Genomic DNA, 144,179 nt, shown 5'->3' with positions numbered 1-144,179 from the left:
AGTTCTCAAGTACAGAGTGCCATCAGTTAAACATCACTTGTTTCTTCTAGTGTTTTCAATTTCTTCAGTTACCAAGTATGGAGTACTATCGATTACAGTGAGTTATTCTTCCAGTTCCTTCTGTGTCTGCAGTATCTTCGATCTCCAGTCAGTTGTTGGAGTACTTCTATTACATCTACCTTCAAGATCTTCTCAGCGGTTACTCTTAGAGTTTAGCTTCATCAAGGACTCTCTCATTATCAGTCTGCCACTACTTACTGTATTACTTTGTAGGATTCCTCAGCTATTTCTGGGTACCTGTCCAGGGGGCCGCAACCTGCCTATCGGAAGCAGCGAAACTCAAATCCCCATAGGAGGGGGTCACTGGTGAAAACCTTCCAATGGGTTAGACTCTGCACCTCTGTGCAGTCTCGCCAACACTTGATTCTAGCTGTATATGAGGAAGTCCTATATGCATCCTCCTCGTTTATTGTGGCATTCTGATCCAATAACCTCATCTCAGAAATCACCAGATGAGTACACAGGGAGCCAGGACGTGAAAGGTTGTACAGGCTAAATGGATACGCAGGATTCTCATGGTGCAGGGGCTATTCAGAATCTAGCCTCCCGTGTTGACAAACAAGAAACCACTCAGCAACAGGTGGTTCAATACCTGCAAGACTTTTCGGCCCAGATGTCAACTATTCAGAACACCTTAACTTCCGTGTCTCCTGTTCTGCCAGCTCCAGTGCCAAATCCAGTGAATCAATCTAGTGCACATTCATCTTCCAAGTCTTGCTTCCAGTTGCCGACCCCAAGGCATTTTGACTGTAGCCCCAAACTCTGCTGGGATTTTATTAATCAGTGTGAGATTCACTTTGAACTTCTCTCTCAGAATTTCCCTATGCGAAGGGCTAAAGTTGCAAACATTATTCCTTTGCTCTCAGGTTCTGCCCTGGAATGGGCTTCTCCTTTATGGGAACGATCAGATGGATTAGGGGGACATTTACTAAGCACTGATAAGAGCGGAGAAATGAGCCAGTGGAGAAGTTGCCCCATCAACCAATCAGCAGCTCTGTATAATTTTATAGTATGCAAATGATAGATGTTACTTCAGTGCTGATTGGTTGCCATGGCTTCTCCACTGGCTCACTTCTCTGCTCTTATCACTGCTTATTAAATGTCCCCCTTAGTCTCTAATTATACAGACTTTATTTAAATCCTTCAAGAAAGTTTTTGATGAGCCTGGTAGGCTTGCGTCTGCCTCTTCTGAGATTCTATGTGTACGCCAGGGGTCACGAGACTAAAGCTGGCCACATACGCAGGGCCAGCGACAGGGGGGTCAAAGAAAACACCTGTACCATGCCCCAAGGATCAGAGGGGCTCCAAGTATATGCTGCTTAGTGCCCAGCAGGGATGTAAACCGTCTTTTCCAAATAGGACAGCGAGCTGTAGGCGGTGTGGGCATAAAATCAGAGTGACAGGAGCCTATCACACACAGGGACTGTGCGGCATGAGTATCCAGGTCCTGTTCTGTTGCAGGCTGTTACGGGACATGGCAGCAGGATTCCTGTGCCCTGCGCCGGCCTCTTTTGGTAGGGTATGAGGGCCGCATGGTTCCTGCTGTGCAGTGTTCGGGTCTGGATGCTGGGAAGTCTCTCCCCGGGGTAAGAGTGGCTTGGTGAGGGGATACAAGGCATTGGCATGGGATGGGGGAGCTGGGAATGCAGCATGGAGTCATTGGGGAGAGATAGTGGGGTGTGTGGGAGGAAGGAGAGGGAGACACAGGCTGTGGTGTATGTGGGGGAGGAAGGAGATAATATAAATATATATATATAGAGAGAGAGAGAGAGAGAGAGAGAGAGAGATTGAAAATAGAGGAATTGGCGCCCAAGGATTGTATCAACCCCTCATATTAAAGAAACCCCTTATATGGTTTCACAATTAAGTGTCAACAAGCTTTAAAACATAATGATCAACTGTTCCTTCATACAAATTTATTTAAAAAAGTACATTAGCACATTTAATGTCCATAACATTACAACAACAGTAAAAAGTAATTCTCCCACATTGATCGACCTATAGATGGCGATAGGGTGCAGGAAGATCTTTACAATATTCTTCTTCCTTGTTAGAAATTCGGAAGTGATATCAGATACAATAGAATGATAACCTTATAGGGCCCATATCCTGCAGTCTGACTCTGATGATGAAGGGTCAGACATGGAGGAGCAGTAGCGGATCTTGCCACGGGCAAGCAGGACTTTTGCCTGGGGCATTGCCTTCCGGAGGACGCCGGCACCATCTGGAGGGCGCCACACCATGGCAAGATCCGCTACTGCTGTGCTGCCCGCTGTGTCCCCCGCTGGTCCCGCTGGTTCCCCGCTGTGAAGGGAACTAGACGCTACGCGTCTAGTTTCCCTTCATGGAGAGGACCTTTGCTGTGCGGTGTGCGATGACGTCATCACGCACCACACAGCATTGTGGGGCTGACACAGACGCTAGGGGTCATAATTGACCTCTAGTGTCTGTCTATGCCAGATCCGAGTAGAGGAGCGGCGCCGGCAGAGGTCTGCAGCGGTCGGGAGCAGGGATAGTAAGTATTATTATTTTTTTTTTCAGCAGCGCTACTCTACTGTACAGGGGGCGTAACTGACCACGTCCCCTGTATGAAGCCACGCCCCTATTTCCCGCCCGGGGCACCAAAAGGGCAAGAACCGGCCCTGTGGAGGAGGGGGAGGTGGACTTAGAGGTGGGGGAGGCTGCTCTGTCACAGGGAATAGAGGCTCTCATAGAGGATATCAGAGAAGTTCTGCATATTCCTGATAAGGTGACAGAGGAGAGTGAGGATTCTTATTTTAATATAAAAAAAGAAATCCTCAGCCACTTTCACTATGTCAAAGTAACTAAATACCCTGTTTGAAGAACCGTGGGTTAATCCTGGTTGGGAATTTAAAATCCCTAAAAAGGTTGCTATCATCTTTTCCTCCTGAGGATAGGGAAAAATGGGAAAATCCACCGATAGTGCATGCATCAGTATCAAGGCTGTCACAAAAAATTGTATTGCCTGTCCCTGGTGCAGCCTCCCTGAAGGACACGGCTGATCATAGAATTGAGACCACACTCAAATCCTTGTATACAGCTGCTGGGGTGGTCCAGAGATCCACTATAGCATGTGGGTGGATTACTAAGGTCATTGCCAAATGGTCGGGTAACCTAATTGAGGGGTTAGATACCTTGCCTCAAGGGGAGATTATTTTACTCCTGCAACACATACAGGACTCTGTGAACTTTATGGTGGAAGCTTAATGCACGCACCACTGCTATGGCAGACAGGGGCTTATGGCTACGCCAGTGGACTGCTGACGCGGACTCAAGGAAAGGCGTGGAAGGCCTACCGTTCACATTTGGAGACGAACTAGACAAATGGTTCTCCAAAGCTACTGCGGGTAAGTCCACATATCTTCCTTCTGCAGTTCCCCCAGCCAGGAAGGCTTACTAAGGTTCAAATTTACAGTCCTTTCGGACGGCCGAGTTTATGGGCAAAACCAGAGGTTCTTCTACAATCACCAGAGGCACCACGCAAACCAGCAACTGCCGGTTCTCAGGAACAGAGCTCAAGCTTTGCTTCCTCAAAGCCTTCAGCATGACGGTGGACCGCGATGCCTGGAAGACTGGCAGGTGAGAGCCAGGCTAAAATTCTTCAGTCACATCAGGACAAGTTCGTGCCAGGATCCCTGGGTCATAGATCTTATTTCCCAGGGATACAGACTGGAGTTCCAGGAGCTCCCACCTCACAGATTCTTCAAATCAGGCTTACCAGTTTCGCTAGAGGCAAGTATAACTTTACAGGACGCCATTCAAAAACTGGTACAGACTCAGGTCATTGTTCCGGTTTCACGTCATCTGCAAAACAAGGAGTATTACTCCAACTTGTTTGTAGTACCCAAACCGGACGGTTCGGTAAGACCAATTTTGAACCTCAAGTCGTTAAACCCGTACTTACGAGTGTTCAGATTCAAGATGGAGTCTCTGAGAGCGGTGATCTGAGGTCTGGAGCAGGGAGAATTCCTAGTGTCTCTGGATATCAAGGATGTGTACCTTCACATTCCTAACTGGCCGCCTCATCAGGCATATCTATGGTTTGCATTGCAAGACTGTCACTACCAGTTCCAGGCCCTGCAATTTGGTATCTCCACGGCACCGAGAGTGTTCACCAAAGTGATGGCAGAGACGATGTTTATACTCCGCAAACAGGGAGTGAACATAATTCCGTACCTGGACGATCTACTGATAAAGGCACCGTCCAGTGAGCAGTTTTTGGACTGCATTGGTCTCTCAATCAGACTACTTATGGATCACGGGTGGATTCTGAACTTACCAAAATCTCACCTGGAACCGACGCAGAGGCTTCCTTTCCTGGGAATGATACTGGACACATTGTCTCAGAGAGTGTTCTTTCCCTTGGAGAAGGCTATGGTAATCCAGTCGATGGTTCGGGCTGTACTGAAGCCAACCCGGATCTTGGTGCATCTGTGCATTCGTCTTCTGGGGAAAATGGTGGCCTCTTACGAGGTGCTTCAGTACGGAAGGTTTCATGCGAGGCCCCTCCAGCTGAATCTGTTGGACAAATGGTCCAGATCGCATCTTCACATGCACCAGAGGATCTGTCTGTCGCCAAGAGCCAGGATCTCCCTTCTGTGGTGGCTACAGATTTCTCACCTCGTCGAGGGTCGGAGGATCCGTATTCAGAATTGGATTCTGCTAACAACAGACGCAAGTCTCAGCGGTTGGGGAGCATTCACCCAGGGGGTGCAATTTCAAGGAAGATGGTCAAGTCGGGAAGTCGTCTTTCCAATAAACACCTTGGAACTCAGGGCAATCTACAACTCCCTTCTGCAGGCCTCATCTCTACTTCAGAATCAGGCTATTCAAGTCCAGTTGGACAATGTAATGGCGGTAACATACATAGACCGACAGGGCAGAACAAAAAGCAGAATAAAAAGGGAAAGGTTTAAACAATCCTCATTGCTCCGGACTGGCCTCGAAAGGCTGTTATGATTCCAGCACTCTGGTCAGAGGAGATCTTGTGGCAAGGACCGGAGCACTGGAACGGAATGCTGGGGAAGGGAGCAGGACAGGAAAATAGCCCCTGGCGCCCTAACTCTGTTGTCTCACCCGTGTTGTCAGAAATCCCCTGCGAGACTATGGTTTCTTGAGCCCTTGGCAGCCGCGTTTGAAGGGCGGATTATGTCTGCCCAACTTCGATGCCCCCCGGTCTTAATGAGAGACAAAGGGAAACCTGAGACAGGGTGATAACAAGAGGCCCTCTAACTAAACAACCAGGCCAGGGGCTAAGCAAACTCAAAACTATAATATGTGCGGAGAAACCGCCAAGGAAAAGGACAACCAAAATATCCACTTGTCCAATTCTCCTACCCGGCACCGCCGAGTACCAGAGAGGACTTGTGGAAGCGGAACCCTCCGCAAATGCTCCAAACACAAAATATAAAAGGCAAAGCGGCTGAGCCGCAACACACGGCAGAGCCGCAACTCACGAACACCACTGGATACAAAACGGTGATCAGTCAGGACTCCAGGGACGAGATGGTAACTCCCGAGTACAGGACTTCTGAGGACTGGAATGACCGGATACAGCAGGACTGGAAACAGACTCTCAGCAAACAAAGGCAGCATGCAGGAAGCTATTACCGGCGTCTGTGAGAAGCCCTGGGAGTGTACTTAACAGGGAGTCCTCCAATCAGCTGTTTAGAGGCTGATTGGACTAAATGCCGTGCAGCTGCCTTGCTGCACGGCCAGAGAACAGGTGAACGCATTAAATCCTAAAACCCAGCAACGGGGAACGCGGTCCGCCAGTGGCGTCCCCGTTGCTAGGGTCCGTGCGGCTTCAGCGCGCCCGGCGTCTAGCGTTGCTAGGGAGCCGGCGGCTGTACGTGCACGGCGTCCCTAGTTGCTAGGCGCCGGGTCGCGTGGACAAGCGGACCCCGGCGCCTAACAGTACCCCCCCCTTGAGGAGGGGTCAAGGAACCCCTAAAGCCAGGTTTCCGAGGAAATTCCCGAAAATATGCCCTCTTGAGCCTCGGGGCATGAAGATCCTTATCCAGGACCCAAGACCTTTCCTCCGGACCATAGCCTCTCCAGTGAACCAGAAAATAAAGCCGGCCCCGGGACAGTTTGGAATCGAGAACCTTCTCCACCAAGAACTCCTGTTGTCCCTGTACATCCACCGGAGATCTACCCTGAGAGATCCTCCAAGGAAATCTACTGGAAGAAACGTATTGTTTCAACAGGGAACAATGAAACGTATTTCCAATCCTGAGAGATCTTGGTAAACGTAACTGAAAGGCAACTGGGTTAACTCTTTTAATAAGAAGAAATGGCCCAATAAATTTGGGTCCCAATCTAGCTGAGGATTGTCGAAGCCTGATGTTACGAGTCGACAACCATACCCTATCTCCCACCTTAAAAGTGCAAGGACGTCGGAGCCTGTCAGAAAATTTCTTCTCTCGAAAGGCCGCTTTTCTGAGAGCAAGGTGCACTTTTTTCCAAATGGCTCTGAGATGGGAGGTTAAGGTTAGCGAGGAGACTGAGGAATGATGAAAAAAAGAATTAGCTCTGGGGTGAAAACCAAAAACTGAAAAGAATGGAGACTCTTTAGTGGAGGAATGACAAGAATTATTGTAAGCAAACTCCGCCAACGGAAGAAACTCGGACCAATCATTCTGGAGTTTGGCAGAATACAAGCTCAAATACTGTTTCAATGATTGGTTAACTCGCTCGGTTTGCCCGTTGGATTGTGGGTGGTAACCGGATGTTAACGACAATTTCATCTTTAATGAGGCACAAAAACATTTCCAGAATTGTGCGATGAATTGTGGACCCCGATCAGAAACAATATCAGTAGGCAACACATGAAGTCTGAAAACATGGCGGAGAAACAAAACTGCCAACCCTTGGGCAGAAGGCAATCGGGGGAGAGCAATAAAATGAGCCATCTTGCTAAAACGGTCCACTACCACCCATATGACTCGGAATCCGGCTGAAAGGGGAAGGTCAACCACAAAATCCATGGAAATATGGGACCATGGCCTGAGAGGAACATTTAAGGGCATAAGTTGCCCGATAGGCAAGGAACGGGGAACCTTATGCTGTGCACAAACCTGACATGAATAAACAAACTCCTTAACGTCTTTAGAAAGACCAGGCCACCATACTGAGCGAGAGACTAACTCCAAAGTCTTAGAGATTCCCGGATGCCCGGAAACTTTGTTATCATGGAATTCCGTTAAAACAGTAGCTCTCAAAAACTCAGGGACGTAAAGACGACCAGCAGGAGTATTTCCAGGAGCTTGGTGTTGAAGCTGTTTTAACTGGGTAAATAAATCTTGTGTGAGGCCTGCCCAGATGACCGAAGATGGAAGTATGGGAGTAACAGGACTGTTATTGTGAACCGGAAGAAATCTGCGTGACAGGGCATCAGCCTTAGTATTCTTGGAACCAGGCCTGAAAGTGATTATAAATTTGAAACGAGTAAAAAATAAAGCCCAACGTGCCTGCCGGGCATTAAGCCGTTTAGCCGATTCGATGTATTGCAGGTTTTTATGGTCAGTCAATACTGAAATAGTATGTTTTGCTCCCTCCAGCCAATGCCTCCACTCCTCGAAAGCCCACTTTACCGCCAGTAGCTCCCGATTACCAACGTCATAGTTGGATTCAGCGGAGGAGAATTTCCTGGACATAAAGGCACAAGGATGTAACTCCAGAGACTCCGGATCCTTTTGAGAAAGGATAGCCCCCACTCCAACCTCCGAGGCATCAACCTCCACAACAAAGGGCAATTCCGGATTGGGATGTCTGAGGACTGGAGCCGAGACAAAGGCTTGTTTCAAGGCCCGGAAGGACAACTCAGCTTCACGCGACCAGTTGGTAGGATCCGCTCCTTTCTTTGTCAGAGCTACAATGGGAGCAACCAGGTCAGAAAAAGAATGAATGAACCTCCTATAATAATTCGCAAACCCTAAAAAGCGCTGAATTGCTTTTAAATTGGTGGGTTGCGCCCAACTAAGGATGGCCTGGAGCTTCTTTGGTTCCATGGAAAATCCCCGAGGGGAAATAATGTACCCTAAAAAAGATACTTCCGTGACATGAAACTCACACTTCTCCAGCTTGGCATATAAATGATTCTCACGTAACTTTTGAAGAACCAGACGCACCTGGGTAACATGTTGTTCCATTGATTCAGAATAAATCAGGATGTCGTCTAAGTAAACGACCACGAATTTCCCTAGGAAGTCACGGAGCACATCGTTAATGAGGTCTTGAAAAACTGCTGGAGCATTAGACAAGCCGAACGGCATCACCAGGTACTCGTAGTGACCCGACTGAGTACTGAAGGCCGTTTTCCACTCATCTCCAGATTTAATTCGGATGAGGTTGTACGCTCCTCTAAGGTCAATTTTAGAAAAAATCACAGCAGAACGTAACTGATCAAAGAGTACAGAAATCAACGGCAAAGGATAGGTGTTTTTAACTGAGATCTTATTCAGGGCTCTAAAATCAATGCAAGGTCTAAGCGAGCCATCCTTTTTCTCCACAAAGAAGAAGCCTGCACTTAAAGGAGATTTTGATGGTCTAATAAATCCTTTCTCAAGGCTCTCCTTTACATAATCATTCATAGCCGCAGTTTCTGGCCCGGATAATGCATATAATCTTCCCTTTGGCAATGCGGCACCAGGAATTAACTCAATAGCACAATCATAAGGCCGATGGGGACGCAGAATGTCCGCATTGCCTTTGGAGAAAACATCAGCAAACTCCTGGTATTCCACCGGAACGGGTTCTGGAATGATAGCTGCTACTCTGACTGGAAACGTGATACATTCCTTATCACAAAAAGTACCCCATTGTGAAATCTCCCCCGACCGCCAATCAATGGTGGGATTATGAAAGGCCAGCCAAGGGTGACCCAGAACAACTGGAACTGCTGGGCAATGTGTAAGAAAGAACTCGATTTTCTCGGAATGTAGAGCTCCTACTGTAAGTAGTACAGGGGGTGTACGGAGAGAAATAATCCCATTAGACAGCGGACTCCCATCTAAGCCATGCATGGTGACACACCTACCCAAAGGTAACTGAGGAATGCCTAAGGCCTTAGCCCAAGTTAAATCCATAAAGTTTCTTGCAGCTCCACTGTCAACAAAAGCAGACACCGAAGAACTGAGGCTGCCAAAGGAAACTTTAACTGGGACTAAAAGGGAGTTATTCGAGGAGATAAGCTGCAGACCTAGGTGAACCCCCTCACAATTCACCTGGTCAAAGCGTTTCCCGACTTGTTCGGACAATTACGAGCAAAATGTCCCTTACCCCCACAGTACAGACAAAGACCAGAATTTTGCCTTCTGGCTCTTTCTTCAGGAGACAGCCGGGAGAGACCCATCTGCATGGGCTCCTCTACGTCTTCAGGAATGGAATATACACACGGAGTTGACCTTACAGGTGCTCCTTTTTCAGCCCTCCGCTCTCTGAGACGATGATCAATCTTAATAGAAAGCTCCATGAGTTTATCGAGAGTCTCAGGAGCGGGGTACTGAAGGAGACTGTCTTTTATAGACTCTGATAAGCCAAGGCGAAACTGACTGCGCAGGGCTGGGTCATTCCAGCCACAGTCGTTCGACCAACGGCGAAACTCCGTACAATAAACTTCCGCAGGATTTCTACCCTGTCTGAGAGCGCGCAACTGACTTTCAGCGGACGCCTCTCTATCAGGGTCATCATACAAGAGCCCTAAAGACTCAAAAAAAGCGTCAACTGACAACAATGCCGGATCCTCTGCTCTTAAACCAAATGCCCAGGTCTGAGGATCCCCCTGGAGCAAATAAATAATAATCCCGACCCGCTGAGATTCAGTACCCGAGGAAGTCGGTCTTAAACGAAAATAAAGTTTACAGGATTCTTTAAAATTAAAAAACTCTTTTCTATCACCAGAAAAACGGTCAGGCAAATGCATCTTTGGTTCAGGGACTACCCTTGGGGAAGCTCGCAAAAGATCTTCCTGCGACTTCACCCGAAGAGAAAGATCCTGAACCATCTGAGTAAGTTCTTGAATCTGGCTGACTAAGAGCTGACCAGGATTTGGCCCTAAACCTGTTGGATTCATGAGGCCGATAAACTCTCACAAAACTGAATGAGAAAAAATTAAACCCCGTTTAATTTTAAGTTTTGGTTGGGCCGGTAATAATGTTATGATTCCAGCACTCTGGTCAGAGGAGATCTTGTGGCAAGGACCGGAGCACTGGAACGGAATGCTGGGGAAGGGAGCAGGACAGGAAAATAGCCCCTGGCGCCCTAACTCTGTTGTCTCACCCGTGTTGTCAGAAATCCCCTGCGAGACTATGGTTTATTGAGCCCTTGGCAGCCACGTTTGAAGGGCGGATTATGTCTGCCCAACTTCGATGCCCCCCGGTCTTAATGAGAGACAAAGGGAAACCCGAGACAGGGTGATAACAAGAGGCCCTCTAACTAAACAACCAGGCCAGGGGCTAAGCAAACTCAAAACTATAATATGTGCGGAGAAACCGCCAAGGAAAAGGACAACCAAAATATCCACTTGTCCAATTCTCCTACCCGGCACCGTCGAGTACCAGAGAGGACTTGTGGAAGCGGAACCCTCCGCAAATGCTCCAAACACAAAATATAAAAGGCAAAGCGGCTGAGCCGCAACACACGGCAGAGCCGCAACTCACGAACACCACTGGATACAAAACGGTGATCAGTCAGGACTCCAGGGACGAGATGGTAACTCCCGAGTACAGGACTTCTGAGGACTGGAATGACCGGATACAGCAGGACTGGAAACAGACTCTCAGCAAACAAAGGCAGCATGCAGGAAGCTATTACCGGCGTCTGTGAGAAGCCCTGGGAGTGTACTTAACAGGGAGTCCTCCAATCAGCTGTTTAGAGGCTGATTGGACTAAATGCCGTGCAGCTGCCTTGCTGCACGGCCAGAGAACAGGTGAACGCATTAAATCCTAAAACCCAGCAACGGGGAAGGCGGTCCGCCAGTGGCGTCCCCGTTGCTAGGGTCCGTGCGGCTTCAGCGCGCCCGGCGTCTAGCGTTGCTAGGGAGCCGGCGGCTGTACGTGCACGGCGTCCCTAGTTGCTAGGCGCCGGGTCGCGTGGACAAGCGGACCCCGGCGCCTAACAAAGGCCTGGTACGCGGACCTTCTCGAGATGCTGATCAAAGATCTGTGGCCTCTACCTCTTCTCGAGGATCTTCTGGAGCAGGGCCCATTCATCTATCAAGACTTTCCACGGCTACGTTTAGCGACATGGAAGTTGAACGGCTGATTCTAGCCAGGAGAGGGATTTCTGATAAGGTCATCCTGACTATGATCCAAGCCAGGAAGGGGGTAACATCTAAACATTACCAAGATATATGGAAGAAGTATGTATCTTGGTGTGAGAGCAGACAATATTCTGCGATGGAATTTCATCTGGGACGTCTCCTGCTTTTTTAGCAGTCGGGAGTGGATGTGGGCCTACGTCTAGGCTCCATTAAATTCCAGATTTCGGCCTTGTCTGTTTACTTTTAGAAACAATTGGATATTCTCCCGTTGATCCAGATGTTCTTGAAAGGTGTTCTGCACATCCAGCCTCCCTTTGTTCCTCCCATGGCACCTTGGTATCTCAATTTGGTGCTGCAGTTCCTCCAATTGGACTGGTTTGAACCGTTACAGGAGGTGGACGTAAAGTACCTTACGTGGAAGACTGTCACACTGTTAGCCTTGGCTTCAGCAAGACGTGTGTCGGAGCTAGGGGCGTTGTCTCACAAGAGTCCCTACTTATTTTTCCATGAAGACAGAGCTGAACTCAGAACTTGTCAGCAATTTCTTCCCAAGGTGGTGTCCGCTTTTCACATCAATCAAACTATTGTGGTTCAGGCTGGATGCTGGATCAGGCTCACTATCCAACATGCTTATTCCACGGCAGGATTGCCGGTTCCTAAATCTGTACAGGCCCACTCTACTAGATCGGTGGGTTCTTCTTGGGCGGCTGCCAGGGGTGTCTCGGTGTTACAGCTCTGCCGAGCAGCTAATTGGTCAGGTTCAAACACATTGCAAAGTTTTACAAGTTCGATACTTTGGCCTCTGAGGACCTTCAGTTTGGTCAATCAGTTCTGCAGGAACCTCAGCACTCTCCCACCCGGTTTGGGAGCTTTGGTACTTCCCCATGGTACTAAATGGATTCCCAGTATCCCTAAGGACGTAAGAGAAAATAAGATTTTAATTACAGTAAATCCTTTTCTCGTAGTCTGTAGGGCATACTGGGCGCCCGCCCGGTGTTTCGTTCTTCCTGCACTGTTACTTAGTTAAGTATTCCGGTTGGTTCAGCTGTTGCTGTTCCTGGTTTCAAGTTTGGTTAGCATGGCTTTCCTCTTGTTTTGTGTGTGCTAGTTAGTAATCTCATCACTTTCCTTATCTATCTTCTCTCAAAGTATGTCCGTCTCCTCGGGCACAGTTTCCTAGACTGGGTCTGGTAGGAGGATAAACTAATCAAAGATAAGACAGCGCTGACTGAAATGAATTGTAAAATTAAAATATATTTAATAAATCTTTAAAAAAACATATATCAAAAATTATTAATATCTCACTGCTTTGATACATTCATAGTCACCATGCATGGATTGTGATTTGTAGGTTGCTTATTGGAATGTCCCTGTAGGATCCGCACATTTCAAATGTCCCTTATCCTGGGGTTGTAGCACAGTCCCCTGGCCGAATTTAAGTTGAAGACAACGCTGGAGGATTATCTGTCCCAGTAATATAAGCAGTACAACGGGGAAGTCCTCACCAGTATTGCGTAGCCGTCTTTCGGGTTCGGTCCTTGTTCGTGGATTTAGGGTGTAAATAGCGCTATTTTCCAGTGTCCATAGGGTTCCAAGTGTAGAAAAATATCCAATGCAGGTGATTTAGGCTAACACCTGACGCGTTTCACAGCTCCCTGCTGTTTTATCAAAGGTGACTTGGTGCTCACTGGCAGTGTATTTTATACCTATGTTAATTACTAAAATCATTGCAGCTGGCAAAACAATTCATTTCATTACATAATTAAAAATTGCTAAAAACTTGATGTTATGTGGATAGACTCAAGGCATTCAAATAGATTAGATGTAAATCATAGATTTTATTACTTTATTCAGAAAGGAACTTTGTTTAAAATACTATTTTAAACCGTCCGCTCGTGCTGGAACGCACGCGGACTTCCGGACTTCCGGCTAGTGACGAATGCGGATTTCCGGTTTCCGGCTTTTGACCCGCATTCGTCATCTAAAGGGCGGAACTTTTAGTTATGTATCTCTGGTGGTGACGTGTACCCGTTGTCATAGGGATAGCGTCCTTCTTCCCTCCAATCATGTGGTGGGTACCGGGTCACGTGGTCGTAACTCCGCGAATTTCATCACATGTTATTTTATAACCTATTTTTCTTAAACATACATATACCAACGTGATAAAAGTTTAATCAGTGTGTCATACATCATCTCTTAGGACTTATTAGTGACATAATTTAATTAGTACTTTTAATAAAGTTTGTCACATAATAATCGTTTCTAAGCAGATATAAGTAATTATCATTGGTAAAAATTAAAGTGCAAATGTTTCATATGTGGTAAGAATATCCCAACGGATACTTTTACTAAAAATTATCATTATATATTATATATTACATTGTACCTTCTTTTTCTTGAGCATACCTATTCTCACATGGTCCAAGTTAGTAAATGTATCATGTGTCATCTCTTTGGGACTCTATAGTAACATGATTATAAATATAAATATAAAAGAAATTTGTTACATAAAGTAATCATATCCAGGCACATATAGGAAATTCTCTTCATTATAAACCAAGATACAAGTGTCACATGTAAGGCAAAGATCTGTGGACATATAAATATCTCAACCAGTGCATTCACTAGGAAACTATATATTTATCAATGGGGAATGTTTAAAGACCATCATTTATCAATAAATTTTGTTGTACATAGAATATTTTGATTTTTAGATGGTATTTTCTTTATGTATAATATTTTCTTTATACTTAGAGGAACAAGTGGAGAGGGGGGGGGGGGGGGGGAGGGGAAGGGGAGGGGATGGGGAGGAGGGGGATAGAGGCGGGGGGATTGACACGAATTCGCTGGATTAAGCTAGGTAAGTATCTATCTGTTTAAATCACACAATTAAGTTCTACCGACTCGTTTAAACCTGCCGGGAATATACTATTCATTTTAAGCATCCAGAATACTTCTTGTTTGCATAGGATCTTATATCGATCTCCCCCTCTTATTGTTTTATTGATAAATTCTAAACCTGTCACCTTTAAACATTTCGGGTTTCCTTTGTGGAAATCCACATAGTGTTTTGATACACTATGTGTTAATACTTTTTTTAGAATATTTCTACGATGTTCGAGAAATCTTACTTTTAGAGGGCGTGTAGTTCTGCCAATATATTTTAGATTGCATCCGCAGGTCAACATATATACAACATAAGACGTATTACAATTTATGTATGTTTTTATTTCATATGGTTTTTCGTTTTCATCTATATAAATCATTTTGGTGCGATCATTTATAAAGTTGCAGGTTAGGCATCTATTTCTACCACATTTGAAGAACCCTTTGGTTTTATTTCCTAATTGTGTAAGCCAGTTTGTTTTTTCTGTATCTTTATTAGGATCCCTTCTCTCCATGGGTCTTTTAAGATGACTGGGGGCCAACATATTTTTAAGAGACTTATTTTTTCGGAAAATAAATTTAGGTGCCTTAGGTAAAATATTGGTTAGTATTTTATCTTGTTTGAGGATATTGTAGTTTTTTGATATAATTTCTCTTATTTCTGCGTGACAGTTGTTATAGGTTGAAATAAATGATATTTCTGAGGGTAAAGACTCATCTGTGATATTTCTATTTTTATTCTTGGACTTATCTTTAAGGGGATTCAGTAGTTGCTCTCTTTCAATACTTTTTACTTCATTTAATGCTTTATTTATTATATGACTTGGATATCCTCTATCTGTGAATGAATCCATCATGGTTTTTGCTTGAGAATCAAAAGAGGTCGTAGTCGAGCAGTTTCTTTTGATGCGTAGCAGTTGGCTCTTAGGGATGCCTTTTTTCCATGATAAATGGTGTGCACTGTTAAAATGTAGATAGGCACTTGTGCCTGTCTCTTTTACATAATTACATGTGACTATTTCGTTATTGATCACTTCTAGTGATACATCCAAAAAATTAATGTGAGAGGTGTTAAAGGAGTGAGTAAAAGTGAGGTTATAAAGATTTTTATTGAGATGTGCAACAAATAATTGTGCTGATATATAATCCCCATCCCAAATAATAAACAAATCATCTATATATCGCCCATAGAGGACTAGGTGCGCGTCGAACCCGCCACTCCACACGAGCCGGTCCTCGACCTCGCCCATGTATAGATTGGCGTAGCTCGGCGCGAACCTAGTCCCCATGGCTGTGCCCATCACCTGAAGATAAAAAGTGTCAAGGAATATAAAATAATTGTGTTTTAAAATAAAGGAAATAGAATCCAAAATAAATTGTTTGTGTTTCTCCCTGAGGTCTCCATCTTTTTCCAATCTCCTGGCGATTGTTTGTATGCCAATATCATGCGGGATATTTGAGTATAGACTCTGTACATCTAGCGTTAAAAACGCATAAGAGTCCTTCCCCGTTGTACTGCTTATATTACTGGGACAGATAATCCTCCAGCGTTGTCTTCAACTTAAATTCGGCCAGGGGACTGTGCTACAACCCCAGGATAAGGGACATTTGAAATGTGCGGATCCTACAGGGACATTCCAATAAGCAACCTACAAATCACAATCCATGCATGGTGACTATGAATGTATCAAAGCAGTGAGATATTAATAATTTTTGATATATGTTTTTTTAAAGATTTATTAAATATATTTTAATTTTACAATTCATTTCAGTCAGCGCTGTCTTATCTTTGATTAGTTTATTTTTATTTATGTACTGTTATAGGTGTGACTGTCCTATACAGACAGCTGCTATATACAAATTGGAGCCATAACTTAAAGCGCCCCTTCCAAATTAATTTTTGGTTATTTCAATTCTTTGCTACCACACATAGTCCCTAAGGGGCAGCATGAGTTGTTTCTCCAATTTTCAGGATAGACTCAACAGAAGGCAATCATATCTTTCAAAATGGGATACCCCCCTAGAAGAAAAAAACAGAGAAGGAACACTAGATAATAAACTTAGAAATGATTTTAGGAAACTGGAGGATATGTTAAAGTCTGAGTCCAGACACTGGCTGGACAGTGTCAATTTACAAAAATATCTAGATAAAAAGTTAATACCAAGAGGACTCAGACTTTTCAAACCCTCCATATTCCAAGATGTAACAGAATTTCAAACTAAATGGGAAGGTATACTTGACAAATGTTCATTCTCATTGATGGAACTAGTAATTGAATATAGAAGCTCCAAAGTGAAAAAACTAGAAATTGAAATTGAAGCTCTAAAAATTGAACTAGAGCCATTTTGTCAAGATAGAGAATATAGGGAAAGAGATTCATTTGTGACTGAACAAGTGACAAAATTTGAACAATCATTGATTAGTAATAAATGTAAAAAATTCCAACGAGATCTAGAAGATTATCGATCAAATAATGTCAGGACATATAGATATCAGAAAAACAGAGATAAAAGTCAGAATGGTAAAAGAAATCAAGATACCAAAAACATAGGATTTACTCATTCCAGAGATTTTGGGACAAACAGTCCCAATAACCCTGGAAACAGAGGCAGACAACAGCACCGCCCATATAATAAATATCGGTTTCCCGATAGGGATAGAACAACAGAAAGAGAAAATAAAATAGAAACATCAGAAAATAAAAAAAGATCAACTCCAGAACCAGGAGCAAGGCCAAAATATAGGGATTCTACCTTAACTAACACTAAGGAAGGTTTTTTAGAACAACGAAAACAGGGGACCTGGGACAGGGACAGGGAGTGGCAAAGGGATTCTCAGAAGAGAGGAAGAAACCCAAGCCTAGAGGAAGAAGAGGAGGTAAGAAAGAAACATCTAAGAGATTAAAAGCCCTTAAAAGAAAAAATTTAAGTAAAAATATCTTTAATCTATCGTCTAAAACATTATCAGAAAGTGAGATACAAATATTAATTAAAGGATTAAAATTCTCTCCTACAGCACCTCCAAATATCTTTGATTTACTCGTAGAGCTGAATAGGTTTGTAAGAACTTTGTGCCGTAAAAAATACTTTGCTAAACAAAATCTAAGTAAGAATGAAGAAGAAGCATACCCTATACTATTAGATACGGGGGATACGATAGCTATACAGACACTTATCGAACTCCTAGAGGAGAATCCAATAATACCCTCACCTGAGAAGATCTTTGACATAAATGGAGAACGTAAATTCTTCAAAAATAAATCGGATTTTTATCCGATTAAATCGAAGGGTATCAGCATAGAAAGTTTCTATAAAACCACACTAGACGACTTCAAAAGATTATGTGCAGACAACACTAAAATTACAAAGAAAAAACAAAATATAAATAAATGGGAAAAGAAAGCTTTAAGAAAACTTACCAAGGATAGCTCAATTGTAATCAAGGCCGCGGATAAGGGGGGGGGTCTCATTATACAAGACAGGACAGACTACATAAAAGAAGCAGAGAGACAGTTAGGAGATAAAACTTTCTATTCAGTATTGTCAACTAACCCAACAGAGAAATATTTAATAGAGCTTAAATATCTACTATCGGTTGCAGTTGAGGAACAAGTTATCACAAAAGAAGAATATCAATTTCTTTTCTGCTCTCACCCTATTGTACCCACCTATTATCACCTCCCAAAGATACACAAGTCCCTCACCTCACCTCCTGGTCGTCCTATTATTTCTGGTGTCAGTTCTCTTACGTCTAATTTATCCCATTATGTTGATTCACATTTACAACCACGTGTTTCTACCCTGAGGTCTCATATCAAAGATACCACACATTTTTTAAATATGATAAAAACAATAAGATGGAAGGACTCTTATGCGTTTTTAACGCTAGATGTACAGAGTCTATACTCAAATATCCCGCATGATATTGGCATACAAACAATCGCCAGGAGATTGGAAAAAGATGGAGACCTCAGGGAGAAACACAAACAATTTATTTTGGATTCTATTTCCTTTATTTTAAAACACAATTATTTTATATTCCTTGACACTTTTTATCTTCAGGTGATGGGCACAGCCATGGGGACTAGGTTCGCGCCGAGCTACGCCAATCTATACATGGGCGAGGTCGAGGACCGGCTCGTGTGGAGTGGCGGGTTCGACGCGCACCTAGTCCTCTATGGGCGATATATAAATGATTTGTTTATTATTTGGGATGGGGATTATATATCAGCACAATTATTTGTTGCACATCTCAATAAAAATCTTTATAACCTCACTTTTACTCACTCCTTTAACACCTCTCACATTAATTTTTTGGATGTATCACTAGAAGTGATCAATAACGAAATAGTCACATGTAATTATGTAAAAGAGACAGGCACAAGTGCCTATCTACATTTTAACAGTGCACACCATTTATCATGGAAAAAAGGCATCCCTAAGAGCCAACTGCTACGCATCAAAAGAAACTGCTCGACTACGACCTCTTTTGATTCTCAAGCAAAAACCATGATGGATTCATTCACAGATAGAGGATATCCAAGTCATATAATAAATAAAGCATTAAATGAAGTAAAAAGTATTGAAAGAGAGCAACTACTGAATCCCCTTAAAGATAAGTCCAAGAATAAAAATAGAAATATCACAGATGAGTCTTTACCCTCAGAAATATCATTTATTTCAACCTATAACAACTGTCACGCAGAAATAAGAGAAATTATATCAAAAAACTACAATATCCTCAAACAAGATAAAATACTAACCAATATTTTACCTAAGGCACCTAAATTTATTTTCCGAAAAAATAAGTCTCTTAAAAATATGTTGGCCCCCAGTCATCTTAAAAGACCCATGGAGAGAAGGGATCCTAATAAAGATACAGAAAAAACAAACTGGCTTACACAATTAGGAAATAAAACCAAAGGGTACTTCAAATGTGGTAGAAATAGATGCCTAACCTGCAACTTTATAAATGATCGCACCAAAATGATTTATATAGATGAAAACGAAAAACCATATGAAATAAAAACATACATAAATTGTAATACGTCTTATGTTGTGTATATGTTGACCTGCGGATGCAATCTAAAATATATTGGCAGAACTACACGCCCTCTAAAAGTAAGATTTCTCGAACATCGTAGAAATATTCTAAAAAAAGTATTAACACATAGTGTATCAAAACACTATGTGGATTTCCACAAAGGAAACCCGAAATGTTTAAAGGTGACAGGTTTAGAATTTATCAATAAAACAATAAGAGGGGGAGATCGATATAAGATCCTATGCAAACAAGAAGTATTCTGGATGCTTAAAATGAATAGTATATTCCCGGCAGGTTTAAACGAGTCGGTAGAACTTAATTGTGTGATTTAAACAGATAGATACTTACCTAGCTTAATCCAGCGAATTCGTGTCAACCCCCCCGCCTCTATCCCCCTCCTCCCCATCCCCTCCCCTTCCCCTCCCCCCCCCCCCCCCCCCCTCTCCACTTGTTCTTCTAAGTATAAAGAAAATATTATACATAAAGAAAATACCATCTAAAAATCAAAATATTCTATGTACAACAAAATTTATTGATAAATGATGGTCTTTAAACATTCCCCATTGATAAATATATAGTTTCCTAGTGAATGCACTGGTTGAGATATTTATATGTCCACAGATCTTTGCCTTACATGTGACACTTGTATCTTGGTTTATAATGAAGAGAATTTCCTATATGTGCCTGGATATGATTACTTTATGTAACAAATTTCTTTTATATTTATATTTATAATCATGTTACTATAGAGTCCCAAAGAGATGACACATGATACATTTACTAACTTGGACCATGTGAGAATAGGTATGCTCAAGAAAAAGAAGGTACAATGTAATATATAATATATAATGATAATTTTTTGTAAAAGTATCCGTTGGGATATTCTTACCACATATGAAACATTTGCACTTTAATTTTTACCAATGATAATTACTTATATCTGCTTAGAAACGATTATTATGTGACAAACTTTATTAAAAGTACTAATTAAATTATGTCACTAATAAGTCCTAAGAGATGATGTATGACACACTGATTAAACTTTTATCACGTTGGTATATGTATGTTTAAGAAAAATAGGTTATAAAATAACATGTGATGAAATTCGCGGAGTTACGACCACGTGACCCGGTACCCACCACATGATTGGAGGGAAGAAGGACGCTATCCCTATGACAACGGGTACACGTCACCACCAGAGATACATAACTAAAAGTTCCGCCCTTTAGATGACGAATGCGGGTCAAAAGCCGGAAACCGGAAATCCGCATTCGTCACTAGCCGGAAGTCCGGAAGTCCGCGTGCGTTCCAGCACGAGCGGACGGTTTAAAATAGTATTTTAAACAAAGTTCCTTTCTGAATAAAGTAATAAAATCTATGATTTACATCTAATCTATTTGAATGCCTTGAGTCTATCCACATAACATCAAGTTTTTAGCAATTTTTAATTATGTAATGAAATGAATTGTTTTGCCAGCTGCAATGATTTTAGTAATTAACATAGGTATAAAATACACTGCCAGTGAGCACCAAGTCACCTTTGATAAAACAGCAGGGAGCTGTGAAACGCGTCAGGTGTTAGCCTAAATCACCTGCATTGGATATTTTTCTACACTTGGAACCCTATGGACACTGGAAAATAGCGCTATTTACACCCTAAATCCACGAACAAGGACCGAACCCGAAAGACGGCTACGCAATACTGGTGAGGACTTCCCCGTTGTACTGCTTATATTACTGGGACAGATAATCCTCCAGCGTTGTCTTCAACTTAAATTCGGCCAGGGGACTGTGCTACAACCCCAGGATAAGGGACATTTGAAATGTGCGGATCCTACAGGGACATTCCAATAAGCAACCTACAAATCACAATCCATGCATGGTGACTATGAATGTATCAAAGCAGTGAGATATTAATAATTTTTGATATATGTTTTTTTAAAGATTTATTAAATATATTTTAATTTTACAATTCATTTCAGTCAGCGCTGTCTTATCTTTGATTAGTTTATTTTTATTTATGTACTGTTATAGGTGTGACTGTCCTATACAGACAGCTGCTATATACAAATTGGAGCCATAACTTAAAGCGCCCCTTCCAAATTAATTTTTGGTTATTTCAATTCTTTGCTACCACACATAGTCCCTAAGGGGCAGCATGAGTTGTTTCTCCAATTTTCAGGATAGACTCAACAGAAGGCAATCATATCTTTCAAAATGGGATACCCCCCTAGAAGAAAAAAACAGAGAAGGAACACTAGATAATAAACTTAGAAATGATTTTAGGAAACTGGAGGATATGTTAAAGTCTGAGTCCAGACACTGGCTGGACAGTGTCAATTTACAAAAATATCTAGATAAAAAGTTAATACCAAGAGGACTCAGACTTTTCAAACCCTCCATATTCCAAGATGTAACAGAATTTCAAACTAAATGGGAAGGTATACTTGACAAATGTTCATTCTCATTGATGGAACTAGTAATTGAATATAGAAGCTCCAAAGTGAAAAAACTAGAAATTGAAATTGAAGCTCTAAAAATTGAACTAGAGCCATTTTGTCAAGATAGAGAATATAGGGAAAGAGATTCATTTGTGACTGAACAAGTGACAAAATTTGAACAATCATTGATTAGTAATAAATGTAAAAAATTCCAACGAGATCTAGAAGATTATCGATCAAATAATGTCAGGACATATAGATATCAGAAAAACAGAGATAAAAGTCAGAATGGTAAAAGAAATCAAGATACCAAAAACATAGGATTTACTCATTCCAGAGATTTTGGGACAAACAGTCCCAATAACCCTGGAAACAGAGGCAGACAACAGCACCGCCCATATAATAAATATCGGTTTCCCGATAGGGATAGAACAACAGAAAGAGAAAATAAAATAGAAACATCAGAAAATAAAAAAAGATCAACTCCAGAACCAGGAGCAAGGCCAAAATATAGGGATTCTACCTTAACTAACACTAAGGAAGGTTTTTTAGAACAACGAAAACAGGGGACCTGGGACAGGGACAGGGAGTGGCAAAGGGATTCTCAGAAGAGAGGAAGAAACCCAAGCCTAGAGGAAGAAGAGGAGGTAAGAAAGAAACATCTAAGAGATTAAAAGCCCTTAAAAGAAAAAATTTAAGTAAAAATATCTTTAATCTATCGTCTAAAACATTATCAGAAAGTGAGATACAAATATTAATTAAAGGATTAAAATTCTCTCCTACAGCACCTCCAAATATCTTTGATTTACTCGTAGAGCTGAATAGGTTTGTAAGAACTTTGTGCCGTAAAAAATACTTTGCTAAACAAAATCTAAGTAAGAATGAAGAAGAAGCATACCCTATACTATTAGATACGGGGGATACGATAGCTATACAGACACTTATCGAACTCCTAGAGGAGAATCCAATAATACCCTCACCTGAGAAGATCTTTGACATAAATGGAGAACGTAAATTCTTCAAAAATAAATCGGATTTTTATCCGATTAAATCGAAGGGTATCAGCATAGAAAGTTTCTATAAAACCACACTAGACGACTTCAAAAGATTATGTGCAGACAACACTAAAATTACAAAGAAAAAACAAAATATAAATAAATGGGAAAAGAAAGCTTTAAGAAAACTTACCAAGGATAGCTCAATTGTAATCAAGGCCGCGGATAAGGGGGGGGGTCTCATTATACAAGACAGGACAGACTACATAAAAGAAGCAGAGAGACAGTTAGGAGATAAAACTTTCTATTCAGTATTGTCAACTAACCCAACAGAGAAATATTTAATAGAGCTTAAATATCTACTATCGGTTGCAGTTGAGGAACAAGTTATCACAAAAGAAGAATATCAATTTCTTTTCTGCTCTCACCCTATTGTACCCACCTATTATCACCTCCCAAAGATACACAAGTCCCTCACCTCACCTCCTGGTCGTCCTATTATTTCTGGTGTCAGTTCTCTTACGTCTAATTTATCCCATTATGTTGATTCACATTTACAACCACGTGTTTCTACCCTGAGGTCTCATATCAAAGATACCACACATTTTTTAAATATGATAAAAACAATAAGATGGAAGGACTCTTATGCGTTTTTAACGCTAGATGTACAGAGTCTATACTCAAATATCCCGCATGATATTGGCATACAAACAATCGCCAGGAGATTGGAAAAAGATGGAGACCTCAGGGAGAAACACAAACAATTTATTTTGGATTCTATTTCCTTTATTTTAAAACACAATTATTTTATATTCCTTGACACTTTTTATCTTCAGGTGATGGGCACAGCCATGGGGACTAGGTTCGCGCCGAGCTACGCCAATCTATACATGGGCGAGGTCGAGGACCGGCTCGTGTGGAGTGGCGGGTTCGACGCGCACCTAGTCCTCTATGGGCGATATATAAATGATTTGTTTATTATTTGGGATGGGGATTATATATCAGCACAATTATTTGTTGCACATCTCAATAAAAATCTTTATAACCTCACTTTTACTCACTCCTTTAACACCTCTCACATTAATTTTTTGGATGTATCACTAGAAGTGATCAATAACGAAATAGTCACATGTAATTATGTAAAAGAGACAGGCACAAGTGCCTATCTACATTTTAACAGTGCACACCATTTATCATGGAAAAAAGGCATCCCTAAGAGCCAACTGCTACGCATCAAAAGAAACTGCTCGACTACGACCTCTTTTGATTCTCAAGCAAAAACCATGATGGATTCATTCACAGATAGAGGATATCCAAGTCATATAATAAATAAAGCATTAAATGAAGTAAAAAGTATTGAAAGAGAGCAACTACTGAATCCCCTTAAAGATAAGTCCAAGAATAAAAATAGAAATATCACAGATGAGTCTTTACCCTCAGAAATATCATTTATTTCAACCTATAACAACTGTCACGCAGAAATAAGAGAAATTATATCAAAAAACTACAATATCCTCAAACAAGATAAAATACTAACCAATATTTTACCTAAGGCACCTAAATTTATTTTCCGAAAAAATAAGTCTCTTAAAAATATGTTGGCCCCCAGTCATCTTAAAAGACCCATGGAGAGAAGGGATCCTAATAAAGATACAGAAAAAACAAACTGGCTTACACAATTAGGAAATAAAACCAAAGGGTACTTCAAATGTGGTAGAAATAGATGCCTAACCTGCAACTTTATAAATGATCGCACCAAAATGATTTATATAGATGAAAACGAAAAACCATATGAAATAAAAACATACATAAATTGTAATACGTCTTATGTTGTGTATATGTTGACCTGCGGATGCAATCTAAAATATATTGGCAGAACTACACGCCCTCTAAAAGTAAGATTTCTCGAACATCGTAGAAATATTCTAAAAAAAGTATTAACACATAGTGTATCAAAACACTATGTGGATTTCCACAAAGGAAACCCGAAATGTTTAAAGGTGACAGGTTTAGAATTTATCAATAAAACAATAAGAGGGGGAGATCGATATAAGATCCTATGCAAACAAGAAGTATTCTGGATGCTTAAAATGAATAGTATATTCCCGGCAGGTTTAAACGAGTCGGTAGAACTTAATTGTGTGATTTAAACAGATAGATACTTACCTAGCTTAATCCAGCGAATTCGTGTCAACCCCCCCGCCTCTATCCCCCTCCTCCCCATCCCCTCCCCTTCCCCTCCCCCCCCCCCCCCCCCCTCTCCACTTGTTCTTCTAAGTATAAAGAAAATATTATACATAAAGAAAATACCATCTAAAAATCAAAATATTCTATGTACAACAAAATTTATTGATAAATGATGGTCTTTAAACATTCCCCATTGATAAATATATAGTTTCCTAGTGAATGCACTGGTTGAGATATTTATATGTCCACAGATCTTTGCCTTACATGTGACACTTGTATCTTGGTTTATAATGAAGAGAATTTCCTATATGTGCCTGGATATGATTACTTTATGTAACAAATTTCTTTTATATTTATATTTATAATCATGTTACTATAGAGTCCCAAAGAGATGACACATGATACATTTACTAACTTGGACCATGTGAGAATAGGTATGCTCAAGAAAAAGAAGGTACAATGTAATATATAATATATAATGATAATTTTTTGTAAAAGTATCCGTTGGGATATTCTTACCACATATGAAACATTTGCACTTTAATTTTTACCAATGATAATTACTTATATCTGCTTAGAAACGATTATTATGTGACAAACTTTATTAAAAGTACTAATTAAATTATGTCACTAATAAGTCCTAAGAGATGATGTATGACACACTGATTAAACTTTTATCACGTTGGTATATGTATGTTTAAGAAAAATAGGTTATAAAATAACATGTGATGAAATTCGCGGAGTTACGACCACGTGACCCGGTACCCACCACATGATTGGAGGGAAGAAGGACGCTATCCCTATGACAACGGGTACACGTCACCACCAGAGATACATAACTAAAAGTTCCGCCCTTTAGATGACGAATGCGGGTCAAAAGCCGGAAACCGGAAATCCGCATTCGTCACTAGCCGGAAGTCCGGAAGTCCGCGTGCGTTCCAGCACGAGCGGACGGTTTAAAATAGTATTTTAAACAAAGTTCCTTTCTGAATAAAGTAATAAAATCTATGATTTACATCTAATCTATTTGAATGCCTTGAGTCTATCCACATAACATCAAGTTTTTAGCAATTTTTAATTATGTAATGAAATGAATTGTTTTGCCAGCTGCAATGATTTTAGTAATTAACATAGGTATAAAATACACTGCCAGTGAGCACCAAGTCACCTTTGATAAAACAGCAGGGAGCTGTGAAACGCGTCAGGTGTTAGCCTAAATCACCTGCATTGGATATTTTTCTACACTTGGAACCCTATGGACACTGGAAAATAGCGCTATTTACACCCTAAATCCACGAACAAGGACCGAACCCGAAAGACGGCTACGCAATACTGGTGAGGACTTCCCCGTTGTACTGCTTATATTACTGGGACAGATAATCCTCCAGCGTTGTCTTCAACTTAAATTCGGCCAGGGGACTGTGCTACAACCCCAGGATAAGGGACATTTGAAATGTGCGGATCCTACAGGGACATTCCAATAAGCAACCTACAAATCACAATCCATGCATGGTGACTATGAATGTATCAAAGCAGTGAGATATTAATAATTTTTGATATATGTTTTTTTAAAGATTTATTAAATATATTTTAATTTTACAATTCATTTCAGTCAGCGCTGTCTTATCTTTGATTAGTTTATTTTTATTTATGTACTGTTATAGGTGTGACTGTCCTATACAGACAGCTGCTATATACAAATTGGAGCCATAACTTAAAGCGCCCCTTCCAAATTAATTTTTGGTTATTTCAATTCTTTGCTACCACACATAGTCCCTAAGGGGCAGCATGAGTTGTTTCTCCAATTTTCAGGATAGACTCAACAGAAGGCAATCATATCTTTCAAAATGGGATACCCCCCTAGAAGAAAAAAACAGAGAAGGAACACTAGATAATAAACTTAGAAATGATTTTAGGAAACTGGAGGATATGTTAAAGTCTGAGTCCAGACACTGGCTGGACAGTGTCAATTTACAAAAATATCTAGATAAAAAGTTAATACCAAGAGGACTCAGACTTTTCAAACCCTCCATATTCCAAGATGTAACAGAATTTCAAACTAAATGGGAAGGTATACTTGACAAATGTTCATTCTCATTGATGGAACTAGTAATTGAATATAGAAGCTCCAAAGTGAAAAAACTAGAAATTGAAATTGAAGCTCTAAAAATTGAACTAGAGCCATTTTGTCAAGATAGAGAATATAGGGAAAGAGATTCATTTGTGACTGAACAAGTGACAAAATTTGAACAATCATTGATTAGTAATAAATGTAAAAAATTCCAACGAGATCTAGAAGATTATCGATCAAATAATGTCAGGACATATAGATATCAGAAAAACAGAGATAAAAGTCAGAATGGTAAAAGAAATCAAGATACCAAAAACATAGGATTTACTCATTCCAGAGATTTTGGGACAAACAGTCCCAATAACCCTGGAAACAGAGGCAGACAACAGCACCGCCCATATAATAAATATCGGTTTCCCGATAGGGATAGAACAACAGAAAGAGAAAATAAAATAGAAACATCAGAAAATAAAAAAAGATCAACTCCAGAACCAGGAGCAAGGCCAAAATATAGGGATTCTACCTTAACTAACACTAAGGAAGGTTTTTTAGAACAACGAAAACAGGGGACCTGGGACAGGGACAGGGAGTGGCAAAGGGATTCTCAGAAGAGAGGAAGAAACCCAAGCCTAGAGGAAGAAGAGGAGGTAAGAAAGAAACATCTAAGAGATTAAAAGCCCTTAAAAGAAAAAATTTAAGTAAAAATATCTTTAATCTATCGTCTAAAACATTATCAGAAAGTGAGATACAAATATTAATTAAAGGATTAAAATTCTCTCCTACAGCACCTCCAAATATCTTTGATTTATTCGTAGAGCTGAATAGGTTTGTAAGAACTTTGTGCCGTAAAAAATACTTTGCTAAACAAAATCTAAGTAAGAATGAAGAAGAAGCATACCCTATACTATTAGATACGGGGGATACGATAGCTATACAGACACTTATCGAACTCCTAGAGGAGAATCCAATAATACCCTCACCTGAGAAGATCTTTGACATAAATGGAGAACGTAAATTCTTCAAAAATAAATCGGATTTTTATCCGATTAAATCGAAGGGTATCAGCATAGAAAGTTTCTATAAAACCACACTAGACGACTTCAAAAGATTATGTGCAGACAACACTAAAATTACAAAGAAAAAACAAAATATAAATAAATGGGAAAAGAAAGCTTTAAGAAAACTTACCAAGGATAGCTCAATTGTAATCAAGGCCGCGGATAAGGGGGGGGGTCTCATTATACAAGACAGGACAGACTACATAAAAGAAGCAGAGAGACAGTTAGGAGATAAAACTTTCTATTCAGTATTGTCAACTAACCCAACAGAGAAATATTTAATAGAGCTTAAATATCTACTATCGGTTGCAGTTGAGGAACAAGTTATCACAAAAGAAGAATATCAATTTCTTTTCTGCTCTCACCCTATTGTACCCACCTATTATCACCTCCCAAAGATACACAAGTCCCTCACCTCACCTCCTGGTCGTCCTATTATTTCTGGTGTCAGTTCTCTTACGTCTAATTTATCCCATTATGTTGATTCACATTTACAACCACGTGTTTCTACCCTGAGGTCTCATATCAAAGATACCACACATTTTTTAAATATGATAAAAACAATAAGATGGAAGGACTCTTATGCGTTTTTAACGCTAGATGTACAGAGTCTATACTCAAATATCCCGCATGATATTGGCATACAAACAATCGCCAGGAGATTGGAAAAAGATGGAGACCTCAGGGAGAAACACAAACAATTTATTTTGGATTCTATTTCCTTTATTTTAAAACACAATTATTTTATATTCCTTGACACTTTTTATCTTCAGGTGATGGGCACAGCCATGGGGACTAGGTTCGCGCCGAGCTACGCCAATCTATACATGGGCGAGGTCGAGGACCGGCTCGTGTGGAGTGGCGGGTTCGACGCGCACCTAGTCCTCTATGGGCGATATATAGATGATTTGTTTATTATTTGGGATGGGGATTATATATCAGCACAATTATTTGTTGCACATCTCAATAAAAATCTTTATAACCTCACTTTTACTCACTCCTTTAACACCTCTCACATTAATTTTTTGGATGTATCACTAGAAGTGATCAATAACGAAATAGTCACATGTAATTATGTAAAAGAGACAGGCACAAGTGCCTATCTACATTTTAACAGTGCACACCATTTATCATGGAAAAAAGGCATCCCTAAGAGCCAACTGCTACGCATCAAAAGAAACTGCTCGACTACGACCTCTTTTGATTCTCAAGCAAAAACCATGATGGATTCATTCACAGATAGAGGATATCCAAGTCATATAATAAATAAAGCATTAAATGAAGTAAAAAGTATTGAAAGAGAGCAACTACTGAATCCCCTTAAAGATAAGTCCAAGAATAAAAATAGAAATATCACAGATGAGTCTTTACCCTCAGAAATATCATTTATTTCAACCTATAACAACTGTCACGCAGAAATAAGAGAAATTATATCAAAAAACTACAATATCCTCAAACAAGATAAAATACTAACCAATATTTTACCTAAGGCACCTAAATTTATTTTCCGAAAAAATAAGTCTCTTAAAAATATGTTGGCCCCCAGTCATCTTAAAAGACCCATGGAGAGAAGGGATCCTAATAAAGATACAGAAAAAACAAACTGGCTTACACAATTAGGAAATAAAACCAAAGGGTTCTTCAAATGTGGTAGAAATAGATGCCTAACCTGCAACTTTATAAATGATCGCACCAAAATGATTTATATAGATGAAAACGAAAAACCATATGAAATAAAAACATACATAAATTGTAATACGTCTTATGTTGTATATATGTTGACCTGCGGATGCAATCTAAAATATATTGGCAGAACTACACGCCCTCTAAAAGTAAGATTTCTCGAACATCGTAGAAATATTCTAAAAAAAGTATTAACACATAGTTTATCAAAACACTATGTGGATTTCCACAAAGGAAACCCGAAATGTTTAAAGGTGACAGGTTTAGAATTTATCAATAAAACAATAAGAGGGGGAGATCGATATAAGATCCTATGCAAACAAGAAGTATTCTGGATGCTTAAAATGAATAGTATATTCCCGGCAGGTTTAAACGAGTCGGTAGAACTTAATTGTGTGATTTAAACAGATAGATACTTACCTAGCTTAATCCAGCGAATTCGTGTCAACCCCCCCGCCTCTATCCCCCTCCTCCCCATCCCCTCCCCTTCCCCTCCCCCCCCCCCCCCCCCCTCTCCACTTGTTCTTCTAAGTATAAAGAAAATATTATACATAAAGAAAATACCATCTAAAAATCAAAATATTCTATGTACAACAAAATTTATTGATAAATGATGGTCTTTAAACATTCCCCATTGATAAATATATAGTTTCCTAGTGAATGCACTGGTTGAGATATTTATATGTCCACAGATCTTTGCCTTACATGTGACACTTGTATCTTGGTTTATAATGAAGAGAATTTCCTATATGTGCCTGGATATGATTACTTTATGTAACAAATTTCTTTTATATTTATATTTATAATCATGTTACTATAGAGTCCCAAAGAGATGACACATGATACATTTACTAACTTGGACCATGTGAGAATAGGTATGCTCAAGAAAAAGAAGGTACAATGTAATATATAATATATAATGATAATTTTTAGTAAAAGTATCCGTTGGGATATTCTTACCACATATGAAACATTTGCACTTTAATTTTTACCAATGATAATTACTTATATCTGCTTAGAAACGATTATTATGTGACAAACTTTATTAAAAGTACTAATTAAATTATGTCACTAATAAGTCCTAAGAGATGATGTATGACACACTGATTAAACTTTTATCACGTTGGTATATGTATGTTTAAGAAAAATAGGTTATAAAATAACATGTGATGAAATTCGCGGAGTTACGACCACGTGACCCGGTACCCACCACATGATTGGAGGGAAGAAGGACGCTATCCCTATGACAACGGGTACACGTCACCACCAGAGATACATAACTAAAAGTTCCGCCCTTTAGATGACGAATGCGGGTCAAAAGCCGGAAACCGGAAATCCGCATTCGTCACTAGCCGGAAGTCCGGAAGTCCGCGTGCGTTCCAGCACGAGCGGACGGTTTAAAATAGTATTTTAAACAAAGTTCCTTTCTGAATAAAGTAATAAAATCTATGATTTACATCTAATCTATTTGAATGCCTTGAGTCTATCCACATAACATCAAGTTTTTAGCAATTTTTAATTATGTAATGAAATGAATTGTTTTGCCAGCTGCAATGATTTTAGTAATTAACATAGGTATAAAATACACTGCCAGTGAGCACCAAGTCACCTTTGATAAAACAGCAGGGAGCTGTGAAACGCGTCAGGTGTTAGCCTAAATCACCTGCATTGGATATTTTTCTACACTTGGAACCCTATGGACACTGGAAAATAGCGCTATTTACACCCTAAATCCACGAACAAGGACCGAACCCGAAAGACGGCTACGCAATACTGGTGAGGACTTCCCCGTTGTACTGCTTATATTACTGGGACAGATAATCCTCCAGCGTTGTCTTCAACTTAAATTCGGCCAGGGGACTGTGCTACAACCCCAGGATAAGGGACATTTGAAATGTGCGGATCCTACAGGGACATTCCAATAAGCAACCTACAAATCACAATCCATGCATGGTAACTATGAATGTATCAAAGCAGTGAGATATTAATAATTTTTGATATATGTTTTTTTAAAGATTTATTAAATATATTTTAATTTTACAATTCATTTCAGTCAGCGCTGTCTTATCTTTGATTAGTTTATTTTTATTTATGTACTGTTATAGGTGTGACTGTCCTATACAGACAGCTGCTATATACAAATTGGAGCCATAACTTAAAGCGCCCCTTCCAAATTAATTTTTGGTTATTTCAATTCTTTGTCTGGTAGGAGGAGCATAGAGGGAGGAGCCAGCGCACACTATCAAATTCTTAAAGTGCCCAAGGCTCCTAGTGGACCCGTCTATACCCCATGGTACTAAATGGATTCCCAGTATCCCCTACGGACTACGAGAACAAAATTCAAATTGGTCATAACAGTGGTAATGAATATATCTATTAACTTTAAAAAAATCAGCTATTTTAAGCAATGACTATTGGGTTTTAAGGTCTTCAAGAAAATATAGTGCTATTTTCAGCACTTACTGGGTTACTGAACATGTCCTGGGCCAAAATTTACTGTGCATAAGATACATATTATTTTAAAGTCTCTTTGAGTTCCTTCTTTTCTAAATACAATCTATCTATCATCTATCAGTTTTGCTTATTTTGATAGCTCCTCCCCCAGACCTCGGAATTCCTGAACCTATTTTTCCAGAAAAATAGTACTGGCTGCACTGCAGTAAAAAGAAGGGTATATATGTGCTGGTGCTATTAAATTCGCATTGAACTGAATTGACTCCATAGATTGTTTCTGATCACCATACAATTTCATTACTTCATTAGTATTTAACCCCTACTCATAAAATTGTTAACTACATCATAGTGGTGATGCGGCATTTGGAGGAAATGCACCAGGAAATGCAGGCTCTCTCAAACTATTGTCCCATCTCTAAGCTCCCATGCCCCTCCAAGCTACTTGCCTACACTCGCCTCACACACTTTCTTAACTCACACAGCTTACTGGACCCACTTCAGTCAGGATTTTGTGCCCAACACTCCACAGAGACAGCACTGACTAAGTTAGCGAATGATCTGGTCACTGCTAAATCTAAAGGCCATTACTCACTACTTATTCTCCTTGATCTCTCTGCTGTCTTTGACACTGTTGACTACTCTCTCCTCATACAAACACTACAATCCCTAGGTCTTCAGGACATAGCCCTTGGTTCTCATCCTACTTATCTAATCGCTCCTTCAGTGTTCGTTTCTCTGATTCCACCTCCTTTTGGCTACCTCTCTCAGTTGGAGTACCGCAAGGCTCAGTCTTAGGTCCTCTGCTTTTCTCTATCTATACCACATCTCTTGGCAAACTAATCACCTCTTTCGGATTTCAGTATCATCTGTATGCTAATGATACTCAACTCTACCTATCCTCCCCAGATTTTTCACCATCTGTATTGGGCCATGTCACTGAATGCCTTTCTGCCATTTCATCTTGGATGACATCTCGCCACTTCAAACTTAATATTTCCAAAACAGAATTAATTATATTTCCACCGGCCAATAGTAGTTTCCAACCTGATATCTCTATCACTGTTGATAATTCAGCAATCATCCCTACCTCACAAGCTCGCTGCCTAGGTCTCATTCTTGACTCTGAACTGTCCTTTGTTTCCCACATTCAATCTGTCTCAAAATCATGTTACATACAGCTTAGAAACATATCCAAAATACAACCATATCTTACACAAGACACAGCAAAAACTCTGATCCATGCTCTCATTAACTCTTGCATTAATCATTGTAATACTCTCTTGACTGGTCTTCCCAAACATAGACTCTCACCACTACAATCCATTTTGAATGCAGCTGCGAGGCTAATCGTCCTCGCTAGACGTTCATCATCTGCAGATCCACTCTGTCAGTCCCTCCATTGGTTACCGGTACTCTGCCATATTAAATAATAAGAATTTACTCACCGGTAATTCTATTTCTCGTAGTCCGTAGTGAATGCTGGGAACTCCGTAAGGACCATGGGGAATAGCGGGCCCTGAAGGAGGCTGGGCACTCTAGAAAGATTTATGACTACCTGGTGTGCACTGGCTCCTCCCACTATGACCCTCCTCCAAGCCTCAGTTAGGACACTGTGCCCGGACGAGCTGACATAATAAGGAAGGATTTAGAATCCCGGGTAAGACTCTTACCAGCCACACCAATCACACCGTACAACTCGTGATACTATATCCAGTTTGACAGTATGAAAAACAACTGAGCCTCTCAACAGATGGCTCAACAATAACCCTTTAGTTAACAATAACTATTTACAAGTATTGCAGACAATCCGCACTTGGGATGGGCGCCCAGCATCCACTACGGACTACGAGAAATAGAATTACCGGTGAGTAAATTCTTATTTTCTCTGACGTCCTAGTGGATGCTGGGAACTCCGTAAGGACCATGGGGATTATACCAAAGCTCCCAAACGGGCGGGAGAGTGCGGATGACTCTGTAGCACCGAATGAGAGAACTCCAGGTCCTCCTCAGCCAGGGTATCAAATTTGTAGAATTTTGCAAACGTGTTTGCCCCTGACCAAGTAGCTGCTCGGCAAAGTTATAAAGCCGAGACCCCTCGGGCAGCCGCCCAAGATGAGCCCACCTTCCTTGTGGAATGGGCATTTACAGATTTTGGCTGTGGTATGCCTGCCACAGAATGTGCAAGCTGAATTGTACTACAAATCCAGCGAGCAATAGACTGCTTAGAAGCAGGAGCACCCAGCTTGTTGGGTGCATACAGGATAAACAGCGAGTCAGATTTTCTGACTCCAGCCGTCCTGGAAACATATATTTTCAGGGCCCTGACAACGTCTAGCAACTTGGAGTCCTCCAATTCACTAGTAGCCGCCGGCACCACAATAGGCTGGTTCAGGTGAAACGCTGACACCAACTTAGGGAGAAATTGGGGACGAGTCCTCAACTCTGCCCTATCCATATGGAAAATCAGATAAGGGCTTTTACATGATAAAGCCGCCAATTCTGACACTCGCCTGGCTGAAGCCAAGGCTAATAACATGACCACTTTCCACGTGAGATATTTCAGATCCACGGTTCTTAGTGGCTCAAACCAATGTGATTTTAAGAAATGCAAACATCACGTTGAGATCCCAAGGTGCCACAGGAGGCACAAATGGGGGCTGAATATGCAGCACTCCTTTCACAAATGTCTGAACTTCAGGTACTGAAGCTAGTTCTTTTAGAAAGAAAATCGACAGAGCCGAGATCTGTACTTTAATGGAGCCTAGTTTTAATCCCATATCCACTCCTGCTTGCAGGAAATGCAGAAATCGACCTAGCTGAAATTCCTCTGTTGGGGCCTTACTGGCCTCGCACCATGCAACATATTTCCGCCATATGCGGTGATAATGCGTTGCCGTAACATCTTTCCTGGCCTTAATAAGCGTAGGAATGACTTCTTCCGGAATACCCTTTTCCTTCAGGATCCGGTGTTCAACCGCCATGCCGTCAAACGCAGCCGCGGTAAGTCTTGGAACAGACAGGGCCCCTGCTGTAACAGGTCCTGTCTGAGCGGTAGAGGCCACGGGTCCTCTGAGAGCATCTCTTGAAGTTCCGGGTACCACGCTCGTCTTGGCCAATCCGGAACCACGAGAATTGTGTTTACTCCTCGCTTTCTTATTATTCTCAATACCTTTGGAATGAGAGGCAGAGGAGGGAACACATAAACCGACTGGTACACCCACGGTGTCACTAGAGCGTCCACATGTAGGAGCAGGGATCTTGCTTGACTTAGGGCATTGTAGATGGCCCTTAGTTCCAGAATATTTATGTGAAGGGAAGTCTCCTGACTCGACCCTAGTCCTTGGAAGTTTCTTCCCTGTATGACTGCCCCCCAGCCTCGAAGGCTGGCATCCGTGGTCACCAGGACCCAGTCCTGTATGCCGAACCTGCGGCTAAGAAGCCACCATCTTTCCCAGGACCCGTGTGCAGCAATGCACTGATACCTGTTTTGGTTTCAGGAGGTCTCTGACTAGAGATGACAACTCCCTGGCTTTCTCCTCCGGGAGAAACACTTTCTTCTGGACTGTATCCAGAATCATACCCAGGAACAGTAGCCGTGTCGTCGGAACCAGCTGTGACTTTGGGATATTCAGAATCCAGCCGTGCTGGAGCAGCACCTCCTGAGATAGTGCTACTCCCACCAACAACTGTTCCTTGGACCTCGCTTTTATTAGGAGATCGTCCAAGTACGGGATAATTAAAACTTCCTTTTTTTCGAAGGAGTATCATCATTTCCGCCATAACCTTGGTAAATACCCTCGGTGCCGTGGACAGGCCAAACGGCAGCGTCTGGAATTAGTAATGGCAATCCTGTACCACAAATCTGAGGTACTCCTGGTGAGGATGGTAAATGGGGACATGCAAGTAAGCATCCTTGATGTCCAGGGATACCATGTAATCCCCCTCGTCCAGGCTTGCAATAACCGCCCTGAGCGATTCCATCTTGAACTTGAATTTTTTTATGTACGTGTTCAAGGATTTTAAATTTAAAATGGGTCTCACCGAACCGTCCGGTTTCGGTACCACAAATAGTGTGGAATAATAACCCCGGCCTTGTTGAAGTAGGGGTACCTTGATTATCACCTGCTGGGAATACAGCTTGTGAATTGCCGCTAGCACCGCCTTCCTGTCTGAGGGAGCAATCGGCAAGGCAGATTTTAGGAACCGGTGGGGTGGGGACGCCTCGAATTCCAGTTTGTACCCCTGAGATACTATTTGCAGGATCCAGGGATCCACCTGTGAGCGAGCCCACTGATCGCTGAAATTCTTGAGGCGACCCCCCACCGTACCTGGCTCCGCTTGTGGAGGCCCACAGTCATGCGGCGGACTTGGAAGAAGAAGCGGGGGAGGACTTTTGCTCCTGGGAACCTGCTGTTTGTTGCAGCCTTTTTCCCCTACCTCTGCCTCTGGACAGAAAGGACCCGCCTTTTCCACGCCTGTTTTTCTGGGTCCGAAAGGACTGAACCTGATAAAACGGCGCCTTCTTAGGCTGTGAGGGGACATGGGGTAAAAATGCTGACTTCCCAGACGTTGCTGTGGAAACTAGGTCCGAGAGACCATCCCCAAATAATTCCTCACCCTTATATGGCAACACTTCCATGTGCTTTTTAGAATCTGCATCTCCTGTCCACTGGCGAGTCCATAAGCCTCTCCTAGCAGAAATGGACAATGCACTTACTTTAGATGCCAGTCGGCAGATTTCCCTCTGTGCATCTCTCATATATAAGACTGAGTCTTTTATATGGTCTATGGTTAACAGGATCGTGTCTCTGTCTAATGTGTCAATATTTTCTGACAGTTTATCTAACCACGCAGCGGCAGCACTGCACATCCAAGCTGACGCAATAGCTGGCCTAAGTATAATGCCTGAGTGTGTATATACAGACTTCAGGATCGCCTCCTGCTTTCTATCAGCAGGTTCCTTGAGGGCGGCCGTATCCAGAGACGGTAGTGCCACCTTTTTAGACAAACGTGTGAGCGCTTTATCCACCCTGGGGGGTGTTTCCCAACGTGACCTATCCTCTGGCGGGAAAGGGAACGCCATTAGTACCTTCTTAGGAATTACCAATTTTTTATCAGGGAAAGCCCACGCTTCTTCACACACTTCATTTAATTCATCTGATGGGGGAAAAACTACGGGTAGTTTTTTCTCTCCAAACATAATACCCTTTTTAGTGGTACCTGTAGTTATATCAGAAATGTGTAACACCTCTTTCATTGCCTCAATCATGCAGTGAATGGCCTTAGTGGGCATCAGGTTAGACTCATCGTCGTCGACACTGGTGTCAGTATCAGTGTCGACATCTGGGTCTGCTTGCGGTAGCGGGCGTTTTAGAGCCCCTGACGACCCATGCGACGCCTGGGCAGGCACGAGCTGAGAAGTCGGCTGTCCCACATTTGGCATGTCGTCAATTTTCTTATGTAAGGAGTCTATACGTGCACTCATTACTTTCCATAAGCTCATCCACTCAGGTGTCTGCCCCGCAGGGGGTGACATCCCTTCTAAAGGCATCTGCTCCGCCTCCACATCATTATCCTCATCAAACATGTCGACACAGCCGTACCGACACACCGCACACACACAAGGAATGCTCCGAATGAGGACAGGACCCACAAAAGCCCTTTGGGGGGACAGAGTGAGAGTATGCCAGCACACACCAGAGCGCCATATAATGCAGGGACTAACTGAGTTATGTCCCCTATAGCTGATTTTTCTATATATTTTATACTGCGCCTAAATTTAGTGCCCCCCCTCTCTGTTTTTACCCTGTTCTGTAGTGTAGACTGCAGGGGAGAGCCAGGGAGCTTCCTTCCAGCGGATCTGTGAAGGAGAAATGGCGCCAGTGTGCTGTGAGAGATAGCTCCGCCCCTTTTCCGCGGACTATTCTCCCGCTTTTTTCCATATTCTGGCAGGGGTATTTTCCACATATATAGCCTCTGGGACTATATATTGTGGAATTTTTTGCCAGCCAAGGTGTTATTAATTATTATTGCTTCTCAGGGCGCCCCCCCCCCAGCGCCCTGCACCCTCAGTGACCGGAGTATGAAGTGTGTATGAGGAGCAATGGCGCACAGCTGCAGTGCTGTGCGCTACCTTGGTGAAGACTGATGTCTTCTGCCGCCGTTTGTCACGATCCGGGTATCTGGACGCCATTTCTTACCCATCAGATGCCTCCTAAGGCTGGCTCAGCGCTCCAGGACCGGATCCCATCTGTTATCCTAATGTTCACATTCCTGCATCCTCTCCTGTCTCTCTGAGACGCTGTCACAGTAACGCCTTATTACATCTGGCATGGCGTCTCCCGCGGCCTCCGCCGCCGTCCCTGAGCTTCTGCATGCAGAGTGTCAGAGTGGCGATTACGTCAGCCGCGGCCTCCGCTGTGTCCGCGTGGTTGGATGTGCACTTGTCAGCCTGGCGTCTCCTGTCTCCAGTGGCCGGCGCCGCCATTACTGTTTTCATTACCACATGGATTACAAACCAAACTTCCCTCCAAGTGTCTGCATGGGCGCAGCCATCTTGGATTCTGTCAGCTGATCATTTCCTCCAATCTGTTGTCAGTATTGTTAATCTGCATAATTGCCTAGCCAATCCCTTCCGTGCTGCAGGTATAAATACACTGTGCCTGAGCAAGGAAGGCGTCAGTGCTTTGGTTGTCAAACCTAGTTCCTGTTTGTCTCTCTCCTGTGATTGTCTTCCAGGTTCCAGCTCCCGTCTCAAGACTTCCACCATAGAGACCCGCACCAGCATTCCACCTGCGGTGTAGCCTGACTCTCCAATCCATTGTGGATTCATCTGTTTCCAGCTACAACATTACCTGCTTCCAGCTCAGCTTCCAGCAGTGTACAGCTTCCCTTAAAGGGCCGGTGTCCTTTCTACACTTTACCACTCTCCACCGGTATTATTATTTCTCCGCTCTCAAGTTCCACATTTCAGTTCATATTTCATCGCTCCCAAGTTCATTTATTATTTAACTGGTTCCAGCCAGTATCCACTCCGTGCTAACAACAGTCTGGTTCCAGCCAGTATCCACAGCAGCTGTTTTACCTTCAGCAACCCAGCTTTTCCTGGAACACCAGCTGGCACAATCCTGGGTTATCTCCATTGCTACAGTCGGGCCTGGTAAGGACTTTCCATCTAGAAGATCATAAGAACTATCTCACACTACCAGTGCCCTGTGGCTCCTGCCATCCTGTAGTACCCAGGAACTGTATTTATTATTTGCTGACTTTTACGTTTTCTTTTACTGCTGCTGTGTTGCGGAGTTGTCATAATAAACATCATTGACTTTTATCCAAGTTGTCGTGGTCACGCCTTCGGGCAGTTATTATTCATGTTACTTACTTGTCCAGGGGTCTGATACAACCTCCCAGGTTCCGGTACATCTCAGCCCCTACAACTGAGGCTGCCTCCCGTCAGCTCAGGCCCTCAGTTGTGACAGTAAGCACTGACCTAATGAATCCAGCCGGAGACCAGGATCAAGCGGCCAGGCCGATGCAAGAACTGGCAGCCCGACTAGAACATCAGGAGGCTGCACAGGGCCACATCATCCGCTGTCTCCAGGATCTCTCTACTCGGCTGGATGGGATTCAGACAACTCTCCGTGGATCAGGCGCATCTGGTGCGTCAACCACAGTGACTCCAGCTATAACCCCACCCACCTTACCCATTTCTGCTCCACGTCTTCATCTTCCAACGCCAGCAAAATTTGACGGATCTCCAAGATTCTGCAGGGGATTTCTCAACCAGTGTGAGATTCAGTTTGAGCTACAACCTGGCAATTTTCCCAGTGACCGTACAAAAATTGCCTACATCATCTCTCTTCTCAGTGGCTCCGCCCTTGACTGGGCATCACCGTTATGGGAGAGGTCCGACACCCTGCTATCTTCTTACACTGCATTCGTGTCAACATTCAGGCGCATCTTCGACGAGCCAGGCCGGGTAACCTCAGCTTCATCCGAGATTCTCCGTTTACGCCAGGGGTCACGTACTGTAGGACAATATCTGATACAGTTCCAGATCCTGGCATCTGAACTGGCATGGAACGACGAGGCCCTGTATGCTGCATTCTGGCATGGCTTATCTGAGCTTATTAAAGATGAGTTAGCTACCAGAGACTTACCTTCTAAGTTAGATGAGCTAATCTCACTCTGCACGAAAGTTGATTTACGTTTCAGAGAGAGAGCAACTGAGCGTGGAAGATCATCTGCTCCAAAATCTTCTGCTCCTCCTCCTCGTCAACTGTCACCATCTAAAGATGAGCCCATGCAAATTGGCCGTTCCCGTTTAACGCCTGCTGAGCGCCGAAGACGTCTCTCTGAGTCTCTTTGTCTTTACTGTGCAGCTCCGTCTCACACCATCAATGCCTGTCCCGAACGTCCGGGAAAACTCCAAACCCTAGCTCGCCCAGGAGAGGGCCGGCTAGGAGTAATGATCTCCTCTCCATCTCCTCATGATTGTAATCTCCCAGTCTCGCTTCAAGTTGCTCAACGTTATCGGAACGTCATTGCTCTCCTTGATTCCGGAGCAGCTGGGAACTTTATTACTGAAGCCTATGTTAAACGGTGGTCCCTACCCACCGAGAGACTTCCTTCCTCCTTTTCCTTAACTGCCGTGGATGGCAGTAAAATTTTTGATACTGTTATTGCTCTAAGGACTCTACCAGTTCGTCTGAGAGTGGGAGTTCTTCATTCCGAACTTATTTCACTTTTAGTGATTCCAAGAGCCACACATCCTGTGGTCCTGGGCCTTCCATGGCTCCGTCTTCACAATCCTACAATTGATTGGACGACTACGCAAATCCTGGCATGGGGTTCCTCCTGTGCAGAGACATGTTTGTTTAAAGTATTGCCTGTCTGTTCTTCCTCCCCCAGGTCGTCTGATGTTCCACCTCCTCCATATCAAGATTTCACGGATGTGTTCAGTAAAGCTTCTGCTGATATCCTTCCTCCTCATAGAGAATGGGACTGCCCGATTGATCTCGTTCCAGGGAAGGTTCCACCTCGAGGCCGAACTTATCCGTTGTCTCTGCCTGAGACGCATTCTATGGAGGAATACATTAAAGAGAACCTAGCAAAGGGGTTCATTCGACCTTCTTCTTCCCCAGCCGGCGCAGGCTTCTTTTTTGTAAAAAAGAAAGATGGTGGTCTGCGGCCGTGCATCGACTACAGAGGTTTGAACGACATTACCATTAAGAACCGTTATCCTTTACCCCTGATTACTGAGCTCTTTGACAGAGTTAGCGGAGCTACCATCTTTACAAAGCTGGACTTGCGAGGTGCATACAATCTCATCCGGATCCGTGAGGGTGACGAGTGGAAGACCGCCTTTAACACCCGTGACGGACATTATGAGTACCTCGTCATGCCCTTCGGATTGAGCAATGCTCCAGCTGTCTTCCAGCATTTTGTCAATTAGATTTTCAGAGACATTCTATACCGTCATGTCGTGGTCTATCTAGACGATATCCTCATTTTTGCCAACGATTTAGAGGAACATCGTTTTTGGGTTAAAGAGGTTCTGTCCCGTCTCCGTGTCAATCATCTCTATTGCAAATTAGAAAAATGCGTCTTTGAAGTCAAGTCCATTCCGTTTCTAGGGTACATTGTGTCCGGTTCCGGACTAGAGATGGATCCTGAGAAACTACAAGCAATTCAGAATTGGCCGGTACCCTTAACCCTCAAAGGGGTCCAGAGGTTCTTAGGGTTCGCCAATTATTACCGAAAGTTTATACGAGACTTTTCCACCATTGTGGCGCCTATTACTGCTTTCACCAAGAAGGGTGCTAACCCGTCCAAGTGGTCTGAAGAAGCCATGCAAGCTTTTCATCTTTTAAAACAGAGGTTCATCTCTGCGCCTGTCCTGAAACAGCCTGACATCGACTCTCCTTTCATCCTAGAGGTGGATGCCTCCTCCGTTGGAGTAGGAGCGGTGTTATCTCAGAGGGCTAAAGATGGCCATTTACATCCTTGCAGTTTCTTCTCCCGGAAGTTCTCCCCAGCTGAGCGCAACTATGCCATTGGCGACCAGGAGTTGCTAGCCATCAAGCTCGCTCTAGAAGAGTGGAGGTATCTGTTGGAGGGAGCTTCTCATTTAATCACCATACTTACAGACCACAAGAACCTTTTATACCTGAAGGGCGCACAATGTCTCAACCCTCGTCAGGCCAGATGGGCACTTTTCTTTTCCAGGTTCGACTTTAAACTCCAGTTCTGTCCGGGCTCTCAGAATCGCAAGGCCGATGCCCTTTCCCGCTCATGGGAGCAAGAAAATGAGTCAGAGTCTTCAGACAAGCATCCTATTATAAATCCGTTGGCATTCTCCACGGTAGGGATGGACTCTACGCCCCCATCAGGGAAAAGTTTTGTGAAGCCGATGCTAAGGAAGAAGCTCATGCATTGGGCCCATGCTTCCCGTTTTGCCGGACATACAGGTATCCAAAAAACCCTGGAGTTTATCTCTAGGTCCTATTGGTGGCCAACTCTGAAAAAGGACGTCTTGGAGTTTATTGCATCTTGCCCAAAGTGTGCCCAACATAAAGTATCCCGCCAGTCGCCTGCGGGGCAACTGGTTCCACTATCCGTTCCCCGTCGACCATGGACCCACTTGTCGATGGATTTCATTACAGACTTACCCATGTGCAACAAGTTCAATACCATCTGGGTGGTAGTTGACCGGTTCACCAAGATGGCACACTTCATTCCTCTCACCGGTCTTCCGTCAGCTTCCAAGTTGGCTCAAGTATTCATACAAGAGATCTTCCGACTCCACGGTCTTCCTGAAGAAATTATCTCAGATCGAGGAGTTCAATTCACAGCCAAATTCTGGCGAAGTTTATGTCAAGTCCTCCAAGTCAAGCTAAAGTTTTCCACGGCTTACCATCCTCAGACCAATGGTCAAACCGAGAGGGTGAATCAGGACTTGGAGGCCTTCCTCCGCATCTATGTGTCCTCCTCTCAAGATGACTGGGTTCAATTACTTCCCTGGGCCGAGTTCTGTCATAACAACCAGTATCATTCTTCATCTGCTTCAACACCATTCTTCACTAACTTTGGAGTCCACCCTAAAGTTCCTGAGTTCCAACCGCTTCCAGCAACTTCTGTTCCCGCAGTGGATATCACCTTGCATCAGTTTGCCAATATCTGGAAGAGCGTACGATCAGCTCTGCTCAAGGCATCGTTCAGGTACAAGAAGTTTGCGGATAAGAAGCGTCGAGCAGTTCCTGCTCTCAAGGTGGGTGATCGGGTATGGTTATCCACGAAGAATTTGAGGTTAAGAGTTCCCAGTATGAAGTTTGCACCTCGCTATATCGGTCCTTTCAAGATTGAACAAGTCATCAATCCTGTTGCTTACAGACTCCAGTTGCCTCCCTTCTTAAAAATACCCAGGACATTCCATGTTTCCCTGTTGAAACCGCTGATCTTGAATCGGTTTCATTCCTCACTTCCTCCAACTCCGAAAGTCCAAACTCAACGAGGCGTTGAGTATGAAGTGGCCAAGATCCTGGACTCACGTCACCGTTACGGTCAACTACAATATCTTATTGACTGGAAGGGTTATGGTCCTGAGGAACGTTCATGGACCAATGCTTCTGATGTCCATGCCCCTGCCTTGGTCCGGAGATTCCATTCCAAGTTTCCTCAAAAGCCAAAGAAGTGTCCTGGGGCCACTCCTAAAGGGGGGGGTGCTGTCACGATCCGGGTATCTGGACGCCATTTCTTACCCATCAGATGCCTCCTAAGGCTGGCTCAGCGCTCCAGGACCGGATCCCATCTGTTATCCTAATGTTCACATTCCTGCATCCTCTCCTGTCTCTCTGAGACGCTGTCACAGTAACGCCTTATTACATCTGGCATGGCGTCTCCCGCGGCCTCCGCCGCCGTCCCTGAGCTTCTGCATGCAGAGTGTCAGAGTGGCGATTACGTCAGCCGCGGCCTCCGCTGTGTCCGCGTGGTTGGATGTGCACTTGTCAGCCTGGCGTCTCCTGTCTCCAGTGGCCGGCGCCGCCATTACTGTTTTCATTACCACATGGATTACAAACCAAACTTCCCTCCAAGTGTCTGCATGGGCGCAGCCATCTTGGATTCTGTCAGCTGATCATTTCCTCCAATCTGTTGTCAGTATTGTTAATCTGCATAATTGCCTAGCCAATCCCTTCCGTGCTGCAGGTATAAATACACTGTGCCTGAGCAAGGAAGGCGTCAGTGCTTTGGTTGTCAAACCTAGTTCCTGTTTGTCTCTCTCCTGTGATTGTCTTCCAGGTTCCAGCTCCTGTCTCAAGACTTCCACCATAGAGACCCGCACCAGCATTCCACCTGCGGTGTAGCCTGACTCTCCAATCCATTGTGGATTCATCTGTTTCCAGCTACAACATTACCTGCTTCCAGCTCAGCTTCCAGCAGTGTACAGCTTCCCTTAAAGGGCCGGTGTCCTTTCTACACTTTACCACTCTCCACCGGTATTATTATTTCTCCGCTCTCAAGTTCTACATTTCAGTTCATATTTCATCGCTCCCAAGTTCATTTATTATTTAACTGGTTCCAGCCAGTATCCACTCCGTGCTAACAACAGTCTGGTTCCAGCCAGTATCCACAGCAGCTGTTTTACCTTCAGCAACCCAGCTTTTCCTGGAACACCAGCTGGCACAATCCTGGGTTATCTCCATTGCTACAGTCGGGCCTGGTAAGGACTTTCCATCTAGAAGATCATAAGAACTATCTCACACTACCAGTGCCCTGTGGCTCCTGCCATCCTGTAGTACCCAGGAACTGTATTTATTATTTGCTGACTTTTACGTTTTCTTTTACTGCTGCTGTGTTGCGGAGTTGTCATAATAAACATCATTGACTTTTATCCAAGTTGTCGTGGTCACGCCTTCGGGCAGTTATTATTCATGTTACTTACATGTCCAGGGGTCTGATACAACCTCCCAGGTTCCGGTACATCTCAGCCCCTACAACTGAGGCTGCCTCCCGTCAGCTCAGGCCCTCAGTTGTGACACCGTTTTTCCGGACCTCTTCTTGCTTCTGGCTCTGTAAGGGGGACGGCGGCGCGGCTCCGGGACCGAACACCAAGGACTGGGCCTGCGGTCGATCCCTCTGGAGCTAATGGTGTCCAGTAGCCTAAGAAGCCCAATCCGGCTGCAAGCAGGCGAGTTCGCTTCTTCTCCCCTTAGTCCCTCGCTGCAGTGAGCCTGTTGCCAGCAGGTCTCACTGAAAATAAAAAACCTAAATCTATACTTTCTTTCTAAGGGCTCAGGAGAGCCCCTAGTGTGCATCCAACCTCGGCCGGGCACAAAATCTAACTGAGGCTTGGAGGAGGGTCATAGTGGGAGGAGCCAGTGCACACCAGGTAGTCATAAATCTTTCTAGAGTGCCCAGCCTCCTTCGGAGCCCGCTATTCCCCATGGTCCTTACGGAGTTCCCAGCATCCACTAGGACGTCAGAGAAATAAAATACTTTTACTTATATACAAGGCTATTAACCAAACTGCACCAACATACATCTCTTCACTCATCTCAAGATATGTTCCTAACCGACCTCTTCGCTCTGCACAAGATCTGCGTCTCTCATCCACAGTTCCACACGTATTACTAGTTCCCACTCACAATTACAGGACTTTATCCGGGCTTCACCCACTTTGTGAAATGTCCTCCCACGCACAATATGACTCACCTCTAGTCTCCAAACCTTTAAACGTTCCCTGAAAACTCACCTCTTCAAACAAGCCTATCAAATTCCAGACCTACCTGCATAAACCTTCAATGCTTCCCTATCTAATTACATCCTCTCTGTACAGTACACATAGCCTCAAATATTTTGTCTTTCTTTACTCTCACACCCTCCTGACGCTTTGTCAAAATTGCTGGGTGATCATATCATACAACCCATTAAGTACCTAGCAATCTGATGGACCATTATGCAATAGGTAGCATCTATCCTTGTGTATCAATGCCTATTTCCCTATAGATTGCAAGCTTGCGAGCAGGGCCTTCCTATTTCTATGTCTGTCTTTACTCAGTTTTGTTCTATTACTGGTGTTCTAATTGTAAAGCGCAACGGAATATGCTGAGCTATATAAGGAACTGTTAATAAATAAATGCAGACATGTCATGGCCATTTTTGGGGCCTGTCAATGACGTTGCCTGAGGTTCCTGTGAACATGGCGGCGGTGCCCCTGCGTAGGCAGGGGTCAACCTCTGTTTGAGGTTTTTGCAATGCGATTGCAATTGAACTAAATTAAATAAATTAAATAATAAAATAATAATTAAATAATATTGCCGTCTTCATATAATATAATTGTACCATAATTTGCCCCCTTACTTTAAAATAACATTGCTCCCATACGATAATTATTAATTGATTTTGCCCCCTTAATCAATAATAATTAGTACAGTAAGTGTATTATGCCTACTGTTGTGTTCTGAATGGCCAGATAGCAAAAAAAGAATGTAATTTGAGCAGTCTTGCTTGCCACAGTGCCTCTTTGTTTTTGGCAGTTTGTCAAGCTTAATAGCTTTCACGCTTTAGTGGCAATTCAGTTAAATGTGAACTATCTTGCACATGCTTTAAAAGCAAGTAAAATGCATAAGCAATTCAATTACAAGTCCCAAGAGCAACATCACACTCCAGAAAAGGGCTAAGGACCTTATTCAGTAAGGATTGCTAAAAAGTAGTTGCTTCGATCAAATAGTTACCACCCAGAAATAGAGACGCCCATTGCAGAAATTGTGAATCCATCGCAATATGCAGGCTGATCGCAGAACCATACGCAATTACCAGAACATCGAAGATTTTTCCTATCTACACCAGGCAAGGTCATCCACAATTCTTGCGACACAAGAGGCTGGAAGTGATCATCGCTGACATCAGAGGCCCTCCTTAAAAACATAGGTTAAGAAACTTTTTTTGAAACCGCACAGGATGCTGATTGTACTAAATTGTATTATTACATACCAACATATAGGCTATATCTGAAAAAGTTCCTTAGCACTTAGTTGGCGGTGCTCCCAGACAATTAGTCATCCAAGACTAGTATTTCAAAAGAATTTCTTTACAGAGACGTAAAGAGAAAAAGCGACTATATATGCCTTTTCTGGGGCACACTTGTATACATTAACATTGTAATTAAAAAGTAACTTTTATTCTCTTTCATTAAAAAATTTTAGGCTTACTGCGACTCTAAAGATATAGGCGGTAATTCTGAGTTGATCGCAGCAGCAAGTTTGTTAGCAGTTGGGCAAAACCATGTGCACTGCAAGGGGGCAGATATAATATTTGCAGAGAGAGTTAAATGTGGATGGGTTATTTTGTTTATGTTCAAGGTAAATACTGGCTGCTTTATTTTTACACTGCAATTTAGATTTCAGTTTGAACACGCCCCGCCCAAATCTAACTCTCTCTGCACATGTTATATCTGCCTCCCCTGCAGTGCACATGGTTTTGCCCAACTGCTAACAAGTTTTCTGCTGCGATCAACTCGGAATTAGGCCCATAGTACATATAAATTCATTAAAAAAATATATATAAATGGGATAAAATGATAATATACCGAGAATATTAGACATAAGGTTAACTGGAAATTATTCCCATCAATAAATCTTCAAATAGAGTGTGTTGGGAATTATGGACGCTCTGTCAACCACCTCATGAGAAATTTACCAGAGTATATGGGGAACCTTTGCTCCCATATACTCTGGTTCTTAGTATTCAGTCTCTCACTGTGTGTATTCTCAATGCAAAGTGTATCTACAGAGTTCTACCTGTGCAATCAATTGGACACAACTATTTTATATATAGATGGTGAGATTGTCTATTTTATGAGAAAGGGATATAGTCAAACCTTCTGTTCCCATGTATGGTTATGCGAACCAAAACTATTTTTGTTGCTATGCAGGTTAATTGTCTCTTAGTGCATTTGTCTGTCTATAGTTACACTTTAATAGAGACATATGCCCTCATTCCGAGTTGTTCGCTCGCTAGCTGCTTTTAGCAGCTTTGCACACGCTAAGCCGCCGCCTACTGGGAGTGTATTTTAGCATAGCAGAATTGCGAACGAAAGATTAGCAGAATTGCGAATAGAAATTTCTTAGCAGTTTCTGAGTAGCTCGAGACTTACTCCTCCACTGCGATCTGTTCAGTCAGTTTAGTTCCTGGTTTGACGTCACAAACACACCCAGTGTTCGCCCAGACACTCCCCCGTTTTTCCCAGAAACGCCAGCGTTTTTTCGCACACACCCATGAAACGGCCAGTTTCCGCCCAGAAATACCCACTTCCTGTCAATCACACTACGATCACCAGAACGATGAAATTTCTTCGTTAAGCCGTGAGTAAAATACCAAACTTTTTTGCAAATTTACTTGGCGCAGGCGCACTGCGAACGTTGCGCATGCGCAGTTTGTGACTAATCGCTCCGTTGCGGAAAAAAAAAACGAGCGAACAACTCGGAATGAGGGCAATAAATGAGATCATTTTCTGAGAGAACCAAAATTGACACTATCTTTTTCAGGTGATTAACTCCAAAATCTTAACAACTGCATTTCAGTGCAATTCAGATATGCGATAATCTAGCCTCCTTTTTGTTGAATTTGTCTTTCAAAGGGTTATTTCTGCTGCATATAATGGGGGTGTGGTAGACAGACACCCAGGGGCGTCAGAACGTTTTTTGCTTGTGTGTGTGTGGGGGGGGGGGGGCAAGATAAAATATCTTTTCGGCGCCCCTAGCTTCTGGCCACCATAGATGGGTCGCTTGCACCTGTATGGCACTCTAGATCAGCTGGGAGTGAGTGGCCTCTTATATACATTACACCTGGTAGAGCCCATTACACACATTATGCCAGGTAGAGCCCATTATACACATTATGCCTGGTACAGCCCATTATACACATTATGCCAGGTAGAGCCCATTATACACATTATGCCTGGTACAGCCCATTACACGTGACATATGACGCCTGGTAGAGCCCATTACGCCAGGCAGAACCCATTACGCCTGGTAGAGCCCATTACACATGTTACACATTACGCCTGGTAGAGCACATTACACGTTGCACATTATGCCTGGTAGAGCCCATTACACGTTACACATTACGCCTGGTAGAGCCCATTGCACATGTTACACATTACGCCTGGTAGAGCCCATTGCATGTTACACATTATGCCTGGTAGAGCCCATTATACACATTACACCAGGCACATCCCATTACAAGTTACACATTACGCCAGGTAGACCCCATTATACATATTACGCCAAATATTGCCCATTATACCAGGTAGAGCCACTTGTACACATTAAGCAAGGTAGAGCCTATTATACATATTACACCTGGTAGAGCCCATTACACGTTACACATTATGCCTGGTTACCCATTATACATATTACGCCTTGTAGAGCCCATTACACATTACACCAGATAGAGACCATTATAAACACCTGCTAGATAGAGCGACTCCTCCTCCTCCTCCTTATTGCTCCTCTCGCTACTCCTTCCCCACAGCCAGCAGCTATGTTGCTGCTTACCTCTGCTGTCATGAGCAGCACGTCTCTGCAGAGCGTAGACACTTCAGGAAATGTGGTGGGGTTGGCGGAGCCAGGGTCGGCCCGAGCCTAATTTTTTTGGTAAGCAAAAATATATTTTGGCGCCCCTTAATGGAATATATAGGGGCATGGTTTCATGTGGAAGAGGCATGGCCACAGAAAAGTATCAATTCACATTACCACTCACAGTAACATCCGTTACTCACATTACAGCGCCCAGTAGCATCCGTTACTCACTTTACACCGCACAGTAGCGTCCGTCACATTACACCGCGCAGTAGCATCCGTCACATTACACCGCGCAGTAGCGTCCATCACATTACACCACGCAGTAGCGTCCGTCACATTACAACACGCAGTAGCATCCGTCACATTACACCACACAGTAGCGTCCGTCACATTACACCGCACAGTAGCGTCAGTCACATTACACCGCACAGTAGCGTCCGTCACATTACTCCGCACAGTAGCATCCGTCACATTACACCGCACAGTAGCATCCGTCACATTACACCGCACAGTAGCGTCCGTCACATTACAAAGCACAGTAGCATCCGTCACATTACACCGCACAGTAGCATCCGTCACATTACACCGCACAGTAGCATCCGTCACATTACACCGCACAGTAGCGTCCGTCACATTACACTGCACAGTAGCGTCTGTCAAATTACTCCGCACAGTAGCATCCGTTACATTACACAGCACAGTAGCGTCCATCGCACAGTAGCATCAGTCACATTACACCGCAAAGTAGCATTCGTCACATTACACCGCACAGTAGCGTCCATCACATTACACCACACAGTAGCGTCCGTCACATTACACCACACAGTAGCGTCCGTCACATTACTCCGCACAGTAGCGTCCGTCACATTACTCTGCACAGTAGCGTCCGTTACATTACACAGTAGGGGAGAGAGAAAAAGGGGGTGGGGGAGAGAGAGAGAGAGGAGGGTGAGAGAGTGAAGGGGGGGGGTGAGAGAGAGGGGGTAGAGAGAGAGAGAGGAGGGTGACAGAGTGAAGGGGGGGAGGAGGGGGAGAGAATGAAGGGGGGGGGCAGGCCCGGCGCTACCCGCTCAGCGAAGGGATGCAGTGCAGGGAGGCGCTGGGACGCATAGGCGCCTTCACTGCTCTGCATCCCTTCCCTGCTGCGCCGTCCTGTCCCCCCTGCTGCTGCTGCTGCCACTGCTGTGTCTGTCACTGTATGACAGGCACTGGCAGCGGGCACCTGCAGCATGAAAAGCCTCCTCCCTCCCCTCACCTCATCTCATCTGTGTGAGAGCGCAGAGTACGGGACAGAAGGGGGCGGAGCTACACGTGCCGATAGGGGCGTGGCTAAACGGGTCATAAGGGGGCGGAGCTACACGGACCTGGCTGCTGTACAGAGAGAGACTGGATTAGGTAAGTGTAGGGTGAGAGAGAAGTGTGTGTGTGTGTGTATGGTGGGTGTGTATGTGTGTGTATATATGTGTGAATTGTGTGTGTGTGGTATGTCTGTGCGCGCGCTCTATGGACGCCACTACTGGGGGGGCATTACGTATAAGGACGCTATTACTACAGGGGGGCATTACGTGTAACAACGCTACTACTGGGGGGGCCATTACGTGTAAGGACGCTACTACTACTGGGGCTGGGGGCATTACGTATAAGGACGATACTACTACTGGGGTGCACTATGTATAAGAACGCCACTACTACTGCGAGGGCATTACGTATAAGGACGATACTACTACTTGGGGGCATTATGTATAAGGATGCTACTATTACCGGGAGGGCATTACGTATAACAATGCTACTACTACTGGGGGGAGGGCATTACGTATAAGGATGCTACTACTGTGGGGGGCATTATGTATAAGGATGGTGCTACTACTGGGGGCGCATTACGTATAAGAACACTACTACTACTGGGATGGCATTACGTATAAGGACGCTAATACTACTGGGGGTGCACTACGTATAAGGACGCTAATACTACTGGGGGTGCACTACGTATAAGGACGCTACTACTACTGGGGGGTATTACGTATAAGGACGCATCTACTACTGGGGGTGCACTACGTATAAGGACGCTACTACTACTGTGGGTGCATTATGTATAAGGATGCTACTACTACTGGGGGGGCATTATGTATAAGGACACTACTACTACGGGGGTGCATTATGTATAAGGACACTACTACTACGGGGGTGCATTATGTATAAGGACACTACTACTACGGGGGTGCATTATGTATAAGGACACTACTACTACAGGGGGGCATTATGTATAAGGACACTACTACTACTGGGGTGCATTATGTATAAGGACACTACTACTACGGGGGTGCATTATGTATAAGGACACTACTACTACGGGGGTGCATTATGTATAAGGACACTACTACAGGGGGGCATTATGTATAAGGACACTACTACTACAGGGGGGCATTATGTATAAGGATGCTACTACTACTGGGGGGCATTATGTATAAGGATGCTACTACTACTGGGGTGCATTACATATAAGGACGCTACTACTACGGGTGGGGCATTACGTATAAGGACGCTACTACTACAGGTGGGGCATTACGTATAAGATTAATAAGATTGTGCTACATTGTGGCGTAATTTTAAATGGGGGTACTACTGTGTGGCCATGCCCCTTACTTGTGAGACCACACCCCTTTTCCCGGCGGAACCAAAGGAATATGGGAGGGCGCAAATTTATAGTTTGCAGGGGGGCGCCGAACACCCTAGCACCGGCCCTGGGGGGGGGGGGGGGGGGGGGGGGGGGAGAGAGAGAGAGACCTTCTCTGGCATGGTCCCAGCTCCCTGTCCCTCCTGCAGCTCTTTGCCTTCGTGTCCCACAGCAGGTCATCTCCTTATGTTCCCTTCCCCCAGACCCTCTAACCTGTGTCTAGTCAGTGTGAGCCACGGGAGTGGAGGGCCGGGCAGAGGGGGACCGTCATCATGGAGCTGCTGGGAGCCGCGGCGTGCAGCCAGACAGACAGGCAGGAGAGGAGGGCTAGACGGAGGAGGCTCATCACATCACCGTGGAGCCGCTGGGATCTGGCGGGTCGGCCGCGCGCTGTACAGTGAGTGAAGCTCCACTGACCGGCGCTCTACGCGGCTTGCCGGCGCTGGCCAGAGCAGACGGGGAAGGCAGCTTCAGCGCTGCCTGCTGTATGTAGTAATAGCATCAGTGCCGAATGCACCGCTGCAGTGCTAATACAGCGCAGGCAGCGCTGAAGCTGCGGCACAGGCATGCAGTTGTGGGTCCGGGTGAATGGCGCCTCTCTCATGATTTGGGGGGAGCGAGTTGCCCACCCCATTCCGACGCACCTGCAGACACCCTATATATATTGGTCTCTTGCTAAATATTCTCAGACCTCATTTATCTGATTGCAGTTTAAAAATTTTGGTAGATGCAGGGGTGACATTACTGGCTGAAGGAGTTAACAAAATCTTCTTAATTAATATAGAAAGAGTGCAAAAATCTGTACATTAATACTTTGTTTTCTGGATGTTTTGCTGAGCTTGTTCCTTAAGGGGTATTCATGTCACCCACACATCTGATTGGTGGTGTGTCATTATAATTTTATGTGTTATGAAGAATTTAACAACAAAGGGAGTACATGTAAACTCCTACATTTGTACATTTCTCATGAGGTGGTTGACAGAGCATCCATAATTCCAAACACACTTTATTTGAAGATTTATTGATGGGAATAATTTCCGGTTAACCTTATTTCTAATATTCTCGCTATATTATCATTTTATCCCATTTATATATTTTTTTGAATGAATTTATATGTACTATATCTTTAGAGTCGCAGTAAGCCTAAAAAATTTTAATGAAAGAGAATAAAAGTTAATTTTTAATTACAATGTTAATGTATACAAGTGTGCCCCAGAAAAGGTATATATAGTCGCTTTTTCTCTTTACGTCTCTGTAAAGAAATTCTTTTGAAATGCCCTCCTTAAAAACACCTGGGCACGCCTGCGTTTTTTCAGACACACCCAGAAAACGTCAGGTTTCCGGCCAGAAATGCTGTCAGTCAAATAGCATCTGCATTGCGTACAAGAAAGGGAGACCACTCCTATTTGGCGCTAGTCAGCTTACATCCACATGAGATACTGTGATATAGCCAAAACTTAATTAAAAATAAATATTACCTTGAAAAAGGGACTTTGACGTCCCGAAACGCGTTGGTGTCTGCCTACCAGTGCCCCGGACTGCCAAGGACTGTTTTGGACTCGGTTCATTCCACAGGGAATTCTCGCCTTCCGGAGCCTTATGCAGGGTATCTTTCCTGGGTATACCTTGCATATTACACCTGCGGCTCCGGCCACCATCTTGGTAGGATACCCTATGTTATTCACTCTTGTTCAATTTAAGTGTCATGTTTTAAAAAAGTGTCTGTTTAAATTAAAACTTTAGCTTGTTTTTACTACACCTGACACATGCCTTATTTTTAATTAAGTTTTGGCTATATCACAGTATCTCATGTGGATGTAAGCTGACTAGCGCCAAATAGGAGTGGTCTCCCTTTCTTGTACGCATCTGTTTCTGACTTGGGCCCAACAGGGGAGCCCTGTGACCACCCCCAGGCTAGCTACAGTCTATACTGCCCACTATTCTACCTCAACCCCCCTTTTTTTGAAGCATCTGCATTGCGATCACAATGTGTATGCATTTTCTGTCGCTATTTTCACATACGCAATGCGAATGCTGCAAATGCGCAGTTGTTCGATAATTGACCAGATTGCGATTCACCTAAGGGCCTAATTCAGACCTGATCGCAGCAACAAATTTGTTTTCTAATGGACAAAACCATGTGAACTAGGGGGGGGGGGGGGGGGCAGATATGACATGTGCAGAGAGAGTTAGATTTGGATGGGGTGTTCAAACTGAAATCTAAATTGCAGTGTAACAATACAGCAGAAACAATATAACCCACCTAAATCTAACTCTCTCTACCAATGTTATACCTGCCCCCCCTGCCGTGCACATGGTTTTGCCCATTAGCTAACAAATTTGCTGCTGCGATCACGTCTGATGAATTAGGTCCTAAGCAGGGCTTAAAGTGGTCCTGGTGAGGTGGTGGAACTCATGGAGGAGGACCATGGAGGCACCAGGACCTTAGGAAGGAGTAGGTGGCTGCAGCTCATCAGCAACACTAGTGCCGCCTGTATCATCGATTGACGCAGATGATGGGGTGGGCTTTTCCTGTTGGAATTACTGTGCAGGGCAATGGAGGAGGTGGAACTAGTTCCCCCTACCATTACAGGTGGTGGAACTCAGTTCCACCTCGTTCCTCCCCACTTTAACCACTGGTCCTAAGTACTGTTCATTTTTGCACACACCACCGCCAATTGTCATTTTTACAAAATCACTTTCAAGTAAATTCAACCCCTAGTCTGAAGTATTTCACTCACATTTTAACTAGTTCTTTTACAGTTCAACACATACACACACACACACACACACACACACACACACACACACACACACACACACACACACACACACCATTTTAAGGATAGGCTAGATAAGTCTTCATAAGGTACACTAGAGACACAGTGGGTGTGCTGCAAGGGCATATCTCAAGGAGTGACTGATACTGTATCCAAGTGGCTAAACTTTCTGTTTCTGTTTATGTCAAGAATCTTGGCTGCAAATCAGGAACAACCACAGTGCCAGTTTGCCAGTCAAGAAAATCCAAGTGACTTCAATGGAAATTGCAAGTCTTATTAACATGTATCACTTTGTCTTGTATTACAAAATTCAAGGTTAATAAAACATTGATACACAATCCTTATGCTTATAATTTCAGGTTGGGTCAAAATGTAGACATTCAAAATATATTTGAAGGACATATATCCAGAATATATGCATGCACAACCTGGTATATACATCAGACCAAGTCGGGGTATTCAAAGTTGATTGCTGTTCATTCATGTATGTGTGCTTAACTGTTGTATAAACATATAGACAGATAAATAGATATTATCTATATCTAATTATTTTGATATGTCTTGCATGTCTTCTGCAATATTGTAAGAGACATGAAGGTGCGGTCCTGAGGGTACTCACCTACCTAGCACCTCTCGTCCCTGCCTTAAGTCCATTGCGGCGACTCGGACGGCACTAGAACACGTCTCGGACACGGACTGGAGCCTCCTGTGGCAACCTGGAAAGAATGGAAAACACGCTATGCAGGGGTGACCTCCACTGGGCTCAGTGAATGGTCATCAGACTGGGTTCCCCCATTTTGGTGCAGAGTACCAGGCGCGACCCTGAATGAAAACGGGCAAAGGAGAAATGGAGAAAGGGACAGCAGCATACACACACAGATTACATACAAAACACAATCATGCTCATCGTATGTTACCTCAGTCTCCTGACAGATGACTGGCTCTTCTCTTTCTTCTCTTTCTTCCCCCCTGTAATAGAACACAACAAGGCAGCCCACTGACATGATGCTGCTTATGCGATACAATGGGGAGATACCATGCAGAGGTTACGACATAATGTGGTTATCCCGTTTCGAACCTTATAATACCAACCAGCGCATAATTTCCGACAGACTACCTTTAATTGGGGCCTGACTGTGCACCTTAAACCTAGAGGCCTAGCGCTGACTTACCAGACCTGGGGCATAGCGCCGGCTTACCACACTTGCGGCATATCACCGACTTATCCAACCTGTGGCCTAGCACCGGATCAATAGATACCACGGCCTAGCATCGACTTCCCACACCTGCGGCATATCGCTGACTTCCGGTGCGGTCAATCGCACAATGTAATACAACTGGGCCTTGTGCCCTTACCCAGGCCTGGTGCCCACCTAGTGTGCCAACCTATGGGGCCTAATGCTTGTGTTGCTCCGCCTGGCCTAGTGCCCGCCTAATGCGCAGTTGTATTGGGCCTAATGCCCTCTCATATCCCTCGGGCTTAGTGTCTGTCTAATGCGCAGTTATATTGGGCCTAATGCCCCCTTATGTCCCCCCCCCCCCCCCGGGTCTAGTGCACACTCATTGTGTTTCAGGCCTAGTGCCTCCTATGCCCACGGGCCTAGTGCCTGAACCCTGGTAGTCTAGGGTGGGACTATCTGGACATACCCGTCCTAAGGGCTGTGGCTGGACAAGCCTGGTCCAGCCCGACCCATCATGTGGTCTTTGCAGGAGGCGGGGTGACTCCCACCACCTCCGGGTTTCCTGGAGCCTTCACCTGGGCAGCGGTGGCCAGTGCAAGCTCTTTTCCATCACACACCGCTGTCCCAGGGCTTACAACGTCTTCATCGACGGGCATCAGCTCTTTTTATCTTCACCCGACAGGCGGCGACCGGTATCAGCTCTTTCACAATGGCCGCCGCCGCCCTCTGGGACTTACGGTGGCTTCTATCTTCAGTCTTCAGGAGCTCTTCACTGCTCCTTTCTGCCCAACAAACTGAGCTTCCACACCTGGCGCTGGCTAATATAAGCCAGTGCAAGGGGGCGCCTCCATGACATGCTGAGATGGGATTGGATCGCCACTGCCACTCCTAATTGGCCTACAGCCCGTGAGCCATGATTGGCTCACAGTTGACGCTGGATTAAAAATGCGACTCTGTGATTGACGAGGCTTGAATCATGGCAGATGCAGGTCTGCCACCATTACACACGTGGAGCGGCAGTGGCGGTTCACCGCCACCTCCACTGCCGCTAAATGTGAGACTTTAATGAGACTTTGTTACGCAGACTAGCTGCCTAGTATAGGGCCTTACTCAGGTTTGTTAGCAAACCAAAAAAGTTAACAATTGAGCAAAACCGTGTTGTACTGCAGGTGGTGCAGATGTAACATGTACAGAGAGAGTTAGATTAGTTGATATCAGACACCCTCCCTGAAAACGCTTGATCCAGCCTGCGTTTTTCTGGACACTCCCTGAAAACGGTCAGTTGCCACCCACATACGGCCTCTTCCTGTCAATTTCCTTGCGAACGCGTGTGCGAATGGAGCCTTCGCACAATCCCGTCGCCGACTGGTGATCCCCATTGCAGCCATCTGTCGCGCCTGCGCATTGCAGTGCATAGGCATGCGCAGTTCGGATCTGATTGCTATTGGTGTACGAAAACCCACAGCAGCGATCAGATCTGAATGACCCCCTCAGTCCTGTTTCTCGCAGTTAAGGCACCTCCTAGCCTTCTCAAAGTCCTCACTGCCTCTTGCAGGTTTAGACTCAGCCCCCTGGCATTGTCACACTCAAGGCCCACTGGCCTAGTTTCTCAGCAACATAAGCACAGTTATAGAGATTGGCGGTGTTTTCTGCCTCCTGCAGGTTTAGACACTGTTCCCCTTGTCCCACTGGCTTCCTGGCACACTGGGCTCTTTGACAACTCCACCTGGGCTGCTTACATAGTCAGCAGCCTCACCTGATTGCAGCAGTCTCTCCCAACCATTAGGTTTGGTCACACCTGCCTTTTCTTTCCTGTGTGGATGGATCCCGCCAGCCCCACACAGAGTCCATGGCTCACTACTGTCATCTATGCTCCTATTGTCACAATATTTAAACAGCTTGAAATATCAGCAGGGCTTGGGCCAGATGTTCTAAACCTTGAAAAGTGATAACGTGGAGAATAATAACGTACCAGCCTATCAGCTCCTAGTTGCCATGTTACAGGTTAGGTTTGAAAACTGACAGGAGCTACTTGGTTGGTAGTTAAAATGTCAAAAGTTAAAATGTAGACACATTAAAAATGTCGATCTTTAAAATAAAGACAAATTATAAGGTCGACACAGAATGCTGACAGGTTAAAAATTAATAAATAATTTTTTTTAAGAAACAAAAGCACATTGGCCCCCTCCCCAAAAAAATAATAAATCTCAGCGCTATATTCCATGCTGAATTGTATTTTATTACTGTATATTGTTATGTGCTTATGTTTTGTCCAGTATAAGAAAACTATCTGTATAATTAATTATTTGCATAGTGCTACAATATGGAGAGAGAAAGAAGACTCTTGGGTTGGCGCACTCTTAGCTAGAAATAAGTAAAGAAGATATGTTATAAGATTATAAAACTTAACTTTTAATATTATTGGTTATCACATAGGTTGTATCCCATTAAAGTACCAAAAGAAAAATAGAGTGGAAATGCATTCACACAATCAGTATATATATCGCGCAATGCTGAATAGAATATATAATACTAAAATTGAAATTGAATACATAAAATATTTAATGTATTCTGGTTAATCCATATCCACATAGATTTGGCAGAGAGATGCGTACACTGTCAGTACTACATCTATGAACTGCCCCACCAGTACAAGCTTGCGTGTATGTTGATGAAGATCAAATATTGATCATATTGGTTATATTACTATCTACACCCAGTATTGCGTATGGGAGGGACTAGAACAATGCTGGCATGGTATCTGACTGCCGGAGGATTAAGAAAAAGAATAGATGGTGGTGATCCTGCTGTTAGTGATTGTTCGGAGCTCACAAGCCGTTCTACTGACACTGGGTATTCCCTGAGGGTCCCCACTAAGGTACTGACCTAGCCCACCACCGTTTTGCTTCCAAGATCGGACGAGGTTGGCCATGAGCGGTGGGGTATGGTCGTAGACACGAATGGTGGACTGTTATCTCCGATACACTAATGAGAGTGCACCAGGGAAGAAAGGGGATGGGAACATGGACAGCAGATGAATCTGCTGTCCATGTTAGGCTGGGGTTTAACCAGGATCACAAATGAGAGTCCGGAAAAATAGAGGGAAATGACATAAAATGGCAGTAAGGTCCAAAGAAATAATTAACAATAGTATTGTGTTATACCAATATAGATAGATGTAACAGTATATTGTCGTATTAGGCTGTCAAAGTAGTTTAAACAGTAGATCCTTATTCAGATAGAATAACCATGGTATCGGATAATACGAATAGGTACTAACGCTGGTTTAGGGTATCATAAACATTATGCTGATTCTGGCATAACTTTTCTCTTACGTCCTTGGGGTATAGCCGGTTCCGCAGGAGCCTTCGGCACTTTAAGACTTTTTTACAGTGTGAACTGGCTCCTCCCTCTATGCCCCTCCTCCAGACCTCAATTTAGAAAATGTGCCCAGGAGACTGGATGCACACTAGTGGAGCTCTACAGAGCTTTGCTGGAAAAAGACTTTCTTAGGATTTTTATTTTACAGGGAAGCTGCTCGCAACAGCTTCCCTGCTTTGTGGGACTTAGGGGGGGAAGTAGGAACCAACTTCTCAATTAGTTAATGGTTCTGCTTCCGCTGACAGGACACCATTAGCTCCTGAAGGATACTGAACACAGCCCAAGCCTGGCCAGCGTTTACTTCCACAGCACTGCTGCCACCCTCTAACAGAGCCAGAAGTCAGAAGGCTGGTGAGTATATTACCGGAGTCCTGCAGAGAGGGGATCCTCCGGTCATCGTTGGCGGCATACAGGTACACGCGCAGTGGCGGGAAGCTGCGCGGCATGTCTCTCAGCACAAGGGTGCAGAGCGCGGGGTGGGGGTGGGGGGTGCGCTCTGAGGGCATGTTTTAAAACCTTACTCCCACTGGCAAAAAGGGTACATACATGTACAGCCGCTGATGTGCCATCCCCAGCCAGTATAAATATTACACTGCTGAGGCTGAAGGGCGGGGCTTCTCCTCAGACTTGCCAGAACACTCACTGGGTGCCATTTTCTCCTGCAGAAACTCCAGTGTGAAGCTCCTGAACTCTGTTTCTCCTCATGACAACGCTGACACAAGTACAGGGTGTTATAGACGGGGCAGAGAGTGTTCATTATAATTAGGTCTGTGGGCCTATTATTGGTATATGCGCTGTAAGTGGGTAATATTTCCACAATTCACAATAAGGCGCAGTATGTGGACTGGCAAATCCCTCTGTGTCTCTCTGACAGACTTTAGTGTGGGTCTGTCCCCAATAGCTCCCCTGTGTGATAGGGGTGTGTGTGTGCACAAGTGTGTAACATGTCAGACATTGGGGAGGGTTCTTCCCAGGAAGAACCCATTTTAGATACACCAGGGTAATATGGTGGCCCTTCCCTCTCAGAAGGAGCCGGAGTGGGTGAGAATGTTGCAAAAGAATATGTCAATGCTTGCAAAGAAATTCTCTGAGTCTGAACAACAGACTAAATATTGGAGGCAGTCTGTGGCGGATGCACTGTTTACTGACCCCTCCATATCATCCGCTCGGGTACCTTCCAGTTCCCAGAAAAGGTCTCTGGCCCAGATAATGCAAGGGAACACAGACACAGATTCCGACTCTGATGTCGACACTGTGGATTTGAGAGGGGTAGACCCCAAATTAGCCAAAAGCATACAATGTATGATAGTTGCTATAAAGGAAGTGTTGGAGTTTCCTGAAACAACACTGGTCCCAGAGGAAAGGGATTATTTTAAATTAAATAAAAAGCAGGTTGTGACTTTTCCTCCTTCAAAGGATTTAAATGCGTTCTTTGAAGAATCCTGGGCTAACCCTGAGAAGAAACGTACCCTTCCCAGATGGATACGTGTAGCGTACCCTTTCCCTGAGGAAGACAGGCACAAATGGGAGACAGCCCCAATGATAGACACCTCAGTTTCTCGGCTGTCTAAGAAAATAGTTTTGCCTGCCCCTAGTTCAGCCTCTTTAAAAGATCCAGCTGACCGTAAATTAGAAACAACCCTTAAAATCCATATATACGGCTAACGGAACGGTGCTCAGGCGCACCATTGCTTGTGCGTAGGTAGGTAACGCTGTGGAAAAATGGTCTGACAACTTGTTTGTTAACATAGACACAGTTGACAGGGATGAAATAGTCCTAACTCTCGGCCATATCAAAGATGCTGCAGGTTACTTAGTTGAAGCTATGAAGGATATTGGGTTGCTGAGTTCAAGATCCTCCGCTATGGCGATTTCAGCCCGCAGGGCGCTGTGGATCTGCCAATGGAATGCTGATGCAGCATCAAAAAAGAATATTGAGGCGCTTCCTTACAATGGAGAAGCCCTCTTTGGAGACAAGCTGGATGCCATGATTTCAACAACTACATCAGGCAAGTCAGCATTTCTGCCTTCCGCAGCTGCTCCACCTAGGAAAGGATTTTATTCTCATACGATGCAATCCTTTCGGCCCAACAAGTCCAAAAATGACGCTGGGGCTCCCCTGCGGGAGTACGATTGGGTGGGGGCACATTTACTGTCTTTCAGCCAGGTCTAGGTTCGCTAAGATCTGGATCCTTAGGTATTGCAGATAGTATCCCAAGGGTACAAATTGGAATTTCAGGACCTTGCCCCATGCCGATTTTTCAAATCAGCCTTACCAGCTTCTGTTCAGGATAGAGAAAAAAAGTGCTGAACGCAATACAGAAATTATGTCAAGACAACGTAATTTCCTTACTTCCTGTATCACAACAGGAAGAAGGGTTTTATTCAAGCCTGTTTGTAGTGCCAAAACCGGATGGCTCGGTCAGACCGATTTTAAACCTAAAGACTCTGAACCTTTATTTGAAAAGGTTCAAATTCAAGATGGAATCCCTGAGAGCGGTGATCTCCAGCTTGGAGGAAAAGGAATTTCTGGTATTGATTTACATGTTCCCATCTACCCGCTGCATCAGGCATTCCTGAGGTTTGCAGTGCAGGACTGCCACTATCAGTTCCAAACATTGCCTTTCGGGCTCTCCAAGGCTCCGAGAATATTCACCAAGGTAATGGCGGAGATGATGGTTCTTCTTCGCAAGAAAGGAGTCAAAGTCATCCCATACTTGGACGATCTCCTCATAAAAGCGAGATCCAGGGAGAAACTAGTGCAGAACATTGCACTTTCCCTGACGGTGCTTCAACAGCAAGGTTGGATCATAAACCTTCCAAAATCACAATTGGAACCCACAATGAGGTTATCATTTCTGGGAATGATATTGGACACGGAAGCACAGAAAGTATTCCTACCGGTGGAAAAGGCTCTGGAGATCCAGAGGATGGTCAAACAAGTTTTTAAAACCAGCACGCATATCGATTCATCAGTGCATCCACCTGCTGGGGAAAATGGTAGTGGCCTACGAGGCTCTATAATTTGACCGATTCCACGCCAGGGTGTTCCAATGGGACCTACTGGACAAGTGGTCCGGATCGCACCTACACATGCACCGGAGGATAATCCTGTCAACAAAAGCCAGTATTTCACTCTTGTGGTGGCTTCAAAGTTGTCACCTCCTGGAGGGACGCAGGTTCAGGATTCAGACTTGGATCCTGGTGACCACAGATGCAAGCCTCCGAGGTTGGAGAGCAGTCACACAAGGGGAAAGCTTCCAAGGACAATGGTCAAGTCAAGAAGTACTCCTTCACATAAAATTCTGGAATTGAGAGCTGTGTACAACAACCTTCATCAAGCGGCACACCTTCTTCAAGGTCGTCCCATACAGATCCAGTCAGACAATGTAACGGCAGTAGCTTACATAAACCGCCAGGGTGGAACAAAAAGCAGAGCGGCAATGGCAGAGGTGACAAAGATACTCCTCTGGGCAGAAAGACATGCAAAAGCTCTGTTGGCAATTTTCATTCCGGGAGTGGACAACTGGCAAGCAGACTTCCTCAGCAGACACGATCTCCATCCAGGAGAATGGGGCCTCCACCCAGAAGTCTTTGCAGAGGTAGCAGATCATTGGGGCATTCCTCAAGTAGATATTATGGCATCACGTCTCAACATGAAGCTTCAGAAATATGGTTCCAGGTAGAGAGACCCACAAGCAATAGCAGTGGTTGCACTGGTGACCCAGTGGGTGTTTCAGTCGGTGTATCTGTTTCCTCCACTTCCACTAATACCAAAAGTTCTCAAGATCATCAGAAGAACAAGAGTTCGAGCAATTCTTATTGCTCCTTACTGGCCAAGGAGGGCTTGCTATCCAGATCTTCAGGAGTTATTACTGGAAGATCCTCAGCCTTTTCCTCTTTGCGAGGACCTGCTTCAGCAGGGGCCGTTCGTTTATCAAGACTTACCGCGGCTGCGTTTGACGGCATGGCTGTTGAGCACCAGATCCTAGCCCATAATGGTATTCCCAATGAAGTTATTCCCACACTTATTCTGGCCAGGAAAGGGGTAATGTCCAAACATTACCATCATATTTGGAGAAAATATGTATCTTGGTGTGAATCCAAGAAGTCTCCTGCGGTGGAGTTTAAATTAGGACGTCTTCTCCTATTTCTACAGGCGGGTGTGGATGCTGGCTTGAGATTAGGGTCTATCAAAGTCCAAATTTCGGCCTTGTCCATTTTCTTTCAGAAACAGTTGGCTTCCCTTCCTGAGGTCCAGACGTTTGTGAAGGGGGTTCTGCGCATCCAACCTCCCTTTGTGCCTCCTCCGGCGCCATGGGATCTTAATGTGGTGTTGCAGTTCCTTAAATCGGACTGGTTTGAGCCTCTACAAGAGGTAGAGTTGAAGTTTCTCACTTGGAAAGTGGTCATGCTGTTGGCCTTGGCCTCAGGCAGACGAGTGTCTGAATTAGGGGCTCTGTCACACGAGTCCTTATTTGATTTTTCATAAAGATAGAGCTGAACTGCGGACGCGTCAGCATTTTCTTCCAAAGGTTGTGTCTTATTTCCATATTAACCAACCTGTGGTGGTGCCAGTGGCTTCTGACACCTCAGCCGTTTCAAAGTCCTTGGATGTCATCAGAGCGTTGAGGACTTATGTTGCAAGAACGGCTCGGATAAGGAAAACAGAATCTTTGTTTGTCCTCTATGACCCCAACAAGATTGGGGGTCCTGCTTCTAAGCAAACTATTGCGCGCTGGATCAGAGGTACCATTCAGCACGCTTATTCCACAGCAGGATTGCCGTTACAGAGTTCGATAAAGGCCCACTCTACAAGGAAAGTGGGTTCTTCCTGGGTGGCAGCTATTTGGTCAGGGGCAAACATGTTTGCTAAGTTTTACAGGTTTGACACCTTGGCTGCTGACGTACTTCAGTTTGGTCAGTCAGTTCTGCAGGAACATTAGCACTTTCCCGCCCGTACTGGGAACTTTGGTACATCCACATGGTACTAAAATGGACCCCAGCATCCTCTAGGACGTAAGAGAAAATAGGATTTTAATTACCTACCGGTAAATACTTTTCCCGTAGTCCGTAGAGCAGAGGTTCTCAAACTCGGTCCTCGGGGGCCCACACAGTGCATGTTTTGCAGGTCTCCTCACAGAATCGCAAGTGAAATAATTAGCTCCACCTGTGGACCTTTTAAAATGTGTCAGTGAGTAATTAATACACCTGTGCACCTGCTGGGTTACCTGCAAAACATGCACTGTGTGGGCTCCCGAGGACCGAGTTTGAGAACCTCTGCTGTAGAGGATGTTGGGCGCCCGCCCAGTGCTCATTTTTCCTCCAGAATTAAGTTTTATCTTTTTACACAGGTTCTCATGTGTTAAGATGTTCACAGCTGTTGCGTTATGCATGCACGTTAGCATGGGTTATGTTGGAAGCCATGTTAGGCGGCATGTTTTGTATGGTGTGAGCTGGTGTGAATCTCGCCACTAGTTTAATGTAAATTCTTCTCTCGAAGTTGTCCATATCCTTGGGCACAGTTCCTATACTGAGGTCTGGAGGAGGGGCAGAGAGGGAGGAGCCAGTTCACACTGTTGAAAAGTCTTAAAGTGCCGAAGGCTCCTGTGGAACCGTCTATACCCCATGGTACTAAAATGGACCCCAGCATCCTCTACAGACTACTAGAAGAGGATTTACCGGTAGGTAATTAAAATCCTATTATTACTGGCAAATTATAGTCAGATAGCCAGACAAATGAGTGCAGTTCTACAGTGAAATCACTTATTTAGAAGAGAGAAATGAGAATAAAATAAACGCAAATGTCAACAACACAAAATTAAATTTGTTGTATTTACCCTACTAAACACTAATGCTCAAAGGTTATCAGTATACTGGTTGATACATATTGTTGCTCAGATGCCAGGGCTGAGATATCAATACACATGGTTAAAGCAAACATGCACTTAAACAAGGTGAATTGGTTCAATGTCAGCTGATACAAAAGTCCCTCTTGGATGTTAGGTTATGATCAAAAGAAAGAACAGATACAAAATACCGGTGGCTGCCCAGATCCCTGGACACGCTGGTGGGCAGATAACAATCCTGCTTTGGATAGGAGACACACAGATGGACAGGAAGACGCGTTTCCCCCATATGCTACGGGCTTGTTCACTTCCAATTGTCTCCAACTCCTATCAGTATCAGTCCAGGGGTGGTCTGTCTGTTGTCTGGTGGTGTATCTGAAAAAGGGTGATCTGTCCATAATCCATATACATCCAGGGACTCTGCCTCGGTGTTAAAACCCAGTATACTGTGTGTACATCCAGGGGCTGGTGTGTCCTAGTGTGTCCTCAGTATCATTCCAGGCAGGGCCGTTTCTAGACAATTTGGCTCCCAGTGCGAGACTTCAAAATGCGCCCTCCCCCCCCCCCCCCCCCCCCCATTGCTATAAAAAAAAAATTGGGTGCCCCCCCTCCCCATATAGCTCTAAAAAGAAAAAGCATGCGCACGCCAAAGGCGCGCGCGCCCCCGGCAAGGGTGTGTGGCCTGATTAAAATGGGTGTGGTCTCATTGAAGTGGGCGTGGCCTCGTCTGATATCCCACCACAGGGAGAAAAAATAAAAAAATAAAAAAGTCCCCATTTTACACATTACAGCAGGCAAGTGTCCCCATTTTACACAGCGCGGCAGGCAGGTGTCCCCATTTTACAAAGTGCGGCAGGCAGGTATCCCCATTTTACACAGTGCAGCAGGCAGGTATCCCCATTTTACACAGTACGGTAGGCAGATATCCCCATTTTACACAGTGCAGCAGGCAGGTATCCCCATTTTACACAGTACGGTAGGCAGATATCCCCATTTTACACAGTACGCAGGCAGGTGCCCCCATTTTACAAAGTGCGGCAGGCAGGTATCCCCATTTTACACAGTACGGCAGGCAGGTGCCCCCATTTTACACAGCGCGGCAGGCACGTGCCCCCATTTTACACAGCGCGGCAGGCAGATGTCCCCTTTTTACAAAGTGCGTCAGGCAGATATCCCCATTTTACACAGTGTGGCAGGCAGGTATCCCCATTTTACACAGTGCGGCAGGCAGATATCCCCATTTTACACAGTGCGGCAGGCAGATATCCCCATTTTACACAGTACGCAGGCAGGTATCCCCATTTTACACAGTACGGCAGGCAGATATCCCCATTTTACACAGTACGCAGGCAGGTATCCCCATTTTACACAGTGCGGCAGGCAGATATCCCCATTTTACACAGTACGCAGGCAGGTGCCCCCATTTTACAAAGTGCGGCAGGCAGGTATCCCCATTTTACACAGTGCGGCAGGCAGGTATCCCCATTTTACACAGCGCGGCAGGCACGTGCCCCCATTTTACACAGTACGGCAGGCAGGTGTACCCATTTTACACAGTGCGGCAGGCAGATATCTCCATTTTACACAGTGCGGCAGGCAGGTATCCCCATTTTACACAGTACGGCAGGCAGATATCCCCATTTTACACAGTACGCAGGCAGGTGCCCCCATTTTACACAGTGCGGCAGGCAGATATCCCCATTTTACACAGTACGCAGGCAGGTGCCCCCATTTTACACAGCGCGGCAGGCATGTATCCCCATTTTACACAGTGCGGCAGGCAGGTATCCCCATTTTACACAGTGCGGCAGGCAGGTGTCAAGTGGGGGGTCAAGGAAGGGGGAGAGAGAGAGAGATAGAGATAATACTTACATCTTCCCGCTCTTCGGGTCCCGCCGCCTCACGTCCCTCGTGCCAGCCGCCTCCTCCTTCCAGGCTTATCTCCTCTCCTCCCTCTCCCCGAGCGCTCCTGCTCGGGGGGCGGGGCTTCGTGGAATGACGCGTTTGCGTCGTGACGTCACGATGCAAACGCGTCATTCCGTGAAACCCCGGCCCCCCGATCAGGAGCGCTCGGGAAGAGGGAGGAGAGGAGATAAGGACACCCAAAGTGCCGCGGCGGGCGCCCGCCGCTAGAAACGGCACTGATTCCAGGGGTGCTCTGTCTGTCGTCTGGTGGTGTATCTGACAAGGGGTGGCCTGTCCATATACATCCAGGGGCTCTGCAGAAAGGGGGTGCAATTGAGCCAAGTTCCAGATACGGCTCCCTTATATGGAATCCAAAATCTGCATGATCTGACCCTGGATAAAAATATTGTGTTGTGGTCAAAATTGACTGGAAATGAGTGGAAATTAATGTTATTGAGGTCAATAATACTGTAGGAACAAAAACACCCTTAAATTCTGTGATTTTAGCTGTTTATGATTAAAAAAAAAATACAGATCCAAAACCTGCAAGAGCAGTTCTGGCAAAACCAATACACATCAAAAACATGAAGGCGCGATACAGAGCCAAAAAAAAGAACCCCAAAATCCAAGATTTGGGCCGGCGCACATCTCTAATCTATAGGCAACTTTATAAAAATGTATAGGCATTAAGAAAAGAAAAACTTGCAGTACCACATATGATCAGCAGGTGGCAGAAACCTCTCATTGAAATTTCGGCTATTTAATGTGATCTGACTTCTTTTAAAGAGAATAAATCACACTTGAAGTAATATATTTGTTACATAATGCTTAATACAAAACATGGTAGCCTGTATAGAGTTGCACGCAGCTACACTTTCACTGTTCAATTCCACGTAAATGTGGATATTCACCCATGTGCTGAATTGCATGTTTCTTGGTGGAAGAGACGCATCTGAAATCAAATGCACAACTCATCATAGCAGAGGTTCTCCAACGCAGTCCTCAAGGCACCCCAATGGTCCAGGTTTTAAGTTTATCCATGCTTGACAACAGGTGATTTAATTAGCACCTCAGTCAATTTGATTTAACCACCTGTGCTGAGCCGTGGATATACCTAAAACCTGGACCGTTGGGGTGCCCTGAGGCAGTGCCAGATTATTAGTTCACTTGGGCCTGGAGCTGAAATTTTTGAAGGACCTATTTTGTGCCAATGCAGAAGTTGTGACCAGTGCTACATGGGTGTGGCTAGTAATGTGAGGGGGTGTGGTCTACACATGGGTTGTGGGCGTACCCTGTGCAAATATATTATATATACCATCGGCTGGAATCCCCACTTGGGTTGTGGTCCACGCCACCACCTGAGGGGGAATATAACCCTGTGGTGACCGACGGTCGCCACCGGGCCTAAAGCACGGCGAGCACAGCGGGATCCTGGCGTTGGTCTCCTGACCTCCAGGATCCTGCAGCCGGGATATCATACTTATCCCCTCATAAATTGTTTTGAGGTTAATATATTTAGGTATCCAATAAATTAACATTACTACTGCAGTCATAATATATATTATATTTAGTGTATTTTTTTCATATTAAATCCCCCCCCCCCCCCCCCCCCCCATTTGTCTTGTCTTCTGTCCTTCAAGGGGGGTATGAGTTTCAGGATGCAAGAGATCTTGTGAGCGGTCTCCTGGTTTTTTTTTATCATTTATATGGCAAAACTATGTTCATTTTGTTATGTAAATGGTTGCCACTTTAAAAAAAAAACAGAACTCTCACAAAATGTCTCACTTCCTGTTATTTGTTATTTCCTGAAGTTATTTGTCCTGTATAGAAAATATGAGAATTCTTACTATATGAAGTTACTTCTCTGACAATTACACGCAACTTCATATAGTTGTAATTCTCATGCTTCCTGTACAGGAGCAAATAGCTCCATCAGTAAAGTGCCTGCTGTCAGTGTAACAGGTAGACATGTGCACCGGAAATTTTTCGGGTTTTGTGTTTTGGTTTTGGATTCGGTTCCGATGCCGTGTTTTGGATTCGGACGCGTTTTGGCAAAACCTCCCTGAAAATTTTTTGTCGGATTCGGGTGTGTTTTGGATTCGGGTGTTTTTTTTTCAAAAACAGCTTAACTCATAGAATTTGGGGGTAATTTTGATCCTATAGTATTAGTAACCTCAATAACCACAATTTCCACTCATTTGCAGTCTATTCTGAACACCTCACACCTCACAATACTAGTTTTAGTCCTAAAATTTGCACCAAGGTCGCTGGATGACTAAGCAAAGCGACCCAAGATGGCGGCACAAACACCCGGTCCATCTAGGAGTGGCACTGCAGTGTCAGACAGGATGGCACTTACAAAAATTGGCCCCAAACAGCACATGATGCAAAGAAAAGAGAAAAAGAGGTGCACTGTGGTCGCTGGACGGCTAAGCTAAGCGACACAAACACCTCAATATCACAGGAATTATTTGTTCTAATCAATGGTATTATTGGTCCAAATCACTGGAAGAAAATGACAAAATCACTGGAATTATTCGTTCTAATCAATGGTATTATTGGTCCAAATCACTGGAAGAAAATGACAAAATCACTGGAATTATTCGTTCTAATCAATGGTATTATTGGTCCAAATCACTGGAAGAAAATGACAAAATCACTGGAATTATTCGTAAACATTTGTAGAAAGTCGCTGCTTTCTGATTACAGAAATGCTCAGATATTCCTGCGAATCCACAATCCCTTCCCAGAGGAAAAAGAAATTGAGAAACCGTTGTTTGAGAACGTTTGTTCTCTTTCTCTTACAAAGTAACAAACCACTTTCCAAGAAGACTGACGTTTTTGGGATTATGGAGACATAATGTTTTTGAATATAAATCCTAAAGCAGGTGGTGAATTAGAGCAAAAGAGTGCAAGAGACCAGCCATGCAGTTTCTGAAATATTATGACAAAATGTTACTGTATTTCATAAGCACTCATTCCTAACTCTGCTAAGTACTGTTTGGTATACTGTATCTGGCTTCCATGAGGTAGTTGTCCATTATTTCAGCTTCCATTGACCTTTTTGAAAGCGGTAGAAATTTTTTTTTTTTTTAAATTTCCCCTATTTTTAATTTTCTCCTGCATAGCCCAGTAAAATGTTACAATGTTAAGTACTGACTTGTGCCTTCTGGGGGTCCACTTCTTCACCAAACCCAGCCAAATCTCATCCTAACCCTCTGTTCCACGTTCTCTATGTACCCCATCTGTGTCACCCATGTCTATCTACCCCTCCCCTTTAGATTGTAAGCTCTTACGAGCAGGGCCCTCTTCCCTCATGTGCTTATCCTTTGTCTTACTTTAATAATCTTCAGCTGTACTACATCCAGCAGTCTTCTGCCACCTGATACTTATTCCAGTGTCATCTGCTGATGTAACTATGTTTATTTACCCTGTACTTGTCCTATACTGTCATCAACTGTAAATTGCTGTTTTCCTGTTTGATCATTTATGTACTCTGTAATTGGGCGCTGCAGAACCCTTGTGGCGCCATATAAATAAAGGATAATAATAATAATAATAATATAGGGTGTATAATCCCCAGGTGTATCTCACACATCACACAGTACAGTATATAGGGTGTATAATCCCAAGGTGTATCTCACACATCGCTCAGTACAGGTTACAGGGTGTATAATCCCCAGGTGTATCTCACACATCGCTCAGTACAGATTACAGGATGTATAAAATCACCAGGTGTATAACACACGTCGCACAGTACAGTATACATACTGGTCACAACAATGCAGCAGATATTGAGCACTGATCAGGATACTAGAAGTGACACAGAGCTGCAAGATACAGCAATGGACTACTGTACTGTACTATATATGTATACTGCTGGTCACCAAAATGTTGCACTGTCCTACTATATACTGCTCACAATAATGCAGCACAGAGATAGTATACTTGACACAGAGCTGCAAGATACAGCTATGGCCTACTGTACTGTACTATATATGTGTACTGCTGGTCACCAAAATGTTGCACTGTCCTCCTATATACTGCGCACAATAATGCAGCACAGAGATAGTATACTTGACACAGAGCTGCAAGATACAGCAATGGCCTACTGTACTGTACTAAATATGTATACTGCTGGTCACCAAAATGCTGCACTGTCCTACTATATACTGCTCACAATAATGCAGCACAGAGATAGTATACTTGACACAGAGTTGCAAGATACAGCAATGGCCTACTGTACTGTATTATATATGTGTACTGCTGGTCACCAAAATGCTGCACTGTCCATCTATATACTGCTCACAATAATGCAGCACAGAGATAGTATACTTGACACAGAGCTGCAAGATACAGCAATGGCCTACTGTACTGTACTATATATGTCTACTGCTGGTCACCAAAATGCTGCACTGTCCTACTATATACTGCTCACAATAATGCAGCACAGAGATAGTATACTTGACACAGAGCTGCAAGATACAGCAATGGCCTACTGTACTGTATTATATATGTCTACTGCTGGTCACCAAAATGCTGCACTGCCCACTATATACTGCTCACAATAATGCAGCACAGAGATAGTATACTTGACACAGAGCTGCAAGATACAGCAATGGCCTACTGTACTGTACTATATATGTATACTGCTGGTCACCAAAATGCTGCACTGTCCATCTATATACTGCTCACAATAATGCAGCACAGAGATAGTATACTTGACACAGAGCTGCAAGATACAGCAATGGCCTACTGTACTGTACTATATATGTCTACTGCTGGTCACCAAAATGCTGCACTGTCCTACTATATACTGCTCACAATAATGCAGCACAGAGATAGTATACTTGACACAGAGCTGCAAGATACAGCAATGGCCTACTGTACTGTATTATATATGTCTACTGCTGGTCACCAAAATGCTGCACTGCCCACTATATACTGCTCACAATAATGCAGCACAGAGATAGTATACTTGACACAGAGCTGCAAGATACAGCAATGGCCTACTGTACTGTACTATATATGTATACTGCTGGTCACTAAAATGCTGCACTGTCCTACTATATACTGCTCACAATAATGCAGCACAGAGATAGTATACTTGACACAGAGTTGCAAGATACAGCAATGGCCTACTGTACTGTACTATATATGTGTACTGCTGGTCACCAAAATGCTGCACTGTCCTACTATATACTGCTCACAATAATGCAGCACAGAGATAGTATACTTGACACAGAGCACAATGCAGCACACTGAGCACAGATATTTTCAGCACACTGAGCACAGATATTTGCAGCACACTGAGCACAGATTATGGATCTTTTCAGGGAGAGAACGCAGCCACGTCCTTCCTTTCAATCTCCAATGCACGAGTGAAAATGGTGTCGATGCGCGGCTCTATATAGAATACGAATCTCGCGAGAATCCGACAGCGGGATGATAACGTTCGGGCGCGTTCGGGTTAACCGAGCAAGGCGGGAAGATCCGAGGCTGCCTCGGAACCGTGTAAAATAGGTGAAGTTCGGGGGGGTTCGGATCTCGGAGAACCGAACCCGCTCATCTCTAGTAACAGGTCATGAGTTCTAATCCTGGGTATGACTGCTAAGAAATGTGTAATTTAAAATAAAAGACAATGAAATGTATATATACAGTATATACATTTTTTTCAGAACACTCTATACACATACACACACACACACACACACACACACACACACACACACACACATACTGTATATATTCATTCATACATATATTTATCTAAATATAGAGGGCCCCAATATTTATCTTGCCTCTGGGCAATTGGGACGAACTTATGCTACTGTGTATATGCATTAGTGTACCCCGCCTTTCTTCCTAGTCTGTATATACATCAGTGTGCCCCCTTCCTAGTCTATATATACATTAGTGTGCCCCCTTCCCTAGTAATCTGTATATGTATTAGTGTGCCCCCTTCCCTCCTGGTCTGTATATACATCAGTGTGCCCCCTTCCTAGTCTGTATATAAATCAGTGTGCCCCTTCTCTTGTCTGTACATACATCAGTGTGCCCCCTCTCTAGTCTGTATATACATTACTGTGCCCCCTAATAGTCTGTATATAAGGATTCAGTATGGGATCCTGTGGGCTGGAGACTAACGCCAGAATCCCGATAGCAGGAATACCAGCAGAGAGCGCAGTGAGTCCCCTTGCGGGCTTGCCAGGCTGCGGGCCCAGTGGTGAGCTTCCCCCCGAGGGGGAATACTGGGAGTGTGTTGGGATTCCATGCGCATGTCACCCACTGTTGGGATTCCGAAATCGGTATCCTCACTGCCGCGATCCTGACAGCCGGGAAATTAAACACATACCATATATACATTAGTGTGCCGCCTCCTAGTCTGTATATACATCATTGTGCCACCCCTTCCCTCCTAGTCTGTATATCTGTTAGTGTATTAGTGTGCTCCCCCTCCCTAGTTTGCATATACATCAGTGCGTTCCCTCCACCCCCCCAGCCTGTATATACATCAGTGTGCCCAGAGCCGGTCCTAGGCATAGGCAAACTAGGCAAATACCTAGGTCATTTGGAATGTTTAGGGGCACAAGCAGATTCTGGTGATTAAAATGATATGCGGCATGCCTATATTCTGTGTGAGACTGCGGCTGTATCTGCATATGAAATGCTAAGTTACAGTGTTTTCCTGGAAATCACTGTAATGTAGCATTTCGTGTGCAGATACAGCCACAGTTGCACACAGAACATAGGTATGCCACATATAATTTTAATCAGCAGAAGCTGCTTGTGCATCCTAGCCACATAGCAATGAAAATAAGACACATTTTCTGTAAAAAAAAAAAGTGCCCAACGTTAGTAGAGCTAGATGGGAGCTGCATGGAATAATGAGGCAAGATGTATGAGGACACATCTGTATCCAAGCAAAGGCAGAGGTCAGAGTGTTAGCGGCTGTGTGAGTGCTGTGTGTGGGAAGCTTCGTTGTGCAATAGTGTTTGGCATATGTGTAAGGGGCATTATGCGTGTCATGTGTATAACTGTACACACGCCCGCCCAGTTCAGCTGTCAATCACCTCCGGCCACAGCAGCATGTGTACGGGCAGTCGGCAGACCGCCCCGTACACACACAGCGACGCGCCAATATATCGGTAGATATATTGGCCGTCGGCTGTGCTGCGCGGCCGACGCTATACGTCTGTGAACGACGGAGTTCACAGACGTATCGGCCGTACACACTGGCCGACGGTCGCGCGATATATCGGCCGTTCAAGAGAATGGCCGATATATCGACCAGTGTGTACGGGCCTTTAGACATGTTTGTAAGTAAAGCAAAACAAGCAAGCAACTGGGCAAAACCATGTTGCACTGCAGGTGCGGCAGATGTAACATATGCAGAGAGAGTTAGATTTGGGTGGGGTATGTTCAAACTTAAATCTAAATTGCAGTGTAAAAATAAAGCTGTCTAATATTTGTAGACCACATGCAAAAGCGGTCAGTATCTACCGTGCACAGAAAAAATATAAATGTATGCAACATGGTTTGTTCCAGATGCAAAGGGGTATATTTACTAAAAGTCGATTTGGGTCGATGTTGATCAATTTTTGTTTCAGGGTCTAAATCACACATTTACTAATATATGTTTTTGGACATCCTTTTAAAACAAATGTCAAAAATCATCTGTTAGTAAATGTGGTATATAGGGGTACATTTACTAAAATCTAGGTCGGTGTGACCACTGTTTGGTTGATGTTTGGTCGATTTTGTACATTTACTAACAGATGATTTTTTTTTACATAGTTTTTTTTAAAACTATGTCAAAATCCATCAAACAGTATAGTTCTAATGTTTTGCAAATAAATGCAAACGTTTGATTGGCTGTTACAGATTACAGCTTTGTCATGTGCACCTAAATGTATTTTATAGAAACATATTTGCTGGCAGTAAGTCCGTGAGAAAAAGAGGAACTATAAAACCACATTACAGACAAATGTTATTAAAGTGTGTGCTGCAAACGTTTCCCTAAGTGCTACGAGGAGGAAGAGAGAGAGAGAGAGAGAGACAGATCTCAGCTGCTGGTTACAACATTTATCTTAGCATTTGGGTGATTGGTTTCTGTCATCTTTTTCTTGGAACATTAACCTGAAATCTCCAGGTAGGAAGCAAACTCTAAGGGGTGTATTTACTAAAGAAACATAGAATTTGACTGCAGATAAGAACCACTTGGCCCATCTAGTCTGCACCTTTTTAACCGTATCTCAACTTTTTTAACCATACCAGTCAAACCTATCCCATATATACCATGTACGTTTAAATTGCTCTACTTTCTTAGCCTCCACCACCTGTAATGGGTCATTTTAGCTAAACTATAGTTACATACAAAGTAGTTTAAGAATTATAATACAGGTTGAACTTGATGGACATTTTGTCTTTTTTCAACCTCATTAACTATGTTACTATGTTACCTCTGACGGGAGGCTATTCCACTTGTCCACTACCCTTTCTGTGAAGTAATTTTTCCTTAAATTTCCCCTGGACCTACATTCCTCCAGTTTCAGTGCATGTCCTTGTGTCCTATTACTTCTCTTCATTTGAAGAATGTTTCCCTCCTGGACTTTGTTAAAATCCTTGATATATTCGAAATTCTCCATCATGTCTCCCCTTTCCCTTCTCTGCTCCAAACTATACATATTGAGATTTTGTAGTCTTTCCGATTAAGTTTTGTGATGTGGACCATGCACCATTTTAGTTGCTCTTCAATTGATCAATTTCAGATTGATTAAAATCAATCTTAATTGATGTTGGGCTTCCAGGGCTAAAACACACATTTACTAACATTTAAAAATTATTATACAAAAATATTCGGTTAGTAAATGTGTGTTTTAGCACTGGAAGCCCAATATTGATTAAGATCGATTTTAATCGATCTGTAATTGATCAAAGTCGATTAAAATCATGTGGATAGAGAATAATAGATTAAGAATTTAAACTTTGCACTAACATCATAAATGAATACACGTTCATAGAATATCAGGTAAATGGCCTCAGTCTGAGTCAGACGTAATGTCCATGTCGCACGTCGTTAAGCTATGTTGTTCTACTGCACATGCATCCAAGTTGCACTGCACATAGGGGGTCATTCCAAGTTGATCGCTAGCTGCCGTTGTTCGTAGTGTAGCGATCAGGCTAAAAATCGGCATTTCTGCGCATGCGTATGCACCGCAATGAGCACGCGCGACGTACGGGCACAAAGGCTTTTGTGGTTTTGCACAGGTTGTAGCAACATTTTCATTCGCACTAGCAGCCGCAGGAAGATTGACAGGAAGCCCCGTTTCTGGGTGTCAACTCACCGTTTTCAGGTAGTGTTTAGAAAAACGCAGGCATGCCAAGGAAAAAGCAGGCGTGGCTGGGTGGGTGTGTGACGTCAAAAGCCAACCCTCCAATGTTAGAATCATCGCACACGAAGAGTAAGTTCAGGGCTTGTCTTGTTTTGCACAAAATATTTTTGCAGCCGCTCTGCTGCACATCCGTTCGCACTTCTGCAAAGCGAAAATACACTCCCTGGTGGGCGGCGATAATGCGTTTGCACAGCTGCTAAAAACTGCTAGCGAGCGAACAACTCGGAATGAGGGCCATATGTGCATAGTCCGTGCACACTGAGTCACAGTGACAATTAAGACACACAGTCTCAGAAATGTCTTGAAAATGTATTGGACGGTGACTGGGAAGTGTCTACATGTACACACAGAGATGGTCCATCTTGAAGTATTATGGCGGTGTCGCCGGCGTTGCGCTGAACTGGTTGTGACCTCAGAAGCATAATCACTCACAGTAGGAGGCCATACTCTGACAGAGAATTTGCAAGTAGCATGAATCTTGTGCAAGTTTCATTGGTACAACCATTGGCGGCATCTAAAGATGAACCATGCATTATTACAGCGACTAAAGATGCTCAAAGTGGGCTCCTCAATCCTATCACATTTAGATGCACGCTTGTACACCAGGGAAGGAATTGTAGAGGTATTTGCATATAGTCACAGATCAATACCGGCAAAAGACGCAGACACACCGGCACTGAAGTGTCTGTAACAGACCCAAAATGTGTAATTGTTCTAGACCAGTGGTTCTCAAACTCAGTCTTCAGGACCCCCACACAGTGCATGTTTTGCAGGTCACCCTGTAAGTGCACAGGTGTATTAATTACTCACTAACACATTTTAAAAGGTCCACAGGTGGAGCTAATTATTTCACTTGTAATTCTGTGAGGAGACCTGCAAAACATGCACTGTGTGGGGTCCTGAGGACCGAGTTTGAGAACCTGTGTTCTAGACCACAGGTTCTCAAACTCGGTCCTCAGGACCCCACACAGTTCATGTTTTGCAGGTCACCTGTAGATTTTTAAAATATGACAGTTGGTGTTACACAGTGCAGCTGCTGGGTGACCTGGAAAATGTGAACCATGTGGAGTCCTGAGGACCGAGTTTGAGAACCACTGTTCTAGACTGTCAGCCCTTCATAACAGGTGGGGCAGATGTAACATGTGCAGAGAGAGGGAGATTCATCTGGGGTGTGTTCAAACTAAAATCTAGATAGCAGTGTAAAAATAAAACTGTCTAACATTTTTGGGCTACATGCAAAAGCAGCCAGTATTATTTACCCAGCACAGAAAAAATATAAATGTATTTGTTTCCCTTCCATTGCAACATGGTTTGTTGCAGACACAAAGTTACGTTCTTTTATTGCTTTATTTGCAAACATGAATCTGGCCCCATGTGCAAAAGTAAGGCAGGCTATTTTCATGAATAGTGCACAACAAATATAAATAAAAGTAACAGCAGGAACAGTGCCACATGCAGGAGAGAATATGCAAGAGATGTAGGTGTGAATATATGTAACAACCCCACTCGCGCACGAAGGGGGGGTTTCCGAGTACCTGGACGCCCCCTGATCTGACAAGTTTTTTATTTTTGAGACGGGGACTGCAGTGTCTCAACCGCGGACCTGCTGCAGTAGAGAATATCTAGGGGGAGCTGCTGGCTGTGCATGCTCAGCCACAGCAGCTCCCTCCGTCCTCACACAGTGCCGCTGGTTTGCCCCCGCCTTCTATACTCTGGTGGTACTGTATGTACAGTAAATATAACATATACAGTATACAGTATACTGTATATGAAATTTGTATGTATGTATGTATGTATGTATGTATGTGTGTGTGTGCTTGTGTGTCTATATATGCATATATGTATGTATGTTGTGTGTATATATATATATATATATATATATAATATATATACACTGCTCAAAAAAATAAAGGGAACACTAAAATAACACATCCTAGATCTGAATGAATGAAATATTCTTATTAAATACTTTGCTCTTTACATAGTTGAATGTGCTGACAACAAAATCACACAAAAATTATCAATGGAAATCAAATTTATTAACCCATGGAGGTCTGGATTTGGAGTCACACTCAAAATTAAAGTGGAAAAACACACTACAGGCTGATCCAACTTTGATGTAATGTCCTTAAAACAAGTCAAAATGAGGCTCAGTAGTGTGTGTGGCCTCCATGTGCCTATATGACCTCCCTACAACGCCTGGGCATGCTCCTGATGAGGTGGTGGATGGTCTCCCGAGGGATCTCCTCCCAGTCCTGGACTAAAGCATCCGCCAACTCCTAGACAGTCTGTGGTGCAACGTGGCGTTGGTGGATGGAGCGAGACATGATGTCCCAGATGTGCTCAATTGGATTCAGGTCTGGGGAATGGGCAGGCCAGTCCATAGCATCAATGCCTTCATCTTGCAGGAACTGCTGACACACTCCAGCCACATGAGGTCTAGCATTGTCTTGCATTAGGAGGAACCCAGGGCCAACCGCACCAGCATATGGTCTCACAAGGGGTCTGAGGATCTCATCTCGGTACCTAATGGCAGTCAGGCTACCTCTGGCGAGCACATGGAGGGCTGTGCGGCCCCCCAAAGAAATGCCACCTCACACCATTACTGTCCCACTGCTAAACCGGTCATGCTGGAGGATGTTGCAGGCAGCAGAACGTTCTCCTTGGCTTCTCCAGACTCTGTCACCTCTGTCACATGTGCTCAGTGAGAACCTGCTTTCATCTGTGAAGAGCACAGGGTGCCAGTGGCGAATTTGCCAATCTTGGTGTTCCCTGGCAAATGCCAAACGTCCTGCACGGTGTTGGGCTGTAAGCACAACCCCCACCTGTGGACGTCGGGTCCTCATACCACCCTCATGGAGTCTGTTTCTGATCGTTTGAGTAGACACATACACATTTGTGGCTTGCTGTAGGTCATTTTGCAGGGCTTTGGCAGTGCTCCTCCTGTTCCTCCTTGCACAAAGGCGGAGGTAGCGGTCCTGCTGCTGGGCTGTTGCCCTCCTACGGCCTCCTCCACATCTCCTGATGTACTGGCCTGTCTCCTGGTAGCGCCTCCATGCACTGGACACTACGCTGACAGACACAGCAAACCTTCTTGCCACAGCTCGCATTGATGTGCCATCCTGGATGAGCTGCACTACCTGAGCCACTTGTGTGGGTTGTAGACTCCGTCTCATGCTACCACTAGAGTGAAAGCACCGCCAGCTTTCAAAAGTGACCAAAACATCAGCCAGAAAGCATAGGAGCTGAGAAGTGGTCTGTGGTCACCACCTGCAGAACAACTCCTTTATTGGGGGTGTCTTTCTAATTGCCTATAATTCCCACCTGTTGTCTATTCCATTTGCACAACATCATGTGATGATTGATTGTTAATCAGTGTTGCTTCCTAAGTGGACAGTTTGATTTCACAGAAGTGTGATTGACTTGGAGTTACATTGTGTTGTTTAAGTGTTCCCTTTTTTTTTGAGCAGTGTATATATATATATATATATATATATACAGAGTGTATGTATATGTATATACATATATATATATATATATAGATAAAAATCAGAGGGGGCACTCTCCAGACTTTTTTACTATAAACAACTGTTCATTTATTAATGGTATACTTTACATAATCAGCATAATGACAAGAATTTCCTCAAGCGCTTTCGGCCCAAGCAAGGAAAGCAAATCACTTTATGTACCAAGGAGAGTACTATATGCAGTGCTCGGGGACAGCCATGGGCTCTAATGTGGCCCCTATATATGCGGGTATATTTATGCATGAGTACGAAACGTTGAATATCATGCCAAAGTATGGCAATAAGATTGTATACTATAAACGTTTCATAGATTATGTTTTTATGCTGTGGGATGGTACCGAACTAGAATTTAATGATATGTTAGAATACTTGAATAACCTAGACTCTACTGTACGGTTTACGGGACACTCAGACACAAAGTCTATTAACTTCTTGGACTTGACCATTTTTCGTGATGGCACTAACCTAGGGACTACCCTATTTAGAAAAGAAACGGATCGCAACACGATTCTGCATGCCACGAGTAACCATCCACCATCCTTGAGATCTAGCCTGCCGATCTCGCAATTTATGCGAGTCCTGAGGAATAATACAAATTTAACCACTGCTGAGAATCAGATTGTGGAGATGAAGGCTCGCTTCACTCAGAGGGGGTACAGTAAAGGTACTATCAACAAATGCCTGGAAAAAGCACGATCAAGAATAGCTGAGGCGAAACCGACCAAAGAACCGCGGATGATATATGTCACACAATTTGATGCAAAATCGCCTGTTGTCAGAGCATCAATAAGGAGGCACTGGCCTATATTGAATTCAGACCCAAAATTTAAAAAGTAACTTGAACATCCACCCATGATGGCTTATAGACGTGGGCGCAATTTGAAACAATTGCTGATGCACCCTGCGAGACAAACGGGTGGCTCTGAAAATAATTGGTTAAATAAAGCAAGAAAAGGCTGCGTCAAATGCCTGGGTTGTGTGACATGTCGCTCGATGTTGGTCGGTGAGAAGTTTCCTCATCCACTTAGTGGAAAACCAATCACTATTCGATACCGATTACATTGTCGGATGGATCATGTCATCTATATGCTACTATGTCCTTGTGGACTTCCGTATGTGGGGATGACCACCTGTTCGTTCAGAGAGCGGATGGCAAACCATCGTAGCTCAATTCATCAAGCGCTGCAAACAGGTCGCACTGACAAACCGGTGGCACAGCATTTCCTAAATGAAGGACATCAAGTGGCATCTTTGAAGTGCAGAATCATTGATTGGGTCCCCGTCCCCAATAGAGGGGGTGATCGTTCACTTCTCCTAAAAAAGCTAGAAGCAAGGTGGATACATAGATTGGGCTCAGTGACACCCAATGGTCTGAATGAGTCGAACCCGTTAAACGTATTCTTACGCTAAACTTGTTTTGTGAAATTTAGGTTTTTTCCTTGCCCGATGCACTTTTTAATGTTGTCTGTCTGGTATATGTATTTTCTGTATTATATATATTGTGTGTTTTTTGCTTTGATCTTCAGGGTGCAATGGGGATGCGCTGAACCGATTTAAATGAATAGCGGTATAATACTTTAGAACTTGGGTTATATATAACGTTCGGTGTCGTTTGACCATTGCACTCTGGGGATCTAGCTAATTTTGGAGGGATGAGGGTTTATTGGGGATTGTTCAATACTGCCCTGCCTGGCTCTACTACCCTCGTTTGTGCATTTTATATGCATATGGCCACTTGCATTTGCTTTGCACACTTGCCCAATATGGGTGTGATTTATAGGGCTGATAAATCGGAATGACAGTCCGCCTACTTATGATGTCCTTTGGTTGTGCTTAAATTATAACCTCTTTGTATGAGAACTAGTGTCTGACTTCCTGTTTGCGTTCCGGGTGGGCACTTCCGGCCGTGTGACGTTTGCATTCCACGGACCGGAAGTGCTCCGCTCCGGGACTCGGCGGGTGTCAGAGATGGGTTGCGGCGGCCCCATCGTCTCCTACTTGCTGATTGCGAGTTTGGCTGTGTGTGCTCCCTGATAGGGGTAAGTGTGGTGTTCTTTATACTTTGAATGGGTGGTTATTCATTGAGGAGAAGCTTTGTCCCTGTTTGATGACATAATAATGCCTTTTGGCGCCGTTTTTCAAGTGGTGAGGGTATTTAGGGCCAGTCAGGCAGGATCAGCGTTATTGCTGGATGTCTGGATTTCTGCTCATGGATGTTGGAAGCTGTGATTGATGTACAGTGCCTCCTGAGGAAGGCCCTTGCTTGGGCCGAAAGCGCTTGAGGAAATTCTTGTCATTATGCTGATTATGTAAAGTATACCATTAATAAATGAACAGTTGTTTATAGTAAAAAAGTCTGGAGAGTGCCCCCTCTGATTTTTATCTACATATTTGGATACCGTGGTATTCGAGTGGACACCCCAGCGTTTGCATACTATGAGGATGTGAGTGCTACCGTTTGTTGGATCTATATATATATATATATATATATTTATTTATACAGAGTGTATGTATATGTATGTATATATATATATATATATATATATATATGTACTCTGTATACATGCATACACTCACACCACGGAGAAAACCCCCCTTACTAAATCCTGCGTTTGCCACTGAACCCTCATGAAATACAGATGAGGCTGATACCCATTTCACAGCGCCTGAGGCGGGTCGCCTGACACAGGAGCTCCCAGGGTGCGACCCACCTCAGGTGCCCTCCTGCCGCTGTCTGCAACCCGGCATATTGCCGGGTTGGTGACGTCAGCAGTTATGTGGCGGATCGGTGCTTGGAGATCACATGATCTCCATGCGCCGCCCGTACACACACAGTGAATGGGAAATGGGATTGCATCGACTCAGCTCCCGTTCACACCGCACCTTTCAGATCGTGCATGAACACGGGTTATGCACGCTTATGTGCCAATAACTCGTGTGAATGTTGGGCCTCAGTACAAGTATGAGACAGCAGCAATGTTTTCTGTTTGTTGCTTTGTTACAACTATTTGGTTCATTGCCATTTGACATTTATTTCGGTTTAGGATGAAAAAATGTGAAAAAGACTCTTTCCAATTCCTGTAACATGTTCTAGTGAGGCTGCTTTGTATTTTTTATCATATGGTTTTATGATGATTCCGATTACTGCCTTATAATGTTTATTATATAGCAATAATAAAGCATGTTCCAGTATGTTTATTAAACAATGTAAATATTAGACATTCTTTTTTTATTATCCACAGAATGAGCTCCTTCATGATCAGATAAGCATTTCAGTTTTTTATCACATGGCGAAGTCAGTGGCCACACATATGATCTGTTTTTACATGCCTCTTTCCTTGCCCATTCTATCTCATCAAGCATGGAGACACGTTTCAGAACTACATACAGACCTTGATGTATAGTAAACAGTGTTTTAGGGTAGTATGTCAGCTAGTAGCGGATCTTGCCACGGGCAAGCAAGACTTTTGCCCGGGGCGCTGCCTTCCGGAGGGCGCCGGCGCCATCCGGAGGGCGCTTCACAAACGCAAGATCCGCTACTTCGTCTAGTTTCCCTTCGTGGAGAGGACCTTTGCTGTGCGGTGCGCGATTACGTCAGCGGCGCTACTCTACTGTACAGGGGGCGTAACTGACCACGACCCCTGTACGAAGCCACACCCCTATTTCCCGCTCGGGGCGCAAAAAGGGCTAGAACCGGCCCTGATGTCAGCTCAAATTTACACTTTGTACGTTAAACAAACTCAGCATAAACACAGCTGAATTTGATGCCAAATAATAACCTTTAGATACAGTACCTGTAGTCTACCCTTTGTGTGTGTATTTTTTTAATGTAAATATTATAAAACTAAGTTATAAAGGTAATATTTTTGCAGGGGTGTATCTAGGGGTCCGAGTTCCCCAGACAAAGTAAAGGACTGGCGCCACCCCCAGATTTGAAATGGGGAAGGCTGAAAAAGGCGCGTAGCCACACAATAGTACCCCCAATTCAAATTACAACACACAGTAGTGCCCCTTACTCACATTACAACGCACAGCAGTGTCCGTTATTCACGTTATGCCACACAGTAGTATCCCTTAAACATGTTACACCACACACTAAAGCCTCTTATTAAAATTACGCTACACCATAGTGCCCCTTATACACATTATGCCACACAGTAGTGCCCCTTACACACTGTGTGTGCACTCCAACTCCCGCCGAGATGTCGTCACCCAGAGCCAGATTAAGGGGGTAGGGGGCCCTGGGGGTAAGTACCCCGGGCCCCCCAGTCCAAAAGGGCCCCCCGCCACGCCACAGATCGGATCTCTCTTACTATCCGATCTGCAGTGCAGTGCTCCCGAGTCTGATCCCCACTCACCAGAAAAAGCCGCTGGCTGGCTAAGCGGCAACAGCCAGCAGCCCAGCACACACAGGACAGCTGAGCGACGGCTCAGCTGTCCAATAATGTATGAAGAAGCAGCCTGCCACTCAGCCATTGGCTGGGCACACAGGCTGCAGGGATGGAGGAGGGATCCCTTCTCTAGCAGCGATGTGGAGCATGTTGCCGTGAACTGCCTGGACGCTATTGTAGTGCCAGCACCAGCAGACTCCCCCAAAAAGTAAGGCTGGACGTATTTTTTTTATATATATATATATATATATATATAAAATATATACTGTAAGTGTATATATATATATATATATATATATATATGTGTATATATACTGTATATATAAACTTGGAAAGAGAGCCGGCACTCAGAGACGGCGTGACTAGAAAATAATGTATTAAATGCTTATAGATGCCGAAGTTTCGGGCCAATCCTGCCCCTTTGTCAAGGTGTGTGTGTTGTGTGTGTGTGTGTGTGTGTGTGTGTGTATATATATATATATTTATATAGAAAGACAAATGGTGGCACTCAGGAATAGGGACTGCAGAGGCAACGCTGATGCGGTCATCAAAGGTGTCTTGATAAAAGGGAGTAAACCCTGAAACGTTGACCGCATCAGTGTTGCCTCTGCAGTCTTTATTCCTGAGTGCCACCATTTGTCTTTCTACATGCTCATTTGAGAGGTTAGGCACCGGATCCGTTGTCATAGCTGCAAGTGTGAGTGCCGGACTTTTGTCTTTTTCCATATATATATATATATATATATATAGTTAGTGGTGTGCTGCTGCTATATACACTGAATGTACTATGTACTATGTGGTTCTACCCCCTGGCCGCGGCTAGCACTGAGCAGTGCTCCTGGTGAGTGCCATCCTGGCCAAGGGGTAGATACGCCCGTGTATTTTTGTCCCATGCATACAGATTCTGGAAGGCTATTATATGAATCTCTCCTCATGTAACTTTCAGTCTTGTAAGTGTTCCTTCTTTTTTAAATCCACTTATTTAGAAAAAATAATGTATTCCTGAACTCTATTAACCCCTTGCCTGGCATTATCACACTAGATACGACTACGCAAGGCTGGACTTTACCTAACAAGAAATGCCCACTGCCGAAAGATTATCTTCTAAATGCCGCCATTCTCAGAGGGACTTTTCGGCCTCTCTACATCCTTGTTCCCTCCCCCCAGTGCCTGTAGCTCAGCCGATTACTGCTGATCAGGCAGCCTGGCGGCACCCCACCACCAGGCGGCATTAGTTATTATGTAGAACTACATTTTCCATTCTCCAGTTACCCAGAATTCTATCATTAATTGGTGATTGAGTAAACAGTTTGATTAATGGTGCTGCCAGCAATACTTAATGTTGTTTCTACACTCTTGACCCAATGAAATGTACTATTAAAGAGTGAGTCCAAGTAATATAGCTTCAGTAGGAAACACATTTGTGTCTACAGTACAGTAGTATATCTATTACTCCTCTTCCCCATGGGGCGATATTTTTACATTTTCAAAACTACAGAGCAAACATTATTAGTTTTCAATTGATTTATCTCCTTTAACATAATTACTAATTTTTAACATTACTATTCTTCCTGTTTTGTTTTTTTTATTAATGTATTTAAGGTTTTGTCACTGTTTTCTCTATGTATATAATTGTGTACCATGTCTATTTTAGACTAGCTTTATGTTATTTTAGCCTCCTCTGTCTAGTTTTTCACACTTCCTTTGACAATCATACTAGCTTCCTCTTTCTCTTCCTTTTTTATTTTAACAAACTGGCATTTAATAATTTGTTTCTTATGTTATTCCACTGTTCCTGCAGTCCACCACTACTCTGTCATCATATCAGAGATATACATAACTGATTTTTCTTGTGGCTAAAGCAGTGGTTCTCAAACTGTATGCCGTGGCACCCTGGGGTGCCTCAGGACACTTGCAGGGGTGCCCTGGGTTGATAATACTCTCCATTTGTGAGAACTAGTCAATTCCTGTTTGTTTTCTTGCTTGTGAGCACCATTATAAGGCAAGCAATCCAGAATGTTACTATTGAGAAATCATATACACACCTGGGAGAGTTTTTACACAAATGCAGATTCATCATACAATACATGTCTAATGATATCTTGCAACAATGAAACAAATAAAAAAATAACATATGGGGGCAGATGTACTTAGCTTTAGAGAGAGAAAAAGTGGGGAGAGGTAAGCTACCAACCAATCGCCTCCTGTCATTTTTCAAACACAGCCTGTAACATGGCAGTTAGGAGCTGATTGGTTGGTACATTATCTCTCTCCACTTTATCACTCTCCAAGGCTTAGTATATATCAGCTATAATATGGTAAATGCACAGTACACAATATAAGACATTGCTCAGACAACAGTTCTCTCATGGTTGCACATTTTGACTTTTCATAGTATTATACAGGACAGTAAGGATGGCCATCTGTGGGGTATCCATCAATGGTCACTAGTGAGGCCAATCCCAGGCCATTTTTTCAATCCCGGGTATCTGGATTGAAAAATGGTCAATCCCGGGATTCCTGGAATTGGCTTTTCCCTATGTGTTTGACCCCTCGCCTCGCCCCGCCCAACACACATAACTCACCATACAACGGGGGCTGGTGGACGGGGAACATCCCGGCGGCCGTCAGCAGCAGGTGACGGCGGACGGCGCAGCGTGACTTGTGACTGCACGTCACGCTGTGCGGGGGAGCCGGGAGGATGCTTAACTCTGCCTGGCTTAAAAAAAACAAAGGGCCACCTGATCCCTCATTCTCCGGGATTGGAGCTTCCAATCCCGGGATTGAATCCCAGATTGTTTTTGGTCTAAATCCTGGAATCCCGCCGATCCCGGGATTGGCTACCCTAGTGGTCACCATCGATGGTACCATTGATGGATAACCTCGATGGTGTGAAACCATCTGTAAGGGAACCATTGATGGTTACACCCACATATGGTCACTCCTGCTTTAGTGTTCAATGAGTGGCGGGCCAATAGGAGCCCGGGGACAGTACTTCGCAGGAGGGAGGGGGGGGGGAGGGGCAGAGCAAGGCTCTGTATCCCGACACCATGTAGATTTTTTTTTTTATTAGCTCTGTATTATCGATGGTGGGAAGCCATATGGCTCTCCCCCATTGATGGTAAAGGTAGTCACCACTGGTCATTGACCATCAATGATTTAAAATAATCGATTGTCGATGGACATCCCTACAGGACAGTGTTATAGAGGACATATAAATACTGTACATTGTCAGTCCCATAGCAAAATATGGGTCTGGCAATGCTGCATTAGCCTCCTGGGCTCCCTGTTCTGCTCTCAGAAAAGCACAGGGCCCATAATTAGCATGTGCAATCCAGTTCAGGCAATCACTGTGAAGGAGAAGAAGCCTTCCCGACTTTTCTTGCAGCTGGGTGCCTCTCCAGGCTACCTGTAATCTAGAACAGTGTGGGTCTGCCACATGAGATACAGAGGGCTTGTGGCTGGGGACACAAGGAGCAAGAGGGGATACCAGGGGCATGTGGCTGGACTGGAGGGACAGATGGGGGTTGGAAGTGACACATTTTACTAGCTCACACTGATATGTATAATTGAGTAGAGGGGACTGCACAGTATAATATGAGGGAGGGAAACCCAGCTCTCACTGATTTGTGGTATTATTAATATATAGAGGAGAGGGGACCGCACAGTGAGATATGATGGGGAATAACACAGCTACCAGCACACACTGATATGTGGTATTATTAATATATAGAGGAGAGGGAAAAGCAGTGATATATGAGGCTCCCAGCTCACACTGATATGTTCTGTTATTATTATATAGGGGAGAGGGGACCGCACAGCGATATATGAAGGGGAATAACACAGCTCCCAGCACACACTGATATGTGGTATTATTAATATATAGAGGAGAGGGGACCGTACAGTGAGATATGATGGGGAATAACACAGCTCCCAGCTCACACTGATATGTGGTATTATTAATATATAGAGGAGAGGGGACCGCACAGTGAGATATGATGGGGAATAACACAACTCCCAGCTCACACTGATATGTGGTAGAGATGAGCGGGTTCGGTTTCTCTGAATCCGAACCCGCCAGAACTTCATGTTTTTTTTCACGGGTCCGAGCGACTCGGATCTTCCCGCCTTGCTCGGTTAACCCGAGCGCGCCCGAACGTCATCATGACGCTGTCGGATTCTCGCGAGGCTCGGATTCTATCGCGAGACTCGGATTCTATATAAGGAGCCGCGCGTCGCCGCCATTTTCACACGTGCATTGAGATTGATAGGGAGAGGACGTGGCTGGCGTCCTCTCCGTTTAGACACTTGATTTACTAATTTTGGGGAGCATTAGGAGTACTCAGTAGTGTACAGTGCAGAGTTTTGCTGATAGTGACCAGTGACCACCACTTTTATTTATAATCCGTTCTCTGCCTGAAAAAAGCGATACACAGCACACAGTGACTCAGTCACATACCATATCTGTGTGCACTGCTCAGGCTCAGGCCAGTGTGCTGCATCATCTATATATATTATATATCTGTCTGACTGCTCAGCTCACACAGCTTATAATTGTGGGGGAGACTGGGGAGCACTACTGCAGTGCCAGTTATAGGTTATAGCAGGAGCCAGGAGTACATAATATTATATTAAAATTAAACAGTGCACACTTTTGCTGCAGGAGTGCCACTGCCAGTGTGACTAGTGACCAGTGACCTGACCACCAGTATATAATATTAGTAGTATACTATCTCTTTATCAACCAGTCTATATTAGCAGCAGACACAGTACAGTGCGGTAGTTCACGGCTGTGGCTACCTCTGTGTCGGCACTCGGCAGCCCGTCCATAATTGTATATACCAGTGACCTAACCGTGGTTTTTTTTTCTTTCTTTATACATACATACTAGTTACGAGTATACTATCTCTTTATCAACCAGTCTATATATTAGCAGCAGACACAGTACAGTGCGGTAGTTCACGGCTGTGGCTACCTCTGTGTCGGCACTCGGCAGCCCGTCCATAATTGTATATACCAGTGACCTAACCGTGGTTTTTTTTTCTTTCTTTATACATACATACTAGTTACGAGTATACTATCTCTTTATCAACCAGTCTATATATTAGCAGCAGACACAGTACAGTGCGGTAGTTCACGGCTGTGGCTACCTCTGTGTCGGCACTCGGCAGCCCGTCCATAATTGTATATACCACCTAACCGTGGTTTTTTTTTCTTTCTTTATACATACATACTAGTTACGAGTATACTATCTCTTTATCAACCAGTCTATATATTAGCAGCAGACACAGTACAGTGCGGTAGTTCACGGCTGTGGCTACCTCTGTGTCGGCACTCGGCAGCCCGTCCATAATTGTATACTAGTATCCAATCCATCCATCTCCATTGTTTACCTGAGGTGCCTTTTAGTTGTGCCTATTAAAATATGGAGAACAAAAATGTTGAGGTTCCAAAATTAGGGAAAGATCAAGATCCACTTCCACCTCGTGCTGAAGCTGCTGCCACTAGTCATGGCCGAGACGATGAAATGCCAGCAACGTCGTCTGCCAAGGCCGATGCCCAATGTCATAGTACAGAGCATGTCAAATCCAAAACACCAAATATCAGTAAAAAGCCTCTTTTTTTCTTTGCGTCATGTGCTGTTTGGGGAGGGTTTTTTGGAAGGGACATCCTGCGTGACACTGCAGTGCCACTCCTAGATGGGCCCGGTGTTTGTGTCGGCCACTAGGGTCGCTAATCTTACTCACACAGCTACCTCATTGCGCCTCTTTTTTTCTTTGCGTCATGTGCTGTTTGGGGAGGGTTTTTTGGAAGGGCCATCCTGCGTGACACTGCAGTGCCACTCCTAGATGGGCCCGGTGTTTGTGTCGGCCACTAGGGTCGCTAATCTTACTCACACAGCTACCTCATTGCGCCTCTTTTTTTCTTTGCGTCATGTGCTGTTTGGGGAGGGTTTTTTGGAAGGGCCATCCTGCGTGACACTGCAGTGCCACTCCTAGATGGGCCCGGTGTTTGTGTCGGCCACTAGGGTCGCTAATCTTACTCACACAGCTACCTCATTGCGCCTCTTTTTTTCTTTGCGTCATGTGCTGTTTGGGGAGGGTTTTTTGGAAGGGACATCCTGCGTGACACTGCAGTGCCACTCCTAGATGGGCCCGGTGTTTGTGTCGGCCACTAGGGTCGCTTATCTTACTCACACAGCGACCTCGGTGCAAATTTTAGGACTAAAAATAATATTGTGAGGTGTGAGGTATTCAGAATAGACTGAAAATGAGTGTAAATTATGGTTTTTGAGGTTAATAATACTTTGGGATCAAAATGACCCCCAAATTCTATGATTTAAGCTGTTTTTTAGTGTTTTTGGAAAAAAACACCCGAATCCAAAACACACCCGAATCCGACAAAAAAAATTCGGTGAGGTTTCGCCAAAACGCGTTCGAACCCAAAACACGGCCGCGGAACCGAACCCAAAACCAAAACACAAAACCCGAAAAATTTCAGGCGCTCATCTCTAATATGTGGTATTATTAATATATAGAGGAGAGGGGACCGCACAGTGATATATGAGGGGGAATTACACAGCTCCCAGCTGACATTATTAAAGTTGTTTTTGTCCAGATATTTGACATCTGTTTGATTATACTTTATTGTTGGTTTTTCTAATAAACCTTTCAAAATTGCATATAAGACTTTTTCTTGCGGTCCATACAAGACTAAGGAGGTACTGATGTTTGATGTGATCCAGCCCTTCAGCTACTTCTCTTGGACTACAATTAATAGACATAGACAAGTCAGCTGCCATGAAACCCCCTTATACTGTATGCATACTATGTGAGAATCGGAGATGAGTAAACAGTTTACCCACAACTGATTACTTGAGTGTTGCCGGTGTCACAGAATGTGCCTTTTCTTGTGGAGATGAAGCCACACTCCAGTACCTCCTATTGCCCTGTGATGATATCCATGCATGACTTAGGGATATCAACCAATGCAGACATTGAGCATCTTCTCCTTGATTCATCCTCTTCTGTCCTTTTCTAGCAAGTCAGCATTCCCTGTGACCTTGGCCAAGTCAGTCTCCCTCGTCTCTGGATCATGCCAAACATGAATAAATGTAACGAGGCAGAAAACTACAACTGAAAAATTCTGTTTACAATGCAGCTAAAAATTGCATGTATTATATAAAAATAACACAAATAGAAAATCATGAAATATGCTTCCTCATAATTCCATATGATATATGTTAATTTTATTGCATCTTTATAAAGGCTTTTTTGTGTATACAGTCTTTTGAGTGAAACTTGAAACTTTCATGTCTCTGTTGCACAATGCTTGTAGCTCATTTCCCGTTTCCGATACTTATATATAGCCTTACAGGTGGCATGAACGTATCTAAACTAAATTTCCCTTTTTTGAAGAAATGAAACACAGCCAAGTATGCTTTATTAGCAATTTTACATTCATCAAAAAAGAAAACTAGAGCAATTTGACATGTTTATACAGTATATAGTTACATTTATGTGCATAGGCTGAAATACATATACTGTGCATATATATATATATATATATATATATATGTATATACAAACACACAGGAAGAGAGAGAGAGAGAGAGAGAGAGAGAGAGAGACCAAATATTATTGTTGAATTATTTTTTTCTACCCAGAAATCTTGCCCTTTGGCCTACTAATACCTGTTGGTATTAAAATTCAACAAATATTTATTAACATTAAACACATTACAGTCATAAACAGAATGTACATCCACAGTCAACTCTACATGAGAGAAATGTTCATGGTTAAATTCCAATATTTGATAATATTAGTCCATAGAAGGTATTATTCCGTTGGCAGAAGTTTTTTTTCTGTTTGAATTTGTACATTTTTAAATCAGCCCTACGCATTTTGTCCAAAGGACTTCATCAGGGGGTGTCTGGGTGGTAAAATCAGAACTAACTAGTAGAAGGAATGGCATACATTGACAACCAATTTACATGTTATTGCATGGGGATCAAGTACATACCAGTTGTAGAATGAACATTCACAGTAAGGATTGTTTTACAACTATTAGAAAACCTAGGCTATTGCGAGAAGTTGAGAATACTTTTTTGTTTGGGAAGAGAGAGGAGGGTACATCTTGAATCCACTTTCCCACATGAAGTGCAGAAGACATCCAACTGAAAATATAAACTACTGCCACTCAGAACCAAGAATGCCAAATATCTTTTGGGCCATGTTATTTGGCATAGCAAAGGCAATGAGCACACAGTGCTGGATCTTGAAAGTAAATATTGAGATCTAAGCCAACCGATACCAAGTGCTCTTTTTAGTATATGCTTTCAACAAGTCTCCTTCAGCTAATTTTCACACCAGGTAACTTGTCTTTTAAAAAGACACTTACATCTAAATAGCTTGTGCCATTCCCTGAAAGGTTTCTGTAAGGCAGGGCCGGATCTAGGGGGGGGGGGGGTGAAGGGGGCGACCGCCCCCCCTAACACAGTCATAGCCACGCCCACTTTTGAGCAGAAGAGAGCTCTCCTGGGAGAGCCTGAGGCAGAACGATGTGCTGCAGCTTATACCACAGCAGCACAGAGGAGCCAGGAGAGCAAGGGTTACAGAGCATTTGCCCCTCACTTGCTGGTGTGTGGGTACTAGGGCTAATAATTACAATTACCCCATAGCACAGTCACATGTACATAGAACAATATCAAAGCTCTATCTCAGTCTCACTCAAAAAGTTCAGTCAGAATTGAGAGAGGAGGAGTTAGGATTGCAGATGGGAGGAGTTGGGACTGTAGAGGGAGGAGTCAAGATTAAACAGTAAACCGCCCCCCCTAAAGAAAAGTCTAGATCCGTCCCTGCTTTAAGGTGGATGCGATCTCTGCAAAACTCCTCCCTCAAAGGTTATTCCGTTAGCAATATTGTGTCAGGTATATCATGTATATGTAGGGGAGAGAGTGAATAAGGGTATCTCTTGTATTTATAACATTTATTCAATTGTGTTTAAAATCAATTGATAACATAAGTAGCAGAGGAGGACTATGCAAGTATTAATACAGGATTAGGAGGTCAAGCATACCTTCAAGGTGATGAGGCTGCGCACTTAGGTGGTCATTACGAGTTGTTCGCTCGCTAGCTGCTTTTAGCAGCATTGCAAACGCTAGGCCGCCGCCCTCTGGGAGTGTATCTTAGCTTAGCAGAATAGCGAACGAAAGATTAGCAGAATTGCTACTAAATATTTCCTTGCAGTTTCTGAGTAGCTCCAGACCTACTCCTAGATTGCGATCAGCTCGGTCCGTTTAGTTCCTGGTTTGACGTCACAAACACGCCCTGCGTTCGGCCAGCCACTCCCACATTTCTCCAGACACTCCCGCGTTTTTCCCTGACACGCCTGCATTTTTTAACATACTCCCGGAAAACGCTCAGTTACCACCCAGAACGTCCCTTTCCTGTCAATCACTCACCGATCAGCAGTGCGACTGAAAAGCGCCGCAGGATCAACAGCAAAACTGCTAAGTTTTTAGTTAAATAACTAAGCGCATGCGCTCTGAGTACCATGTGCATGCGATTTAGCAACAAATCGCAGCATAGCGAAAATCGGCAACGAGCGAACAACTCGGAATGACCACATTAGTCTGAAAGAATCCCGGGTGGTTTCAGAGAGCTGGTACGGCAGCAGCCTCAAGCTTTGGGATCCGTGATCTCTCTTGCGCCCTGTATCTTCCTCCGCACACTCCAGCCTGCAATATCAACGCGTTTCAGAGGTAAGCCTACTTATCAAGAAGCTTACCTCTGAAACGCATTGATGATGCAGGCGAGAGTGTTCTGAGGAAGATACAGGATGCAAGAGATGTCAACCTTTTGACCTTGTTGACCTCTTGACCCTGTCGACCTTTTCCACTGTCTCCCTATTCCATGTCGACATTTTGACCCTGTCTACCTTTTGACAATGTCAACCTTTTGCGGAAGCTAGTGGCTGCGGCCTATGACATAGCTTCACTGGCACTGGCAGCATGATTTCATTGAATTACCTAAGTAACTTCAGGGTTGCGCAGTTGTCTGATGTTCACAGAGATGACCCGGTGCTACATCTACAGACACAGCAGCGAATCACAGAAGTCGTCAGTGGGCGTCTTTTTACTTGAGACGCCTCCAGCGACTTTTACATAATTTTGCACAGCTGCTGTGCACAAAGATGCAGCGGCTGTAAATAGTGTCCACCTCTGAGTCTGTTATAGGCTGACAGTGCTGCTGTAGATACATTTCTCACAGTCATAACTGCTTCTGAAAGTTTTTTTTTAACCAATAAAATCTTTTTTGTATTTCAGTTAAATAAAATGTCACAGATTACTTTTCCACAGTTTATTGAATTTATAGAATATAATATAATATTACTATATAATAAATGTATTATTCTGTGACAATTAGAAAGGTCAATATCGGGTCGTCTTTTCAATCCCCGGATTCGGGATTGAAAACTCTCAGGGCTAGATGCATTATCGCTTGGAGAGTAGTAAAATGGAGAGAAATAAAGTACCAGCCAACCAGCTCCTGTCAATTTTCAAACACAGCCTGTAACATGGCACTTAAGAGCTGATAGGCTGGCACTTTTTCTCTCTCCATTTTATCACTCTCCAAGCAATGATGCATCTAGCACTAAATTTTGGTATTCCCAGGACACCCAGGATCAGCCACTCAGTACCAATCCCCTAGTGCAGGCCTGGCCAACCTGTGGCTCTCCAGATGTTGTGAAACTACACATCCCAGCATGCCCTGCCACAGTTTTAGCCTTCCCTAATAGCAAAACTGTAGCAAAGCATGATGGGACTTGTAGTTTTACAACAGCTGGAGAGCCACAGGTTGGCCAGGCCTGCCCTAGTGCCTAACCCTAACCCTCCCCTCCCAGCCTAACCCTAACACTCCAGTGCTGGACTGTGTATTCTGCAGATAAAGACATGTTCATTGTCAATATCGATATGTCAACATTATTGGCATCATAACTGTCATCATTGTAGTGTCAGCATCATGAATGTCGACATGACTACATCCCACATATATAGCTAATGGAAAAAATATTAGAAAACGGGCTTGTCAATGACTTCTGTTTAATGAGGATAAAGTAGTCAGTGCTGCTGATCTTACTATGGTTGTGTGTGTATGCATGTACGCATGTGTGTGCGTGTGTGTATATATATATATATATATATATATATATATATACATACATACATACATACATACACAGTACACACACATATATGTACATGAACCAGGACTATATGTACATGCACTGTACAGACATCTATTAATACAATGACAATATTTTCCTTCATTCCAGATATGCTATCAGAGGGATATCTTTATAAAATCCAGCTTTGGTATGAGGATGACATAAGTATGTTGCATCAAAAGAAGGTGACTGAAGGGTCAAAAGAGCTGTCTGGTATATGTACACTAAATTATTCCTCTGCACATGAGACTCGGAGCAGGAGAGTTTTCAAAAAATTTGGCTCAGTTGATCAACGCAAGTGTGAGAGCCAGCCACAAGAGAGCGCACTGGGCATCATGCAAAGGCAGATAGGGCAGGACGAGGCAGAAGGCTCGAGGTGTGAAAGTGAAAAATCCCCCTCTGCAAGTATAAATGGAAACTCACCCTCAAATAAAGAAACCTATTTGGTTCCACCATCATGTAAAAATATCTGCAGAGACTATAATGATTTGCATATTGCTGGTGACCAGGTGATGGCTATGAACTCAGTGTTGAGTGATTTCACATGCAATAGCAGCTTTGACTATTGTGAAGGCCCTTTCCTACAATCTTCTCAAATTCCTCCTACTATGGATTCCTTATGCGTCACAACCAATGACCAGCCTAAAAAACCTACCAAACGGGACTCTTGGAAAGTAGCCAGTATGAAAGATAAGAGCATCATCAATCCTGAGCAACCACTGTCTAATTCAATACTCAATGAATACTTGGAGAGGAAGGTCATTGAACTCTACAAGCAGTACATGATGGACATTAGCTGCAGCGCATCTTCTGCTCACATCATGAACTCAGAGCTCATCATGAACAACGTGCAGCAGATCAGTGTCCAGATATCACGAGAGCAAAATATGGAGACTAACAAGGCCAAAGACATGGTCATCAGTTATCTGCTGAGACTTGCTAGTGAGAAGCAATCTAATGTTATCAGCACTCCCGATCTACAGATCTCATCCAACCTTACCTAAAATCATAATTTGTAACCTTGTTATCTGGGTACAGATATAAGCAAATGTTACCAAAATTCTGTTATTATGCTTATTTTTTATTAAATATGATTTGTTTACTTTTCACAACCGAGACAAAATGACATGATGACAGTCACTGGAATTATGCTACATAATGGGTCTCAAAACTGGGTCAATGTGTGGGTTTATTGTTATGTAATATAGTGAGATAATTGCAATATATACATATTGCCCTTAAGAAAGCAAGATATAAGAACTGAATGCACACAGTCAAGTCACATTATTAAGACCACCTCCTACATTTTACATCAGCAGCACGAAGCCCATGAAGTATGTCATGTGTCGTGCACTGGCTTGGTGGTTATATAAGGTGTGCGATAGGCCGTCTGCCATCATATCACTCATTGCTGTTGTGGGTAAAAGGGACAATTTATCAGGGTTGCAAAAAGGAATGAATATCGGCTTTCGGGCCAAGCATGGCAGTATTTCTGAAACAGCGTAGTTTGTGAACTGTTCAAGTGCTGCTGTGGTGAAGGGGAATGAGGAGGAGAGAGTGAGAAATGAGGGAGTGAGAGAATGAAGAGGAGAAAGACAGAGAAGGGGGAATAAGGCAGAGAGGGAGGGAGAAATGAGAGGAGAGTGAAGAGGCGAGAGAGGGACAGGGTGAATTAAGGGGAAGACAGAGAAACATGGGGATATGATATAGGGGGTTGGAGGAAACGGAGAGGTGGGGTGAGGAAAAGGGGGAAAGAGAGAGAGGGAGAGAGAGAAAGAAACATGTACAGACATAATTATATGAGTCTGTGTCCATGATAGTGCATTGAAGCTTACATAGTCTCTGAAAGATCTGCTGTGTCTGATCTGCTAACTATTCCCTTCCATTCAGATGTGTCTAAACAGACCACCCATGGCATCCCTGTCCACTCACCTGCACACTAATAGTCTCCGCCCAACAACAGTCTGCCCATCCCCTCAAGACTACACCCACTGGCCCTCTCTTCTGTTCAACACTCGGCCCACTGCTTCAGCCATTTTCTCAAGTCTTTATTAAATGGCCTGCCTGTCCACTCAAGTCATTACCCACTGGTCTGCTGCTAGACAGCCAATAAGGAAAAAAGGACTGACTCATTAAGCCATCGACCCATTGGGAAAAGTCCTGGTGAGACCTCTGACCAATCTGCCCTTGATTGCATTTTATTAACAAGACTTAAAAACTGTAGTCAGAAATCATAGAAGAGGCAAAGAAGCAAATGTGACTTTATAATTTATTAATAACACTGTCCGGAACAGAATGTCTTATATATACCAGGGACGTGCAGTCAGGAGAGGCAGTGCCTCCCCTGTCATTAATGATTAAAATAATACAAAGAAGATATTTATGACACATATTCTGTCATAAGTATCTCCTTTATATTAATGTCAGATTTTTTTCGGTTAAAATGGGTTTGGGAGGCACTGACAGTGGTGCCTTCCATTGTCAATGGGAAAGGGGCTGTAGCGAGGGGCGGGGCCATGCCGCGGGCTGTAAAAGCCCTTTGAAAATCTATTGTAAAGCGGCACCTACTAAAGTGCTGCCTTGCTACAGGGACGTGCTTTCTAACCATGAAAGCACACCCCTGTCAGTCAGGCCAGATGTGATTGGCCAGCGGATTCGTCACTGGATCCGCTGTCATCACTGTGGGTGCGGGCGAATGCGGCAGGGATGCGGTGGAGGTGTGGGTGGTGGGAGGTGGCAGCGGTGCGGGCGTTAGTGGCGGCAGAGGTGACAGCAATAGCAGCAGGCAGGGATCTGAGATCCCTGCCTGCCATTCTACAGAGTTTAGCAGCAGAGCGGTACCAATTTAAAAAATGGCGCCTCAGCATAATTTTTGAAATTCAAGATGGCCGTTGTGAGCAAATCACGGCTCACCGTGTCATCGCCCCTCCCCCTCTGGCAGACTTTTACAAGTCAGCACAAGGCAGCGGCTGTCAGTCCGATGGTGGAGGAGGAGCAGGAGGAGGAGCAGTGAAGAGCTCTTAAAGACTGAAGATCCAATGGAAGTCCTGGATGGGCGGCAGCCATGAAAAAGAGCTTAATTGCCACCGCCCACCAGGTGAAAACGGCAGAAGCCCTGGGAAAGCGCCGGCCATGAAAAAGAGCTTAAAGACTGCTGCCTCCCAGGTGAACACCCTGTATAATAAAACTTTTTTTTTTTGAACGTGTGGTGTTTATTTTTTAATATTTTATTTACAGGCGCACTACAGGTGCCAGTGGGCCCTTTATGTCCTGGCATGCTAGCACTTGTGGTTCTCTAAGTGTCAGCATGCTGGGACCTGTAGGCCACCTGTAAAGAACAATATTAACATACAATGAACCCCGCACCCACCGCCACCAGGGGTGCGGGGCATAGTGCTGGTTGTCGCTCCGGATGGGGGCCCCATTTTTATTTTTTGGGGGCCCCACTTTCCAAGGAATTCCAGCCCTGGGCTGACTGGTTTGGGGGGGCTGTTTAATGTTATGGCAGGGGGACCCCACACTGAGTGTCTTCCCTGCTATTGCATTATCCCCCTGGCTGGTTCAGCTTGGTGCTGGTTTTAGTGATGCATGGGGGACTACACTTTTTTTTTTTTTTGGGGGGGGGAAGGTGCATGCAGGTGGTGAGCAGCCAGTGACTCACCAGCCACTGACCTCACCGTGCGTCACTGATATATACAATACTTCATTAAATTACTATATTTTTAGAGGTCCTTATTCAGGTTTGTTAGCAATCCAGAAAAGCAAGCAACTGGACAAAACCATATTTCACTGCAAGGGGGGCAGATGTAACATGTGCAGAGAGAGTTAGATTTGGGTGGGGTGTGTTCAAACGGAAATCTAAATTGCAGTGTAGAAATTAAGCAGCCAGTATTTACCATGTACAGAAACAATATAACCCACCCATATCTAAATCTCTCTGCACATGTTACATCTTTCACATATGCTACCGTTGCAGAGCTGGGTGCATTTTGAGATACAGTACAGTGGACCTTAGCTTCAGTTGCAGTTTTGTGCTTTTAGCAAAACTGCAACTGGTTGCAACCGCATGTTGGGGGCCTGCATGCAAATGCCCACCAGTGATGCCATTGCAATGTAATTGCGATCTCATTGCTGATTTGTCGAAGCCCCCTGCCTCTGCAGCAAAACTGCAAAGGCAGACGTAGATCCGCCATTTTTTGGGTCGCAGCGGCCACGTTTGACGTCACGCGGCCGCCCCCGAATCCACCCGTTTTCGTCACCACCTCCGGCCAATTCCAGGTCGACACCTCCGCAGCACCGCGCAAATATGCAGTGCAGGTCATGCATGTGTGCACTACGGCGGTCCCGGGGAAAATACGAACGCATCTCAGATGCGTCTGCTGCTGAATCAGGCCCAGTATGTCCACTTTTATAAGCTACAAAAAAAAATGTTTCTCGGGGTACATTTTATGCCTGCATTATTTATGCAAAATGCATCCAACTTTACATCTGACAATGGTGGTCATTCCGAGTTGATCGCACGTAGCAACTTTTTGCTGCTCATGCGATCAACTAGACACCACCTAAGGTTTCCTGCAAAACAAGACCAGGGTCAGACCTACTTACCCTGTGCGACGGATCCAGCGATGAAGGTCCAGGGATTTACGTCAGACATCTGCCCTCCAAACGCCTGGACGCACCTGCTTTCGGATCTCCACGCCCGGAAAACGGTGAGTAGATGCCCCGGAACGCCTCCCCGCTGTCAATCTTCTTGCGATCGCAGCTGTGATCACTTTCAGCACTGCAGTCGTAGCTGCCCGTTGACGACCGTCGCCAGGCAATGATGCACGTGCGCATTGCAGGCACCGCGCAGCCGCAGTCCCGACCCATCTGCACTGCAGCGAAGAACCGCTGCGTGCGAACGGGTCGGAATGACCCCCAGTGATCTTACATCAGACCTGATCGTAGCAGCAAATTTGTTAGCAGTTGGGCGAAACCATGTGCACTGCAGGGGGGGCAAATATAACATGTGCAGATAGAGTTAGATTTGGGTGGGGTGTGTTCAAACTGAAATCTAAATTGCAGTGTAAAAATAAAGCAGCCAGTATTTACCCTGCACAGAAACGAAATAACCCACCCAAATCTAAATCTCTCTGCCCATGTTATATCTGCCCCACCTACAGTGCACATGGGGGGTCATTTCGAGTTGATCTCTATCTGCATTCGTTCGCTGTGCAGCGATGAGGCAAAAAAATGGCACTTCTGCGCATGCGTATGTGGCGCAATGCGCACGCGCAATGTACTTTTACAACGGCCGATGCAGTTTCACACAGGGTCTTTGCGAAGCTTTTCAGTCGCACTGCTGACCGCAGAGTGATTGACATGAAGTGGGCGTTTCAGGGTGTCAATTGACCATTTTCAGGAAAAACGCAGGCATGCCAGGAAAAATGCAGGCGTGGCTGGCTGAACGCAGGGTGTTTTTGTGACGTCAAAACAGGAACTGAACAGTCTGAAGTCATCGCAAGCGCTGAGTAGGTATTGAGCTACTCTAAAACTGCACAAAAAAAACGTTGCCACCGCTCTGCGATCCTTTCGTTCGCACTTCTGCTAAGCTAAAATACACTCCCAGTGGGAGGCGGCATAGCGTTTGCACGGCTGCTAAAAACAGCGAGCGAACAACTCGGAATGACCACCATGGTGTTGGCCAACTGCTAAAAAATTTGCTGCTACGATCAACTCTGAATTACCCCCTATGTACACAGTACTGCTTTGGCCGACACATGCTCTTATAAACAGCAAATAGCAAACTGTGTTTAATATTTGTAATCCTTTCTTTAAAATAGATCACCAAAATGACTGTTGGATTGCTTGAGCTAGGCAGGGCTCTCTTTATGTACTATGGATTATTTCAAAAACTTTTGTGGCTGGTTTCATGAATCCAGGTATTTGTTCCAATCAACATGATTGACTTTGTCCTAAGGGCCTAATTCTGCATAGAACTCTGCTGCAACAGCGTTCTGATGCTGAAGCCCTATTAGGTGTGCGCACGTGCAACAGCCGCACTGTGCATTCACACACATATGCGAAAGCATCTCACTTGTGCATACACATGTGCCTGATTGACAGGCAGAGGAATTCATGGGGCAGGAGGGGGCTTCACGGCAGCTTTAAAGGGGCGTCAACATGGCTTTGGGGAGGGGGGTGCAGCTAGACTGCGTAGGCAGAGGGCTACCCTAAACATGCTAAAGCATCGCCACTCTGCGATACTTTTGCGTGTTTGCGGGTGGGGGGCTGGATCTGGCATGTGGGGCCGACTTGCCCTGTACTGGACATCCCCGCACATGTCAGGTTAATAGATTGTAGCTGTGCGTTTTTTCGCACATCTACGATCTATGCTGAATTAGGCCCTATGTTTACTCCGGTAAATGAATAACATAATTGTTGTTATAAATTAGTTTCAGTGTTTGAGAATATTATATATTAATTTCCTTTATTATATGTTATATTAGCTTATGATAGTTTTGTTTGTATAAATTGATAAGATTTTACCAGCATTTTTGTTATCGCAGTTTGTGGACCCCTTGAAATGGTGCTTATGGTTATCTATAGCAGCACTCATTATGACATTTTACAAGTCTATCATGTTGTTATTCCCTCCTAGATGATTGTGTTTGTATTTAGGTAAATGGGGGTCATTCCGAGTTGATCGCAGCCAGCAACTTTTTGCTGCTGCTGCTGCGATCAACTAGTCCACACCTATGGGGGAGTGTATTTAAGCTTAGTAGGGCTGCGATCGCTTGTGCAGCCCTGCTAAGCTTAAAATTTTTCTAGCAGAACATGACTAGTCCTGGACATACTTACCCTGTGCGACGATCTCTGCGATGCTGGGGCCGGCTTTGACGTCAGACATCCGCCCTTCGTTGTCCTGGACACGCCTGCGTTTTCTTCACCACTCCCCGAAAACGGCAGCCAACAGTCCGAATCCGCCCAGGAACGCCTTCTTTCTGTCAATCTTCTTGCGGTCTACTCTGCGACCGCTTTCTTCGTAGGACGCAACGTTACCCGGCGACAGGGCAACGATGCGTGTTCGCAGTGCACCCGCCATGCATGCACTTTCCAGACCCGTTCACACCACAGCGACAAACTGCTGAGTGCGAACGGGTTGGAATGACCCCCAATGTCTCTGCCAATAGCCCAGGCTCCAGAAATATGATTGCAAAACCAGTCCTGGGCTAGAATTATATTTTTATGTTTTCCCTTTTAGTTTGGGAGAAAATGTATGTTCCTATTGACGAGACCAACTAACTGAGTGATAGTGTGTTGTATGTGTATAGGCCCTCATTCCGAGTTGTTCACTCGCAAGCTGCTTTTTACAGCTTTGCACACGCTAAGCCGCCGCCTACTGGGAGTGAATCTTAGCTTATCAAAATTGTGAACGAAAGATTAGCAGAATTGCGAATAGACACTTCTTAGCAGTTTCTGAGTAGCTATAGACTTACTCGGCATCTGCGATCAGTTTAGGGCTTGTCGTTCCTGGTTTGACGTCACAAACACGCCCAGTGTTCGCCCAGACACTCCTCCGTTTCTTCAGCCACTCCCGCGTTTTTCCCAGAAATGGCAGCGTTTTTTCGCACACACCCATAAAACGGCCAGTTTCCGCCCAGAGACACCCACTTCCTGTCAATCACATTACGATCACCAGAACGAAGAAAAAACCTCGTAATGCCGTGAGTAAAATACCTAACTGCATAGCAAATTTACTTGGCGCAGTCGCACTGCGGACATTGCGCATGCGCATTAGCGACTAATCACTCCGTTGCGAGAAAAAAATACAGAGCGAACAACTCGGAATGACCCCCATAGTGTGTTGTGGCCCATTTGTATTTTTCACGGGTGGTGGTAGAAAAGAGAGGTGTATGGCATAAAGGGCAGAGTGATAGCATACTAATTGTGAGTATTATATTAGGCACTGCCCTCACTATGGGGGTAATTCAGACCTGATCGCTGTTCAATGCACACGCAAGCAGTGTTCACAAGTGTGCGAACACAACACAAGAATGCGATCAGACAGAAAATCACGCCCACCACACACAAGTGCACAAAAATGTACAACAGTGCAGAAAAGAGGTGTTTACCATTTTGCTTTGCACGGGAGCAATGCGTTCACAAGGTTGCTATTCGCATCACCTGCAGCATGGAGCTTGTCGTATATATGTGCGTTGCATTCACTGGATTGCAAATAATCACACAACGGGTTTTTTTTTTAAATTCAAAATAACAATTACCCTAAGGAATTGTAATGTTATTGAACAATTAAGTGCTCAAACACTGCAAAATGAAGAGTTTGTCAACCTAATTGCCCAATAACATCCAGCAATTAAGGTAACAAACATGTCAGTTTAATATGTTTGTTGTCCTATTTCCACAATACCCTGAATTTTTTTACATTTAAATTTGTTTTGCAGAAAAAAACAAAGGTTGAATATGTTATTTATTATGATATTGAATAAGCAGTGAATGTATGACATACATTATATACTCATTATTGTATGTTGCATATATGCTTCATCTTTTTTAAAGTGTTTAAAAGGGGAGTGATAAAGTAGCAAACAATCTGCTCCTAACTGCTGTGTCACAGGCACTGTATTTAAAATGACTTTTGTTTTTTGGTACTTTACCACTCTCCATTTCAACACTTTCAAACCTTAAAAAAACAAAACACTCAAATTTATTCTGACATTTTTTTTATTTAAAGGACAAGAGGGAGGAATGCTCTCCAAGAATCACTTTAAATTGATTAATTGATTAATTATGTGCAGTCTAGCAAGGAGAATAATTGACTCAATGAAACTCAATTTTAAGAAAAAGGTTGTTTTATCAAAATGTTATTGTTTGAAAAAGACACACAAAATAAACAAGCAGTTAATACATATGTAGTAAATTAAAAGAAACAGAGGTTGCAACTTCTTAAATGCACAATAGATAGTGTTAATGTAACTATCTCTCAGAACGTGCTAGTTAAGACAACATGTAATGAAACTGAGCTAAAAATTTCAAACAGGGAAAAAGCTCTCTCTAAATTGAATAATTGTTAGTTGTAACACTGGCGTCCCAGTGTAATATTATGAATAATTTCCACAGATAGCTCCACAGTTATTAATATGTTATTTGAGGCATGCAAACAGTAATAGTTGCTGGTTCCTGAATTTTGCTACAGGGTCCTGTGTGCAACTGCACGTGGTGAAGGAAAGTGATTTGATTTCTGCCTCTATAACAAATGTAAAACAGACCCGCTGGTGATCTAGAATCTCTGTTAAAAAGGCCGTCAGTGATTTGCAGGGTAATGCTGTATTGAAAGCCTTGCAGCGGAGGACGTCATCAGCTTGGCTGGCGGCAGCGGTAAGTAACAATGAAGCCGCAATTGGCCGGCGCTGTATCAGCCACACAGCGGTGGTCCGTAGACGTCCGGCTAGCGGCAGCGGTGTCCAGGAACAGCTGTGCCGCAAGTGGCTGTAATACTTGTACCTCATAGCGGAGGTTTGGCTGAAAGAAGCTGGTCGGCTGCAGTATGGATAAACAGCGGAGTGCGGGAACTGTAAAGGTAGAGAGCTGATCCGTGCTGCAACAATGTCCACTGAAATTAACTCAAATGTGAAAGGGGCGTCAACGCGTTTCGTCTCCTAGCAACCAGAGACTTCCTCAAGACGAAATAAGAAGAATTTAAGATATTTAATAAAATATGTATTTCTTCAAGGATGCCCTGCACATGCCCTTTCATTTGCTGCAGGGACAAACGGATTGCCCGATTCGGATCTCCAACCTCAGCATCTGTAAAGAATTTTAGACATTATGCAATATAGAAGCAATGTACCAAACACTTCGACAGCTCACTGTCTAGGTCAGGGATGGTGAATGGTCCTCCAGCTGTTGTTAAACGACACATACCAGCATGCCCTGCAACAGTTGTCTCATGGCCAAATGGAAAAACTGTTGCAGGACATGTTGGGATGTGTAGTTCCACAGTAGCTGGAGGGCCAAAGTTTACCCTTCCCTGGTCTTGGTCCTAGGTCAGCAAACTGCAGCCCTTCAGCTGTTGTTAAACGACACATACCAGCATGCCCTGAAACAGTTTTCTCATGGCTAAATGAAAAAACGGTTGCAGGACAGGTTGGGATGTGTAGTTCCACAGCAGCAGAATAGGAGCAGGTTGAAGACACATGTTGTAGTATATGTATAATTTTTAATTTTCAAAAAACATTCTATGAAATAAAACACTAAAAAAACGTACTCTCCTCGATAGGGCCATACTCCTCCTCCTCTTCATCACCACCGGGGGATGTTGGCGGTATGTCTGCATTGCGAACTCCAAAGTCAGCATCTGAAAAAATGGATTACTAATACCCCTTTCACATCGCACTGAAAACCCGGTATCGACACGGCATATTGCCGTGTCGAAACGGGTCCGTGTGCGATGTGAAAGGTCCTTTGTTGAATTAGCGGGTCGCCTGACCCGGTAATTCAACCCGGTAAAAAAGAAGGGTTCTTACCGGGTTGATTACCGGGTCAGGCGCAGTGTGAATGGGAGCCGTTATGATGCGAATCGGCTCCCATTCACAGCATAGGCAGAGGCGGCGCAGGAGATGAGCTCATCTCCCGGCGCCGCCTCCACCCCCGCCCCTGCTGCTGCTGCGCCCTCAGCTGCTATGGCAACCGACCCGGTATATTGCCGGGTCGGAAAGCCAGCAACGGATCGCAAATGCCGGATCCCACCCGGTAAGTACACGTTTCTCTTACCGGGTAGGATCCGGCATTTGCGATCTGAAAGCGGCATAATTTAGCATAAACTATTTCAGTCATTATGCAATATAGAAGTAATGTAGAAAGCACACTTCAACACCTCACCCTCTAGGTCAGGCATGGTGAAACTTTGGCTACACAGCTGACGTGGAACTAAATAGCCCAACATGCTGTTCAAGAGTTCAGTAATTTGGCCATGCAAAACCTGTAGCATGGCATGCTGGGATGTGTTGTTTCTATGCAGGCGCCAACTATGATAAGAAAGAGGGTGTATACATTTCTTTGCTGAGAAAATCAAGGCGATATGAGAGCTCGTGATCTTCCTTCTCGCTTATGACACTTATTCTCCAATTTTCACCGACCAATATTCCTCCGTGCCCATGAATTTCAAAAAGACAGGAAAAAACGCATAGTATAATACGTTTTTTAATAGACACTCAAAATAAGTGGTTTCTTATCATAGTTGGTGCCTACATAGAAATTGCACATTTTCTTTGACACGTACTTACACCATAGGAGTTGTGGGGATTTTCTCCTATAGCCTTTTCTCAGTGGGCTGCCTTCATTTGCGCACGCTAGGACCCACCATTTTGATTTTACATGCTGGGATGTGTTGTTCAACAACACCTGGAGGGCCAAATTTTCACCATCCCTGGTCTAGGTCCAGGGTCAGCAAACTGCAGCTCTCCATAAGTTGTTGAACTACACATCCCAGCATGCCCTGCAAAAATTTACACATTCCCAAATTGCACAACTGTTGCAGGGCATGCTGGGCTGTGTAGTTCCACAGCAGCTGGATAGCCTAAGGTTGAAGACACATGTTGTAGTATTTGTTTAAAGGCCAAATAAAATAAAAATAAAAATAATTTAAACACAAACCAAACTTACACTCCTCCATAGGCCCACACTCCTCTTCCTCTTCTTCCCCACCAGGGTTTGCTTCTTGGATGGGGGCAGGAGGTTGAGGGGAAGAGGGTGGTTGAATGGGTGTCGGAGACTGAGGGGGAGAAGGAGATTGAATGGTGGTGGGAGGTTGAGGGGGAGAGGGAGGTTGAATGGGGGGTGGGAGGTTGAGGGGAGAGGGAAGGTTAAATGGGGCAGGAGGTTGAGGGGGAGAGAGTGGTTGAATGGGTGCGGGAGCTTGAGGGGGAGAGGGAGATTGAATGGGGTTGAGAGGTTGAGAGGGAGATTGAGTGAGGGCAGGAGGTTGAGGGGGAGAGGGTGGTTAAATTGGGATGGGAGGTTGAGGGGAGAGGGAGGTTGAATGGGGAATGGTTGCTGAGGGCCGAGAGGGAGGTTGAGAGGGAGAAGAAGGTTGAGTGGGTGAGGGGGGTTGTTGTTGGTGGCCACTTCTTTCGGCTCTTCCTAAGGAGAGGGGTACACAGTTTATGGGTTTATAAAAACATGTGTTCTAAAACAACAATACCTACTCAATAATCAACATGAAACCTACATTTTTTTATGTTTTTAATAAACATCAAACTTTATTATTCTACAAATAAACTCTACTACAAATTTCTCTTTTTGTTGAAGGGTGAAGTTTTTACCCCCCTGCAAAATTAGGCTATTTTTGGTTTATATTTATTCCTTTTGGCTGATTATTTTAATTGCCTTATATATCTGCTGGTAAGTATATGCATGTTCATAGGTGTGTGTTGTGTGGTGGGGTGTTGGTTTCTATTTGTGTGCTTATTAAGTGTTTGTTTCTCTTTTCTTCTCAAGGGAGCTTAATGTTTGTTAATTTTTTGGCCAAAGTAGGCTTGTTAAGTTTTCTGCAGCGTTTTGCTGGTTTTTTTTTTAGGCTTTTTCATCTAGTAAGTATATGCATGCTCATTGTGTTGGTGAGTGTGTGTTGTTTTGTTTGTGTTTTACTTGTATATATTTAAAAATGTATACAATGTTACTTTCCTCCTGTTGTGCACAATTTAGGGATGGATTACACCACATCTGTAAGTGGTTTTAAGAAATTATAATTGGTTGACAAGAATGTTTGGTACCAATCATTGTATTATGAATTAACACTCTGTTAAATGTGTATTTTAGTTGGTGACAGCGACATACCTGTATGCATTATACGGCCAACCCCAACCTGTCCCTCATTCTCAAAGGCAAAAGAGGCATTCAAGGCAACTATTCCGAGTTGTTCGCTCGCTAGCAGATTTTAGCAGCATTGCACACGCTAGGCCGCCGCCCTCTGGGAGTGTATCTTAGCCTAGCAGAATTGCGAACGAAAGATTAGCAGAATTGCGAATAGAAATTTCTTAGCAGTTTCTGAGTAGCTCCAGACTTACTCAGCCATTGCGACCAGCTCAGTCCTTTTCATTCCTGGTTTGACGTCACAAACACACCCAGCGTTCGCCCAGACACTCCCCCGTTTCTCCAGCCATTCCTGCGTTTTGCAACTCGAACGCCTGCGTTTTTCCGCACACTCCCATAAAACGGCCAGCTTCCGCCCAGAAACACCCACTTCCTGTCAATCACACTACGATCAGCACAGCGATGAAAAAGCTTTGTTCTGCCGTGAGTAAAATACCTAACTTTTGTGTAAAATAATTAAGTGCATGCGCTCTGCGAACCTTGCGCATGTGCAGTAAGCGACTAATCGCAGTATAGCGAAAATCGGCAATGAGCGAACAACTCAGAATGACCCCCCGTGTCGGTACAGACTAAGCCTAGTCAAGCTGGGAAAGCACAGAGTCAATCCCATTCTAGTGAAAGGGGCGCGTGCGTAGGCACAGGTGGAGCCACGATTAGTGTGGCTCCAATTGTAGAACCAGCTTGGCAGTGCCCAAAATCAACCAGGGGAAAGGAGATCTGTGTGCCAGCTCCCCAACAGAGTATAGGTTTACTCTTGCCCTGGCTGACTGTCTCACTCTTTCTCTCTCTTGTCCTTACCTCTCCCTTTCTCTCTCTCTCTCTCTCACGCTCTCTCTCGTTCTCTCCTCTCTCTTTCTTGCTCTCTCTCGTTCTCTCCTTTCTCTTTCTTTCTCTCTCTCTCTCTCTCAACCCCATTTTCGGGATTTTACTGCATTTCCAGAACGTACTAACACTCGGCTGCCAGGTTCCCGATGCGGAGGGTAACTATAGAAGCCTATGGGCTTCTTTCTGCTTTGGTACTGTCAGAGGGATATGATCGAATCCCTCCCAGCATCCCCTGTGGCCGCTGCGTCACTCTGCCCATGTGCACATGGACTCCAAGGTCATAAACATGGAAATCCAGGGACCAGTGGCCATTGCAAAGGGCAGCTCTTAGAGAGAGCTGCCCATTGTGATACTAATCACATATGGTTGTACATATGCAATAAGTATTGGCATGGTAAGTGATGGGATGTGTCACGTATGGTTGGTACATCCACCTTCTATCTATCTTGTCTTCACCTCTCTCTTTCTTGTCCTCATCTCTCTTTCTCTTATCCTCACCTCTCTCTCACTCTCTCTCTCTTGTCCTCACCTGTCTCTTGTCCTCACCTCCCTCTCTCTCTTTTCCTCACCTCTCTCTCTCAATGCTGTCTGGGCAACGTTGGAGCAACTAGAATTAGCATTCCTCCTTCTTGCTTGAACTTCAGCAGTACCCAGGGCAGGAGTGACACCGGAGGGAATATGTAAGGCTCTCTCTCGTTCTCTACTCTCTCTTTCTCTCTCTCTCTCTCTCTCTCTCTCTCTCTCTCTCACAACCCCATTTTCGGGATTTTACTGCATTTCCAGAACGTACTAACACTCGGCTGCCAGGTTCCCGATGCGGAGGGTAACTATAGAAGCCTATGGGCTTCTTTCTGCTTTGGTACTGTCAGAGGGATATGATCGAATCCCTCCCAGCATCCCCTGTGGCCGCTGCGTCACTCTGCCCATGTGCACATGGACTCCAAGGTCATAAACATGGAAATCCAGGGACCAGTGGCCATTGCAAAGGGCAGCTCTTAGAGAGAGCTGCCCATTGTGATACTAATCTCATATGGTTGTACATATGCAATAAGTATTGGCATGGTAAGTGATGGGATGTGTCACGTATGGTTGGTACATCCACCTTCTATCTATCTTGTCTTCACCTCTCTCTTTCTTGTCCTCATCTCTCTTTCTCTTATCCTCACCTCTCTCTCACTCTCTCTCTCTTGTCCTCACCTGTCTCTTGTCCTCACCTCCCTCTCTCTCTTTTCCTCACCTCTCTCTCTCAATGCTGTCTGGGCAACGCTGGAGCAACTAGAATTAGCATTCCTCCTTCTTGCTTGAACTTCCGCAGTACCCAGGGCAGGAGTGACACATGAGGGAATATGTAAGGCAGCTGAAAGTTCCATGGAACTTCCAATGCATCTGCAAATGCTGCCTGTGGACACAATACAAATACCTATTAGCGCGAGTGGATTATAATAATAATATTGACTCAATTGCGACAACCCCGGAGACTTATCTGTGCAAGTCTCAATTGATAGATCTATAGAGCGAAAGAAAAAAGAGGCCGAGCTAGAGAGTCAATAATAAATGATAATAATATAAAATGCCGGTGAATAAAATTAAATCATTTATTTTGCACATATTAAACAGTAAAATTTGCTCATTTCTGTAATATGGATAAAAAATGAGTAATAGCTACTGTCACACTCGCGGAGCTGCGGCTGCCGCGCTTACCGCTCCGGGTGTGCTGGGTCTCTCGCCGGTCGCCGCCCCCGGTGGGCACCGGGTTGTTGCATCTTGCTGGCACTGCCTCCGGCGGGTTCCCGGGGTGTGGGCGCCGCCATTGCGCCTGGCGTTCACGGGAGCGTGGTGGGCGAGTGACGTCATCGGCCCCTTCCGCCAATTGGGAGAGAGCGGGAAGTTCAAAGGAAGACGCTTTGCAGAGCTCCGGCGCCTGAGTATCGTCTCTTCTATGATCACCAGTGCTAGCAGCGTTCAGTGAGTTCTCTAACTGAACGTCTCCTGTGTACCAGCGTTTGCAGAGTATCTCTCAGTGGAACATTCCTTGTGCTTCCAGCATTTGCAGAGTATCTCTCAGTAGAACATTCCTTGTGCTTCCAGCGTTTGCAGAGTATCACTCAGTGGAACAATCACTGTGCTACCAGCGTTACAGTGTATCACCTAGTGGAACATTCACTGTGCTACCAGCGTTACAGTGTATCTGTCACAACTGAGGGCCTGAGCTGACGGGAGGCAGCCTCAGTTGTAGGGGCTGAGGTGTAGTGGAACCTGGGAGGTTGTATCAGACCCCTAGACATGTAAGTTACACGTAGAAGAATTGCCCGAAGGCGTGACCACGACAACCAGGATAAAAGTCAATGATGTTTATTTTGACAAACTCCATGCATCACAGCAGCATTAAAAGAGAAACATAAAATCAGCAGAGAAATAATACAGTTCCTGGGTACTACAGGGTGGCAAGGACCACAGGGCTCTGGTAGTATGAGACAGTTCTTATTATCTTCTAGTTGGAAAGTCCTTACCAGGCCCGACTGTAGCAATGGAGATTGCCCAGGATCGTACCAGCTGGTGTTCCAGGAAAAGCTGGGCTGCTGTGGATAAAATGGCTGCTGTGGGTACTGGCTGGAACCAGACTGATGTAAGCACGGAGTGGAGTGCTGGATGGAACCAGCCAAATAATAAATGAAGCTTGAGAGCGATGAAATATGACTGATATATGGAGCTTGAGAGCGGTGAAATAATAGTACCGGTGGTGAGTGGTAATCTGCAGAAATGATACCGGCACTTTAAGAAAAGCTGAACTCTGCTGGAAGCTAGGCTGGAAGCAGGTAATTCTGTAACTGGAAACAGATGAGTCCCAGAGGACTGGAGAGTCAGGCTGCACCGCAGATGATGAACTGGAGCGGGTCTCTTTAGTGGAGGTTTGGAGATGGTAACTGGAACCTGGAAAACAACCACAGGAAAGAGAGACAAACTGGAACTAGGTTTGACAACCAAAGCACTGACGCCTTCCTTGCTCAGGCACAGAATACTTATACCTGCAGCAAGGAAGGGATTGGCCAGGCAATTATGCAGATTACAATGCAAACAACGGATTGGAGGAATTTGAGCAGGTGACAGAATCCAACATGGCTGCGCCCATGCAGACACTTGGAGGGAAGATTGGTTTGTAATCCATGTGGGAACTTTAACAGTAATGGCGGCACCGGCCACAGTAAACAGGAGACGCCAGACTGATGAGTGCACATTTGAACCACGCGGGCACAGCGGAGGCCGCGGCTGACGTAAGCGCCACTCTGACATCCTGCATGCAGAAACTCAGGGATGGCCGCGGAGGCCGCGGGAGACGCCATTCCGGATGTAACATGGCGCCGCTGTGACAGCGTCTCAGAGTGACAGGAGAGGAGGCAGGAATGTGGACATCAGTATAACAGATGGGATCCGGTCCTGGAGCGCTGAGCCAGCCTTAGGAGGCATCTGAAAGGTAAGTAATGGCGTCTAGATACCCGGATCGTGACAGCACCCCCCCCTTTAGGAGTGGCCCCAGGACACTTCTTTGGTTTTTGAGGAAACTTGAAATGGAAATTCCGGACCAAGGCAGGAGCATGGACATCAGAAGCATTAGTCCATGAGCGTTCCTCAGGGCCGTAACCCTTCCAGTCAATAAGATACTGTAATTGACCGTAACGGTGACGTGAGTCCAGAATCTTGGCCACTTCATACTCAACTCCTCGTTGAGTTTGGACTTTCGAAGCTGGAGGAAGTGTAGAATGAAACCGATTCAGGATCAGCGGTTTCAACAGGGAAACATGGAATGTCCTGGGTATTTTTAAGAAAGGAGGTAACTGGAGTCTGTAGGCAACAGGATTGATGACTTGTTCAATTTTGAAAGGACCGATGTAACGAGGTGCAAACTTCATGCTGGGAACTCTTAACCTCAAATTCTTTGTAGACAACCACACACGATCACCCACCTTGAGAGCAGGAACCGCTCTACGCTTTTTATCAGCAAACTTTTTGTACCTGAACGATGCTTTGAGCAGAGCCGCTCGGACATTCTTCCAGTTGTTTGCGAACTGACGCAAGGTGATATCCACTGCTGGAACAGAAGTTGCTGGAAGTGGTTGGAACTCAGGAACTTTAGGGTGGAATCCATAGTTAGTGAAGAATGGTGTTGAAGAAGATGAGAAATGATATTGGTTGTTATGACAGAACTCGGCCCAGGGAAGTAGTTGAACCCAGTCATCTTGAGAGGAGGACACATAGATGCGGAGGAAGGCCTCCAAGTCCTGATTCACCCTCTCAGTTTGACCATTGGTCTGAGGATGGTAAGCCATGGAAAACTTTAGTTTGACTTGGAGGACTTAACATAAACTTCGCCAGAATTTGGCTGTGAATTGGACTCCTCGATCTGAGATAATTTCTTCAGGAAGACCGTGGAGTCGGAAGATCTCTTGTATGAACACTTGAGCCAACTTGGAAGCTGACGGAAGACCGGTAAGAGGAATGAAGTGTGCCATCTTGGTGAACCGGTCAACTACCACCCAGATGGTATTGAACTTGTTGCACATAGGTAAGTCTGTAACGAAATCCATCGACAAATGGGTCCATGGTCGACGGGGAACGGATAGTGGAACCAGTTGCCCTGCAGGCGACTGGCGGGATACTTTGTGTTGGGCACACTTTGGGCAAGATGCAATAAACTCCATGACGTCCTTTTTCAGAGTTGGCCACCAATAGGACCTAGAGATAAACTCCAGGGTTTTTTGGATACCTGTATGTCCGGCAAAACGGGAAGCAAGGGCCCAATGCATGAGCTTCTTCCTTAGCACCGGCTTCACAAAACTTTTCCCTGGTGGGGGCGTAGAGTCCATCCCTACCGTGGAGAATGCCAACGGATTAATAATAGGATGCTTGTCTGAAGACTCTGACTCATTTTCTTGCTCCCATGAGCGGGAAAGGGCATTGGCCTTGCGATTCTGAGAGCCCGGACAGAACTGGAGTTTAAAGTCGAACATGGAAAAGAAAAGTGCCCATCTGGCCTGACGAGGGTTGAGACATTGTGCGCTTTTCAGATATAAAAGATTCTTGTGGTCGTAAGTATAGTGATTGAATGAGAAGCTCCCTCCAACAGATATCTCCACTCCTCTAGAGCGAGCTTGATGGCTAGCAACTCCTGGTCGCCAATGGCATAGTTGCGCTCAGCTGGGGAGAACTTCCGGGAGAAGAAACTGCAAGGATGTAGATGGCCATCTTTAGCTCTCTGAGATAACACCGCTCCTACTCCAACAGAGGAGGCATCCACCTCTAAGATGAAAGGAGAGTCGATGTCGGGCTGTTTCAAAACTGGAGCAGAGATGAACCGATGTTTTAGGAGATGAAAAGCTTGCGTAGCTTCCCTCAGACCACTTGGATGGGTTAGCACCCTTCTTAGTTAATGCAGTGATAGGCGCCACAATGGTGGAAAAGTCTCGTATAAACTTTCTGTAATAATTGGCGAACCCTAAGAATCTCTGGACCCCTTTGAGGGTTAAGGGTATCGGCCAATTCTGGATTGCTTGTAGTTTCTCAGGATCCATCTCTAGTCCGGAACCGGACACAATGTAACCTAGAAACGGAATGGATTTGACTTCAAAGACACATTTCTCTAATTTGCAATAGAGATGATTGACACGGAGACGGGACAGAACCTCCTTTACCCAGAAACGATGTTCCTCTAGATTATTGGCAAAGATGAGGATTTCATCTAGATAGACCACGACATGGCGGTATAAGATGTCTCTGAAGATCTCATTCACGAAATGCTGGAAGACAGCTGGAGTGTTGCTCAATCCGAAGGGCATGACGAGGTACTCATAATGTCCGTCACGGGTGTTAAAGGCGGTCTTCCACTCGTCACCCTCACGGATCCGGATGAGATTGTATGCACCTCTCAAGTCCAACTTTGTGAAGATGGTGGCTCCGCTAACTCTATCAAAGAGCTCAGTAATCAGGGGTAAAGGATAGCGGTTCTTGATGGTAATGTCGTTCAAACCTCTGTAGTCGATGCACGGCTGCAGACCACCATCTTTTTTCTTTACGAAAAAGAAGCCTGCACCGGCTGGAGAAGAGGAAGGTCGGATGAACCCCTTCGCTAGGTTCTCTTTAATGTATTCCTCCATGGAATGCGTCTCAGGCAGAGACAATGGATAAGTTCGGCCTCGAGGTGGAACCTTCCCTGGAATGAGATCAATCGGGCAGTCCCATTCTCTATGAGGAGGAAGGATATCAGCAGAAGCTTTACTGAATACATCCGTGAAATCTTGATATGGAGGAGGTGGAACATCAGACAACCTGGAGGAGGAAGAACAAACAGGCAATACTTTAAACAAACATGTCTCAGCACAGGAGGGACCCCATGCCAGAATTTGCGTAGTCGTCCAGTCAATTGATGGATTGTGGAGACGGAGCCATGGAAGGCCCAGAACCACTGGATGTGTGGCTCTTGGAATCACTAGAAAAGAGATAAATTCAGAATGAAGAACTCCCACTCTCAGACGAACTGGTAGAGTCCTTAGAGAAATAACTGCGTCGAAAATCTTGCTGCCATCCACGGCAGTTAAGGAGATGGACGAAGGAAGTCTCTCGGTGGGTAGGGACCACCGTTTAACATAGGCTTCGGTTATAAAGTTCCCAGCTGCTCCGGAATCAAGGAGGGCAAGGACGTTCCTGTAACGTTGAGCAATTTGGAGCGAGACTGGGAGATTACAATCATGAGGAGATGGAGAGGAGATCATTACTCCTAGCCGGCCCTCTCCTTGGCGAGCTAGGATTTGGAGTTTCCCGGACGTTTGGGACAGGCATTGATGGTGTGAGACGGAGCTGTACAGTAAAGACAAAGAGACTCAGAGACACTTTCGTGCAGAGTGAGATTAGCTCATCTAACTTAGAAGGCAAGTCTCTGGTAGCTAACTCATCCTTAATACGCTCTGATAAGCCATGCCAGAATGCAGCATACAGGGCCTCGTCGTTCCATGCCAGTTCGGATGCCAGGATCTTGAACTGTATAAGATACTGTCCTACAGTACGTGATCCCTGGCGTAAACGGAGAATCTCAGATGAAGCTGAAGTTACCCGGCCTGGCTCGTCGAAGATACGCCTGAATGTTGACACAAAATCAGTATAGGAGGACAGCAGGGTATCAGACCTCTCCCATAACGATGATGCCCAATCAAGGGCTGAGCCACTGAGAAGAGAAATAATGTAGGCAATTTTAGTACGGTCACTAGGAAAATTGCCAGGTTGTAGCTCAAAATGAATTTCACACTGGTTGAGAAATCCCCTGCAGAGTCTTGGAGATCCGTCAAATTTTGATGGCGTTGGAAGATGAAGACGTGGAGCAGAAATGGGTAAGGTGGGTGGGGTTAAAGCTGGAGTCACTGTGGGTGACGCACCGGACGCGCCTGATCCACGGAGGGTTGTCTGAATCCCATCCAGCCGAGTAGAGAGATCCTGGAGACAGCGGATGATGTGGCCCTGTGCAGCCTCCTGATGTTCAAGTCGGGCTGCCAGTTCTTGCATCGGCCTGGCCGCTTGATCCTGGTCTCCGGCTGGATTCATATGGTCAGTGCTTACTGTCACAACTGAGGGCCTGAGCTGACGGGAGGCAGCCTCAGTTGTAGGGGCTGAGGTGTAGTGGAACCTGGGAGGTTGTATCAGACCCCTAGACATGTAAGTTACACGTAGAAGAATTGCCCGAAGGCGTGACCACGACAACCAGGATAAAAGTCAATGATGTTTATTTTGACAAACTCCATGCATCACAGCAGCATTAAAAGAGAAACATAAAATCAGCAGAGAAATAATACAGTTCCTGGGTACTACAGGGTGGCAAGGACCACAGGGCTCTGGTAGTATGAGACAGTTCTTATTATCTTCTAGTTGGAAAGTCCTTACCAGGCCCGACTGTAGCAATGGAGATAGCCCAGGATCGTACCAGCTGGTGTTCCAGGAAAAGCTGGGCTGCTGTGGATAAAATGGCTGCTGTGGGTACTGGCTGGAACCAGACTGATGTAAGCACGGAGTGGAGTGCTGGATGGAACCAGCCAAATAATAAATGAAGCTTGAGAGCGATGAAATATGACTGATATATGGAGCTTGACAGCGGTGAAATAATAGTACCGGTGGTGAGTGGTAATCTGCAGAAATGATACCGGCACTTTAAGAAAAGCTGAACTCTGCTGGAAGCTAGGCTGGAAGCAGGTAATTCTGTAACTGGAAACAGATGAGTCCCAGAGGACTGGAGAGTCAGGCTGCACCGCAGATGATGAACTGGAGCGGGTCTCTTTAGTGGAGGTTTGGAGATGGTAACTGGAACCTGGAAAACAACCACATGAAAGAGAGACAAACTGGAACTAGGTTTGACAACCAAAGCACTGACGCCTTCCTTGCTCAGGCACAGAATACTTATACCTGCAGCAAGGAAGGGATTGGCTAGGCAATTATGCAGATTACAATGCAAACAACGGATTGAGGAATTTGAGCAGGTGACAGAATCCAACATGGCTGCGCCCATGCAGACACTTGGAGGGAAGATTGGTTTGTAATCCAAGTGGGAACTTTAACAGTAATGGCGGCGCCGGCCACAGTAAACAGGAGACGCCAGACTGATGAGTGCACATTTGAACCACGCGGGCACAGCGGAGGCCGCTGCTGACGTAAGCGCCACTCTGACATCCTGCATGCAGAAACTCAGGGACGGCGGCGGAGGCCGCGGGAGACACCATTCCGGATGTAACATGGCGCCGCTGTGACAGCGTCTCAGAGTGACAGGAGAGGAGGCAGGAATGTGGACATCAGTATAACAGATGGGATCCGGTCCTGGAGCGCTGAGCCAGCCTTAGGAGGCATCTGAAAGGTAAGTAATGGCGTCCAGATACCCGGATCGTGACAGTATCACTCAGTGGAACAATCACTGTGCCACCTGTGTTACAGTGTATCACTCAGTGGAACATTAACTGTGCTACCAGCGTTACAGTGTATCACTCCGTGGAACATTCACTGTGCTACCAGCGTTACAGTGTATCACTCAGTGGGACATTCTCTGAGTTACAGTGTTTTTCTTAGGGGGACACCTCCTGTGTTTCCTGTATTACGTGATATCTCCAAGTGGAACGCCTTCCATACTTCCAGAGTTACACTGAATCTTAATTCCTCATTCATTTCTTCAACATCGCTCACAAGCTTCTCATTCTTCAAACATCGCTCACAAATTCTTCATTCTTCAGTGTGCTTCCCCATCGTTCTCAAATCCTCATTTATTTCTTCAGCATCGCTCACAAGTTCTTCATTCTTCTGTGTTCTTCACCATCATTCTCAAATCCTCATTCATCTCTTCAGCATCGCTCACAAGTTCTTCATTCTTCTGTGTGCTTCACCATCGTTCTCAAATCATCATTTGATTCCTCAGCATTATACGCCAGTTACTACGGCTAGTTCTGCATGAGGAAAACCTACATCCGGCCATCCCTGCTCCGGCCCAGCTGTGGTTCCTCCTTCCGATCATCGGAAGAACCCCCGAGTTCTCAACACTCCGAACCCAGGTCAGTGACAGCTACAAGTATCAGTATTAAAAGTAGCAATAGTGACTGAATCTATTTTCTAGATTGCAACTAAATAGATACATGTAGCACTTTCTCTCATATATATTTGTAACCCAGAAAGAAGTAGCTGGAGACTGGTAAGTAGATATTTAGTGTGGCGGAGTTAATTGACCGCTGTGATCCGTAAACCACTGTGAGTATAAATAATGTCAGATGAAGACTCAATTATGTAAGTTCAATGGAAGGGCTTTAACACAGGTGGCCGCACTGGATGAATAAGTTGCTGCTGGGAGCCGCTACTCACTTTATCCCTGCTCTCTGGGACCCTTTGCTGGGTGTGAGAAAAAGGAGATTCCCGAGTGTCCTCGGGAGATGTACCTGTGTGGCGGCATCCGTGTGTAATCGCAGCAGTAGACTCCGGCCGGTGGACGGCCGCACCACGAACGGGTGATGGTTCAGGCTTGCGGGGAGCCAGATGCGGGAACCGTGACCAGTGTTAATGTGAATCAGCAGCTGCTCACTGTGATGTCCAGAGTTTCATCACTTCCTGTGACTTTCTCGATAGGCAATTGTCTCCCTGCTCCAGCTAATCCTTATTTATATGGTGCGCTTTACACAGCTGTAATTAATCTTATGTCAGATTCCTAATTTCAATGCTGGTAGCACATAAACACATGTACCATATAAATCTAAAAAAATATGTTATGTACACATTACAAAAGGATAAACCACCGGCATTATACGTCCAAAATGTATAGCATATATATATCAAATTCTAAACAGACCTGAACAAAAATATCATAGTTTATTTTAATTCAATTAGATTAAATTTACATTTAAAATAGGACACATGGCTGACTTAATTAGGAGACTCTTCAATAATACAAATACCAGGAATTAGCTCCGTATGCAGTAGATTCCATATCTAAAACATTTACACTTGTTCTCATTTAATTCTGCTCGCATAGGAACCAAAAAGGGAAACAAAAATATATAACCACATAATAATCAGATATAAATGGACATACATAAATAAATTAACCATTCAGCGATTCAGGTATTAATTTCCCTGATTAATTTCACATCTATAAATATGTATATTTGTAAATGAAAGGAAGTGTATCTAAATCGCTCTTTGTCTTTTTTTCCTTATAAACTAAGAGATCACATCTGTCAAGTTTCATAATTTCTATAAGCGCTGATGTTAATAGATCTTCAGGAAAACCTTTATTCCTCTGTGCTACAAGCATCTCGGTTGCTTGTTGATCAAATATATTAGGATCGGAGCAGTTTCTCCGTAGCCGCCTTAATTGACCTCTGGGAATGTTTTGTACCCAGAGTCGATGGTGGGAGCTACTAAAATGTAAAAAATTATAATTATCCACTTCCTTCCTGTACGTTCGTGTAATAATTTGATTTTCCTCTATCGAGAAGGATATATCCAGAAAGGAGACGCTTCTCCTCTCTATATTACAAGTGAAGGACAAATTAAATTCATTAGTCGGTGTTTGAAAGTGTACAAAAATGGGGCAAAAAAGAAGAATAAATATCACCGTCACCATCAAAAATGAAAATCAAATCAGCTATATATAACGGCCACAGAAGACGAGGTCCGCTCCCAGGTCCCGCCCCCATATGTGCGTATTCTCGAACGCGCCCATGTATATGTTGGCGAAACTAGGAGCGAACCTCATCCCTCATGGCCATCCCAAGTGTCTGCAAATAATATTCATGATTAAATAAAAAATAATTATGTGATAAAATAAAATAAATTTAATCAATAATAAACCTACGCAACTTCACTGGCATATTATCAGAGATGTTCTGCCAGCACCCCCTTAATATGGGGGAAAGTCAAGTAAAGCGCCTGAACGTCACATGTAACAAACCAATAAGATTCCTTTCATTTTATTTTAGAGATTCCACTTAAAAAAGTGGTAGTATCTTTAATATGTGAAAGTTGTGAAGTTGCATAGGGTTGTAAAAAAAAAAAATCAACAAAATGTGAAAGGTTAGCAGTAAGAGACCCGACACCAGAAATAATAGGTCTCCCAGGGGGTGCAGTGAGTGATTTATGGATCTTGGGAAGGTGGTAGTAAGTAGGTGTAATGGGGTATGATGGTATGAGATAAGCAGACTCCTCTCTGATAGCCTCCCTGTGGGCGTTTTTCCACAAGTACCCTTAACTTCTGTGTATAAATTCTAGTAGTATTACTAACTAGTTTGCAATAAGATCCCTGTTCCTTGATTCGAAGACCAGAACCTTGTAATTGTGTTAAGAGGCCATGAGGTCCACGTCCAGCCTACCACATCTGTCTACCTGTTCCATACTAGAGGAAGGGCAAGGGTTAGTGCGTTGAACACTGCCCTCAGCTCCAGAATGTTGATTGGGAGGAGTGATTCCTCCTTGGTCCAGTTACCCTGAAATGAGTGTTTTTCCAACACCGCTCCCCATCCCCATATACTGGCATCCATTGTCAGTAGGACCCAGCTGGGGATCCAGAAAGGACAGCCTCTGCACAATTGCTGGTCCTGGAGCCACCAGGACAGTGACAAACCTCTGGAGTCAACAAGACCATCTGGTTCCTGATCCAATGAGGTAGGCCATCCCATTTTGACAGGATCAACCTCTGTAGGAGACGAGAGTGAAAATGAGCGAAAGACGACACCATCAGGCCAAGGACTTGGAGTGGGTATCGACACTCAAGGGCAACGAATGAAGTGTCTTATCCTGTCCTGAAGTTTCAGAACTTTGTCTGAAGACAGGAACAGTCTCTGACTGTGTGTCTCCAAGAGTGCCCCTAGGTGCACCATGCTCTGAGCCAGGACCAGCAAGGACTTTTTCCAATTTATTAGCCATCCATGGGCTTGCAGAAAATCCACCGTCAAGTGCAAATGACTGAGGAGGACCTTGTGGGAATTTGCCAGAATCAGCAGATCGTCCAAGTATGGGAGGATACTGATTCCCTGGCAACGGAGATGGGCCGTCATCGCGGCCGTGACCTTCATGAAGATCCAAGGAGCCATAGCCAGTCCAAATAGCAGAGCCTGGAATTGGTAGTGAAGGTTGCCAATAGCAAACTCCAGGAACTGCTGATGTGACATGGCAATAGGAATATGCAGATATGCATCCTGTATATCCAGGGATACCATATAGTCTCCGGTTTCCATAGCCAGCACAATTGAGTGTAGTGTTTCCATATGAAACCTGGATACTCTCACAAACTTGTTCAGAGATTTGATGTTGAATATAGGCCGGAAAGACCCACTGGATTTCAGGACCAGAAACAGGGTTGAGTAGTAACCTCTGCCACTCTGGTACCGACACAACCACTCCTGTACTCAGGACAGAACCTACAACCGTTTGTAGAGCTTGCATCTTTAATGGATCTGAAGGGAAAGCCATAGTGCAGAACTGGTGAGGGGGCATCTCTTGAAGGAGACAGCGTACCCGTGAGAGACAACTTCCAGTATCCATGCGTTTGAAGTGGCCTTTACCAGACCTGGTCAAACTGTAGAAGTCGGTTGCATGACAATGCGGGGGAGGTTCGCCCCGTCATGCAGTGGACTTGTCATGTTTTGCAGCAGGCTGACGGGCTTGGTGGTTTTGGGAGCACGAGACTGTCTTGGGTATGACTGACCCTTTGCTTTCCCTTGAGGCCGAAAGGAACAAAAAGTGGTACCTTTTGCCTTCTGTGCAGGAGGATTATAAATTGGGAGAAAAGCTGTTTTAGCAGCTGCCAATTATGACACAATTTTATTTAGTTCTTCCCCAAACAAAATGTCCCAGTGAAGGGGAGTACCTCCAAAGTCTTTTTGGAGTACAGGTCCACTTTCCACGACCTCAAGTACAGTATGCGGTGAGTCAGGACAGACGTAGTCAATGCCTTGGCTGCCAATACACCCGCCTCAGAGGATGCCTCTTGAGTATAATAAGAAGCAATGGTAATGTGAGACCGGTATTGTCTGGCATTGTCAGAAATATCCTCAGGCAGCTCTTCCTCTAATGCCTAAACCCACGCCTCAATACCTTTTGCCGCCCAAGATGCAGAAATAGTGGCTCTATGAACAGCCCCTGTAAGGGAGAATATAGATTTCAGGCATCCCTCCACAAGCTTATCTGTCGACTCCTTCAGCGAGGTGACAGTGGTGACAGGCAGAGTGGACGACACCACAAGGCGGGTGACATGAGAATCCACCGACGGTGGAGTCTCCTATTTGTTACACAACTCTGCAGTGAAAGGATAGCGAGCCAAGGCCCGTTTAGGAATAGGGAATATCTTCCCTGGATTACACCAGGGTTCCCGCCTGATGTCCGCTAGATGATCAGAATGGGGTAATACAGTTTTAACCACTGTCTGCTGTTTAGAACTTATCAGTTTTCTTTGCCACAGTAGTGGAATCCTCCTCATCAGTGATTTGCAGGATATGCTTAAGAGCAACCATGAAGGCAGGGACATCAATTTGTAAGGGAGAAACCTCATCAGTAGCACAGGATTTAGTGTCTGACAGGACCGTATGCTCCCCCTCCTCTTCAGATGGAACATCAGAGAGGTTTGTAGATTGTTACGAGGAAATAGCCCACTTAGAGGGCCCAAGGACATGGGAGTGACCTGGGGTAGATTTCTATCTAACCAGAGACTGATTTAGTTGATGCAGTTGGTTAGACAAATTTTCCACCCAAGGCGGGTTAACCATAGGGACAATTTGTGGTGGAAATGGCACAGGTGGTCCCAAAGGGGGAGCAAGGCATTCCATCAGAGTACCCAGCAGGGTGGCTCCTGAGTAGGTGCAGGAGCTGCGGACTGACTGGGAGGTGCATGACAAGCAATACACAGACCAACATACAACACTTCCCCCTCTGATAAATCCCTGGAGCATGCTCTGCATGATGCAGGAGCTTCCACAGATTTACTGCCCTTTTTGTTAAACATTATTACAATATATATTCAACAACTGGGATATTATAGTATGATTAAGTCGCCAGACAGAACAATACCTGTGGATAAAAACTGCTATAATGTGACTGTAACACAGTAGAATATACTTAAATAGATAAATACTTTGTAAGACTATATTATAAGACCCAGATGCACCTAGCCCAGGGTACAGAATATAGTGACAGTTATATCTGGGAAACACTGAGAGTGAAACCACACAGCAGATGCAGGCACACAGTCACAGGCAATGCAGACATTATTATCACAATAAAGCTGCACTGGACTAGTATATATGTTTATATCACAGCGCGGTCAGTGACCGGAGGATATATCAGAATACTCTTACAATATATTCTGTAAGGTACACTTTTTCTCAACTAACACTGTCTCAAGACATGTAGGATACGCAAGTTATTGTGAAGTCTCAGCACTCTATATAGGCGGCATTACAAGGGAGACCTTGCCCTGCAAACCCAGAGAACTGCTGCAGCTATGCTGTGAAGATGGCGCCCAGTGTCTCGTAAGGGAGTGAGGGAGAGTGTGAGGCAGCTCCAGGGTGGGAAATCTGCATGGCGATGGCACCCTGGCCCGGGGAGGAGCTACAGGTCAAGCGCCAGCTCCCCTAAGCTTGACTTCCATCCCAGGTACTACTGAGTCATATTAAATGAGGCATTAGTATACCTGACCTGTGCTCCAATGCCCTGGTGGTCTAGTGGGGTCCCTGCCCAGTGACAGTGTCCACGCCAACGCCGCGGTACGTCTCCCCAGACCGCAGATGGAACAGGATTTACCTCCTCCTAGTAGCAGCCACACGAACCAGGAGAGCAGTCTGTGACTCTGTGCCTAAGCCATGACATCTCCGTCGCAAGTACCCGGTAACCAGGCAAGCGGGAGTATGCAATGCCGCTTGGGAGGTGATGGAGCTGCAGTACTGAATGTCACTCTGACATACAGCACTGACAGCCCAGCCAGAGAAGCAAAGAAAAGCTTTTCAGGGCTGCCCAGTACAGCCCTTCTGTTAGGTGACTTGCTGCTGCAGGCACCAACTCGAAACAGAGCTCGCAGTGCCTGTAGGCAGGGTTATAGAAGAGGCCCCTATGCATCCTGGGACAGCTAAAGCTTTAGCCTATTGGTGCCTCTAGATCAAGATCCACTCTACACCCCAATGTTTCCCTGTTGAAACCTGTGTACCCTGCTGCAGAAATTGTCTGAGTTGTTGTCATTACAGAGTACTTTACCAGCGCAGTCAGGATCACCTCTGAAAGCTCTTTGTGGTATAACTTGTTTATATATTGAAACTGGAACGGATCATAATACAAACTGATAGTCAAAACAGTATATCTGTGCATGAGCTGCCATCTCTCTCCTTCATGCAACCTTCCAGGATCCAGGAACAAACAAGTGTAAGACATACATCACAGACTGTAAAACACATAACATATATACGACAGCTCCACCTGCTGTTCCTCCTGTGTAACACATCAAGTCTGAATCTATTGAATGCTGTTTCTCAACATGAGTTGTACTGAGTGTGCTGAAAAAGGGGCATGACCACATGAAACTAGGGGAGTGGCTACATTACACTAGGGGTGTGGCCACACAGCTCAGTCCCTTTTCTTTGCACTCTGGAGGGAAGGCTAGAAATATTAGTACTGCCTCCAATATAATAGAAATATATAGTAAAAACGCCAGTATAATAGAAATATATTGTAATGCCCCCAATTTAATAAAAACACATAGTAATGTCCCCATTATAACAGGAAAATATGCTGTAATAGTGCCCCGGTATAACAGACATATATGGTTGTGTCCCACATTACAATAGAAATATATAGTAATTTAATGCCCCCATAATAATAGAAATATAGTAGTGTCCACATTACAATAGAAATATATAGTAAAGCCCCATAATAATAAAAATATAGTGTCCACATTACAATAGAAACATAGCAATGCCCCATAATAATAGACATATATAGAGTTGTCCCACATTACAATAGAAATATATAGTGACACTTACAGTATAATAGAAATATATAGTAATGAATCCAGTCTAATAATTATATCATAATGCCCCCAATTTAATAACGATATATAGTAATGCCTCCATTATAACGGGAATATATACTGTAGTGGTGACCCTGGTATAATAGAAATATATAGTAGTGTCCACAATCAGAGGTGTAGTTAGGTGCCATGGTGCCCGGAGCAAGGGTATGTTTTGGTGCCCCTCTCCCCTGTACTGAATTGGGATCTTGGATAACATGTGGTGGCACTGTAAATTTGAAAAAAAAAAATTTTTTAAAAATCTTAAATTGGCGACAGAGTCAGTTCTAGACCTTAAGGAGCTCAGAGCAAAAGGTTTAAAATATGGAGAGTGCACGCCGAAGGCACGCAACTAAAATATTGAGCTTCATGGGGAAACCAGAACGAGGCAAAACATCATCATCCCGCTGTCGGATTCTCCCGGGTTTTGGATTCCATATAAGGAGACTCGTGTTGCCGCCATTTTCACTCCAGTCCTGGAGAGTGTAGCGAGAGGACATGTCTCCTCAGTGTCTGTGCGGGAAAGTGGTGTGGCGCGTGGGGTGGCGACCTACTCTTTTGTATCATTCCAGCGCTGTCTTGTGCTGCATCAGTCCAGTGGTACTGTCTTGTGCTGCCATAAGTCCAGCACTGCTGTGTAAGTCCAGTCCAGAGAGATGATGGTATCCTGTACTGCCGTAAGTCCAGTGGTGCTGTTGTATAAGTCCAGTCCAGTGGTGCTGTGTTGTGCTGCATCAAACCAGTGGTGGTGTCCTGTGCTGCCATAAATCCAGTTGTGATGTCCAGTGCTGCCATAAGTCCAGTGGTACTGCCGTTTCAGTCCAGTCCAGTGGTTCTGCCATATCAGTCCAGTCCAGTGATACTGCCATATCAGTCCAGTCCAGTGGTGCTGCCATATAAGTCCAGGGGTACTGCCGTATAAGTAATGGGGTACTGACGTATAAGTTCAGTCCAGTGGTACTGCAGTATAAGTTCAGTCCAGTGGTGCTGCCATATAAGTCCAGGTGTACTGTCGTATAAGTCCAGGGGTACTGCCATATAAGTCCAGTCCAGTGGTGCTGCCGTATAAGTCCAGTGGTACTGCCATATAAGTCCAGGGGTACTGCCGTATAAGTCTAGTCCAGTGGTGTTGCCGTATAAGTCCAGGGGTAATGCCGTATAAGTCCAGTCCAGTGGTGCTGCCATAAAAGTCAAGGGGTACTGCTGTATAAGTCCAGTCCAGTGGTACTACCGTATAAGTCCAGTCCAGTGGTACTGCCATATAAGTCCAGTCCAGTGGTGATGCTGTATAAGTCCAGGGGTACTGCCGTATAAGTCCAGTCCAATGGTACTGCCATATAAGTCAAGTCCAGTGGTGTTGCCGTATAAGTCCAGTGGTGCTGCCGTATAAGTCATGGGGTACTGCCGTATAAGTCGAGGTGTACTGCCATAAAAGTCCAGTCTAGTGGTACTGCCGTATAAGTCCAGTGGTGCTGCTGTATAAGTCCAGGGGTACTGCCATATAAGTCCAGTCCAGTGGTGCTGCCATATAAGTCCAGTGGTGCTGCCGTATAAGTCCAGGAGTACTGACGTATAAGTCCAGTCTAGTGGTACTGCCGTATAAGTCCAGTGGTGCTGCCGTATAAGTCCAGGGGTACTGCCATATAAATCCAGTCCAGTGGTGCTGACGTATAAGTCCAGTGGTGCTGCCATATAAGTCCAGGGGTACTGCCGTATAAGTCCAGTCCAGTGGTACTGCTGTATAAAACCAGGAGTATTGCCATATAAGTCCAGTCCAGTGGTACTGCCGTATAAGTCCAGTGGTGCTGCCCTATAAGTCCAGGGGTACTGCCGTATAAGTCCAAACCAGTGGTACTGCCATATAAGTCATGGGGTACTGCCATATAAGTCCAGTCCAATGGTTTTGCCGTATAAGTCCAGTCCAGTGTTACTGCCATATAAGCAGTCCAGTGGTGCTGCTGTATAAGTCAAGGGATACTTTCCGTATAAGTCCAGGGGAACTGCCATATAATTCCAGGAGTATTACCATATAAGTCCAGGGGTACTGCCGTATAAGTCCAGTCCAGTGGTGCTGCCATATAAGTCCAGGGGTACTGCCGTATAAGTCCAGGGGTACTGCCATAAAAGTCCAGTTGTGCTGCCGTATAAGTCCAGTCCAGTGGTGCTGCCATATCAGTCCAGGGGTACTGCCGTAAAAGTCATGGGGTACTGCCGTATAAGTCATGGGGTACTGTCGTATAAGTCCAGTCCAGTGATGCTGCCGTATAAGTCCAGAGGTACTGCCGTATAAGTCCAGGGGTACTGCCGTATAAATCCAGTCCAGTGGTACTGCCATATAAGTCCAGTGGTGATGCCGTATAAGTCCAGGGGTACTGCCGTATAAGTCCAGGGGTACTGCCGTATAAGTCCAGTCCAGTGGTGCTGTCATATAAATCCAGTGGTGCTGTCCAGTGCTGTATATTATTTACTCCAAACAAAGGTTTTTTTAATACTTAATCCAAATCATTTTTACAGGGTTTGCCCTGTGTGCTGTAGGGGTACACTCTCCTGTGCCGCAAATTGTTATATAACTCCAGAAAAATAATGGAGAACAAAAATTTGGTGATAAAATAGGGAAAGATCAAGAACCATTTCCTCCTATTGCTGCAGCTGCCTGTGCTGTTGTTGTTGCTGCTGGGAGTCGATCGTCATCCCAGCGGGGAAGTCAGAAGACCACTTGTACTACTTCAACTAAGCAATTGACTGTCCAACAGTCCTTTGCGAGGAAGATGAAATATCACATCAGTAATCCTGTTGCAAAGCGGATAACTGAGGCCTTGATAGCTATGTTGGTGTTAGACGTGCGTCCGGTACCTGCCATTAGTGCAGTGAGATTTTGACAATTGATGGAGGTTATGTGTCCCCGGTACCAAATCTCATCTAGATTCCACTTCACTAGGAAAGCGATTCCCGGACTATACAGTGACATTAAGAAGTGTCCTCAGTGTCCAGAAAAATGCGGTTGTACCCAGTGTTCACTTAACCACGGACATGTGGACAAGTTGAGCAGGGCAAACTAAGGACTACATGACTTTGACAGCCACTGGGTAGATGTATTGCCTCCCGCAGCAACAACAGCAGCGGCACCAGTAGCAGCATCTCACAAACGCCAGCTCGTTCCTAGGCAGGCTATGCTGTGTATCACCAGTTTCCATAAGAGGCACACCGCTGACAACCTCTTACGGAAACTGAGGGACATCATTGCACAATGGCTTACCCCACTTAGATTCACCTGGGGATTTGTCGCCACCAATATTGTGTGTGCATTACATCTGGGAAAATTCCAGCACGTTCCATGGTTTGCACATACAATTAATTTGGTGGTGCAGAATTTTTTTTAAAATGACAGGGGCGTGCAGGAGATGCTGTTGGTGGCCTGAAAAATTGCGGGCCATTTTCAACATTTAGCCACTGCGTGCCACTCATAGATGGGCCAGGTGTTTGTGCCGCACACTTGTGTCACTTAGCTTAGTCATCCAGCTACCTCGGTGCACCTCTTTTTATTCTTTGCATCATGCGCTGTTTGCAGCCTAGTTTTTAAAAGTGCCATCCTGTCTGACACTGCAGTGCCACTCCCAGATGGGCCAGGTGTTTGTGCCGCACACTTGTGTCGCTGCTTAGCTTAGTCATCCAGCTACCTCATTGCACCTCTTTTTCTTCTTTGCATGATTTGCTGATTGGGGCCTAGTTTTTAAAAGTGCCATGCTGTCTGACACTGCAGTGCCACTCCTAGATAGGCCAGATGTTTGTGCTGCACACTTGTGTCGCTTGGCTTAGTCATCCAGCTACCTCATTGCACCTCTTTTTCTTCTTTACATGATGTGCTGTTTGGGGCCTAGTTTTTAAAAGTGCCATCCTGTCTGACACTGCAGTGGCACTCCTAGATGGGCTAGGTGTTTGTGCCTCACACTTATGACGCTTAGCTTAGTCATCCAGCTACCTTGGTGCACCTCTTTTTTTCTTTGCATGATGTGCTGTTTGGGGCCTAGTTTTTAAAAGTGCCATCCTGCCTGACACTGCAGTGCCACTTCTAGATGGGCCAGGTGTTTGTGCCGCACACTTGGGTCGCTTAGCTTAGTCATCCAGCTACCTTGTTGCACCTCTATTTCTTCTTTACAAGATGTGCTGCTTGGGGCCTAGTTTTTAAAAGTGACATCCTGTCTGCCACTGCAGTGCCACTCCTAGATGGGCCAGGTGTTTGTGTTGCTCACTTGTGTCGCTTAGCAAAGTCATCCAGCTACCTCCGTGCAATCTGTTGGCCTAAAAACAATATTGTGAGGTGTGAGGTGTTCAGAATAGACTGGAAATGAGTGGAAATTAATGTTATTGAGGTTAATAATACCGTAGGATCAAAATCACCCCCAAATTCTGTGATTTTAGCTGTTTTTGTGTTTTTTGCAAAAATCATCCAGATCCAAAACCAAAACCCGAAAGGGTGGTTTTGGCAAAACTAATCCAGATCCAAAACACGAGCGGGGATCCAGATCCAAAACCAAAACACGAAAAGTGCCTGCCGCTCATCTCTACTCCTTATACATGTTATGCCATGATAGAGCCCCTTGTACACAGTACACCACAATAGAGTAACTATGGAAGTAGCCGTATTTAACTATTTACTTGTTATTAAAATAAATTAAAAATGCTGTGTATGCCCCGACTGACCAGTCCTCACAACCCGCCAATGCCTCAATAAAAATAATGTCCCAAATGTGACCACCTCCCACAGACCTGAACCCTCCCCCCAAACTCTCAATGAAAATAATGCACCACAACTACCCCCGTGACTTAATATTCCCCCAATGCCTCAATGAAAATAATTCCCTAAAACTGCCATCCCAAACTTGATAATCCCACTATGCCTCAATGAAACTAATGTCTCAGAATTGCCTGGGGGCAGAGAGAGGTGCTGCAGCTGCCTGAGAGGCAGATTAAGGTGCTGCAGCAGCAACTTGGGTAGAGAGAGGTGCTGCAGCATCAATGTAGAGAGAGGTGCTGCAGTTACTGGGGCAGAAAGAGGTGCTGCACCAACTAGGGCAGAGAATGGTGCTGCAGCATCTGTAGTAGAGACATGTGCTGCAGCTTCCAGGAAAGTGAGAGATGTTGCAAAAGCTGGGGCAGAGAGAGATTATGCAGCAAAAGCTGGGGCAGAGAGAGGTGCTGCAACAGCTTGTCTAGACAGAGAGAGGTGTTGCAGCAGCGGAGGCAGATAGTGGTGCTGCAGGACAGAAGTAACCTTGCTGCACAGCTGTAAGCACACAGTGAGCCATATAAAGATGACAGGCAGGGCACCAGCATGTGCCGGCTTTCAGTATCTCCTGCTGTTGCCTCTGGCCTGCCCTGTTCCCTACCTAGTATCAGAGTCAGGGTCATCGTATCCTCCTCCTGCTCTGCGGCTGTCTGTACAGTGGTCCACATCACAGCTAGAGGCAGCAACGCGCCACCCTCGCTACACCCCTGTCCACATTACAGTAATGCCCCATAATAATAGACATATATAGTAGTGTCCACATTACAATAGAAATACATAGTAATCCCCTCATAATAGAAATATATAGTAGTGTTCGCATTATATTAGAAATTATTTACCCCACACAGTGAAGACAGAGCCATGCCCATGCATCACTCGAGCAGAATGAAGGGAACCAGCTGGACACTGCGGGAAAAGGCACCCAGCCCAGTCTCCAGGCTCCTCTCTTCGCGCCAGCTGCAGCCACCAGTAGAGGAAGCGTAATGTGATCTCATGACATCACCATCACGCTCCCTGTAGCCCTGAGAAAGTTGGAGGTGCCGTCATGCTGCCGAACACCATGGTCTTGTTGAATGGCAGTGCATTATAATTGCGGTAATGGCAGTCACAGGTGCAAAGTGTGCAGTGGGTGGTACTGCGTACCTGCCGCCATATTCTTAAGGGTACTCCGTAATCTAACGTACCTACATACTTGCGCTACTGTCTCATCCTCACCTCTCTCTGTCTTGTCATCACCTCTCCTCTCTCTCTCTTTTGTCCTCAACTCTGACCCTTTTGTCCTCAACTCTCTCTCTCGTCTTCACATCTCTCTCTTGTTCTCACCTTTCTCTCTTATCCTCACTTCTCTTTCCCTTTCTATTGTCCTTGCCTCTCTCTTGTTTTCACCTGTCTCTCTTGTCCTCTCCTATCATTCTCTCTCTTGTCCTAACCCCTTCCTCTCTCTCTCTTATCCTCACTTCTATATCTCTCACTTTTCTCTTGTTTACTCTCTTTCTCTCTTGTCCTCACCTCACAGCTATTTCCATAGCGGCTCTACTGTGGTGTAACATGTATAAGGGGCTTTACCATGACATAAAGCATATAATCTGCTTTACTATGGTGTAATGTTTATAAGGGGCTCTATTGTGGTGTAACATATATAAGCTGCTCTACTGTGGTGTAACGTGTATAAAGGGCACTACTGAGTGTAACGTCTATTAGGGGCTCTACTGTGGTAGTACGTGTATAAGAAGTACTAATGTGTGGTGTAATGTGAATAATGGCCCTCATTCCGAGTTGTTCGCTCGGTATTTTTCATCGCATCGCAGTGAAAATCCGCTTAGTACGCATGCGCAATGTTCGCACTGCGACTGCGCCAAGTAACTTTACTATGAAGAAAGTATTTTTACTCACGGCTTTTTCTTCGCTCCGGCGATCGTAATGTGATTGACAGGAAATGGGTGTTACTGGGCGGAAACACGGCGTTTCAGGGGCGTGTGGCTGAAAACGCTACCGTTTCCGGAAAAAACGCAGGAGTGGCCGGTGAAACGGTGGGAGTGCCTGGGCGAACGCTGGGTGTGTTTGTGACGTCAACCAGGAACGACAAGCACTGAAATGATCGCACAGGCAGAGTAAGTCTGGAGCTACTCTGAAACTGCTAAGTAGTTAGTAATCGCATTATTGCGAATACATCGGTCGCAATTTTAAGAAGCTAAGATTCACTCCCAGTAGGCGGCGGCTTAGCGTGTGTAACTCTGCTAAATTCGCCTTGCGACCGATCAACTCGGAATGAGGGCCAATGTACATTACTGTGTGGTATATTGTGTGACTAACAGACACTACTGTGCGGTGTAATATGAATTGGTACTATTCTGTGGCCATGAACCTATATTTTTGGAGCATGCCTTTGGCACGCACTGTCCATTTTAAATATTGAGGCGCTAAAGGAAACTATTGCTCTAAGCTCCACAAGGTCTAGAACCGGCCCTGTATATAAAAATAATAATAATAATGCTGTGTATATAATTATAAAGCTCACCCTACCTGTGTTACAGTATATAATAATAATAATAATAATAATAATAATAATATTAATAATACTACAGAAAGGGTAGTCTATAGGTGGAATAGCCTCCCATCAGACGTGGTAGTGGCTAAGATAGTAGAGCAATTTGAACATACTGTACTTACAAAAGACCTATGGGTTTTTATTTCAACTGTATTTTGTGTTTTATTTTTTTCCTGTGGGGGCATAGGGATGTGTTTTTCTCTTAAGTCCTAGGGGATACTGGGATGACATTAGTACCATGGGGGTATAGATCGGGTCCAGTGGAGTCTGGCACTTTAAGAAATTATTAGTGTGTGCTGCCAACCAGTCTGCCTGCGTCGTGGAACTTAGGGGGGGGACCGAACCAACCTCCTATAGGGTTAATGGTTCATAACCCTAACAATGGTTCAGTTTTTCACAATCCTAGTCACGGCGATTCCCCAGATACGCCATTCTGCGAATCCCTGCCACGTGACACCGTTACTGGATACCTGAGCGTGTGCATTCATTTCAACACGGTCACTGCCACCAGCCAAAGTACAAACGTTTAGGGTATGACCCAATGCAAACTTATGGCTTTTGCCTGCACCCAGACTTATTAATATTTTGTAACGCCTCTTTCAGAGAGTTGGGTTGGATACACCACAGAAAACAGAGCTAAAATTGATTATTTAATATAAGTAAAACACTTCAAAGCTTATGTTACAGAAAAAAGAAAGTTACAACAATATAATGATAAAAAGTCAAAGTCACATCAGAAAAGACAATTTCAAGAAAATAAAAATAGGGAGATAAACCCACCGTTCCTAGCACATGCAGAGTGGTATGATGGGATGAAGTGAAGCCTCTTCAGATATTCGGGACATTACAGAGCCAGGATGCTTCTCCTGACTCGCCTCTTTGATAATGCACCATTATCAACTATATATATATATATATATATATATATATATATACCCAGCTGAGCACTGCTTTTCCTGAGGTATTGTGTGCTTGGCCCAATCCTCTCTGTGTCACTCCATATGGGCTGTCTGGGGTTATTGTGCTGTTTCACTCTGTGTTTTCATTGCACTGTGTTTATTCAACTAACTCTGTGTTTTTCTGCAATAAGAATGTCTGGGGAAAAGACTGTGTGTCCCTCATATAACACTAAGTTTACACCTTCTCCGGGACGGTCTCTTCTATGTACAGAGTGTACTGTACCCTTGCAGGGTAGTAGTATGCAGGAGCCTGAGTGGTTAGAATCATTCAAGGCATGATTACTAATATTAATACAGAGTTAGCTACTGCCAGACAGGAAAGGCGGACCCTTAAACAATTTGTAGATGATTTTTTGGTTAAGGCTGCTGACCACAGACAGGCTCTTTAGTCACCTCTGTTGGTCTCTCATAAACACACGCTCCCACAAGTGCTCCAGTCTGATTCTGATACTGAAATACCAGAGCTGGATGAAGGAGAAGTAGACGGGGTAAGATGACAATTCTCTGTCTCCGGGTGTTGAGGCCTTGATTTATTTTATTAGAGAAGTCCTCAACATACCATATAAGGAGACAGAACCAGAAGAGGAATTGTTTTTAAATGTTAAACCAAAATCCTCTGCCACCTTTCCTATCTCAAAGGAATTAAACTCCCTCTCTAAAGAGGCGTGAGTCACTCCTGACAAGAAATTCCAAACTCCTAAACGTTTCTTTAATTCCTTTCCTTTCCCACCTGAGGATAGGAAAGTATGGCAAAATTCCCCTTCCGTGGATACTTCAGTGTCCAAGCTGTCACGCAAAATTGTGCTGCCTGTACCTGGGGCTCTCTCTCAAAGACCCAGCTGACCGCAAAATTGAGACTACTCTCAAATCAATTTATACTGCAGTGGGAGTAGCTCAAAGGCCCACTATAGCTTGTGGCTGGATTTCAAGGGCCATGGTAAAATGGTCTGATAATATAATAAGGGGGTTTGACTACCTACCTAAGGATGAAATCATTACACTGCTGCATCATATCCAGGATGCTGCAAATTTTATGAGTGAGGCCATTAAGGAATTATGTCTCATCAATGGCCGTGCCATAGCTGTGGCATGGCCGGCTCACAAGGCTCTGTGGCTGCGACAATGGTCAGCGGATGCTGATTCCAAGAAAGGGGTGGAGAATCTTCCCTTTACAGGAGAGGCCTTGTTTGGGGAAGAATTGAACAAGTGGATTTCTCAGGCAATGGCGAGTTAGTACACATATCTGCTGTCTGCTGCACCTCCTGCTAGACATCCCTATCCTGGGCCCTCTCTGCAGTCCTTTCGTGTGGCCAGATTCAAAGGCAGAGCCAGAGGTGCTGTAAATGCTGCTAGAGGAAATCAAGGTAAGTCCCGTAAACCAGCGGCTGCTGGATCTCTGGACCAGGCCTCTGTAACCTCATCTACAAAGCCCTCCGCGTGACAGTTGGCCCCAGCAGCGAGGTGAATTTCAGGTAGGTGTTCGCCTTCAACACTTTGCCTATGTGTGGGCAAAGTCCTACCAGGACCCTTGGGTGAGGGACCTCATATCCCAAGGATACCAGTAAGGAATTTCAATTACTGCCTCCTCCCAGATACTTCAAGTCAGGCTTACCAGCTTCACCTGTAGCAAGAGTTACCTTGCAAGACGCCATTCACAAACTGCTTCCAACTGGAATTATTATTCCAGTTCCTCCTCCACTGCACAACAAGGAATTTTACTTGAGTCTATTGGTAGTTCCGAAGGTGGATGGCTCGGTACGGCCAATCTTGAAATTAAAATCTATGAACCCATATCTTTGTGTGTTTAAATTCAAGATGCAATCCCTAAGGGCAGTGATCTTCGGTCTGGAGGAGGGGGAGTTTCTGGTGTCCCTGGATATCAAGGATTCATATCTACATATCCCGATATGGCCTCCTCATCAGGCTTACCGCTGGTTTGCCATACTGGACCACCACTGTCAGTTTCAAGCCTTACTCTTCGGTCTTTCCACAGCTCCAAGGGTGTTCACAAAGGTCAAGGCGGAGATGATGCTGCAATTGTGCAGGATGGGAGTCAACATAGTCCCCTACTTGGACTATCTCCTGATAAAGGCGGCATCCAGAGAGCACCTGCTACACAGCATCGACTTGGCTACACGTCTTCTTACAGAACATGGGTGGATCCTGAGTTTCCAAAAGTCTCACCTGAAACCGTCACAGAGAATTCAGTTCCTGGGGATGATACTGGACACAGTGGCTCTGAAGGTATTTCTCCCCATGGACAAGGCCTTGACAATCCAGGCTATGGTCCGCTCGGTACTTAAACCTCGCAAGGTCTTGATTCATCTTTGCATCCATGGTGGCCTCCTATGAGGCGATCCAGTACGGCAGATTCCATGCCCGCCCATTTCAGCTGGATCTTCTGGACAAGTGGTCAGGGTCTTACCTGCAGATCTCCCTGTTTTGGTGGCTCCAGATCTCTCACCTGGTGGAGGGTCAGAGCTTCAGTACCCAATCTTGGGTCCTGCTGACAACGGATGCCAGCCTCTGGGGTTGGGGAGCTGTGACCCAGGGAGTCCAGTTTCAGGGAAGGTGGTCGAGTCTAGAATCTTCACTATCAATCAACGTCCTGGAACTCAGGGCAATTTACAATGCTCTCCTACAGGCCTCCTGTCTTCTCCGAAATCAGGCCATACAAGTGCAGTCGGACAATGCTACGGCAGTGGTGTACATAAACCGACAGGGAGGAACAAGAAGCAGGGCCGCGATGCGAGAGGTATCAAGGATACTCCTCTGGGCAGAAGCCAACGCAAGGGCCATCTCAGCCATATTCATTCCAGGAGTGGAAACTGGAAAGCGGACTTCCTCAGCAGGCACTACCTCCATCTGGGGGAATGGGGTCTTCACCCCCAGGTGTTTCAACAGCTGGTTCAGAGGTGGGGCTGCCAGCAGATAGACCTGATGGCTTCTCATCTCAATAAGAAGCTCCATCGTTACTGTTCCAGAATGAGGGATCCACAGGCGTCAGCTGTGAACACTCTGACAGCGCCGTGGACTTACCAGTTTGTGTATCGGTTTCCTCCAATCCTTCTCATTCCAAGAATTCTAAAAAGTCTCAAAAGGGAAAGCATTCAGGCAATTATGATTGCCCCGGATTGGCCTTGACAGGCCTAGTATGCAGACCTCCTGACCATGTCTCTGGAGGAGCCCTGGCCTCTGCCGCTCCTCAGGAACCTTTTTCAACAAGGGCCATTTGTCTATCCAGACTTACTGCAGCTACATTTGATGGCTTGGAGGTTGAGAGGGAGATTTTAGCCAGAAAAGGACTTCCCTCCAAGGTTATTTCAACTATGGTCCAGGCCCGTAAGGTGGTCATGTCAAAACATTACTACAGTATCTTGAAGAAATATATTTCTTGGTGTGAGGGTAAAAGATATTCTCCTGTGGAGTTTCAACTTGGCCGTTTTCTGCTCTTCCTACAAGCAGGAATTAATATGGGCCTACGGTTAGGTTTCATCAAAGTTCAGATTTCGGCTCTCTCCATCTTCTTCCAGAAACAGTTGGCGGTACTTCCGGAAGTACAGATGTTCCTGAAGGGTGTTCTCCACATTCGACCACCTTTTTTCCCTCTCATGGCTCTGCGGGATCTCAGTGTGGTCTTGAATTTTCTCCAGTTAGACTGGTTTGTACCCTTGCAAAGGGTGGATTTGAAGTATCTAACTTGGAAGAATGTCACGTTGCTGGCTGTAGCCTCTGCAAGACGTGTGTCGGAATTGGGAGCCTTATCCTGTAAGAGCCCACAGCATGCAAGTCTGCTCGAGCTGATCAACCTCATTGATGTCCAAATACAGAACCAAGCATACCTACCTATGGAAGATATCGAAACCACATATGTCAATATGCTTGGCACAGAAAGCTTACAAAATCACGTACCTTCATTTAGTAGAAAGTGGCTAAAAGAAAACATCCTCAGTGCCTTGCCACACCTGAAGTCATGTCTGCCAAAAAAATTGAAGGAAGTCAGCTGTTCTCTATTGCCCAGAGGCATGCAAGAAAAGCATGGTTCATTCTGTGATAGAAAGTCATGATAATGAAGAGGACAACATGGACACTATCTACAGAGCAGCACACGTGATAAGGAAAAGCATTGGTAACTTTACCAAAGCAGCCAAGGATGCAAACACCATACAAGTCGCCAGTGACATCCATGACGTTCTAGTTGAACTGTATACCATGATCCGCTGGATCATGATAGGACCTGCAATCTCAAAGGAGGACCACAACTGTTGAAAGAGCAGCACTCACAGTGAGTCAGAATATCATGTATGGTTTCAAACTATGACACCATGCTGAAAAACACAGCCATTTCCATGGCCTCCGGGGTTATGGAGATAGAGCCAATATTGAGAGCCATAGGGGCAGAAAGAGCTTTGGTGCTGACACCACTGGAAGGTTCTCTCGTATAGGAAAAGCAACCTGGTTACAACTCTACATGAAGGCAAGTACAGATGCTTTCAACAGAGACATAAGTAACTATGTTGGTCACTCTGGCTAGCTTCGTCTATGCAGCCTACTACCCCAAAGCCATCTACATCAAGACAAACCCCGAGCTACGATGGCATCTCTTTTGCAAGCATATGGCGGAAAGTGACAAGCTACCTCTTACTCTTGAAGTTCTGAGACAGCATGACCTGAGAGTTCATATCCAAGCCAGAGTGTGGGGACAGGCCAGCATTGCCCTGCAGTATGATCTTCAGTTGTATCCACTGCAGAATGGCTACCACAAGCAGTCTGATGGCCAGCTGAAACCAACAGTGACAGTTGCCCTTCCAGCTCCAAAGGCCATCTTTGAGATGGTTAGCTGCAAATGTAAAACAGAATGTTCTTCTGCCAGATGTTCTTGCAAAACAAATAACTTATCCTACACTGACCTTTATCAGTGTGCAGCGAGTGTCAGAATGATGAAGACATACAGAATAACTATAGAAGTGATGACGAAGAAGATGACGACAATATGTAAAGACTCATTGTACAGTATTATTGCATTGAAATTGGTTACAAAATTAATTATACATTTTACAAAATATACATTATATATATATATATATATATATAATAATACAAAATACTGAATTAAACCCATTTCTGTCATGAAGAGTGTTTCGGTACTTAATGGTCCCTTCCTTAGTGTAATATTCATGTATGATCGCTTGTAGAACATTGAATAAAATAGAAAATATCAGTCTAATAGGTTTGTGGTTGAATCTACTTTGGTACCATTTAATTCTTTGGCCCTAAAAATGGTAGTTCAGCTGTGAAAATCAAATTTCTATGTTAGAAGCCGAGTTATAGACGAAAACATTGTTTCCGGCAACCATTGTTTTTCTGATTGCTTATACAATAATGTTGATAGCAATGTATAGTTTTCCTACTCTCCACAAAAACCCAACAAAATTACAGCGTGACCTTAACTATGTGTGTCTGCTCTGTTGCTTAGTTCAGCCAGCCAGCCTTTGGACAATACTTATGAGAAATATTGTGAGCTAAGCGGGGGTCAAACTTGACTGGAAATAACTAGAAATTAATGTTATTGCGGTTTATAAACTGTAGGAACTAAAACAGGCCCACATTACATGATTATAGCTGTTAGTAGTACATTTTTTTAAAAATCCAGATCCAAAACTAAAACATGTGAGGGTGGTTTTGCAAACCAGCACAAAAACCAAAACACAAAAAAGAATCCAAATCCATAGACAAAACATGGGGATCAGTGCCCAACTCCAGAGATAAAACAGCTGTATGCTCAGCATAAGGCCTTATTGTCACGATCCAGGTAATTCCTTATCAGTATTTACCTTCCAAATGTCTCCTGAGACTGTCCCAGTGTTCCAAGCCTGGATTCCATCTGCACTGTCTGTGTGCAGGACGCTGCATCTCATTGTCTCTAATCTCCTTACTGTGATTCTGGCAGCATCAGGGTTAAGTTTCACATGCAAGTTACAAACAATCTTTCCCTCCAAAAGCTAACATGGGCGCAGCCATGTTTTCCTAATCACGTGATACCTTTCAGCCTATCAGCTGCACTCTGCTCTCAGCCTGATTACCCAGCAGCTGCACTCTGGCCTCTGGTTAATCAGCCAGCCAATCCCTGTTTCCCAGCTGGTATAAATATCTTGTTCCTGGGGTGGAAAGAGGTCAGTGCTTCAATTGTCTACAGTGATTCCAGTGTGCAGTTCTTCCATGGACTTTCTCTGCAGTACAGCCTGACTCTGCAGTGTCTACATTGCTCCCTGTGACTGGCAGTTACCTGAGACCGGCTTCCAGCTTCTAGCTTCCAGCGGTGCTCTGCCCTGCCAGTAACCATCGGTGTTCCGCCATCGATCCCGAGTCTCCATCGGTGCTCCGCCATCGATCCCCAGTCACCATCGGTGTTCTGCCATCGATCCCAAGTCTCCATCGGTGTTCCGCCATCGATCCCCAGTAACCATCGGTGTTCCGCCATCGATCCCCAGTAACCATTGGTGTTCCGCCATCGATGCCCAGTAACCATCGGTGCTCCGCCATCGATCCCAAGTCTCCATCGGTGCTCCGCCATCAATCCCAAGTCTCCATCGGTGCTCCGCCATCGATCCCAAGTCTCCATCGGTGCTCCGCCATCGATCCCAAGTCTCCATCGGTGCTCCGCCATCGATCCCAAGTCACCATCGGTGTTCCGTCATCGATCCCAAGTATTTCTCTGAACTGTGATTCCTGTTACCTGTACCAAGTCATCCGTATTCCTCTGAACTGTGTTTAATAAACCTTTGAACTTTCCTTCGTTGTCTTGGTCACGCCTTCGGGCATTTGTTCTAAAGGTTCCCTGCTTGTCTAAGAACCCTGTACTGCCTCCCAGGTACACATATACCTCAGCCCCTACAACTGAGGCTCCCCCTGGTCAGCACCAGCCCTCAGTTGTGACAGTAAGCACTGAACCCCAATGGATCCGGCCGGAGACCAGGTCCAAGCGACCAGGCCGATGCAAGAACTTGCAGCCTGCCTTGAACGTCAGGAGACTGCACAGGGCCATGTGATCCGCTGTCTCCAGGACCTCTCCTCTCGGCTGGATGGAATACAAGTAACCCTCCGTGGTTCAGGGGCGTCCAGTGTACCGACTGCAGTACCTTTGGTGGTATCCCCACCCACCATTCCCGTTTCTGCTCCTTGTCTCCATTTACCGACATCTGCCAAGTTTGATGGTTCCCCAAAAGCCTGTCGGGGTTTCCTAAATCAGTGTGAGATATATTTCGAGTTACAACCTGGCAGTTTCCCAACTGACCGCACCAAGGTTGCTTACATCATCTCCCTCCTCAGTGGCTCCGTCCTCGATTGGGCATCACCTCTATGGGAGAAGTCTGATGCCCTGCTCTCTTCATATGCAGACTTCGTGGCAACCTTCCGGTGCATCTTTGATGAACCAGGTCGTGTGACCTCAGCCTCCTCTGATATCCTCCGGCTACGTCAGGGGACACAAACAGTCGGTAAATATCTGGTACAGTACCAGATCCTAGTGTCCGAACTTTCCTCAGCCCAAGAAGGGGCGTCTGTGTCTACAGCCCAAGAAGGGGCGTCTGTGTCTAAAGCCCAAGAAGGGACGTCTGTGTCTACAGCCCAAGAAGGGGCGTTCGTTTCTGCAACCCCAGGAGGGGTATCCAATGTTCAAGCTCTAGTAGGGGCATATGAGTCTTCTCAAAAAGGAGTTTCTGATCTGTCAACCCCAGGAGGGGTGCTGGAGAAAACAACCCTGAGAGAGGTGTCTGATTCGTCAACCCCAGGAGGGGTCACCAAAGTTTCAGCCCCAAGGGAAGTATCCAGAGCCAAGTTCCCAGATGGAAATTTTTGTGCTACAGATGCAGTTATGAACTCCTGTCTGCCGTCTTCAGAGAGCACCACCCTGTTGGCATCCAGCATGGACCATGTCCAGGATGGTCTAACTGAACACTCAGATACCACTCATTCCGGTTCTAACCGGATTCAGACTCCTTCAGTTCCAGCTGATTCGAATGTCAATCCAAAGACTCCTCCGGTCCCAGCCGGTTCAAGCTTTTCTGGACCCAATCCGGTTCCATCCGTAGGTCCAAAGACTCCTTCAGTTCCAGCTGATTCAACGGTCTCCAAACTCAATCCTGTCCTATCCGTCGGCCCAAAGTCTCCGCCGGTCTTAGCCGGTTCAAGTTTGTCTGGACTCAATCTGGTCTCGTCCATAGGTCCAGTACAGTCTCATCTGGTTCCAGCCAGTTCAAGTTCATCAGGATTCAATCTAGATCCTTCCGTTTGTTCAGGTAAAGAATTTATAAGAAGTGTCCTGGGGCCACTCCTAAAGGAGGGGGTGCTGTCACGATCCAGGTAATTCCTTATCAGTATTTACCTTCCAAATGTCTCCTGAGACTGTCCCAGTGTTCCAAGCCTGGATTCCATCTGCACTGTCTGTGTGCAGGACGCTGCATCTCATTGTCTCTAATCTCCTTACTGTGATTCTGGCAGCATCAGGGTTAAGTTTCACATGCAAGTTACAAACAATCTTTCCCTCCAAAAGCTAACATGGGCGCAGCCATGTTTTCCTAATCACGTGATACCTTTCAGCCTATCAGCTGCACTCTGCTCTCAGCCTGATTACCCAGCAGCTGCACTCTGGCCTCTGGTTAATCAGCCAGCCAATCCCTGTTTCCCAGCTGGTATAAATATCTTGTTCCTGGGGTGGAAAGAGGTCAGTGCTTCAATTGTCTACAGTGATTCCAGTGTGCAGTTCTTCCATGGACTTTCTCTGCAGTACAGCCTGACTCTGCAGTGTCTACATTGCTCCCTGTGACTGGCAGTTACCTGAGACCGGCTTCCAGCTTCTAGCTTCCAGCAGTGCTCTGCCCTGCCAGTAACCATCGGTGTTCCGCCATCGATCCCGAGTCTCCATCGGTGCTCCGCCATCGATCCCCAGTCTCCATTGGTGTTCCGCCATCGATCCCAAGTCTCCATTGGTGTTCCGCCATCGATCCCCAGTAACCATTGGTGTTCCGCCATCGATCCCCAGTAACCATCGGTGTTCCGCCATCGATGCCCAGTAACCATCGGTGCTCCGCCATCGATCCCAAGTCTCCATCGGTGCTCCGCCATCGATCCCAAGTCTCATCGGTGCTCCGCCATCGATCCCAAGTCTCCATCGGTGCTCCGCCATCGATCCCAAGTCACCATCGGTGTTCCGTCATCGATCCCAAGTATTTCTCTGAACTGTGATTCCTGTTACCTGTACCAAGTCATCCGTATTCCTCTGAACTGTGTTTAATAAACCTTTGAACTTTCCTTCGTTGTCTTGGTCACGCCTTCGGGCATTTGTTCTAAAGGTTCCCTGCTTGTCTAAGAACCCTGTACTGCCTCCCAGGTACACATATACATCAGCCCCTACAACTGAGGCTCCCCCTGGTCAGCACCAGCCCTCAGTTGTGACACTTATATTGTGCAGTGCTTCACATGTCCAGATGGGTGGGATTTCAGAGAAAACATGTTCATATTATAATCCTTCATATTATTTGACTTGAGAACTTTTTTCCTTAGCCATTAAATGGTAAG

At 44.7% G+C, this 144,179-nt stretch overlaps 1 protein-coding gene and 1 long non-coding RNA gene across 3 annotated transcripts; one reads left to right on the top strand and one right to left on the bottom strand.

The window, feature by feature from the left end:
* Positions 1–52,639: 52,639 nt before the first annotated feature.
* On the top strand, positions 52,640–97,151 carry TASL (TLR adaptor interacting with endolysosomal SLC15A4). 2 transcript variants are annotated; one of them, XM_063957138.1, is made up of 2 exons: positions 52,640–52,816; positions 96,166–97,151. In XM_063957138.1, exon 2 carries the CDS (start codon positions 96,168–96,170, stop codon positions 97,059–97,061), a length of 894 nt encoding a protein of 297 aa, XP_063813208.1. In that variant the 5' UTR covers positions 52,640–52,816; positions 96,166–96,167; the 3' UTR covers positions 97,062–97,151. The 2 variants fall into 2 exon arrangements, with proteins under 2 accessions (XP_063813208.1, XP_063813209.1); XM_063957139.1 differs by lacking the exon at positions 52,640–52,816 and adding an exon at positions 75,555–75,667.
* A 7,785-nt stretch (positions 97,152–104,936) lies between these two features.
* Positions 104,937–125,622, bottom strand: LOC135050846 (uncharacterized). Its single transcript, XR_010241871.1, has 4 exons — positions 125,503–125,622; positions 107,722–108,198; positions 106,325–106,414; positions 104,937–105,864 (listed from the first exon to the last, which is right to left on the bottom strand). It is a non-coding gene; the product is annotated as an uncharacterized LOC135050846 (long non-coding RNA).
* Positions 125,623–144,179: the final 18,557 nt, after the last annotated feature.

This window comes from Pseudophryne corroboree, chromosome 2 (genome assembly GCF_028390025.1).
Source record: "Pseudophryne corroboree isolate aPseCor3 chromosome 2, aPseCor3.hap2, whole genome shotgun sequence".
In the NCBI taxonomy this organism is placed as follows: Eukaryota; Metazoa; Chordata; class Amphibia; order Anura; family Myobatrachidae; genus Pseudophryne; species Pseudophryne corroboree.
Note: the sequence above shows the minus strand (reverse complement) of the source record. Positions and strands in the feature narration are given on the sequence as shown.

What these genes read in the sequence shown, in the direction of transcription:
- TASL (XM_063957138.1), top strand. Translation starts at nt 96,168, where the DNA reads ATGCTATCAGAGGGATATCTTTATAAAATCCAGCTTTGGTATGAGGAT.